Source organism: Asterias rubens, chromosome 8 (assembly GCF_902459465.1).
Source record: "Asterias rubens chromosome 8, eAstRub1.3, whole genome shotgun sequence".
Classification (NCBI taxonomy): domain Eukaryota; kingdom Metazoa; phylum Echinodermata; class Asteroidea; order Forcipulatida; family Asteriidae; genus Asterias; species Asterias rubens.
Window position 1 is genome coordinate 15888405 of NC_047069.1, and position 119282 is coordinate 16007686.

General features: G+C 37.7%; 1 protein-coding gene across 1 annotated transcript; it reads left to right on the forward strand.

Annotated features, from left to right (window-relative positions):
- Positions 1 to 22118: 22118 nt before the first annotated feature.
- Positions 22119 to 96584, forward strand: LOC117294011 (guanylate cyclase soluble subunit alpha-2-like). Its single transcript, XM_033776527.1, has 9 exons — positions 22119 to 22343; positions 60234 to 60304; positions 61699 to 61808; positions 68741 to 68919; positions 70532 to 71095; positions 84156 to 84641; positions 87236 to 87379; positions 89774 to 89928; positions 91768 to 96584. Exons 1-9 carry the CDS (start codon positions 22119 to 22121, stop codon positions 91916 to 91918), a joined length of 2085 nt encoding a protein of 694 aa, XP_033632418.1. The 3' UTR covers positions 91919 to 96584.
- Positions 96585 to 119282: the final 22698 nt, after the last annotated feature.

Sequence of the window (119282 nt, forward strand, 5' to 3'; positions counted from 1 at the left end):
AAATTGGATAAAATTACAAAAATGGGCTAAAATTTGATAAAAATTACAAGGGCTTAGCTTTGCTGATTTGTCAAGAATGGGTAAAAATTTGATAAAATGACAAGTGGTAAGCCTTGCTGATTTGTCAAGAAATGGCTTAAATTGAATAAAATGACAAGGGCTAAGCCTTGCTGATTTGTCAAGACTGAGCTGAAATTGGATAAAATGCCAAGAGCTAAGCCTTGCTGATTTGTCAAGAATGAGCTGAAATTGGATAAAATTACAGGAATGGGCTGAAATTTGCTAAAAATGACAAGGGCTAAGCCTTGCTGATTTGTCAAGAATGGGCTAAAATTTGATAAAAAAACAAGGGCTAAGCCTTGCTCTTTTGTCAAGAATGAGCTGACATTAGATAAAATGACAAGGGCTAAGCCTTGCTGATTTGTCAAGAATGAGCTGAAATTGGATAAAATAACAAGAGCTAAGCAAGGCTGTTTTGTCAAGAAAGGGCTGAAATTTGACAAAATAACAAGTGGTAACCCTTGCTGTTTTGTCAAAAATGGGCTGAAATTTAATAAAATGACAAGGCTAAGCCTTGCTGATTTGTCAAGAATGAGCTGAAATTGGATAAAATAACAAGTGGTAACCCTTGCTGTTTTGTCAAAAATGGGCTGAAATTGAATAAAATGACAAGGCTAAGCCTTGCTGATTTGTCAAGAATGAGCTGAAATTGGATAAAATAACAAGAGCTAAGCATTGCTGTTTTGTCAAGAAAGGGCTGAAATTTGACAAAATAACAAGTGGTAACCCTTGCTGTTTTGTCAAAAATGGGCTGAAATTTAATAAAATGACAAGGCTAAGCCTTGCTGATTTGTCAAGAATGAGCTGAAATTGGATAAAATAACAAGAGCTAAGCATTGCTGCTTTGCCAAGAAAGGGCTGAAATTGGATAAAATTACAAGTGGTAAGCCTTGCTGTTTTGTCAAAAATGGGCTGAAATTGGATAAAATGACAAGAGCTAAGCCTTGCTGATTTGTCAAGAGTGAGCTGAAATTGGATAAAATTACAGGAATGGGCTGAAATTTAAAATGACAAGTGCTAAGCCTTGCTGATTTGTCAAGAATGGGTTAAAATTTGATAAAATGACAAGTGGTAAGCCTTGCTGTTTTGACAAGAATGGGTTAAAATTTGATAAAATTACAAGGGCTAAGCCTCGCTGATTTGTCAGGAATGAGCTTAAATTCAATAAAATGACAAGGGCTAAGCCTCGCTGATTTGTCAAGAAAGGGCTTAAATTGAATAAAATGACAAGGGCTAAGCCTTGCTTATTTGTCAAGAATGGGCTGAAATTGGATAAAATTACAAAAATGGGCTAAAATTTGATAAAAATTACAAGGGCTTAGCTTTGCTGATTTGTCAAGAATGGGTAAAAATTTGATAAAATGACAAGTGGTAAGCCTTGCTGATTTGTCAAGAAATGGCTTAAATTGAATAAAATGACAAGGGCTAAGCCTTGCTGATTTGTCAAGACTGAGCTGAAATTGGATAAAATGCCAAGAGCTAAGCCTTGCTGATTTGTCAAGAATGAGCTGAAATTGGATAAAATTACAGGAATGGGCTGAAATTTGCTAAAAATGACAAGGGCTAAGCCTTGCTGATTTGTCAAGAATGGGCTAAAATTTGATAAAAAAACAAGGGCTAAGCCTTGCTCTTTTGTCAAGAATGAGCTGACATTAGATAAAATGACAAGGGCTAAGCCTTGCTGATTTGTCAAGAATGAGCTGAAATTGGATAAAATAACAAGGGCTAAGCCTTGCTGTTTTGTCAAGAAAGGGCTGAAATTGGACAAAATTACAAGGGCTAAGCATTGCTGATTTGTCAAGAATGGGTTAAAATTTGAGAAAATGACAAGTGGTAAGCCTTGCTGTTTTGTCAAAAATGGGCAGAAATTTGATACAAATGACAAGGGCTAAGCCTTGCTGATTTGTCAAGAATGAGCTGAAATGGATAAAACGACAAGGGCTAAGCCTTGCTGTTTTGTCAAAAAAGGGCTGAAATTGGACAAAATTACAAGGGCTAAGCATTGCTGATTTGTCAAGAATGGGTTAAAATTTGAGAAAATGACAAGTGGTAAGCCTTGCTGTTTTGTCAAAAATGGGCAGAAATTTGATACAAATGACAAGGGCTAAGCCTTGCTGATTTGTCAAGAATGAGCTGAAATGGATAAAACGACAAGGGCTAAGCCTTGCTGTTTTGTCAAAAAAGGGCTGAAATTGGACAAAATTACAAGGGCTAAGCATTGCTGATTTGTCAAGAATGGGTTAAAATTTGAGAAAATGACAAGTGGTAAGCCTTGCTGTTTTGTCAAAAATGGGCAGAAATTTGATACAAATGACAAGGGCTAAGCCTTGCTGATTTGTCAAGAATGAGCTGAAATGGATAAAACGACAAGGGCTAAGCCTTGCTGATTTGTCAAGAATGGGTTTAAATTTGATAAAATAACAAGTGGTAAGCCTTGCTGTTTTGTCAAAAATGGGCTGAATTTTTGTTAAAATCCCAAGGGGTAAGCCATTGCTGTTAGGTGAAAAAAAGCTGAATGAAATCTATTTTAATGACAAGGGGTTAGCCTGGCTGTTTTTGTTTTAAAATGGGCTAAAACTTACAAGGGGATAAAACAACAAGAGTTTTAACTCTTTTTAACAAAAATGGGCTGTAAAAGAACATAATGACAAGGGCCCTTGCTGTTTCGTAAAAAAAGGGCTGACATTTTATAAAATCACAAGCCCTGCTGATTTGTTAAGAATGAGCTGAAATCGGATAAAATAACAAGTTGTAAGCCTTGTTGTTTTGTAAAAAAAAATGGAACTGGAAATTGATCAAATCACAAGGGGTAAGCCCTGCTGTTTTGTCAAAAACCTGTTTTTAAATTGAATAAAATGACGAGGGGTATATGAGCATGGCTGTTTTGAAGAAAAAAAACCTTTCAAGGAACAAACAATGCAATCTAATGAAATCGAGGAAAAATTAAGGGAAACCATTCATTGAAATTCAAACAAACTTCCCAGCATAAAGAAAAGGTCATCATACCTCAGTTTGACTCTGACGACATTTAATCCACATTGAAGTTACACCAGGTATGCCTTGACTTTCATCGGTAGTTGACGACGAGTTCGTTTCTGCATTGACATGAAAAGAAAACAAACAAAAAACATATTTACATCAGTACCAAGAAATAGGTTCACAGAGATAACATTGTAATACTCATTTTATGTCCCAGTCTTAAAGACACTGGACGCTGGACACTATTGGTAATTGTCAAAGACTAGTCTTCACAGTTGGTGTATCTCAACATATGCATAAAATAACAAAGCTGTGAAAATTTGAGCTCAATCGGTCATCGAAGTTGAGAGATATTAATGAAAGAAAAAACACCCTTGTCGTACCATTTAGTTTAGGAGAACTGAACATGAACCGTGACATTGAGTACAACTAAAATAATTTTGCTGAAATGAGTCCTCCAGGGGTCCCTTTTAAGAATCTGATGCATGCCCAGCTGGCAGGGTTGAGCATTTTTTTGTTGTTGCAAAAAATCACTTTTCCCATATGTTTGTGTACAAGCGCTCATCAATGTGTTTTATATGATAACGACAGAACTCTTCACATGTTTTCTCGACAAGGAATACTTTTAGGTGTGTACTAACCAGATATTACACGTAGATATTAATTCCGACACGTGGTTAATAATATTATTTATTTACTTTGACCTCAATGCACACGACTTCGTGTGACAAGGGTGTTTTTTCTTTCATTGTTATCTCGCAACTTCGACGACCAATTGAGCTCAAATTTTCATTTTTTTTTTTATGCACATGATGAGATACACCAAGTGAGAAGACTGGTCTTCCGATTACCAATAGTGTCCACTGCCTTTAAAAGCATAACACTTTAGCAGAAAGCACTAATAATATACATTGGGGCTTCATTTTCCCCCAAAGTATTAATTATTAACAGGGTGATCACAGTTTAAGAATACCAAAGGAATTGGTACAGCCCCTTTTGGCTAATATAAAAACATTGTCATTCATGGAGCACCTGCCGCGTCAACCATTGGTCGATATCTTAATTTTTGACTCCATAAATGGCCGACCGTGTTAATTCGCAAAGTAAAAGGAAAACCACACAATTTCGAGGCAATGTTGCGTGGATCATGTATTCTACTTTTACAACATCTTTCTAACCATATGCATTTTATAACAAACGGTTACAAATGCTTTTCATAGACCAACTCGTCCGATCAAAGGCAACGTGTTCCTTTAAGTCAGAGAATACACTCTATAAAGTTGTAGATTCGTGAGTACAATGTACATGTACTCGCCTTCGGCTCGTACACTCTATTCACGAATCTACACTTTCTCGTTCACCTAACGCCACAAGAGACTAAATACAATCCAAATACAATCCGAACACAATCCTCATGCATGAATCATTCCTCAGACTCAAACAAGCTAGATGAAAATAAACCCAAAACCATACTACTTCGGAGGGAATCATTTCTTAAAATAGTTTAAACCACCAACAGCTGCGCTTCTCACCAACAAGTTTGTTTCGGTCATTAAATTTTGGAGTAATTACCGCTCATTATCTAAAAAACATAAAATATAACATAAGATTAAAAATGTATTGCAACTTGACGTGTGACCACACTGTTTCTCTTCCAGAATCTTAGACCGATAATGAAAGAAGTAAAACAAGAAGTAAGGTGATCAGGGTGTACTCGATTGCACTTTGATGGTTCCAAGGAACGGAAATGAGCTAATAACAGTACGGACCAGGTTGCAATAACCCTCAATAACACCATAGAGTAAATTAACACACTCCTAATAACCCCCCTCATCAAAAACCGGTTTATATAAACTCAATCATTACGGCCGAGAGTGTTAAAGGCACTGGACACCTTTATGAAATTGTCAAAGACCAGTCTTCTCACTTGGTGTATCCCAACATATGCAAAATATAACAAACCTGTGAACATCTGGACTCAATTGGTCACCGAAAATGTACGAGAATAATGAAATAAAAATACCCTTGTTTCACAAGTATGTGTGCTTTCAGAACTCTTTGTTTATTTGAGTGAGAAATTATTTCTTTTTCAAAAACTATGTTACTTCAGAGGGAGCCGTTTCTCTCAACATTGTATACTATCAACAGTTATCCATTTTATGCTAACAATTATTACCAACAGTTTGCAGTGCCTTAAACATCTATATGAATGATTTACCACTGCTATGAGAACATGAGATTTAAAGGGTATGTACACGTTTGGTAATTACTCAAAACAAATCTTAACTTAAAAACTTACTTGGTAACTAGCATTGGAGAGCTGTTGATAGTACCAAACATTGTGCGAAACGACTCCCTCTGAAGTAACGTAGATTTTGAGAAAGATGTAATTTTTCACTAAAATAATAAAATACTTTCCTGTATAAATGCACACAAATTCGTCCAACAAGGGTGTTTTTTTCTCTCATCATTTTCTCGCAACTTCGATGACCAATTTAGCTCAAATTTTCACAGGCTTGTTATTTTATGCTTATGATGGGATACACCAAGTGAGAAGTCTGGTCTTTGACAATTACCAGAGACATGCGTCTCTCTCTCAATCTCTCTAACAAGATATCAATTATTTATGGGAACAAACTAACCATGACGGCCTCACAGTGAGAAACTTCCTTCAGAAAATGCAATAAATGTGTTCGTCAACCTCAGGGGGTCCCACCGACCTGTTTTCCCCACTTCCGTAGGTCAGAAAGTCCATGCAGCTACAAACCACAGCTCGTCCTCGGCTCAGTGTTATTGCTATTCCATACTCATGATGGTCAAAAGGTGCTTCTTCAAATTGATACACATTTTTCATTCGAAGGCATTGGACCCATTGGTTGTCAAAAATCAGTATTCTCACTTGGTGTATCCTAACATGCATAAAATACCAACATTGTGAACATTTGGACTCAACTGCAACAACTACGTAGAGTAATAATTAGAAGAACAAAATCCAATCAACACATAAATGTTTTACTTAAAGCTCATGCAGTTCTTCCTTTTTTTTAAGTTAGTCTTTATAGTGGACACTATTGGTAATTATTCAAAACAATTATTAGCATAAAACCTCACTTGGTAACGAGTAATGGAGAGCTGTTGATAGTATAAAAAAAAACATTGTCAGAAACGGCTCCCTCTGAAGTTACGTAGTTTTCGAGAAAGAGGTAGTTTTCCACGAATTTGATTTCGAGACCTCAGAATTAGATTTTGAGGTCTCGAAGTCAAACATCTGAAAGCACACAACTTCGTGAGGGAATCGGTGTTATTTCTCCCATTATTACCTTGCAACTTCGACGACCAATTGAGCTCAAATATTCACAGGTTTGTTATTGTATGCATGTGTTGAGATACTCCAAGTGAGAAGACGGGTCTTTGACAATTACCAATAGTGTCAAGCGTCTTTAAGTGCTATCATTAAGTTCTTTTCTGTGCATCTATTACTATTAGACTTACACGGCTATCCTTATTATACATTTTTTTTTAAAGAAATGTATTTCGTTTTTGCCAAACAAAATGCTGCGATCAATGAACTCCACTTTCCAGGAACTCCCAAAATATGTAAAAGTAATTTAATGAAATCCTTACAATTTGCACTAATGATAGTCCCAAACAGACCAATTATGACGCGTCCGTTTTCTTATTAAGCCTTGAGAACATTCAAAAGGATACCTTATAAAACCTTCAATATAATTAGTTTATTTTTACTTTTACACCGATGTGTAATAAGCACTGTACAGTCGGGGGATTTTAACCCACAACCTTTGCAATCAATTAAAGCTACTAGACACTTTGGGTAATTACTCAAAATAATTTTTAGCATAAAAGCTAACTTTTTTTAAACTCAAATGTGCACTTCCAAATAATCTTGCTACATATAAATAGGTTTTTCTTAACATACATATTTATTTTGTTCTTAATATTTATTATATTTTCCAAAGTTTATCTTTACTGTTTTTAAATGTTTGTTAAAGATTCTATTCCTATTTTAAGATTGGATTGATAGGCTTTCGAGTCACAGTGGTTAGGTTCACTTTTATTAATCCTGGCCATCTTAGAATGGGCTTGTCCTGTCTGTTTTTATAATTGTCTTGCTTGATTGCCAGTGCTCTGTCTCACTCAATCATTGGTTTACAATTGTTCTAGATGTCTTAAGTTTACATTCATTGTTTCTTATACTGTTATATTTCTTTATTTATATTTCAATATTGTATCTTGTACTGTTTGTTGAAATCTTGGCCGAATAAATAATAATAATAATAATAATAATAATAATAATAATAATAATAATAATAATAATAATAATAATACTTGACAACGAGCAATGGAGAGCTGTTGATAGTATATCACATATTATGAGAAACGGCTCCCTCTGAAAGTAACGTGGTTTTTAAGAAAGATGTTCTTTCTCACTCAACAAAAAATAAAATACTTCAGGCCTGAAGCCTTTTATTAGGCATCTGAAAGCACACAAACTTGTGCCAACAGGGTGTTTTTCTTTTACCATTCTCTTGCAACTTTGATGACCAATTGAGCAAAGTTTTTCACATGTTTTTTTTTTTTACGAATAACTTGGGATACACCAAGTATAGGTCTTTTAAAACACAGACATTAGAAACCATCTGACAGTTTTATGAAGTTAACTTAATCACACTTTAGATTTCTGCTAAGGTCTTACTTAAAGCATCAAGACAAATATATAATTTGAACAACTTGATATCAGATTGTCAATATTTTTAATTTTAGCCACAGACCAATAACGAAAAGTATGTCAATAGTAATGGCTGCAGTGGTAACTTTCCTATTTTACACTTAGTTACACAAAAAACAAACCAACCTAACACAAAATAATCATTTGGTAATTTTGAAATTTCATACTGTTTTTACAATTTGTGTTTTTATTTTGTATTATTTGGTATTAAATTAATGCAGATAGCGGCAGCCTATTGGTTAATTTTTGTTCTTCATATTTTGTCACAAAAAACCCAACCTAACACGAAATATTTGGAAGTTTAAAAATGAAGTTACAGTACCCCTGTTTCATCAATACATCATAGAACTGCATTTAAAAACATGTCTAGTATTTCTTCTTGGCACGCATTCCGAAGACATTAGAGGAATAAAATAATGAAACAGATGTGGCACACCATGCTGTGAAGTTGAAAACCCACGCGGGATGTTACATCAAACACCACGGTCAACTGTTTCTCTCATTCAATGAACTCAAAACCAAGGTCCATGGGTTCAGGGATTTCTTGGCCATGTTTTAAATTGTGTCTCTTCGATTAGGAAGCAGATGAGAGAGACCGCTTGCTGGGGAGTTTCAAAAACAATCAACGCGGAGAAGGAGGAGGAGGGAATATAAATTGACCAAATGAAGATGACTATTTTTAATATTCGTATAGCGTTTGTAGTGAGAGCATCATTGCATATGTCAGTAAGATTTGAAACTTCGCACGGTGGAATGACGATATAGAAAGGTTTGCAGAACACCATGTAATGATAATCTCTAAATGAATTGGGGTTGATTCTTCAGATGTCAATATTCTCCTTTGAATCAAATTATGGTTAAGAATTAAAATCAATACAGATTGTTGTTTTTTGACTGGGGAGGGACACTTTTTGAAGTCGTTTATTTAGCATTCTGTCAAACTTAAACTGTCGTCACATTCCCTGATCCTGTTAATGTAGTTTTAATGATAGTGTTAAGAGGAGCCAGGCTAATTGTAAACAAACTTCGTTCTCAAAGAAGTAACTTCATAATCATAAATACATTAACCTAAATACCAGAACTGTTTGTGTGTGAATAGTTAAATACTAAACATTTCGAAATGGTATGCACAGCTTAAAGGCAGTGGACACTATTGGTAATTACTCAAAATAATTATTAGCATTAAACTTCACTTGGTAAAGAGTAATGGGGAGAGGTTGGCAGTACAAAACATTGTGAGAAACGGCTCCCTCTGAAGTGGTGTAGTTTTCGAGATAGAAGTAATTTTCCACGTGTTTGATTTCGAGACCTCAAGTTTAGAACTTGAGGTCTCGAAATCAACCATCTAAATGCACACAACTTCGTGTGACAAGGGTGTTTTTTCTTTCATTCATATCTCGCAAGTTCGATGACCGATTGAGCTCAAATTTTCCCAGGTTTGTTGTTTTATGCATATGTTGAGATACAACAACTATGAAGGCTAGTCTTTGACAATTACCAATAGTGTCCACTGCCTTTAAGCTGTCTATGTTGTTTAAATCATGTGCAGACTTGCTTAGTGTAAGGTAGACGGATTTAACAGGTGCTATTGTGATTGTCGATGTACTTTAGGGCGTGGTTTGACCGAAGAGCAAGTTGAACGATCTGCTATATAACGATGTGCCTTTAGTGCGTGGTCGGACGAAAAGCAAGTACAACGTTCTTTACACTGCAGAGCTGCTAACATTTGCATCATATGCAATCAGGGAGAGTTTGTACAACAACCAGGACGATTATTAAAATTACAACCAACGTGAATATAATACAAACAAGTTTTGATTGTTAAATTTGTTCCCCAGAACATTGACAGATTGGTTTATTTCCAGGGAACTTTTCGCAGAATCAGGGAGAGTAATGTTCTATACGCTGTACTTTAGCGCGTTGTTTAACCGAAGAAAAATATCAATGTTCTTTACGCTGTTCTTAAGGGCGTGGCCTAACCAAAGAGTTTCAAGTATTCTATGCCCTGTATCTAAGGGCGTGGTATGACAAAAGAGAAAGTTCAATATTCCCATACGCTGTACTTTAGGGGAGGTCTAACCAAAGAGAAAAATACGCATTAATTAAGGGCGTGGTCTAACCAAAGAGCAAGTTCAACTCTCTATGGTCTGTCACCAAAAGGTGGCGTGATTGCCTGACACCACCGCGCTCAGATTTCACGACGATATACGTTAGTAACGTGAAACTCTTGCGCACAGTATAGGTTGAGGGCTAGACATCTATTATTTCAATGATTTGATTGGCACATTAAAACACTGAGTTATTCAGTGCGGTGCTCATGCTTAGGGTTAAAGGCCAGCCGTCGATTTCACAAAACTATTCCTAACTTAAGACTAATCTAAGGACTTAGGACGAGTCCCAACCCTGCACTGTAGCATGCAGACCTTAAGATTCATCCCAAGTTAGGACGAGTTACTCGTCCTAACTCGAGATAAGACGAGTCCTAACTCTTTATGAAATCGACGGCCGGTCATACAGGCCTCGATAACGAGAACGAAAACGAGAACCATAATGAAAACCATTAACAATTCATGCCATCGACTGATTGAACAAGCGGCGCGTGCGCGTATTCTGCGTGGAACAATTCAACCAATAGATTGCATTCTCTTTCGTTTTCGTTGCCACTACAGTGTGACTCGGCCTTACAACACTCGACTGTAAACTTCCACCACTAAACACATTGAAGGTTCAATCATTCAATCATTACCACTTCAATTCTGAAATGCATAAAAGGTTGAACATCCTTAAACAAAAACAACTCTGTCTCCATCAGTAACTGTACAAAGTGATCAAGATAATTCCACTCGAAGAAGCACGCGACGAAAATCGATAGTTTTATTATAAGACAAGAATCCGACAAAAAGGGAGGGGGCACTTATAGCCAATTAAAACAACGTTTGCCCTTGCATTCCTCTCAAACGAACCCCTTGTCAGCGTTCTTGTTAATGTCTGCCTACAAAGATTATCAGACGAGTGGAGGCAAAAACAAACACATCTGCGTGTAGGTAAAAAGAAAATAGTTTTCAAAACAATTTAAATAACAATATTAAAAGCTTGTACAATGTAACATTTTATTCAAGTAATTTGCAACTAAATTATCAAACTTTGATAAGTCCAGAGTGCAAATAGGAGCACAACGGGTATGCACGTGCCCCCGTAGGCCCCCTTCCAAGTTACGCCACATAGACAAAGCTTTATTGCTGCGAAAAATCGGGATACATTTAAGAAATGCCTTTTGCATTCTCCCAGTTTTTTTCTCAAAATAAACTATTAACGAGTTGCATACTCGATCCTATTAAAAGCGAATCAACCTATGTGCAAACACATAACTTAAAAAAAAAACAATAGAAAATAGTCCACATTGCAATTTAGCAGATCATGCAAAATTGCAGCTCATCTTTAACAATCTGGCTGGACACAAAAAAAAAGAGCGTTGATCCCCCCTTCAGTATATGACAGAACAAAACAGGTGATGTCCGAGACTAAAAATGCTCACGAAGGTGTCATCATTTTTGAAGCCATACCCCACCCGTCCACAGACTCTCATCGCCCCGTTGAATTCCTTGCAGCTGGCCTAGTCGTGTCGCATCGACACCGTACAAAATTACGAATTCAAACTGCGCGTGGGACGGGCGTGTGGGTAGGTGGACAGCTTTTAATTGAAGGAGTCTGGCTTGAGCGCAACTGTTATTTATTGTTTCAAATTCCTCGTATCCAGAATATTGTAACTTTATCTACTGAATGGTGATAGGGCTGGCTGTATACGTGTCCTTCTTCTCTGACAACTTAATTAGCTGCACGGAAGGAGATGTTCTTGTTTTATTTTATGGCATTAATGAATGTGACGTCACAACAAATATTTATGCAGCAAGAAGAGCCCAGCAGTCGATTTCACGAAACGTTAGGATTATTCCTATATCGAGTTAGGACGAGTAACTCACCCTAACTTATAGTGGGTTCAAGGCGTTCTACGCCTTTGGGTACAGGATTTAACTCGACCTAAGTTAGGAAATTAATTCTAAGTTGGAAAGAGTTTGGTGAAATCGACGGCAGAATGGGATGGAAATATTTGTTCCATTGGTCTCATGGATTTAAGACATATGAGGCTCTTCATGCAGGAAAAAGATTACAAGTCACTAACCTTACATGGAAATGGTATAACATTATTATTATTATTATTATTATTATTATTATTATTATTATTATTATTAAAAACATTAAAATGGGAAGTATCTGGTTTGCTGTAACATGTCATTGTGTTACAGCAAACCAAGTTGATACCTAACCATGCAATGCCTCAAATCCCATGCAAACTATAGACTGAACTATGAGAGCGAGTTTTACCAAACACATTCTCCTCGCATTCGCTATCCACACCTCGACCTTCCACGTTTGAGATATCCAATTTTGAATTTTCCCGGTACACCCCAATTCACAATCTCTTATAAATTGTGATCCATATTTTGTTCACAGTTTTATGTTCCCTACTTAACCTGTTAAGGTTGTCAGGTCTGCTATTAATGCACTTGACCATGTTTTACTGAACATATCAATTCTTTCCTTTGTGAGATCAAATGATTTCAATTGTAGACTTGTTCCTTAAGTTGACTTGTAATCTGATCACTTTAAGCCTTCTCCAAAGGAATCAAACTTCCTCTTACTCGATAATTTAAAACCAACTGATTACTGGTGGTTTCGAGTACGATACCCCTTAAAGGTATGGTAATAGATTATTTGTTTGTCAGCGTAATGCTGATTTTATAGGCAAGAAAGACACACTAAAATTCACCTGTAAAAGTTTTAGCTGAAAACAGAAAAACAGCAAAACATCTGTCACAGTATTTTCACAAAGAGCGTATATTCCATCCACTTCTTACAGCGACGATGTGAGATACAACCGCAACTCTTGCCGCACCACAAACGTACACCAAGGACATTTGTTGACATGCATTTAATGATTTCTAAGCAACAGGGGAATTTCAATAATTTTGCAGGATATTTGGCAGGGAACAATTATTTCGCATTTCAGACGAAACAATTTCGCAGGATGCTTATACTAACATCGCCATCTTTATAACAAGGGTTGCTTTCGAAGAGAAGTTACATTTCCCACTACAAAGTATCACCCTACCAAAGTACAGACTGCAATTGCATTGATACATTAAATCATAGTTCATATTTATTTTCATACCAAAAGTAGAATATTATAGACAAACAAAAGCAACGATATGAAGAGAAAACACGGAGAAAACATGAAGCGTTAGGAACACAATACTTTTCACACCATGAAAAAGAACTGATGCACTTATAAACATTTATCACGACTTATAACCTATTTAATCGAATTGAATTGTATAAACGAGAGAGAGAGAACAAATATGATGCCCACCATCTAGAGATGAAAGCTTCTCTAATGTGTAATTCTATAAACTCGACTCACAAAGGTTATAGTTTCCATCGTCGCCTCTAGTCTGCCTCAGGTTCGATTCTGTCCTCACGGTAAAAGTCAACAAACCAAGCCCTCGAACAAATATTCCCGCCTTTTAGTCATTGCAAAATATCCATTCTGGCCATCTTAAAACAATGTTTTGCCAAATACTTCTTCACCTGCAAGGTATTTAAATACTGTTGATACACCAAACACGTGTTCATTTTTGTGTTTGTTTTGAGAAGTGCTTGGGTAGGAAGACAATTCAAGTAGACAAGTTCAAAATATCTTGAACGTCGTCAGACATTGTAGGTTGTTCAACTTGACTTAATGAAATTTACTTAAATGCACTGGATACCTTAATAACAACTCTTTGAAACTTGTTGCTAAATCGGGAATCGAAGTTGCAAGAACATAATGAAGGAAAAATACACTTGTTGCATATTGTTTGCTTTGAGATGACTCAGAAAGGCTTCAGACGACCTGAACCACTTTAGTGAGAAATTACACCTTTCTCAAAACTGCGTTACTTTCAACAGCTCTACATTGCTCGATGCATGGAGCTTTACAAAATTTGCCCCACGCCTTTAATGATACCAAGCAGTCTTCAAGACAAACGCGTTCCTCGATAAGTTATGCTGGTTCAACAATTCTAGATTTTATTCACAACTGGTGAAACCTGTGAAAATGTCATCGGACATCTTTTGAATAACATTAAATGATCACAATTGTTTTAGGAGATGAGACTAATAAGAAATCGGCACTGCCGGCACTGTTGATGCGTTCTTGCTTAAGGGATACCGCATAAAACACCTTCACACGAAACCAGTTAATCTGAACCTAAATCTGAATTATATAGTCGGCAAAACATCCTAATGGAAACATCGCACCAGTTTTTGTGTGTAGAGAAGACAATGAAGATAAATCAGTGTTAGGCGTGGGAGGAGAACCGCTGTATAGGGAAAACCCTAGACTTGATTCAAGTCCCATTCTCGTGTGAGAGGTCCAGCCGACGTAGCATACAGTACACTGCGCGCTCGCCGTCATAATGTGGTATCGAGAATGCGGAACAGGTTGTGGAACAGGTTGGGGAGTGCAGAGCATCACAAAACAGTAGTTTCCTAGGGATGGCACGGGATTGGGACTTGAGTCAAGTCTAGGAAAACCCACGCAGTCAGGTAGGGACTGAACAACCCAATCTACATGCAAGGCTCCAGTCCGGGCTCGAACCAGGGTCCACAAAGATGAAAGACAGGGACAGAATCAACTGAGCAAACCTGATTGCCCCTGTTCATTTTTAGAATTTGTTAGACGCAAAAAAAGAAGAAGAGGATTTTAAAAGTGAAGTTCGGGATCGCCCGGTGTCCAAGCTCTTCCTGCGAATGCGGAGCAAGACGTCACATGGATGTTTCCGCAGAATGTTTTGCATGAGTTGAACACAGTTCAGCTGTTTGGAATCATTCGTTGCAAATTTGTCGTCGCAAAAAGTATGAACCGGGCTTTTAGAGCTCATGATGTACAGCCATTTCCCGAGAATCGATATATACGTGCAACCTGGGGATTGGCTTCGAGCTGCGTCATTGACCTTTCCATAAACACCCATTGCGCTAGCGCTAACTGTTGATTGAGGTGCATGCTGGTTTGGATAGGGTTCAAACTTGAGTGCTTTACCTAGACCAGCGCGCGAGGTCTGTGTGTTTTTTTGCGCAATATTGAAAGTGGTTCATTGACCAACCATGTAAGGAATTTGATGAAAACTCCCGCGTGCAGCACGCGATATTTAAGCGTCATGCACAGTTTTGTGCGTTTGGAAAGAGGAAGATTTATTAGCCCGTCAATATGGTCGACTTAACATTGTGTGACGTCAAAGAACTCTGTCACGTGACTTTGCAGACACCAGGTACGTCAGGGATGCACCCCACTAAATAGGGTAAAAACAGAGCGAGTGCCTCATTGAGATTTTGAAGGACCTAAAAATAATCTATTCCAACCAGATTTGAGAGCCCAAGAAAAGGGATACCGTGTAACAATAATATTTGTGCCCGATTGTGACATGGGGGTTGTTGACTTCCAACTTGATGTTTTTTAGATGAAAGAGGCCCCTCTAATAAATGGTCCTATTTGCCAAGAGACCGATGCTCTGACGTTTAGAAAGGAGACTAGACGGGCCCTGGTGAACTCCCCATTTTAAATTGAACAGAGGGTCAAAGTTCAAGAGTCAATGACCCACTTCCCCCTTTACTTGAAAAGCTGTCAGAGTTCCAAGTATTTGTTGTGTATTAAATATTTACCATTTCGCACTGTATACTGTGCGAGTTTTACTTAGTGGATGGGGTGTACCCTTAACTATATTGACGATTCCCCCCCCCCACCTACTTTTCTTGCGCGGCAATTTTGTTTCTGCACTACTACATTGCCACTGTGGTAGCGCGCTTTTTAATGGGAATTTGTTTCTTCTCAACCGATTCAAACAGGGGAATCCTTAAAAACAAAATAAATATTTTTTGGTAGAATGGCAGTTCGAAGAAAAAAAATGCATGCGAGCCCAATCAGCATTCAACATTTTCACTGTATGCTATGTGAGTTTATTTAGTGTGGATGGAAGACCCTTGGCGATATTGAGGACTTATTCCTAAATTTTTCTAGCAGTTCAGGCATGCAGACGAGCCCCTCTCAGCGTCTGAGGAGACACAGGTTGAGTATCCTTCTCTTCCAACTGATACAAAGCGGGTCCTTTCAACTTATACTATCTAGAATCTGTCCTTGCCTAAGGAGACCCAAGATGCTAACTCCCCGGATGCCGAGATGCTACTCCCCGGATGCGGGCCGAGTACATCAGTCGACCCTCCCTGGATGCATCAAATCTCTCCCCGCCAATTTGCCGCTTTGTATCACTCAGTAAATCTTCAAGGGATAGAGTAATGTCTGCGTGATCATCCCAGTTACTCCCTCCAGGGGTATACGTCTTGTCTTTGTGGAGTTATTCACCCCCTCCAGGCCATCTTGTCTTTGGATGGACTTAAAGGAATCTGTAATTGAGGGTAACTGACCTTCTTCTGAGAATATATATATTTTTTATCTCCACCCAGAGGGACTGGTGTATAGTTTGGTCAGCTTCCCATTATCTGTTTAAAAACTTGTCACGCATGAAATAAGAGTTTTCTTTGTTTAACTTCATGTAATGTCTTGTTGAATCAGCAAGAGATGTCGCAGACAAGCTCTCTCTGTCAACACATCACTTATTTAAACTGTTTACATTGCATCAACCGCCTGTCTAAACTGTAAATAATCAAATTCTCCGAATTGTACCAATCTTTCTTGAAGACGTTGACATGCATTTTAAGACATCTCTTCTCTTGTGGATGTTTTAATGCTTGATCAAGAGGCACTTTTTATAGTTATGTCAGCTTTCTCGTCGTGGTGGTCCGTATTGTGGGTCTTGCCTTTTTTTTTTTTTTTTTTTTTTTTTGGGGGGGGGGGATTGTTTTAAGGCATCTGATCTCACACAAATTTGTGCAACAAGGGTGAATTTGCTGTCATTTTTCTCTTGCGAGTTCGATGACCAATAGAGTACACATTTCCGCAGATTTTTTATTGCATGCATATCTGTTGGGAACCATCAAGTGAGAATACTAGTCTTTAGCAATTACCAATAGTGTCCAACGCTTCACAAGAATAACTGACGAGTACATAGCAGAGCTGACGAGACAGTGACCTGTGACTATAGTCCAATCGATACGGTATGACCATGATCGGGTACAGGTGTGCTAAAGCACGATCCATAGTTGTAAACCAAAACCAATGATTTGTACAAAACTCAGGTAATACATCCACACTTACACATCATCATATTAAGTGCAAAGTTGACTATGACTAGAGCAAACTAGTCGAAACGACGAGATCAATTTAAGAACTCACTCCAAGAAAGTGCAGAGAAGTCTCCCGAACAAACCGATAAATCTACTCCGCGGTAGTAGAATATAGACACAATCTCTAAAAAACAAACTCTACCTGGCAAGTAGATACACACATGATAGCAAACCAATTCATTATTGATACCTCACCATGAAATGCCTCAAATCGAAGTGCAAAGTTCTTGTGATTTTTCTACCTCCATAGTCAGGCAAGAAAAAATCTTAAAAGGGAAGGTATCCACTTGGAAATCACCTTAAATTATCACTCAATCAAATGAATGGCACTACAAGTTGTTGATTGGCAGCCTACAACAGCTTTCGAGAGTTATACAACATTAGAGGAGAAACATTTCACTTCAAAGTAACGTGATTATGTAAAATATATAGGTTTTAAGTCACACAAGCTGAATGTGAGAAGCGTTCCTTCTCTTGATATCAACCCCCCCCCCCCCCCCCCCCCCCCATTTGTTGTTGTCCTGTACTGGTCCACAATAATTATTTATAATACTTTTATGAATTGATCATCAATCATTATTTATCGTTACATATGAAAGTATCATCGATAGTTACCTTTAAGTGTTTTTTTTTCATTTGTTATTAACTTATTATATAATTGTTTAAGCCAATCATCGCTTTGTACAGAGGATCACTCCTTATTGTATTGTCCTGTCTTTGTCCATTTGATGTTGTTTTGAAGTAATCCAGTTTTCTAGAGAAATGTACCGAAGCTGTGCTTCACCATGTTTCCTACATGTTGACATAAAAATGTTTTTGTTTACAGTCAAGTTTGGCCTTCAACAAAACTAATTATAATCGTACGAACTGTAAACATGTTGTATTGATTCTGTGGCAACTGTTTAAAATTGTCCTTATACAACATGTAATTACTGTCATTGACGATGTCAATATGAAATAAATGTCTTATTGAATTGAATTGAAGTATAAATGAAAATAAACTAAACAAATAAATAAATTAACAAACTCTTGATGTCAAAGCAATAACTTCAATTTGACGAGCACGTTTATTTCATTCAACCGCTCCTCCTACAATACATAAGCACATTAGCTACAGCCGTTGCAGAAATATAAATCACGGGGTAAATATTAAAATAACGTTGCAAGCACGTTGACAGCTTTTGCAAAGTGTTTTCTGCAAATTACAGAATAATTTTAAGCTGCTTTCCCAGGGCTGAGGCCGAGCTATTGTAATTTTCACTCAGGTTGTTTTAATGACTGCTTATACGTCATAGCTTAGTGTCCTTTAATTTGATGTTTTTTTAACTTTTATATAAGACTTGAGGCAATGCATGGAGAGGTATCAGTATATATATTTGACATTTATCATTTGAGATAAATTAATTTTGCGTTTAGGCATTTAGAGGTACTAATACGCCCAGTCTATCGACACAAATACAGAAGTTAGAGTACAGAATGACTTCGAACTCGTAAGAAAGCCAAACGCGAGTTAACCAGATAATATCTTGATGGTTTTGTTCTTTTTCTGCAGACGAACAGAGACTGTTACTGAAACATCGAGACTAAACCGGCTCTTTTCAGAGCCAACACTCCCACACATGGTTGCACCCTCAAGTTTACTATTATTTATAGTTTTTTCTTAGAAGTTATATTGTTTTAAGATGTTAGTTTGATTTATAATAAAGAGTGATGTGTAATACTTTTATTTTATCTGTGTCAATGTCCACCGTTTTATTGTTTTGAATGTTTCTTTTATGTCATCATCGAAAAAGGTTCCCGCATCCTTCGTTATAATTATGCCTAAAACAAATTCGCTCTGAAAACTGAACTACTGTATTTTCGTACCATTGCACTTGAAACAACGTTGCGGGGTAAAATGTACATACGATCAATTTAATAACCTACACGGACTGCACGGTCCTCGACTGATAAAATGCTTTTTAAATGTCCAGTGTTTACTTGCGGCGAGAACGTAAAAAAAAAAACATACTGGAAAAAGGTTGCTTGACTCCGAGCTTGATTGAAAAGACTTCTACTTCAATATGCTGTAATTGGTATAACAATGTGACATGGTCCGTGATCAAGGGATTTAAAGGGCCTGGACACTATTGGTAGTTACTCAAAATAATTGTTGGCATAAATCTTGCACAAGCAATGGAGAGCTGTTGATAGTATACAACTTCGTGAGAAACGGCTCCCTCTGAAGTAACGTAGTTTTTGAGTAAGTGGTAATTTCTCACATAAAAATTAAAAGACTTCAACCCTGAAGCCTTTTGGACATCTGAGAGCACACAAATTTGTGCAATAATGTTTTTTCCTATTATTCTCTTGCAACTTCGATCACCAATTGGGTCAAAATTTTCACAGATTTTTGTATAACAAGTGAGAATACTGGTCCTTCACAAAGAGTTAGGACTAGTCTTATCTCGAGTTAGGACCAGTTACTCGTCATAACGTAGGACTATCCATGCAATTTGTATAGGACTAGTCCTAAGTTAGGACTAGTCCTAACTCTTTGTGAAATCGACCCCAGTGCCTTTAACGTTGTCTGTCAAACATCAAAATAGCAGTTAACTGTATATAAAGAGCCTTCATGACTGACTTGTGATTTAAATTTGCCAAATTTGACGTGATTAATGAGCCAAAAATCTGAACCTCGCAGGTGAAGTTCTTTGAAAACAGAGCTGAAAGGGGTTTCTCCCCCATTCAATTAATATAAAGTACAAAAGGGCTTTATACTTCATTTTAGCTAAAGTCACGAAGTCTTATTGATGACAGTAGTTTACCAAACACAAGTAAGTCACTTGGAATCTTTGATAAAAAATGTTTCAATTTTCCGTCCAAAGAGTTTTGAAGTGTCCATCGTTCAAAATGGCTTCTTGAATCGGGACAATATACAACTTGCCTTTTTGAGATAATGATGGAACCTATTGCCGTGCACTCATTGGTTTGGGTTTTGACAGAGCGGTTCCCAAATGAGTGTGTGGTTTTGTGTATAGTTCTAATTAAGGTTTCAAATAGTTAAAGACAGTGGACACTATTGGTAATTGTCAACAGTTGGCGTGTCTCAACATATGCGTAAAATAACAGACCTGTGGAAATTTTAGCTCAATCTGTCGTTGAGTTTGCGAGTTTGCGAGTTTGCGAGATAATAATGAAAGAAAAAACACCATTGTCATACGAAGTTGTGTGTTTTTTGATGCTTGATTTCGAAACCTCAAATTCTAAACTTGAGGTCTCGAAATCAAATTTGTGGAAAATTACTTCTTTCTCGAAAACTACGTCACTTCAGAGGGAGCTGTTTCTCACAATGTTTTATACCATCAAACTGTCCCCATTACTCGTTATCAAGAAAGGTTTTATGATGATGATTATTTTGAGTAATTATAAATAGTGTCCACTGCCTGGTGTTAAAGCCCCCACTTCCTTCCAGTAGGCATTGATATAGTTGACGCTTTAGTAGTGCACTGTTTGGTTTAAATGTATACAGACAACTTTACCCAAATCTAACAGTGCCATTGTAATGGATCTATATTTTGAAATTGACTTTTGGAAATTAATGCAAATAGATTGCTCGTATTAAAAATACATAAAAGTTAATAAAGTATGATCGCAAATGCTCCTTTCTCGAAGAACGGAGCAATAGCAATACGTACATAGTATCTCATTTAGAAGGATTTGTCTCATCAGGCCAACGTAATACGCAGTACATTAATTTGAGTCGGTTGGTGAATGACACTAATACAGTACATCTATCAGCCGCTCATCAATATATCTCACAGCTACGCAGCGATCATTGGTCGGTCCTTGCCTCTAGTTTAGAGACGGAAAAGGCCCTCTCTTGGTGGGAAAGAGCCAGTCGTGTTTATCCCGTACGTTTTTTCCCTATTGCTTAACGCGGCCTTGGGATGAGCGGGGATGTTGCCGGCTTGCGATAGATGGAAATTTGCCGTGTGGAATGCATCCTTCGACTGTGCTTGCAGCGGGACACCGAGCTACTAAATGACATGGCGGATAAGCCAAGAGATTAGCACCACTCTAGGGGGATGGAATAAGAGTTACTACTGGCGTATCAAGACTCCTTAGCTCGTGCATAATTCCGACCCATTTACCGGAGACATATCTCATCGTATTCTTCCTACTCAGTGTATATGACTTCAGGAGGATTGTTCACCCGTGTGTGTTTTCTTGGGGGCTGTATGCTGATTGCAGTACTACGGACAGGTATACATTAGATACCAACAAAACAGTAAGACTATATATCGCTGTATATAAAACAGTGGAGTCAAATTGCACTTGTATATTGAACCTGTGTTTGATAGCATTCGACATTGATGGTATGCATGTATTGACAGCAGTTTTAATATTACCGGTCTACATGTCGGAACGATGGGAGCGCAATGATGCTGTGGTGTACGTGTAAAACCATTGCCCGCTAGCATTGCACTGTCTAACTGTATAGCCAGTCAATGCCACTATAACCGTCGTAGTATAACTAACATCAAACAAGGCGTTGATCCGTCACTCCACAAATAAGCCGGCGCAATCGACTAATCAGCCGAACCAAGTTGGACCTTGCTATATAATATCTAAAAAGTTAGCTTGACTACACGCCAGTTCAACCCACATGGGAACAGTGTCCTCCTGTCATGGCGTTATATCAAGCTCAGTCCTGACTTCCATCAAGCCAACAACCATGAGCTCCGAATGGATGTGACACGGCAACTCGTGACTCTTACAATTCAATTAAAGATTTCGTTTAATCTCATCATCGCGTGGTTGAACTAAATGTAGTGTATCCACACAACGCTAACAAACTCCATATTATATACCGGTAGTGCACTCCACGGAACCAGACTATAAGTTGATACCTTTTCAACACCTTGGTCTCATCGCTCCTGATTTTGTTTCAGCGGAGAGCAGGAAAAACACAAACTTCTTGATTTGAAAACAAAAACCCAAACAACATTCGAAAATGTGTAGCTATATGAGAGGTAAGTCCACCCCTAAGGAGATTTCACCTGAGGATGATGACAGCCAGGGGTATCACCTCTCACCATCGATGCTCACATCACCAAATGAGGTATCAACAGCCTCAATGGTGTCTGTTCCTGGTGAGGCTGAGTCGGACGAGCCTTTAAGAAGGAGGTTAGATCTGAGGAGTCTCAGTGAAGGAGTTGCAGCACTCGTCTTCCCATCGGTAGGTAACACGTCTTCGTTTTCATTCAAATTGACTTTTTGTGAAACGAACTTAACAGTAAACCTTTTCAAGTGTAAAGCATCATACCATTATAATCCTACATTGTGGAGGGGTCATGACCTAGTGTCTTTGCATTATTGATTATTGGTATTATCGACTATTACAAAACATCCATTATTGACTACTGTGGTTGCCTCTTTCGTACAATATTGTATCCGCGTGTGTTTAAATTATCTCAAGTCTTTCCAAGGGTAAAATAAAAGGGGTATATCATACTCCCTACAGTGTGGCGGGGCCACAACCGAGTGTTATTTGACGTTATTGAATAGATGTTATCGATAATTACTATATCTCTCATTGATTATTGACTAATACTAAATCCCTCACTGACTACTGTACAATATTGTGTCATCATTGTTATGTTTAAATTATCTCAATTAGGGTTACACATTTCACAGCGTGGTACCTCTTGAATCCGCTTCGTATTGAGCTGTTCTAGGGATAAGAAACACTGACCTCTTTGAGGTCATACCCCTCTGTGACTTCTTCATATCATTACAGCAGGTCGTATGTGGCGTACACCACTATGACATCACCGTGCAACCCACTGTGACCTCATATTATGTGTACCCGACTATGATATCTTAATTTCATACCAGGAGGTCATTTGTACCATACTATGACCCCACCGTGACCTATTCATATCAATAGATTTAGTGAACCCTACTATGACCTCCTCATATCATACCAGTAGTTCATAATGTGCACCCAAGTATGACCTCTTTATATCAAGTGTACCCCACCATGACCTCTTCATATCATACTATTAGGCCAAAGTGTACCCCACCATGACCTCTTGAAATAATACTGGTATGTACCTAAAGTATGACCACTTCATGACCTATTGAAATAATACTGGTATGTACCTAAAGTATGACCACTTCATGACCTCTTGAAACAATACTGGTATGTACCTAAAGTATGACCACTTCATGACCTCTTGAAACAATACTGGTATGTACCTAAAGTATGACCACTTCATACTGGTAGGTCATATCTGTACCTTAGTATGACCTCTCTATATCATGTGTATCCACACTACGACCTCGTCATATTTCATAGAAGTAGGTCATATAATCATGTTGTATTTAATACCACTTTGTTAAATTAATAACACAATGCTATAATTTCTATAATGTATGCATACATGAAATGATAGCATGTACATGTACCAGTTCTTTCTCATATAGACAAAAGGTCGGTGACTGTTTACCTGCAATCATCCTAAGGTTTTCTGTCTCTGTGCGAATTGCCTGCCCGTATCTTCTTGTTACTGTTTTGATATGTTTGTCTGTCCTGGGGCATCTCAACACAAGCCTCGGCTTCTAGATGATGCCTCCATACTTAATTTATATATTCTCTGTCTTGTTAAAGACAGTGGACACGACTGGTAATTACTCAAAATAATTATTAGCATATAACCTTACTTGGTGGTAACGAGTAATGGGGAGCTGTTGATAGTATACAACATTGTGAGAAACGGCTCCCTCTGAAGTAACGTAGTTTTCGAGAGAGAAGCAATTTCCACAAATTTTCAGATTTAGAATTTGAGGTTTCGAAATTGAGCTCAAATTTTCACAGGTTTGTTATATTATGCATATGTTGAGATACACAAAGTGAGAAGACTGATCTTTGACAATTACCAATAGTGTCCAGTGTCTTTTAAACAGCCTTGTTTATTGATTACTCCTCTATAAATAAAATGTAAGCTTGAATTGAAAAAAAAATTGAAGGTACCTTGGGTAGTTAGTCGGTAGGATTACGCTCGGACTCTTCAATTCAATACAGTGACCGCATAGAGCGTATAGTATAATTTATAGATGGTGCTGGAAAATACACCCGTGCCCCAAGGGTAGGCACAGCATGTTTGGTCCGCTGTTAATTATGTCATATTTTCGGCATGACAATTGCCGGTGAAGCACGTAGCTCTGGGTGAACGGGTAGTACATTGACAGACAGACGAAAAAAGTGATTTCTCTGTTTGGGTAAAATAATGCGGTGTTAAGATGTTCAGGCATTGGACACGTTTGGTAATTTGTCAAAGACCAGTATTTCTCACTTGGTGTATTCCCAACATATGCATAAAACAACAAATCTGTTAAACGTTTGGCTCAATATTAGTCATTGGAGTTGCAAAGGAATAATGCAAGTAACACCCTTGTTGCATTACTTTGTGTGCTTTTAGATGCACAATAAAAGGCTTCGGCTGCAGTCTTTAATTAGTTGAGTGAGAAATTACCTCTTTTCCAAAAACTACGTTTCTTCCGAGGGAGCCTTTTCTCACAATGTGTTATAATATCAATATCTCTAAATGCTCGCTACCAAGCACATTATGCTAACAATTATTTTGAGTAATTACAAATGGTGTCCAGTGCCTTAAGATGTCAAATAACAGGTCGTAGAATGTCAGATGGGTATATTAAGATAGGGTTCACTACACACGCGACGTAAAAGCCTAAGACCTCGTTCACCTTCATAGCCCATCGCGTGGCCGGCTACTATAATAAAGATTATTATTAAAATATCATTGGATGGCTGCAGCGGTGTACTCTCTTTGTCAGCATTACTGTAAATGGCCGCACGTCAAAATCACCGTCTACGTGTCACAATGCACTTTGCACCGTAATAACGCTTTTTAAGGGTCCACTCTGACTTGCCTAATTTGTTATGGAATTGCATTTACGAGACATGTGGCATCATTTTACAACACACCAGCTTAAAATACAAATAATGTGGGAAAGATAGTAGTAACGCGCTGAGAGTGAATTCGTAATGAAGTTTGGCCCGGGCCAGACGGTGTGGCTATTTACCATATAAAGCCATGAAGCCCAGTTTTGTGGTATGGCGGACCCTTAACTCGTCTAATTCTTAGCGTATTCAGAGTATTCGGCCCCTCACCATCACGCAACAAAAAAAGGCGGGAATTCACCCGCACGGCGCGGGAAATAAAAAGAAGCGAAAAGTAGACAGGACGCCTTGAGGAAATAGCTACATAGAGTGTGACTATACTATCGGGTTACACCAATCATCCAGGTTACAGCGTGTGTAACCTGTAATCACCACCCTTTCATTAATCTCGGGCAAATCACACCGGCCCAAGTCGGCTTGTTTACCCACAATTTCCACACCTTTCTTCACCTCTGCATCCTCAAAAGAAAGAACAAATACAGAAGAAGTCCTTCCTGTATTTACTCTGAGACGCTCATTCCTGTGTATACCTTCTTTGCTATCCAGCACGCATATCGATGCCTCTTGCATATTTACTCGCCGTCGTGAGATGCCAGACGGTTCAGGTACTCAGACCTCTCCCTCAACATTGGCCCGACTGGAGAGTCTCCAATACGGGGCTTGAATTCTGAAACTTGGCTGTTAAATTCTTGAATTTGTTATAGTTTCTTCTCCCATTTGGAACAAAATATCATCAATTATACCGTGATGTATAGGTACTTTGTGCTCGTATTTCCAGGCTAATATTCTTGTTTAAATAATTCTTGAGTTAAAAAGCTGATCAGTTCTCTATTTTGGTGGTTGTGCATGCTTATTTTAAAGAGTGGTTCTTAAACCGCCATAATTCAATGAACCCTTCTGCAGATGCAAATCTCCTCCAAACACTGTGTAGAAGTATAGGCCCACACCGTTGATATGACACACCGGCTGGTCTGAAAACCGCAACGCAACTTTCTGCAGATGCGAATCTCTTCAATACAGTGTATTATATTACACCAATGATATGACAATATTTACTGATGAAATAAGTATTGTTTAACTCATTATTGGATTCTATAGCCGACCAGTTCTCTATTTTGGCGATGGTGCACACTTTTAGGTCTGAAAACCATCATCACGCAACTTTCTGCCGATACAAATCTCTTCAAAACACTGCATTATACACTATTGATATGACAACTGATGAAAATGTAGTCTGAAATTAATGAATGTGGGTCAAGTGCAAAGCAGGCATACATAATGTGAGTTAAAACTGTTGGACTGTCCTCTCTCCTGCAGTTAAGTAGGTCAAAAGAGGGGCTTTAATGCAGTAATTCTTAACACGAGCTTAACAACACATCAATAACTAGGCAATAATGAATGCAATACACAAACGCAGCTTTAAAGGGTATATGTATTATGGTAGTGCTGACAAAACAGCGCCGACAGTGTTCATGCTCTATAAATAAATAACAACTCTGTGAAAATTTGTCCTCAGTCCATTGTGTGAGTCAGGACTCGACAACAAGTGAAAACCATGCACATTTCCATTGTGAAAATACATTGTCCTTTAATATTGGCTGTAACAACCTATAATCAACGGTTAGGGTTTTCAGATACATTTTTCTTGACTATGACTTCATTCCAGAGAGAGAGTTTACACACTCTGGTTCTAGTATGATCTTAATGATCAGTCAACTTTCGAACTTAAATTTTAAATGGAGATGTTTGTTACACCATCCTTTTCTTCGTTTAAAGATCAACACATGTCACTGTTGGAAGTCTCGCGCGTATTCGAACACATTTTTGGATCACTTTGGTGCCATGTGCATTGGTTCAATGCGTGAATAGACACTTTAAAGGAACACGTTGCCTTGGATCGGCCGAGTTGGTATTTGAAAAGCGTTTGTAACCGTTTTTTATAAAATGCAGATGGGTAGAAAGATGTTGTAAAAGTATAGAATACAATGATCCACACAAACATGGCTCGAAATTGCACGGTTTTCCTTTTATACCTCGTCGACTAACACGGTCGGCCATTTATGGGAATCAAATTTTTGACTCCCATAAATGGCCGACCGTGTTAGTTCGCACAGTAAAAGAAAAACCACGCAATTTCGAGGCAAACTTGTGTGGATCACTGTATTCTACTTTTAAAACACCTTGCCAACCATATGCATTTTATTAAAAAAAAATGGTTACAAACGCTTTTTATAGACCAACTCGTCCGATCCAAGGCAACGTGTTCCTTTAATGGGGTCGCTCAATGTTCGAATAGGCGCGAGACTTGCACATTCTATTGCCATCAAGTCACCAAGTCCAAATGTCCTGACTCTCTTCAGCTATTTCCTCCCAGAGAAGAAAAATACTCATATGTTACAACAAGGAGTGACAATCAAACCAATAATCATAGCGAAACATATCGCTTGTAACTAATCGAATTATCCATCAATCACACGAGTCAAGGCAATAACGCAACTGCCACAAGAAAATAACACACACACACGTGCTTTTAAATTTAACGGAAATTATATTGGCAATTGGAGCAAATACACAACGCCTAATCCTTAACGAGCAAACCATACGGTCTTTTAAGTAACTCTAATCTTTACCAAAAAATATTCGAGGACTTCGTGAAAGGCTTGTTATGCACTGAGTGTGTATTGGGTACTTAACTAATAATACAAAACCCGGTGGAAATAAGACAGACATGGCTTGGAGAACAGTCACGATATCATTATTTTTTCTATCTATGTATCAAGTGTAGAAAACAAAATAAAGTAAGTAAGTAAAAAAAACCTTAAACTTTTTTTGGTTTCAGGGTTATTGTTTGAATAGGATGTAATGTTTTTTAAAATTAATTATTTTTGACAAAAAGTGACATAAAAGGTTGTTTTCAAGCACGGTCTAGATCAACAAAATAAATATAATTTTTGCTGTTTTCTCACGTTTTTGAGGGAAACAATCCAAACATTGCCTTGTTTACTAAGAATAAGTAAAATTTTTAATGTTGATATAATTTACAGACAGAATACACATTGTCTAAGTTCTGCATATTTGGTCTAAAATGGAATTTCATTGATGGATCATTATCTGTTATATCCAACGCAAAACCACTCTTGTACATTTTGACGTAGTCTTCAGTTTCAAACGGTATACAGTATCTTTGATGAGAGTGTTTGTAAGCTACACAATGAAGTGTACTGATAACAAAAGAGGTCCACATAGTGTAGGGACTTGTGACACTCTAGGGACTGACACACGTCCACACAGTGTTTTTTGAGGAATGCTTTTTCCTTAAGTGTACATATCAAAGGGAATGTCCACAGAGTGACGGCAACACAGAGATTTGTTTGTGTGTGCGAGGGAGGGGGGGGGGGGGGGGGCGAGGGTAAGGATACGAGGTTCTTATCTTTACCCAAGCGACCCTAGCACGATCGTTGACTAGATACCAGCGAAATTCAAACTCCTTCCCAGGACACCAAAGCTACCCACTAAGGAGCCCCCGGGCCGTCCTCAAACTTTTTGTTGTGGAAGATAGAAGACTTAGATACAACGCTGAAGATGATCGTGATTACCGCGGTGTGTTACTTGGGACCCCATCTGTGGCTGCCAAAGAATAATGGATGGGGCATTTTTTTTTCTTCTTGTGTAGGTTCAAGTCATCGGGCGTGGGATGGAATTTAGTTGAGGATTTTGTTGGTTGGAGGGAACGCTGGAGGCCGTAGTCCTCTTACAATGTGAAGGGGTCGGGGGGATAATACTCTAGAGAGAAAACGATTGGGGGAGAGGGCAACTCGCTTTAATGAGCTCAGATGTTGTTATTTCTGAATCGATGAAGAACTGCAAAATGTGTACAGCTTCACACCTTTAAAGATCATGCAGTAAATTGTCAAGCAAGATTATTGAAATCAGTTTTCGATATTCAGTACATCTTCAAATATGGCTTATGGGTCAAAATTCATAAAGTCCTTTAAACAGAAATGGTGCTTCAAAATATTGTGTTTGGCAAGTAGGCAGAATGCAGGGAAAAGATTATATACATGAGACATTATATTTTGGCTGGTAACCCTTTTTCCTGGTAGGCATAGTGTTGTTCTGCTTAGCTATTTTTTGTGCTTAACCATCAGCTCTGTGAAATAAGGCGCTGGTCGATTAATTGATTGATTGGTTGATTAAAATTATTCAGATACAAATATACAGAAAGCTCGTGGCAAAAAAACTCGAGTCAGTGTTAGCCTTCTTTATGTGTTTCCCTCTTGGTAAATATTTTTTTTGAAAATTATTTAATTATCAATTATAAAGTATTCAACACTACTCAGATGCTTCTTGTATAAAAGAATAACCACCAAAACCATCGACAACAAAAAATATCAATTCTGGTAAATTGAAATTCGTGTCAATAGTTGTTGATCCAGAATCTCTTTGAGGTTTTCTTTTAATCGCATAAGGCACGCCGATAAAAAAAGAAAATCTTATTTGGTACCAAATCGGTTTCGGTATCTTCAGAGACCCAGGATTAAGGTCTGTGATGGAAATCTTCACAGCCCCAGTTAACCGTTCCACATAAAACGAAAAGTGATTGGACACCCAACGTAAACATATGACGTCAGGGCGAAAGTAAGCCAATTATAGCAAGGCTTTGATTTCTCCCGAGAAAAGGCCAATCGATGGGATAGAAATAGAAGAATAATTCCTGCAGGTTTTGAGTAAACTTTTTTTCTCTCTTCATTTGACAAAGGTCTTTGACCGCCACAACAGAAAGGGTTTGTACTCGTAGAACATCAGCCTCCGAGTCAGAAAGAAGAAGCTTGCCAAGTTTTTCAGGTTCATAACCTCGCGCAATACGAAGATCTAATAATATTAAAAGATAAACACTCAAATTGGGTCACCGAAATGCCATGCCTGCAGAACTGAACAATGATTTGAACTTGTGCCCCGGGCCAGTGGTTTGGTACATAACGCTGACCCTGTATAAGCAATTTGCAAGCCCCTCCAATCAGAAAGATGTTGTCTTTAGAGGACTTTCTTATTCCGAGGTGGAAAATATTCACGACATTGATATCTTTGGAATCAGTATACGAGAGCCTTAAAGTGGTAGTCGATAGCACGTAGGGAGATAGAGTCAAGTCAAGTTTCGCTCTTCTCTGTTCAGCAGATAAAAATGTATCAAATATTCAATTGTATGGATAGAGGATACCACACCAAGCTGTTGAAGTGCGTATGAATGAAATACTACGTTAATAATGTGCATCAAACCCGCGCTTTAAAAGCTTCAAGTTCCTATCAAAATAGTTGGTACGGTGTTTTTTTAGAATGCGAAATAACAAGTTACTGATAACAACGTGGGTTCATTATTCAGAAAAAGCAGCAGTTTTTCTCACCAGCCCTGGGTTTTGGTCATAACTTGATAATAAATAACTGCAAGATGGGTGTACTATTTTGAAGATGGACTGAATTACCTAAGTGATTACAGAACAGATGTAAACAATATAATGATAATCGTGTGGGATGGTGTTGTCAAGTTGTGCTGATTTAGCTAATCTAACACATACATTCTAAAACAAGGGCGAGTGAAACGGGGACGAGGTGGTATGGTAGGGGATTGACCACTCTAGACATTGACCCGATTTACCCGAAAGACAAACTCCACTAAAAAGGTTGACAATATGACGTCACCACTCCGCTCTCACACCCAAGTAACACCAACACAAACTGTCTATCTTGACGCGCAGTGGCGCGGCGATACCATGAAACTCCCTTTGGTATACAAATGCACTTTGCTGAAACTGGGAGAACAAACTTGTAAAGTGCGCACCTGGGCCATACGGATGCTCCAATTGCATCTACACGAATTCAAACCCCAGTGTGTTTATTTGCAAGTTTGGAATTCTCAAAGGCCGACATACATAAAAAAAAAACTTGCACCTGCTAGCCGTCATGTGGGACCGTCGGCAGGTGACGGGGTAGCTCATACCGGGGGTTTAAAGTCGTTTCACCGGCCTGGGACAGAGGCAGATGGTCCGGGGACCGAAACCTCGTCGATGGGGGTGGGGGGGGGGGTGTCAGTAATGGGATGGTTTAGAAACTGAAGTTTAATTAATACGTGCTTTGAGATCTAACTGACATCCTCAGCTGATGATGGAGCTGTCTCCAATCCCATTTAGACGAGAAGGGGGATCGTTTGTCACGTTTTGATGTCGGCAGTTTTTGACAATCACGCCACGCTAAGGGGCGTGTGGTTGACTTAAAGACAAAGCATAGATGAGAACTACCATAATCAACAGTTATTGTAATCAAGACAAATGAAATTGATTTACAGATTTGATGCTCCAGTCAGAACAAGCATCTTTCGCTATGTCCAAAGACATTCTGTGTTTGTTGAAAAAGTACGACGAATTTACATATATAGTTGTTCTTAAACTGCTGTTATAAATTCGAACCCTAACACAACAGCACGTGCTTCATAACAACTACAGTTCAAGTCTGAATCTTAAACGCAACGGGGAAAAACACGCAGCAAGGCTTTATTGCAACGATATTTATTTCTAAGTGGTGTGTGACGTCACGTCCACTCTTTTCGGCACCAGCACAAACCCTTCAGGGGTTAGAAAATTTGGTCCCCCATCAGAAAAAAAGTAAGATTTCACAGTCTCGATAAGAATAAAGAAACCCCCTGCCTCCGGTCATTCCAATACAGCGTGTACTCAGAATATTGCTTCGTGTATTAATTTTCGAGATGACTTGTTACAATAAACACTTATACCACAGGGGCTGAGCGCGGGACATTCCTCCCTTGTGTGTTATGGCGATTGGGCTATTTACTTTTTCCCGCGTAAAAAAAATGTGAATAAAATGAGCGTTGTCGTCTGCGAGGTTTGGTTCGCTGTAACATCTACGCGATATCTTTCCAATCAAACATTAGTGCGAATGTGTACAGCCAGCTCATTTTGAGGTGAACATTTCTACATCTGTTTTTCTTGGGGTGTCCCATTAAATCAAACTAATGAAACGCCACGCGACAACGAGGCGCCATCTACCAATATGAAGTCAGTTTGGGTTATTGGGTCCCTCCCATACAAATTAGTTTCCTCATCATGAAAAAATGTATACAATTTGTAGAAAAGTTAATAGCGCCGTAACAATTTGGTGTGGGGTGATTGCGTCATTGATCGCGGTAAACATTTTGGCGTTTGGATTAAAATTCATGTGACGTAACACTTTGAATGAAATGTTTGTATGGATTGACGTCATGAATGCTGTAATATTTCACTCAACGACGTGCCATTATTCAATTAGATTAAACAACAAATGTATTATAGTTCTATAAGTGGATTAAACAGTAGGACCTAAAGGTGATCTTTCTAAAAGTTGGTTAAACTGTTTAAGAATATTGGGAAGTCACAACTCTGTACGGTCAATATTTAATTAATATATAACTAATTTACTTTGAGGCTGAAGTGTCCTTTCAAAGCCATTGGATACTTTCTGAACAGAACAAAAATTAAAAGTTCACAGATTTACAAATAACTTACAGGGTTTACAGGAGGTAATGTTGAAAGACTTCCCTTGAAATATTATTCCATGAAATGCTTTAATTTTTGAGAAAGCATTAACATAATTATAAGTTCTCGACATCGAGAAACGTCGAAACGTGCGGAAACAAGGGTGGGTTTTCCCGTTATTTTGTCCCGACTCCGATGACTGATTGAGCCTAAATTTTCCCAGGTTTGTTATTTTATATATAAGGTGTGATACACGAAGTGTGGGCCTTTGGAAAATACTGTTTACCGATGTTGTGTGATTGCTTTAAAGGTGTGGTAAACATTTGGTTTTTAGAACCGTGCAATTGGTTTAATCCTATACATATGGGTGTAGATACATACAAAAATTGTAATGTTTTCATTGCAAAAAGTGGCAGTTTTTTTGAGATATCGCCGAAACTCTTGAATACACATCTGAGAAATTTGTCTGCATGAAACTGTTCTCAGACTGTCTCTCAAAATGCTACACATTCTTACCATGTAAGCTTGTACGGTCATTTATTTTTGAAGTAATTACCAATGTGTAGTGTATGCAGACTCAGTGATCTATTTATAGAAAATTATGTCATTGCTTCACGCGAGATCTCGTTGTACGAGAGCTCTGTTGTTTTGCTTGTTTTTAACCACGTGAATAGAACCCGAGTATTGGCGCAACGTTACACCCGTTTCCTTGTCTGTTATAACCTATATTGACGACGTAAGAACACAACAAAAGGTACCCCCCTTTAAGAACAAGACAAATGAAAGGATACACTCTTTTCCCAGGTCATGTTGTTTTTCACACAATCGTCTGGAAAGATGTTTTTCCTTCTCAAACCTACACGATTCTCCGGTTTATTTACCGGACAACTTACGCAGTCTTTTCCAGCGTCATTGACAAAAGGAGTCAAGGTACTAGACCTCGGGCCAAAGTAATGAATTTCTGTGCAGCAGAGATGGGTGTCTATAGCGTAATAATAATAATAATAATAATGAAAACAGCTAACGGGGGATTGGAGTAAACAGCATGAAATACAACCAAAGCATTGCTGCCCTGCAACCGGTACATTTAATTAACAGCTTGACTCTCCATCAAGATGGGCTTCGTATAAGTACTATTTATAGCGACATATTAAGTTTAACGAGGCGTGGAGGATGGAAATGAACCATATTAAAGGGAAGGTACACGTTTGGTAATTGTCAAAGACCAGTCTTCTCACGTGGTGTATCCCAACATAAGCATAAAATAACAAGCCTGTGAAAATTTGAGCTAAATTGGTCATCGAAGTTGCGAGAAAATGATGAAAGAAAAAACACCCTTGTTGGACGAGTTTGTGTGCTTTCAGAATAAAAGACTTCAGGCTAGAAGTCTTTTATTATTTTAGTGAGAAATTACCTCTTTCTCAAAATCCATGCTACTTCAGAGGGAGCCGTTTCTCACAATGTTTTATCCTATCAACAGCTCTCCAATGCTCGTTACCAAGTCAGTTTTTAAGTTAATATTTGTTTTGAGTAATTACCAAACGTGTACCTTCCCTTTAAAGACTGTTTTTTGTTGTTGACAATTATAAAGTAAATTGTCTAATTAATGTTCGTTACTGTTTCCTGTGTTGATTATTGGAATGAGGACCGTCTTGATCATAAATTTAAGACAGTGGGAGTGCTGTCTTTATATATAGTTTCACCACAAGAAAAAAAAAAATGCATTTTTAGTATTCATTTTGAAGTAAACATTTACACAGTGGGAAGCACAAACATTTTGAACCTGCACAGCTATACTTAGACCAGTTAGAAATAAATTAAGAATTAAATAAAATGTCTAACTTCAATAAACAAACATTAAACCTACTCTGAATGGATGTAGAGAATAATATAAACTAAATGTTTTATTGATGACGTCAGAGAATAACCTCATTACGACGAAATATAAATATACTCTAAGCAATATTTCTACTTCTTGATTTTCTTTTCTTTTGCCCTCTTTCCTCCTTTGTAACCCTAACCTTGAGTGACTTTTTCTAGAGCCATGTTATTAGCACTCACCATTAAAACCAAAAACGAAAATTCCTGAAGAAAAACGCTCACATTTCAACGAAGACTCTAGACTACCTTCAATAACGGCACAAACACACGCGCATTATTGGTTATGTTGTTAAATGCAAACGACTGTAAATCACATTGGAGAGGTTAGGAATGCCCACATAGATCCAACTGAATGTCACGGTATGTCTCAAAGAGACAGCATTGATACAATTTTGTTTAAAAAATACTTTCTTTGAGGTACACGTAGTCTCTATTGGGATAGGTCCAATTTAAATTTCATACCCCACCCCTAAAGTCTCTTTTTGAAACTTCTTCAACATGCATAAAGATGCTTCAATTTTGTTTCTTTTATTTTGTTTTACTCGGAAGCTAATTAATCAAGTTGGTGCACAGTTTTCTTCAAAGAACTTGAGAATTCCATTTAGTTTTGCCAACAATAGCAATGTTGTTCCTGGTGCTACCTTGATGACCAAAGAGAGACCGTTAATACTCTCAAGACAAGGGGTGACCTCACCCTAACTGACCATCTCCACTGAGACTGGTCATCTATCCATCCCTCTGGACTTTTAGGAGCCTCGTGTCACCGACAGTCATCCCTCGATGATCAAAAAGGGACGGTTAATATTCCCCAGACAAGGGGATGACTTCAACCTAACTGACCATCTCCACTGAGATCTTTCATCCATCCATCCCGGGCCCTCCGGACTTTAGGAACCAGGTGTTACTGGCAGTCAACCCTTGATGACCAAAGAGAGACCGTTAATACTCTCAAGACAAGAGGATGACTTCAACCCAATAGACCATCTCCACTGAGACTGGTCATCCATCCATCCTCTGGACTTCAGGAACCAAGTGTTACTGGCAGTCATCCCTCGATGATCAAAGAGAGACCGTTAATACTCCCCAGACAGAAGATGACCTCAACCTAACTGACCATCTCCTTTCAATCCCTCTGGTCTCCAGGAACCTGGTGTTGAGGGCAGTCACCTCTGGGTGACTGGACCGTGATATATTCACCAGTCTCTCGTTCATGGTCGGGACACTCCAATCAAGAACACCAATCAGGCAATGACATGGATCACTCCACAATGTAAAAAAACACTTGACTTGATTCAATCCTAATTAATTTGACTATAAATTGATTTGGTTTGTGTGGACATTGCGTGTTTGTGTGTATGTTTTCTCCCCACGGTCAGTACTTTTTGTATGGTATTACAAATGCAAATAAGTGGTAATTAATAGTGGTCAGCTTCTTTTAATAAGTTGCGTGCGATGATATGATAGTTAGACATTTTAATATGGGATTCCGTTTTAATTGTTAATTTGCAAGATTTATTAGTTCCACTTCATATCACGCGATTATTGCGTTTCTTAATGATTAATCACAGTCTACGTGTAGCCAGGGAATCTTAAAGAAAGACATTAAGGCGTGAAAACTTTGTTTAAAATTTCACTACAGTTTTAGAGTGTGTAATGTATAGTATAAACATGTTTACCTTTTTATGAGCTAGGTCTGGAAGGGCACATCCTTTTTTGATGACATTTGTATTGCCTTTGCCCTTCCCTGGACGACCCGTGTTTGTTGTTATTGTATTGTCCGTAGAATAAAAATAAATAAATAAATAAATAAAAATAAGTAAACTTAAAATGTGATTATTAAAATGATATTAACACAACAATAAAACATAAAAATATAGGCCTATACGAAAAGATGAAAATGAATAAAGAACCAAAGCCCTTCTTGTCTGCCCTAATCAATGGCTCATGAGTAATATTATGAAGAAAATAAGAAAGAGGGGAAAAAACAAGAAGGCGAATTTTTCTTTGTAAAGTGATCAGATCACAGTAGCACCAGCCATCCCGGAACAAAACTCACAATTGTCAAAAGAATTACGACCTAGAATTTAATTAAATTATGCAACTTGATATGCAGGCAGTGCATCTATATAAACCTCGGATCGATAGTTACAAAAATAGCAATTTTTCCCGCCGGTTTTTCCCGCTAAAGAAATTTGACCTGTCATCGTGAATCATGTAACAAAGTCATAATGTAATTTACGTTTTTATGGGGAACGTTTGTTTATCAAATTCATAAATTGGATTTCCAATGTTGTTATTGGTGTGTTTGTTTGTCACCCACTTCGTCGCATGATTTAGCGTTTTTTTTGTGTTTTTTTTCGCAGTGACTCCCACACCAATAAAAACATTGGAAATCCCATTTAGGAATTTGAAAAAATTAATGCATACCTTATAAGAAAAGCTCAATTACATTATGATACTTGCGAGAGATGCAAAAATTGTTTTGATGATTAAATAAATAAATAATTGGATTGTGAATGGTTAATTGAATTGATTGAATTAGGGAAACCTGAACGCCTTCCCAGGACGTTAACCCTATTTTGACTACAGTAAATTAATACATTTTCAGTCTGATTAAATCTATCTGACTCGGTTGGCAAGATTCAAAATTTATAACTATAAATAACTTACCTATACAGGTATTAAAGAGAAAACTAATACACAATTGTTTGCGGTAGGAAAATATATGTCAGTTTTGGCTTTTTCGTCATCTTTTAAATGAGATTAGAGGTTTTGTAATGTGTTAAAAATCAGGTTGATTTTCTTACGATGCAACAACTATTGCAACGAAATTTTACATTTACTGAACATATTTTCCATTTGACATCTAGGTTACTCTAATTCATGTTCAGGTCGGACTACTTCATTACGTCATCAACGCATTAGTTTTCAAGTAATTGTTTTAAAAAAAAACGTTGTAGGGGAGATGGCCTCAGCTTTTGATCCAAATTAGACCTTCTTCAAAGGAATTCAAACATGTTAAATATATTATATGGATAATTCATTATTCACGAAGTTATTTTCTTTTATGAAAAAGTATATAGTTATTTATATGATAAGCAAAGTTAATTATTTACGAAGTGAACCATTTTTAGAATGAACAGGAAGCAATAACTTACTCTTTGTGTGGATGGACAGAGTAGAGTCTATAGACTGGATCAATTACAACCCAATAATACGCCAACACAATAAAGCTTATTGCTAAACATAAAAATTTTGATAGCCAAACTAATAAACAATCATAAACATTCCTCGCAAAGTCTTCCCTTAATCCCTTGAAAGTCAAACCAATAAAATAAACCTACAAACAAATAAATGCTCTCACTGAATTATAAATAAACAAATATTTTCCACCGAGCTTTAACCGCAAGTTTTTTCTCCCCCTATAATCTTTTGAAAGTCCACCGAGCCACGAGGAAAACATAACTATTTTCACCGAGCTATATTCCTATTTGTAATGGCAAATAAATCATAATAATATCATGATTTATAACAACAGGTGCAAGTGAATGAAATGAGCACCAGACGTTTTGAGATATATCTGACTATGTAAATGGTATTAGTTATCATATATGTATGAGACTGGTAACCTTTACGTCTAAAAGCTACTGTTATAATTGGTTTCATGGGTTTCTATGCTCAACACCTATATAGCTGCTAAAATAATATATAAAGGGAGCCACTCACATGGCGTGTTCACCCGTGGGCCACTTTTCACATATTTTGTGCTTGAAAACACAAAACATTGTTTACTGTTAGTGTCCTTTCTTTTATTCATTAGAGTGTTTGTGGATAAGGCTGTATGTATATGTGTATGCTCTGAAATGGTTCCCCTGGAGCAATTTAAGTACATAACCATGCCTTTGTAAGTGTGATGTATTCCTAATTTATTGTTGTAATAAGAATTTCCCGTTTTGTATAACGTGAATTTGAAATTCAATTTGACTTTAACAACTATCTGCTAAGCAAAACTGAGTAGGATACCGTACACAGATGTTACGTGTGACATAAAGGTTTTGCTTGTAACCTTATTCGGGTAAGCAGGCTTTGTACTGCTTTGCTGCCTGTGTTATGCTCTATGAACTTGGCCCCAGGTGGCGTCGTTTTAGCCGGGAACCGTTTCTTCTAGGAAAACTAGAAACTAAGTCAAGCAACAGTATCCTGAGTGTCATTGGCTCAATATCAATTTCTACAAGAGACTACGGTGTAACTGTTTCTGCATTTCAAGATGCAAGAAACTATCCCAGAACAAAACCTCCCCATATAACATCTGGCACTGGCGCGGCACAGCTGACTTGTCACAGTCAGCCAACAACAGAGTGTGATGGTGTGTGTGTATGTTTAACAGTTTTATAAAGTTGACCCCAGACGTGATGAAACTTTAAAAATGTCAACTACTTCCATGTGCGTGATAACTACGCTCCAATATAGGGGCCACTGGTCTGGATGGATGGTATGTTGATATCATCGACACCGTTACTAACATGGCCACCAGACTAAGACTGCTGGTGTCTGGTAACACTTGTCCATATTTGATGGCCAACATTATAAATTTGTAAATGGTATATCGGGTGATGTATTACTTCATCAGCAGGTGCATGTGACACCAGACTAAAGAGTGATACAGGGTACTAGAGTTGTTTTTTTTCTGCGTATGGTGCGAGTCGCTATTTCTATCCGAACTTGAGTGTTGTACAAGTTATAAACAAAACTGTGGTTTGATATTTTACACTCTCTATGATTTACTCTCTGTGATTCAATAAGTATTTTTAATTCACAACTTATGAATCGAAGAATCAGCTTTGTAACCTACACATACCGTTACAAAGATAATGCAATCGTTGTACATTTAAATACATTTAAGTGCTGTTTGAAGCTTTGCATGGTTAGGATAAAATGAATTATATAATTAGCAAATTTACAACCGTGTGTAGGTGTCTTTGGGGAGGAGTGTTGGCTCCGAAAAGAGCTTTTGTGGTCTTAACGATTAAAATGGCCAATCTGCGCATCTCCAGGAGAACCCATTTTAGTTTATAAAATCTCTTCAAATTTTACACAGTAAGCTGTTCGTTAAAAAAAAAGGAAAACTAAAAGAAAAAAGTTAAACGCCACCCAAAAACAAGTTATAACTTTTAAAAGTGAGTAACACTGATCCTTGAATCGACCGCCATCTCCGAGGTCAAACGAGCACACGTGAACAACGGTATAGCCAATAATATGCCTTCATTGACCTCGGTTAATGGCACTGTTTTGGGGCTTGTGATGACACAAGATGGTTTATTGGGAGGGAAGCTGGAAAATCGACAGAAGATTTTGGTCAAACTTATCTTGCAAATAACAATATCTGCTCCTATAACGCTTCGATCAAGACTAGGTCGACACACCAGGGCCCCAGTTTCATTGAGCTGCTAAGCACACAAATTTGCTGAGCATTAAATTTCTTCCTTGCTAAAAACAGGATAACCAACCAAATTTCCACGCGATTTTCAGGATAAGCAAACAATAGCTGAGCTGAATACCAGTATCAAGCAATTTGCAACAAATGGAAATCTGGTTGGTAATCCTGTTTTTATCAAGAAAGAAAGTTCATGCTAAGCACATTTTTGTGCTTACAGGCTTTATGAAATTTTATTTTATTTGCATTGGTAACATTATGTCCTTTTGGTTGGTACAGATTGCAACAGCTAATTCTAGTTTCTCTTTTGTAAACTTGTACACGAGTTACGCCTTACATACGAAAAAAGGAATCTCCTAACCACCAAGGGAACTTAATTTGTGCTTAAAAGAACAAGACAAAGGAAGATGTGTACGTCAGGATTGTGGTTTGCTCGTATGTACGATACCCTAATATTCCACAAGCAGTCAATACTCACTGCGCAACAAGAATCTGCAGGGAAAAGTACTATTGATTTTCCCTTGAATAGTGGGAAGTATGTCATTGCACAAAGCGGGTTAGATTTCACCCACCCGCCTATATTTAGTTACTGGAGGTGTTTCTGTGAAGGGACAAGAAGCTTTAAAAGGGTTCAGATGAGGCCAATCTGAGCAAGGGGGTTTCATTGTGAGGCGTTTATTCCCCCAAATCGTTATTTTGGTTGGGGCTGATGTGCACTCTTGGTGCTATCTAAATGTCGTTAGGTTAAAGGTCTGAACGCTATAGCTTCTCTACGCGGCAGCTGTATCTCAAACATGGTATGTTAGACTAAATGTGAATAATCGGAAGTGACACTGTATATAATTTGATTTTGTTTTTATTCTGTGAATATTTTTTTTATGTGATCAATCAGGAACAAATGTACACGGGGCAGACAAGAAATGGAGTTGCCGCTGAGGTAACTTCATCGCGAGTGTTTGTTTTGTTTTGTTTTTAAAATGGGACACTTATTTTATATCCTTCTTGGAACAAGTCCAGCCGTGAATGATTGTCAACAACTTATTTGGGTAGGGATCTACATCTGTCGGCATCCTTTTCATCTGAAGGAAGCTGTCCAGAGTATACTTCTCCGTTTCTGATGTGCTCATCACAAGCTTGGATTAGGAACCCCATCACTCATTCCATTCATCCTAAATCCCCCAAGCGAATTCATGGAACTGCGTGAGCGTCGAAATTCAAAATGGCCGCCGTGTTATACAGTAATGCCCTTTGGGTGTTCCATGTAATAGGTTGGGTCCGTGTTCGGGTGGACTATAAATATACTGAAGAATTGGCTAGTTCAAGTTTCGCTGTCAGTTCAGTTTAACAACTCTATCTTATTCTGCAATGATCTTACTGTATAATGATGACGACAATAACACATCTAGAGAGTGAACACTGATTTAAACCTTTATAATTTACAATTTTTCCTAGACGACAGGCTTCCAATAACCAAATGAATAACTCAAAGTAATGCAAATCCACGACATTTTTTTTTGAATGGTCTCTTATACTTTAAACCAGCAAACTCTGAAAGTATAGTCGAAGTCCAACTCACAAGACAATAGAAGACGTGTCTCGCTAGCATGGTAGACAACTGTACTGCGGAGCTATACTAATTCGAAAGACTATATTAAAGTACTAAAAGTTCCTATGACAAAAAATAGACAAGAATAAGTGATGTAAGACGGATGTGACATGGAGCATCTTGGCTATTTAAAATGTGCCTCTCCATCTCATTTGAATAGCTAGACCTCCTTTTTGTTTGACCCCATCAGTGCAACCTTCCAAAGGCTAATTTATGACGTCAATTATAAAAGGTGCGTTTATAGGCAGTGAGGTTCCCCAAAATTGCAACAGTATGTACAGTCAGAGCAGAAAGTTGAATCAATCTCCCCTATCCCTATCCATTACTTGGTCAAGTTGTATCCGTGATACGTGCTTGATCATCGTAAGTAAGGATTATCGTTAGGGGAGGATGGTCAGATTGATGAACGGATTAGGGTTGGATTCTGTAGGATAATGGAGCGGTCTCTCCGAACATGCATTTGTTGTTTACATTCTCCCTTTTATGAGGGGTTGAGTAGTACAGTAGCCCTAAAATGTGTCACTATTTGGCATTGCCACTCTTTGAACTCGTAAAATTCAAAATATAGACGGTGTAATCGTCTCAAGGAAGAGTAAGTTTTACTTGGGATAAGTTACTGTCATTATGGTACCTTCATCTAGGAACATGCATTTGTTGTTTACATTCTCCCTTTTATTAGGGGTTGTGCATAGTACAGTAGCCTTGAAATCGACCACTCTATCATCATGTATCGTTCAAGACGGTACGAAGAAAGAACAAGTTTTTATATGATATCAGTTACTGTCATGATGGAGTGGTCTCAACGAACATTAATTTGTTGTTTACAATCTCCCCTTTATTAGGGGTTGTGTATAGTACAGTAGCCCTTAATTCTGTCACTTTTTGGCATTTATGCCACTATTTGACCTAATAGTTCTAATTACATATCGTTACATTAATCTACCAAGGAAGAATAAGTTTTATATCAGATAAGGTACTGCGTAACTTTCTCTACGAACATGCAGTTGTTGTTTCCCTTCTCCATTTTATTAGGGGTTGTGTATAGTCAGTAGTCCTGAAAATCAGCCACTCTTTGGCCATGTATCGTTCGAGACGGTTCGAATAAATAACAGGTTTATCTGAAGTTACTGTCAAGATGGTACCTTCCTCTACGAACATGCATTTGTTGTTCATCTTTCCCTTTTTATTCGGGTTTGCTTATAGTACGGTATCACTGAAATTTGTCACTCTATGACTTGGAATCGTTCAAAATATAGACGGTATACATTCACACAAGAATGAAGAATAAGTTTTATCTGAGATAAGGTTCTGATGGTTACTTAGTATGGATCAAATTATTAGAGGGTACCGTAATCCACGAATGAAGACAGAAAGTTTTGTCTGGGATAAGTTAGTTAGTGCGTTGATGCCATTCTCTGAGATAAGTTACTGCCATGATGGGAACTTGAGAGGAGTTAGTACAACAAGAGTGTTAGCTATACCTATTGAAAAGGTGTAATTAGAAACTCTATATAGAAGTTCTCTTAAAATAGCCCGGGGCTTTGTTATCTTTTGACAAGATAACTGAATGTTTTTTTGTATTTAGGGACAAGGGGTAACTTCAGTGGAGTTACGCTTTAACGTATACAACGTCACGTTCACTTCTTTTTCTTGCGAATCAACCGCCAAAAAGGCAACTTAGGAATAAGTGATTGTTTCTGTTTGGTCAATGAGTGACACTTATTTGATTAAAGGTCGATGACTTCCAATGAAGGCAAGTTTTCATTCCTGCTGTTCAAGATAGCTGATTGGTCGATAGCGTTGGTTGGTCGAATGGCAGCTTTTGATTGGATTATTAACTTTTTTGTATACAAGGGCGACCTTTTCATTGGTAGATGGATAACTTTGATTTGTCCAATGAGTGACACTAGTTTGATCGAAGGTCGGTGATTTCGGGTGAAGGCAAGATTTCATTCCTGCTGAGCAAGTAATCTAATTGGTTGATAGCTTTGGTCGGTCGAACGGCAACTTTTGATTGGATTATTAACTAAGTACATTCGAAAGGCGACCTCTTCATTGGTAGATGGATGACTTTGGTTTGTCCAATGGTCAATTTATGAACGATCGAATGATGATTTGAGGTTTAGCTTTCCAAAAAAGAAAAATAAAGTTACCTCGGAATGGCCGAGGGGCGACTTTGAATTGATGGGGGAAGACGACCTTTAATTGACCGCTGAGTTGAGGGCTTTCCTTACGGTGTGGTTCAACTCGACTGTCATGAGTCCTGCTATAATTGTACGGTCAGTACACTCGGTTATAAGGGTCAAGGGAAAAGCTTTTAGGAAACCATTAAAAGGACGCAGCAAGGAACTTGGATATTCTTACCCATGAAACTCAACCAGAAGAAGGTAAACACTCCAGCCATGACAGATGTTTTTAGAGAACCATCATCGGTTTGGACCTTGCTCTGACTCCAAAGTCGCCTCGAAAAAGGAATTTGAAAACTTCTCAACACCAAATACCAAAAAGGCGAAAATAGAACCAGTGAGAAAAGTCGATAAATTTAATTGGTTGGACCAATGAACCCAATGTATTGTCATCTCAACAAAAAGGAGATATACAAATGTTGTTTGATCTTTCATGTCCTGTTCATTTCAAATTCCTGTTCAGGTCAGAGGGTCGTATTTCATGGCTGTACTCAAAACAAAAATGTGTACTTATGGGGCCCTGCAAAGCGCGTGAATCTGTATGCCCCTTAAATCGCAGAATTCTGTGGTAAGCCGCCCACGACATTGACACAGCTGCTTCCTTTCTGTTCTTATACTTTCCTTCAACACAATAGGTCACTTTTCAAGGATACCACTAAAACCAGCCAATGAAATACTTTGAAGGATTGTTACACTTATTAAGTGCAGCCATCTTTCTTTTTTTCTGTCTTGCTCACATCCATCCAAATCAAGCCAATCAAATTAAGGTCGAATGGTGCATAGTCAGGTCCCATTTTGGGATGACCAGTTTTTATATTTTCATTTTGGTCGTTGGATATCCACATAAGCTTGTACAGCGAATTTCAATGTTTATTTTTAGAAATTAGATATTCACTGTACAAACCTATGTGAATGACAAATGTCCAATACAAAACTAACTTAATACTGTCATCATTTTGGGTATGATTTCTAGCTTGCACAAACAGGAAAAAAATATGAAAATGTCACATTCCGAAATGTCCACAAAGTCACGATACTTTATAACACAAACGACAACAAAGATCACAAACTAAAGTTTGGTCGTCCTTCTTGACGATAAATCCATCTAGACTGGATGTATTTTGTCATAATACGTTAGAAAACATTGGCATTGTTAGACAGTAAAGCAATGTTCAACCTCTTCTGACTCTTCTTACCAGAAAATAATGACCACTATCTTGCTCTAGCTCCCACACGTGCACCCAGCATGGGTCTAGGATACCCAGCTGCGCATCCCGCGTTTATTTTCAAGTCTCGCAAATTAAAGCAGCAAAATGCGTGACCCCGCGATGACCTCTCGGTGTCATCACGCGAGGTGCATGTTGTCAATATAGAAGTTATTTTATGGATATAGCACAGCCTTCAACTCGGGTACTAAAACCATCTTTACGAATTAGAAGCGATTGTTTCGAAGTGAGAACGTGAGGATGTTTCATCTGAATCAATAACTGAACCATGAAACAAAGATATTAATAACTGTAAATGATAAGAGTTGTTGGACAAAAGTTAATACAAATTGCACGGAGGACCTTATGATTCTAAGCATACGATTCAATTTACCCTTTCTCTTTATTACTATTCAACCTACGATTTCTACCTCCACGAATATATTCTCACTTTCCCTTCGTATACAAAACTTAAATAACACTTTAAAATCCCCAAATGATCGTAAACATCAAAGAAATCTGTGTCAAAATCATGAAGTACTATTTTGCCACGAGACAATTGACGTGAAGTAGCCTGCTATCGGTCATTACACCTCGTTCGAGGGTAACCCAATCCACGTGGCAGCTGACCAATTTCAAAAGCAACCGCTTTTATCCAACCCGCGCATTTAACCCGGGGTGGGTCCCTGTTTTTGCGGAAAACCAACAACCCACTCCAGCGCGTAACCGAAAACTTTCCGATTTAGCAAGATCGTGATCAAACTCGTAGTTTCTCGTCAGGTGGACCGACGCGTTTCACGGTCTCCCTGTTAAAAAGAGCTTACCACTGGGATGGGATGAGCCTACAGGGAGCTTTTAACCATCATCCCGTGCTCAGGGGGTAAGCGATACTGTGTGCTACACTACTCTCAGAGACTCACAAGGAAAGACGAAAAAGAAGAAAAAAAATAGACTCTGAAAAAATTCACGAGCGAACCCGAGAGAATGTCAACACTACACATGAGTCCAAGGGCGTCTCACTTTTCAAAGTTAAGGGCCTCTCTATGTGGGTGGAGAGTACAGTCGGGTACGGAATCGTCTTCTTAAGAGTTTGTATTAAGACAGCTGTAAGAGCTGAGGTAGAGGAGTTCCTTGATTCTTCTCATCCTTGATCGCTTAGGATGTAAGAAGCCCATAACAGCAATGGGTGGGGGGGGGGGGGGCAGTGAGTGAACCATTTGATTGAATTGTGGTTTAAAGGAAAACGTTGCCTTGGATCGGACGATTTGGTCTATAAAGAGCGTTTGTTAGCGTTTGTTATGAAATGCATATGGTTGGAAAGATGTTTTAAAAGTAGAACACAATGATTCACGCATATTTGCCTCGAAATTCCGTGTTTTTTCTGTTACTTTGCGAACTAACACAGTCGGCCATTTATGGGAGTCAAAATATTGACTCCCATAAACGGCGACCGTGTTAGTCGACAAGGTAAAAGGAAAACCGTGTAATTTCGAGGCATGTTTGTGTGGATCATTTTACTCTACTTTGAAAACATATTTCTACCCATATGCATTTAATAACAAACGGTTACAACTCTTCTCAAAGACCAACTCGACCGATCCAAGGCAACGTGTTCCTTTAATGTAAAGCAGGATGAAACAACAGCATGAGGTAGACCCCCCCAAATGAAGATGTGTGGTTATGACACTGATTAAGGTCATGAATGTCAAAATGTGTTCATGCTTATTTATTTGGCTGGTGAGTTACCCGTCATCAGAGCTGTTTAGATACCCATTATACATTGTAGCTATCATACATTGTAGCTCTTCTGGGCCCAATTTCACAGAGCTGCTAAGCAAACAAATTTGCTTAGCATGACATTTCTTCCTTAATAAAAACAGGATTACCAACCAAATTTCCATTTGTGGCATATTGCTTGTTACTGGTATTCAGGTGTTGTTATCCTGAAAATCAAGTGGAAATTTGGTCCTGAAGCTAGACAAGTTCTCAAACCGGACACAATCTACCTGGCAAGTAGACACCTTTAAACGCAAACCAAATATAAAGCTCTTATACGGTTACCGTTTCATGTAAAGAAGTTGATCTGTTATATTCAGTGGTTTCTCAAAGGTGAATGATTCATGTGAGACCTTTCCATTTCCTAAAACCACCGAAAAAAAGAAAGGAATCAATGCCCTTAAGCGAGATCATTAGCCACTTCGGAGTATCACAGCGACAGGAAATCATGTGCACAGATTTGCCAACAACTCGACACGAAAAAACAAGGGGGAGAATGTGACAGAAATCGTGGCGATCACACATTTCACATACAAGTTAAAACACAAAATCCTGAAAGACATTCTGACGCTGTATCAGAAAAAAATAAGCTCTGATTGCTTGGTGGGGTAACGATGTATGCATTAGTGTTAGACAGATGGCCAGATAATTACAGCGTTTGTATGTATCGTCTTATGAAACGCAATTAGTGTGGTGGACAGTAGCGCCACTGAACCAGCACCCCAGGTGAAGCGATAAAGGCACAATCCGCCGACATCCTTAAAAAGGAAAGTGCCAAAGTGAATCCTCTCATCTCAACACGTGACTATGTTTACGTCTTAGTGGCGATTCTTAAAGTGGTACATCTTAAAGACACCGGACACCACTTGTAAATTGTCAAAGACCATTTTTTTCACTTAGTGTATCCCAACATAAGCGTAAAATAGCAAAACCTGTGAAATCTTGAACTCAATTGGTCACCGAAGTGGCAAAAGAGTAATGGAAGAAAAAAAACACCCTGCCGCAAAAAGTTGTGTGCTTTCAGCTGAATTCGATTCAATTCAATTCAAATATTTTGGTGAGAAATTACTTCTTTCTCAAAAAATACGTTACTACAGAGTAGCCGTTTCTCGCAATGTCTTTTTTATACTACCAACAGCTCTCCATTGCTTGTTAGCAAGTAAGCTTTTATGCTAACATTTATTTTGAGTAACACCAATAGTGTCCAATGCCTTTAAACGAACCGATTTTAGGTTTAAATAGAAACAATGTCCTACCTTATTTAATTGGGTGAGACACCTCTCTTTAACATGGCGGAGGAAAGTGACTTGCTCTTTACGTTCCCAAGAATTTGACGCCATTGCTGACGTTCATTGTATGTAACGCCCTGTGAAAAATAAAAATAAATGAGTTTCGTCAACAAATGTTTACGTGTCTCTAATGGGTAAATATTAAAATTATTTGGTACATTTGAACCTAGTGGTTTGTGGTTTACTATACCTTATCGCGAAATACTCAAGACGCGCGCTTGAAGCGGTGAATGAGGTGCATGCTGGTATATCTAGCGGTCAAGTTTGATCGCTAGCTAGACCGGCATGCACCCCATTAAAAGTTTGCGCTTGCGCCGTTTGCGAAAAGGTGAATGAGACATGGGATAAAGATGATATCTACGGGTTAATAGGTTTGACTTATTCTTTACCAATAGTATAAACAGAAGCATGTATAGCTGAGGTCAGCTCCGGTGGTTCTAGTTATGTTCACCAAAGAGTTGGTAACTTGGCGTTGTTGTTACTGTTTTTGTCGTTGTTGTTTTTGTTGTTGTTGTTATCGTTGCTGTTGTTGTTAACCTTGGCGCTGTTTTTGTCTTTGATGTTGTTGTTGTTGTTAACTTTGGTGTTGTTTTTATCGCTGTTGTTTTGACGTTGCTATGTTGTTGTTTATGTTGTTGTTGTTGTTGTTGTTGTTGCTGCTGCTGTAACTGTTGTTGTTGTTGTTGTTGTTTATGAAAGATTAGTAATAATGTGAGAAACCTGTATTGAAGCAAGTCGAGGATTTCATATTGTTGTTTAATATTTTCTTAGGACGACATTGGTTTTGTTAATACTTTCAGGTAGCAAAACGGTTTCAATAAATCCCCATTCTTAAATATAAGGTGTTATGCGGGCACTGCAATTAATAAAAAGCAACAGCAGTATATAGCAGCAGTAGCAAAAACAATAAAAACAACATCAGCAACAACAACGACAACAACAACAACGACAACATCAACATCAACAAAAGCATAATTAAAAACATCAACAACAACAACAACAACAACATAACCAGAAGGCAATCTAGACCCTTCTTATAGGAGCTCTTGATGATAGTCTTCAAGAGTCTTCACTATACCCAAGAAGATAAGGTCGATGTCGTCTGTAGTCAAGTTCGAAGCACTTTGGGCTGTTCCATCGATCTTACACATTGTGTGTTGCCCATCAGGGGAAGGAAAGCTACAGCTGGCAGCCAGAGTAGGAATTCAGCCGACTAGCAATTCAATCTGGAGGAGGTATCACACCGATCGTCACTTACCCGCCAAACTAGACGAACCAAATCGTATTATAACGTGTGGCGTAGCAATATCAGCGAATATTGTGATAACCGATTTAAAGATTGGGGAGTTTTTTTGCGACCAGTAAAGTTAACGGGGTATGATTAAAGCTACGTCGCCGTGGTAATGGTCAGGAACTGTAAAAATAAAATGTCTGTGATTGGCGGGTGAGGTCTGGGGTTTGCATATATAGCTGTGGTCACAGGGACTGAAGTGTCTGAAATTGACAGGAAGCAAACAAAGTGGATGGTCAGAGTCCACCAAAATTTGCTAGTGACAGTAGGGTGTGAAAAGTAACAGAACTGTAAAAAGACCTGTATGTGTCAAGTTGTGCTGTTTGTGGGGGTACAGATTCTTTCGTGTTAGTTTAAGTTACTATGTGCATTTTAAGCTTATGGAAGGAATAAGCAAGATTGATAACACAACCAACCAGATCGGTTATTGGTCAATGATGTACTGGACCCAATTCCATAAAGCCTGCTAAGTACAAGAATTGCTTAACAGAAATAGGTTATCAACCAAAATTATACTAAGTTTACATTGTCGTGATTGGATACAGATTTTTGGATACATTGACAAGAAAGTGCGCCATAACAAGTTAAGACTGCATTAAACTAAATGTGACCAGCAGAGAACTGATGTCTTTAACGAGAGGGGATTACACTTGTTTTGTTTTTTTGCATCGACACCCCCCCATCTTCTTTACCCCCACGCCCCTTCCCTCTCGCGAGATTGAGAGGGCCATACCTGCACACAGTTACACTTATATATTTTTTAGCGTACTGTTATTGGTTGGGCATAACTTGATTAGGTATTTGCTTTTTAACCGGTTGTATTTTTTCCCCAACAAATCTCACGGGACTGTCTTGTGTCAATCCATTTTTTTCCTTTTTGGTTTTGTGATCACTTTTGTCACGATCGCTTTAAGGGTATTATAAAGAAATCACTAAATGGTTGTTGATAGTAGGCAAGCTGTTTTAGCTATTCAAGGAGAAGTTACTGCCAGTCAAATGCCGAGAGGAGAAACTTATATTTTCCCAGCTGAACATTAATCAAATTCTCCCTTCAGGATTTTATCTTACTCCTTTAGAGTCTTGAATCATTTCTCTCGTTCTAATGCAATATTTCAGATGTAGGTTCACTGGAATTGGGGCTCCTTAATTACCACCCAACGATATTAAGGGCATTATAACTTGACACCGACTGACTAAAAATATCGCTCAGCACTTTATTATTACTGGAAATCATCAGGCAATAACTTCGCGCCAAAAATATAACTTCCCGCCAAATATATCTGTAAGAGCTTCTAGGTCGATAGATAAGTTAAGGTCGTCCTGTGATTGGTTGATGCGTTGCATTCCTGCTGGTGAACGCACGTTGGTTCATCATTCAGGGTTCGACGTAAGTTCTGATTATCCCCCACTACGGTGACGGCGGGAAATGGACAAATTATCTCAAAGAAATTGCGCCAAATTGGAGATAGGAATCGCCGAGTGTAATCATCAAGAGTGGACTTCCAAACAAACAGAGAAACAGAAAACTGTCGAACAAAAGGACATCTCAAGGATTACTGATTTCATAATTGAATCGATTTCTAAAATTGAATTACACGAGGGGAGCTTGGGATCACCATAAGACCGTTAAACCAATCAGCGTTTATATTTGTAACAGAAGATTACCACGTGACGGTCAGTCAATATACAGTCTCCTGTTGAAGGCCTGTTGACGTAATCACGATGACGTCATTCAATTTTCTTACAGTCTTCCCTGAATAAGCAAACACTTAAATACCGTATACCTTTTAATTGTATTCCCAAGATTGGTTTATTGGCGGGTATTGACTGGGGACCGAGTTGACTGTACATTTAACGGTATACACTCCCCCGCAAAATGTGAATGACTGGAACTGGATCTCAAAGATCATGGAGAAGAAAGAAGGAAACAAAACACACAAAACAAACACAGAATCTTGTGTAAAAAACCTTGCATTAAGTGTTTCAGCTTCATTCATCACTCTTGTATTTCACAAATTTCGATGGGCAAAGAAAGTTTATCCAACGGAGAATGATCGCAACCGGCCTACATTCAAACGGAGCCAACAGCATTGCGCACGCCAGATACCTTTAAACACTATAAATTAAACTTTTCCCAAAAGCTTTTTCCTTATCTTCACCAAGTAAGAGCAACTATAAATACAAATATAAATAGTAAACTTGCGGGTACAACAATGGGTAAAAACTCTTTTGAAGGAGTGGTGGCTCTGAAAAGAGTCGGTTTGGTCTCGACGTTTCGAACAGTATACTCTGCTCGTCTTCAGGAGAAGAGTAGAGCATACTGTTCGAAACGTCGAGACCAAACCGACTCTTTTCAGAGCCACCACTCCTTCAAAAGAGATTTTACCCATGGTTGTACCCGCAAGTTTACTATTCTCATTTATATTTATAGTTGCTTTTATTCTCCACACAATGCAAAGCTTCAAACACTATCTCCACCAAGTGTTATTTTATCCGTTTACTCCCTAAACAAAAAATAGTCCATCTGATCTAAAGGAACATCGCCGGCATGTTGCTAAAGCACATGTAACACCTGCGACGTAATGTGATTGTGCGGGGAATATCTAAGAAACATAAATGGTGTGAACTGGGGGTACCAAGATTCAAATAGAGTTGGTTTTACTAAAGATATCAACGGTGGACCCCCTTAATGCATGCACACTTAATTCCCCATGGGATGACCTTGTTGAAACAGCTTCTTCTTCTCTCCTTTCAGTTAAATTAAACCATTGATCGAGGGCTGCATTTTGGCTACAAGTTAAGACAAAATTAAAGATCACGTGACTACAGAAAGAAGTGGCAGTGTGGAATTGGTGGGTTGAGAAGAAAAAAAAAACGAGTTAAGATGAAACAGAAATGTTATTATTATATTTATGTATAATGAGTAGGGTAGATGGCCTTAGCTGTGATCCAAATCGGACCTTCTTCAGAGGCATAAACAAGTACAAACAAATACATATCCATTTATAGAAAAAAGAGGGGAAATGGATTAAGGAAGGGTCCAGAAAGAAGCGGGAAAATTACAGCCAATCAAAGTTTCTATTTCAGAAACAATTGGTGAATATGAGCCAATAGGAGTAAACGAAAGGATGGATTACTCTGGACCATAAAAGTGGTAAATGCATTGTTCGATAACAATGCGGGGAAATATGAAAGGGTAGGATTAGAGAGCAAGTTGCATCATGATGCAACTATTAATGGTCAATTAATGAATAGCATATTTTGTTCTGCAGTGTTTAAAACTAGTAGGGATGGCCAATAGCTTTAGATCCAAAACGGACATTCGTCAGAGGCAAAATCAATTACGAACATAAACATATTAAATTTGTATTTATTAGAGGAGCAAAGCATTAAACGGATATATAATTATAATAAAATTAATAGGGGAGAGTGCCTTTCGGGCCTCAGCTTTTGATCCAAACCGGACCTTCGTCAGAGGCAATTATATAGATATATATTATTTGAGCTGGATTTATACATATTGTTGGATACAATCCTCATTTGCAGTATTTGATTCAATGTCAAAGTAAAAGCATATTTAGGATTTGAGACATTGCATGGTGAGGTATCATAATATTTGGTTTGCAGTAACACCATGTGTGTATCTACTTGCCAGGTAGAGTTTGTTCTTAAGAGAACTGCCTTGCTATATATTCTACTACCGCGGAGTAGATTTATCGGATTGTTCGGGAGTCCCCTCAGTTCTGAAAAAAAAAACATATTGAAACTACTATTAAACTATGTTGGGTTTTATAAGAGATGGGTTATATAGGTTGGGTTTATCAAAAACCAAGCAACTTATAAAGGAGCACTGACAGGAGTTTATGAATGTTGATGCCTCATCTCAAGGGAGAGGCATGGAATCGGGGAGGTTTTTTTCTTAGGGCCGCTGGAAATTGCTTGCCGAGTTTTGAATGCTTTATAATGATGTATTCTGTCAGATATATTTGTGACACAGGAATCTTGGGTGAAAGGGAACTCTGATACCGGGCTGAAAGGTACAGCTATCCTTAAGAAACTGGGGAATTCAGAACTGCGTTTTAATTCACTGCCCACGTTCTTGAAATGTTGGCATAGATGTTTTTGCTTGTTGGTCAGCATCTTTCCCATGCTCTATTTATTGACTCAAACAGTTTTTTAAACCCTGGAAACCTTGATCAGTCTTCTGAGGTATTCGTTCCTTTGTGTGTGTTGGCGGTGGATATTAATTTCAATGTTACAAAAAACCAAGACAATTTTTTTCTTGCGATTTATATTGATTTTGTTCCCCGGCTGTCACTCAACAGAGTTTAACGGTCAGTTAAATTTAAACACAAACAGCGAAAACACGCATTGTTATTGAGGCTTAGTGAAAAGAAAAGATGGTTCAGTTGACTGGAAACAACCAAAACAGATACCGTTCAAGAATACGTTGGAAATGTCATGTTTTAACAGCCAGCAAAACTGCAAACCTACGTTCTACAAACATTTCTTGAAAACGCATTGTTGACATAAATCTTGACTTTCTCGAGTTCTGTGGGTGTGTGGCGCGATGATCCACAGTTCCCAAATGCTATAATATATTTCCGAAAAAGAAAAGAAAAAGAAAAAAAACAGCTAGCAGGGACAAAAAGAAACACCGTAAAGCACAGCTCGTCTATCGTTTTCCCGGGTATCACATTTCGGAGGGAATTGTTGGGGTATCTTTCTGAATCTTGAATCAGCGTTCGATTTAAGGCGGGGTAGAGTTTCAGATAACTTGGGCAGGGCTGCGTACTTCTTGTTCAAATCACATGTTAAGCCCTACTGTTATATAGCATACGTCATACGAGCCCGTCTTGTCCCGTATTATAATGGCGCATCTTTCTTGATGACTGCATATCTGGGCTATGCAAAGTTCTTAGTGCGGGAAGTCAACAATTGTGCATTGAATTTCGTCTAGGGCGAATCTTTTCGACAAAAGAGCAAGATGGAAAAGATACCGTTTGAACATGATCCCTGCCTGTGCGTTTCATTGATACGATTATAGCTGCAGTATAAGAGTGCATAACTCGCATGGCAGAAACGGTAGATGCTGACTGTTTATAAAACGCACGAGCAGCCATACACTATCAGAATGGTTGTTTTATTCACCAAGTTTCTTCCTTTAAGATTTGTCCATCTCAAAAATCTAGGGTTCATTAATTGATTATACTTATGTCTGCTCAAATGCACACCATTAAACGGTCAAACATAATAAGAATGTTTTTAGAACAAGTCTCTTACTCTAAGATTTGTCCATCTCGAAAAATGAAAGGTTGGTGAATTTACATCATTTTAAAATAAAGACTGGGCTTTTTCATCAACTCCAATGCACACCGTTAAACAGTCATACATTATCAGAATGTTTGCTTTTACTAAGTCTCTTGCTTTAAGATTTGTCTATCTCAAAATTCAAAGATTAATAAATTGATTACATTTACAGTTAAAAGGCAGAGCTTTTATGTCTACTCAAATGCACACAAATAAACAGTCAAACATTATCAGAATGTTTTGTGTTACCGAGTCTCCCCCTTTAAGATTTGTGCATCTCAAAAAAATCAAAGGTTGATTAATTTACAATATTTATAAATAAATAAGCTTTTATGTCTATTTCAATGCACACCAATAAACATTCAAACATTATCAGAATGTTTTCCTTGAAGATTTGTCCATTAAAAAAAAAATCAAAGGTTTATTGATTTACAATATTTATAAATAAAGACTGAGCATTTATGTCTACTCCAATACGCACCATTAAACAGTCAAACATTATCATGTTTTATTTTAAACCAAGTCTCCTCCTTTATGATTTGTCCAACTAAAAAAAGTAAAAGGTTGATTAAGTGATTAAATTTATAAATAATAATAACTTTCATGTCTACTCCAACGCACACAATTAAATTGATAATTATAGATTTTACGGTAAACATTGACCTCCATGATATATTGTGACTGACTGTTCCGGTTAATTGATTTCCCCACTCTTCTGATATCATTTTCTGATAATAAAAACACCACATGACCAAACACTTCCTATACAAACGTCAAGCTAAGAATTACTTTCTTTGGTTAAAAGCTATCGTGGCCGGCAACAAGACCCCGGTTGCAAATTCAGTTACAGATAAGTACACTATCTGTCAATTTACAAAGCCTTGTACCCCCTCCAGTAAAACTTGCCACTTGTTCTTATCACTGCTAAAGGCCCCTAGCCTGTCAAAACCCTTAGCGTTTCTCCCTCCTTAAGGAATATCTCTGGATCCGAACCGTAAGTAACGCTCGTCAAATTAGATTACACACCGGCAAATTCACCGTCAAGTTTCAAAAGATCTCTCCCCTCCTCAGATTTGTTCACGGTTTGCCTGAGCTGCAAACGTCACATGGGTCAGGTGGTTTTTCTTTTCCTTATCCGACTCAAATGCAGGGTGTTAATTCATTAGAATCAAGTGGCCGGTCAGGCGAATGGGGAATCTGGTCCCAAAGGAAAACTGACCGTTAAAATGGGAAAAAATAGAAGAAGCTACAACTCCCTCACTGACTCATCACAATCAGCGAGGGGTAGGAAAGGATTCAGTCAGTAATACCAATACCCAATAGCTTGATGAAGGGACGAAACCTCCATTACTTCTAAACCTTAATTGGTTTTTTCCCTAAGGCTGGCGATATTATTAACACACAATTACGTATAAAGAAAATGATACGGGCCACCAAAGACCAAGGCTCTACAGACACCATTATTGAGCATGGAGATAGTTACAGTTAAAATGTAGTTCACCGAGAAAATCACCAACTTAAAAGAATTTGTCGCTGAAGAAGGATTTGCCAAGTTTGGTTTTTCAAACCAAGAATTGGGCAGGAAACTTCAATATTGTGTGTCTGTACTATAATTAATCACACTCGGTGTTGCACTCGGTACAATGTCATCATCCAATACGAATATAACATCTTCAGACATTATTTCTTTAAGAAACTGGAAAATTTGTTAAATGCTACGTGGTTTACCCCTTAGCCCCACTCTTTATGTTTTAGATACAAGACCCATTTTAAGTTTACTATTAAAGACACTATCGTGTATCTCAACACAATGCATAAAAATACACATTTGTGGAAATGTTGGCTCAAAATTGATTGTCAAAGTCTTTTTAAATGTTTCAGGGAGAAATTACCTTTTCATCAAAGTAGCTCTCCTTTGCTCGTTACCAAATAAGTGTTTTTGAACAATATATGTTGTGTGTAAATACCAAAAATGTCTTTAAAATTCATAAATTGTGTTCGATATAATCACCACATCCGAAATGTTCTTCATTATAGTCTTTTTAACAGCTCAATCTTAAAGACCTTATACATTGACGTCATACAGCCGCCATCTTAGATTTAAACCAATGATGAAACAAAGGGAAAATGCACAGGTGTGTAACTCGCGGCGCACAGTATCGGCAAACGAGCAACTGACCTTTTGACCTCTAAGCGAGGGCGCCAAACTCAAATGACGTCATGCGCACCATGTCTATATATTACAGAAGCTTTCTTACCAAAATCTAGATGGACCTCCCTCATCTGATGATGTGAAAGATGAAAGCACTTTTCACATCATTTCGTGTGAATGGTTCGCTTCATGTAACGATGCCATGTCTGATTTAAATTCAAATAAACATCTGCCCTGGGAGAACTTAAATTATTGAAAAGAACCGTTGAAATGAGCACCTTTATATTATTCAAGGCTAATATTAATTTTAATTTTAATGCAGTTAGGTCAGTTACTCATGCAATGACGAAGAAGAAGAACAGAGAATTTTGTTATGCACTTAGGCCTATAGTCACTTTAATTGCAAAGTGGGGCGGCTTAAGTTAGACAGGTACAATGCAATAAATGAAATTGTATTTATTAATCTTTAAATTGAATTTCAGAAAAGTTTTTTTTCAAGAGCATTTCTTTTTAGTTTCAGTATTTGCAGAGTGAAGAAATGTTTAGAAGTTTTTTTTGTGTGACATCCCATCATTAAAGCCATTGGACACTTTCGGTAAACAGTTTTGTCCAAGGCCCACACTTCGTGTATCACAACTTACATATAAAATAAAAAACCTGTGAAAATTTAGGCTAAATCGGTCATCGGAGTCGGGAGAAAATAACGGGAAACCCCACCCTTGTTTCCGCACGTTTCGCCGTGTAATGACATTGTGTTTAAAATAAATCCGTAATTATCGATATCAAGAATTGATATTGTTTTAATGTTTCCTCAAAAAGTAAAGCATTTCATGGAATAATATTTCAAGAGAAGTCTTTTTCACCATTACCTTCTGTAAACCCTGTAAGTAAATCTGGTATTTTTTGTGTTTCTGTACCGAAAGTGTCCAATGGCTGAAAGGCTGCGTTCTGTGCCGCAAAATTAAAAACTATACTTTTAAAACAACAGTCTTCTTTAGGACCACTTTCAATTTGTACGCTCAAAAGGGGCCTTCTGATCAATATGACCTTTTGTTTTAGGAGACATTCTTCAAAAGAAATGTTCTGATCGTTTAGCTTATTTTTCATCGCTCATGGATCTTCCGTCTAATGATTTTCAAGTAAGATCAACATTGGATACTTTGTAGTTAATGGTTGGATTTTAACTCATGTTCTAGTTACATGTACTGCAGAAATAATTGAATGATGGGTTTGACAAAGGGTAGGAATTTTAGACAATATCATTAGTCGTTTTCTTGATTTTCACAATCAAAATGGTCTTTGTAACACAGAGTCTAACACTAAGTGCTAAAGTTGATCTTGATTATTCTTTAGACTGTGGTTTCAGTCCACAAATATACAGAAGTTTTTAAGAAGCACAACTATCGACTCTCGATATTAACAATCGAAAAATAAATTAGGCTGGCCCATTGTTTGCATTATCTCAGTTATAATATAAAGCGCTTAGGGAACCTGGCAATATTGTCATGGTGGAATGCAACCCTCTCTGTAGTCTTTCTTCGTGTCGTATTCGCAGCCTACCAATTGTTTTTTATCGATCCTAACGCACTTTTTATCTTATGGCGCATTCTGGTTTTGATTAAAATCCTACTATTTGTTAAAATAAGTCGGTGCCCAGACGAGCTATACTGCTTTACTATTAGTTGAAATGAGTCAGTGCTTAGACGACAACTGGGGTAAAGAAACCGGACATGTTTGGTAATTGTCAAAGACCAGTATTCTCATTTGGCGTTTCCCGAAATATGCATAAAAAAGGGAACTTTGGGCTAAATTGGTCATCAAAGCTGTAAGAGAATAGTGAATGAAAAACACCAGTATTGCACAACTTCGTTTGCTTTCAGATGCATAACAAAAGGCTTCAGTTGAAGCTTTTTAATATTTGAGTGAGAAATTACGTTCTTCTAAAAAATATTTTTATACTTCAGAGGTAGCTGCTTCTCAAAATACTTTATATCACCAGCTCTCCATCGCTTGTTACCAAGTCAGTTTTATGCTAACCATTATTTTGAGTAATGACAGATAGTGTCCAGCGCCTTTAAACAAACACAAACTAATTCAACAACCAATGAAGAACATAATATAAAAAACAAACACATTGTCTTGTTAACAACACACTGCAACAAATATTGACCACAGTCTTCTGTAATATAACTGTACACGGGTTGTTTCAAATGCAAGTACCAGCATTTGAGTCAAATCTTGTCTTTTTATAAGGGGAAATGACGTAATTGGTGATTTTTGTTTGTTTGTTTGTTTGTTTGTTTGTTTGTCGAGGCGTTTGGGATTGATTTCTTATTTAGAAAATGATGACGATTGCAACCTGTCAATCAGACAGACCTTGTTGTATTAGAAGTCACACATTTCCAACAATGGTGGGCCGACCAAAATGGTTGCGATTTCACTGTGGATACTTAAGAATAATGTGTACTTCCAGTCAAGTAAGGTTTTTAAATTTGGAAGAGTACTTTTTGTTAATGATGTACTCAACCTGTAGTTAAAACATATTACAGTACAATCGTGGCATTATGGGTACATAGTGACCAGCTCGAGACTTGACCTTTGACTTTCATTTTAAAGACAGTGGACACTATTGGTAATTGTCAAATACCAGTCTTCTCACTTGGTGTTTCTCAACATACACATACAATAACAAACCTGTGGAAATTTGAGCTCAATCGGTCGTCGAAGTTGCGCGGTAGTAATGAAAGAAAAAACACCCTTTCCACACAAAGTTAAGAGCTTTCAGATGCTTGATTTCGAGATCTCAAATCATTTATCACAATGTTTTATACTTCCAACAACTCCCCATTACTCGTTACCAAGTAAGGGTTTATGCTAATGATTGTTTTGAGTAATTACCAATATTGTCCAGTGCCTTTAAAGGGAAGGTACACGTAAAACCTTACTTGGTAACGAGCATTGGGGAGCTGTTGATAGTATAAAACATTGTGAGAAACGACTCCCTCTGAAGTAACGTAGTTTTTGAGAAAGAGGTAATTTCTCACTAATTCTTATCTGAAAGCACACAAATTCGTCCAACAAGGGTGTTTTTTTTCCCATCATTTTCTCGCAACTTCGATGACCAACGACCCTAAATTTTCACAGGCTTGTTATTTTATGGTTATGATGGGACACACCAAGTGAGAAGACTGGTCTTTGACAATTACCAAACGTGTACCCTCCCTTTAAACATCGATTGATTTACAAATTCATTTTGATCCAAAGGTGTTTCCTTCTAGGGCCAGAATGTCACATCATTCCCATAACAAGATCAAGGGATGCTAAGAAACATCAACATCGAGGCCAGACCACAATTATTTCTCTGAGGCTGAATTTAAGTGTTTCCCCATACTGCTTCAAGGTTGTCTTCAATTTACTGTAAAAATCAATCTAAATAATGGTGGGAGGAGAAAATGTAATCGGTTGGTTATTTTTTTGTTTGTTTTGCAGATGTCCCTTGTCCGCCAAACATTACGGCGAGTGGTATGTACACAAGGTAGACCGGACACCGATGCATTAGTGTAAGTTCAAATCATTTGTCAATAATGGTGTTTTTTTTCTCCTTCTTATGAAGAATGTTTTAACACCATGCACTGCAACAACTGGTGTGTTAACATTGACACCGTGTGGGTTGTAACAATATATACTGAACAGAGAGTCGAAATTAACATCATAGGGTGTTAACAAATAACACACATGTAATTGTTTTCAAAGAAGTTTGTGCTATTTGAATAACCAATAGTGTAACTTTGTATTCTTTTGTTGGTATCTATAGTTTAACAACAACCATGGTGTCAATTTAACACCCCATTTTTTTTGCAGTGTGTCGTCTTAATAACTTTAGACCAAAACCTGAAGTTATGACAGACCTTTGCAAAAATCAGAAAAAGAGGAGGAAGACGAAGGAGAAGAAGAAGAAAGAAAAAAAGGACCTTGCACTAAAAACTTAACTGTTTAACTGGTGAATAAATTGTTGCCTTGGATCTTGCGTCAATAACTGTTAAGAGACAAAGTTTCGGGATCATTTTGACACATAATCAAAGTCATAATGACCAAGAAATAAGTCATGGCCCTGTGACCTGGATCCGGGTCAAATCAAAGTGATATAATTTCCCCAAACCACAGTACTTCGAAGTGGAACGTTTTCCTCATTTCGCATTCTATGCTAACCAAATCTGCTGAACACAGCACCTTGTAAACCATTACACGGTTCTTTATAAAAGGAATATGTCTCATAATTCAAACGTAGTCCAGCATAAGTCTTGCAAAAAATACTAATCTTGCCCCCCGCCTCTGGAACTCTCTGCCTCAAAGTCTAAGAGATACACATGACATTTCTCACTTCCAAAACTCCCTTAAAACACATCTTTTCAGACTGGCCTTTGAACACATCAGAGATTTTCTTTTATTGACCTGGACCGGCGCCTTTGAATGTTTTTTTTCAGAGAAAGTGCGCCTTACAAATGCTGTGTTTTATTATTATTATTATTTATTAAATGTTGGAGCGCCTTGAGCGTCACCGAGTGACGAATAAGAGGCCACTATTATCACCATAACTTATTTTTAGAGTCATTACCAGAAATGATAAAGACCCTTTTCATTCTATAACTGATTTGATATAGAAAGGTTTGCGGTAACATCATGTAATGACTATCTCTTATGAGTTGGGGTGGTTCTGAAAAGAAACCGTTGGTTTCAACTCGACGTTTCGATCAGTATGCTCTGATCGTCTTCAGGAGAAAGAGCATACTGATCGAAACGTCGAGTTGAATCCAACGGTTTCTTTTCAGAACCACCCCAACTCATGAGAGAATGTCATTAAGTGGTGTTACCTTAAACCTTTCTATATCGTATTTCCACCATGCACAGTTTCAAATCCTACTTATAACTGATTTGAATTGGTTTCTCTTTACAGAAGATCCTTAGGATTACACGACTTCTTAGTAGGTGATGATGAGGAAGAGTATGAACCATTTGATGAAGGTTATGTTTGCAAGATGGCTCATAGAGCAGCTTCAATGTTAGGTGAGAGACCAACATCTTAAAGATTTACCTCTCAACTTTCTTGAGATATTTGTGGTAGTGTGCATGTTATTTTTTTAATTTATTTATTTTGTTGGTTTACCCCGGGGATAAAATTGTCTATTAAAAAACAGTGTTTCTTATGGCAAAATGTTAAGTATGTTAAACTGAGTTAAAGGCAGTGGACACTTTTGGTAATTACTCAAAATATTTATTAGCATAAAACTTTACTTGGTTACAAGTAATGGGGAGAGGTTTGATAGTATAACACATTGTGAGAAACTTTTCAAACTACAATAAACTACTTCCAATATTTTGGTTTCTCTTTTTAACACAACGTGACACAATGTTGTGTAACACGGGCATCTACTTTCAACGCGTTTTTAAAGAAAGGTTTTGACATTGCAGATGCTATTGTTATTGCGCGAGTTCAACTTGACATGAAAGATGCCATTTGAATTCATCAACAGTTGAACATTTGTGGCGTGGTATACATTACATTACACCATTAACGGCACTTGACACTATTGAAAATTACTCAAAATAAGTGTTAGCAAAAAACAAAATTACTTGAACGGAGAAACGGAGAGCTGTTGATTGTATACATCATTGTTAGAAACGGCTCCCTTCGAAGTGACGTAGTTTCTGAGAAAGAGGTAAATTCTCACTCAAATATTAAAAGCCTTCAGGCCTGAAGCCTTTTATTTGTGCAACAATGGTCTGCAACAATGGGTTTTTTTCTTCTTTCAGTATTCTCTTGCAACTTCAAATTGTGTCCAAATTTACATAGATTTGTTTTTCTATGTATTTGTTGCGATACACCAAGTGAAAATACCGGTCTTTGACAATCACCAAAGGTGTCCAGTGCCTTTTAAAGAAACACACTGTATAGCTTTGAATACTTCGATGACCAATTGAGTCAAAATTGTCACAGACTTGTTATTTTATGCAAATGTTGCAACACACCAAGTGAGAATACCGGTCTTTGACAACGACCGAAGGTGTCCACTGCCTTTAAAGAAACACACACACACTGTAGTCGGACAGAGTTTTGAATTCGTATGCCAACCAGCGTTGGTCTTTGCCACTCAGTCGTTGGTCTCTACCAAAAAAAATACGCATGAATCCGTGTTGTCAGTTTTACAACGCGTAAGACCAGCCGTGGGCAGCATGGTGTCGCATAGCCCCGTATAATTTGGCGCCTACGCGGTGTGGGGAAGACTTCTCGTAGAGTTCCCAAAGAACGTACGGAATGTATCACCACTGAGATGGCACGAGCGAAGGAGATTTTATAACATCTAAGATTTGTTGGTATTTTTTTAGTACAAAGATGCTCAGGGCAGACATCGTGAAGATATCAAGGTCAATTACTCGTGACTATAGCGACCAGTAAATATTGTGACTCTTTCAAAGAATGACCTCATATATCAAACTCATTTGATAACTTTGTTTTTATAAAAATTTTGAGGACTAGTTCGCTCTGGACATCTTTGAAAATCATTATTTTGCTCAAACTTCCTTTCTGGTATAACGAAAAACAAGAGTCATAAATTTTCTCGTGATTTAAATAAAACAAACTATCTTACTGCGCTCAACGAAACTCTGTACCTCACACATTCGTCTTTAGGTCAATATATTAAGCTGTTCAAAATGAACTATGGTATAAACTAAATAAGTAATAAATGGCTTGACGTTTCGATCCCAGCAGAGTCTTCCTCTGAGGCATTCATCTTTACTAAACGAGATGGAAACATAGAAACCATCCCCTACCGTTGCGTTACACCTAAACATTTGGAACTTCCAAATACTTCAACTCTTTTCAGAATGAGATCAGAAATATTTCTTTGAAATCCGGATGAGAAACATGTATGAAAAAAAGTAATACTTCTAAGTGACCCTTATGAATATCTCTTGGAAAGCGTGCAGTTTAGCTCCGAACCCCATCCCAGGAGAATCGGAAAATATAGATCACTCTGAAATCTGACCTCAAATCGTTAAAAAAAATCCCGCGAAAAAGGGGCGGACATATCAATTTGATCGAATTAGACAACGCCAGTGGAGACCTGCAAATCTCATCTTCCCTTTTCATTGTATAAATCATAACTCGAGCATTTCTAGCATCTAGTGACGTCAAAGCGAGGAGAAATTGTAGCCTACGGATTCTTTGCATTTAAAATAAACTCGTGTCCGTATCTCTATGTGTGCTATGTACGGTTGTTGTAAACCCAAGCCTTACCACGTTCTTAGTATCGATCGAGGAATGTATGTTAATATGATTTAAAACCAGGACCGATGGAATCGTAACCCGAACAGTTATCGGAATCTCTCCTTTTATACGATGGGGTTTTCCTGCATTCGATCGAGTTAGCACACTTCATTTAGTCTGCCCCAAACCCGGAACATACCGGCATGCCCTATGGTAAAATCCACTTTGTTTGCCATTAGCCCATTGAATAGTTTTCATTCAAGTGATAAAATGCCAGAGGGTGATGATTTCAATATTGCCTGACAGACTTTGTTGCATGAGCTTCAACGCCCTATCTATGGTTTATCATCTTTCGGTTGCACGCGTGACAGGACGGTTAAACTGCACCGGTGAAAGGCGAAATCATCTCACGAGCAAAGCTCTAAAAAAAAAACTAAAAAAAAAACGCGGGAAAGTTTAAAGTGTCTTTTCTTTCCGTGCGGGGAGGCACGCGTTCAACATGAATGCGTTTGCATTTGATTCTCGAGTTAGTTTGAAACACTCAAGCTGTATATGGACTCAATGTAGATTGGTTTGTCCACACCATTAGGCTATTGCTTTTTAGACTGCTGAAGTAATAACATGCCTTTGCATAATTTGTTGATTTGTGGTCAGAGTGTCACCGTGGAAACTGGTTTTCGGTGGAGATAATGGCATGCATTTCATACTAAAAGTAAACCCAATAAATCTCCTGCTGGCCATTCTTACGTATCTGTAATGTATCAGCTAGACATATACAGCAACATTTTACTCTTCAAGTTTTTTTTGTAACCTCCTTTCAAGACATTTAGAATCCAAGTTATATCGTGGCATAGTGACGATAATAGTTATTATGTAAAACAATGTGTGATGGGGAAAGGCTCAACTACCTTAACACAACACCTACACCTGGAATTGTAAGGTGTCACAATTTACACTACGGGGTGTCAAGTCATCTACCACGGTGTTTGATATAGATGACCGAGAAAAGAAGACCTTTTTTAAAGGCAATGAACACTAATGATAATTGTTAGCATAAAAACGTATTTAGTTACGAGCAAGAGAGCTGTTGATAATTTAAACCATTGTGAGAAACGGCTCCCTCTGAAGTAGTGTAGTTTTAGAGAAAGAGTTAATTTCTTACTCAAATACTAAAAAGACTTCAGGCTGAAGCCTTTTTAGTAATCTGAAAGCACACACTTGTGCATTAAGGGTGTTTTTTCTTTCATTATTCTCATGCAACACTTCGATGACCAATCGAGTTAAAATTTTCACAGATTTGTTATTTTATGCATACGTCTGGATCGTGAGTAGACTGGTCTTTGACAATTACCAAATGTGTCCGGTTCCTTTAAGACACTGACTCTTATTATCCCACTTCTCAATCAATACTACCCCGACATAAGGACACGATAATGAACATAAGACTAAGAGCATTATCTCTCTCTTTTTATAACGCCATGGGGATAAAGAAAAGCAGCGACTTTCAGAATTCAATTAAACGCCCAGGCTTGACTGAAAATGATTTTCTCTTTCCTCAGTCATTTTCTCTTTTCGATCGAAACAATTCCTCAGATGGAGCATCAAGGACGTGGGAAACGTGACCGGATGAGGGAGCAATGTGTATTGAGTTTGGGACCCTAATCTTAAGACGTCTCTAAACTAAGACGTCTTAAATCAGACATTTCTATTGAAACTTGAAGGCGCACGGAGCGCGAAGACTACTTGAGCAAAGAAGTTCAACTCATTGGGGTGTTTTGAAAAACGGCAGTGGAAGTCAGTGAAGTAGTATATGAACATTTTCCTCTGCATTGAGCAACAAGCAACGCGATGTGTCATAGCAAATAAAGAATAATGTTTGATGATTTGTTTGTATACATTTGACGTCACAGGTTACATCGTCTATACATACGCATTGACATTTCCACTGTTTGATTTCAAAGACTTGTTGGTTCTTCCTTAAATACATTTGTGTAGCTTATAACGCTTCGACGTATCACGTACATCTAAAATAACAGTGGATTGGTCTCTATTGGGGAAAAGTAGATTTTTCTCATTTCTTTCTAAGTAATTTCAGCATCTCCAAACTCGTATCTACACAATTCCTAAAAAAGTTAATCACAAAATGCGAAATAGTCCGAATTGAATTAGAGCTCCACCTCACATCTAGCCTTGGGTTTTAATCAAGAGAGAATCTGCAACCACTCAAAGACAGAACCTAATATTATCTGCCTTTACGATCTAGACCTCCATGAGATGTCCCCAACAGACATCGCAATAAATGTGTCTAGTCATCTAAATTATTAATTACAATTTTTTGTAATATTGATGATTGTGTTCTACAGCAGAAGCAACTCAGACCCGAAACGATTAACTTGAGCTCGGTATTAGTGCAGATATACGCAAGCATAAAGTACAATGCAATTAGTGGGGTTCTTGGGCAAGGCTATTTTAATCAGGCTTGTTGTTAATGATTAAAAGCAGTAAGTGTTTTTTTTTTTTGACTTCGTGTATATGCAACATTCAGGATTTAAGCCCGGTTCATATACTTCCTGCGATTGCAAATGCGATACGAGTTTTGACGTCACCAATTTGCAACGAAGAACGCACATAAGTTGAAATGTGCTCAACTCCTGCGAAACATTCGCAGGGAAAGCAGGGCTGTGACGTCAAAAATTCGTCGCATTCACAGGAAGTATGAACCGGACTTTGTCGTGATAGAATTACAAATCATTGAAGGTCAGTATTGTTTGCAGCTCTGAAGACAAGCAGAGTATACTGTCTAAAACGTCGAGACCACATCTGCTCTGCAACACTCCCACAACAGAGATTTACACAGGGTTATACCTGCAAGCTTACTATTTATTTATAGTTTCTTTCTATTATTGAAGGTGACATTAAGGTTGTATTTTGTGCTAACTTATGCCCCATTCACACTGAGAAATAATTCAAACAAACGTGATCGACCTTTTCACACTAGAACTGCTAACCCTGGCAAACCCCTGGGAAATTGATATTTCCTTTTGGCTACCCCTGCTTGGGAGGAGGATTCAGTGAAGTAAAACCCCGGGGTAAGCATCAATCTGAAACGAACTTTGGCGATCTTACACACATGCCAACTTACGGGGTACTTTTAACACAAGAACAATGCCACACCACAAGATGTTGTTGTTCTAGTGGTAGGCTACCCCACAGAGAATTTCTTCAGAAAAGGGGGGAAATAGAACAATGGAAGTACGCCACTTACCAGATCCGTGAATTGGGTGTGCACAGGGCTTACAAGTCTACATGAGCTTCCTGTGAAGTGGCTCTGTAAAGCGAGAAAGGTCTGCAATAAATGAATGAAGAGCAAAAATTGCTTAACAATATAAAGTTGTAATGAATAACCCAAGAAGTTTCGGGTGAAATTTAAAGATGTAAATGACTGCATGTTTCTAACCCAGCTGTAAGCCTTTAATGTACGCATACTAAATATTTCAAGGATTTGTCTATTTACGTCTCTTGTCTAGAAAACATGTTTTTACAATAAAGTAACCCAGAGGGTCTAAAATATTAAAAAAATGAATCTTAATTATTGTTTAATTTGTCTGAACGACCATACCCTTATTCAGAAAAGAAAGCCCGAAGGGTACTACAAATCAGAACGATTAGATTTAATTCTTCAGAACTTCTTTGTACAACTTCAAAGGAAAGGGGTCATGAAAATGCATGGCTTATTAAAGCTCCTCCCGTTTGTGATCGATGGTATAAAATGCTCAAGGACACAATATCCATCGTCATTTTAATTAAAACAGCAATATTTCCAGGACGAAATGTAAAATATCGAAAAACTGTAACATGATTGGATGAAGCATGGGCTAAAGGAGGTTGGTGGGTCAATACGAAACACCTGTGTTGAAGGTGGGGGTATCTTGTGTTTCATCCACAAGGACAAAGTGTGTCAGAAGTTTGCTTTTGATTTCTCGGCACAGTGCCAACGGGCAAGGGTAATCGACTAAATGGCTATATTGCCTTTCAAATGATCAAAGTCAACGTATCCAGACCGAGGCCAGGAGGGCAAAAGTCTGGTATCTTTTTTGGTGACACATTGACAGTTATCACTCTTGCCTACAGGAACCTGACAAACATTTATCACTTAGAATTGTTTTTAAGAGCTAAGGGTAATGTCAACCTCTCGTGTCTGAGTCGTCAGCAGCTGCTTTAGCAAAATGTGCTTCAGGAATCATAAATGTGTCAATCATAAAACTAGTCTTCTTGAAGTTCACTGACTGTTCATCTTTCTCTTTGTGAAATCAATACAAATTAACAGGTGCTTGGAAACTGAAATACAAAAATGAACAAAGTAATTACAGGCAATAGAGACTTGGTAATTTTCAAAGACCAGTTTTCTCACTTGGTGTATCCCACCTTATGCATTACATACCAAATCTGTGAAAAGTTGGACTCAAATGGTCATCGAAATTTCAAGAGAATACCCTTGTTGCACAAATTTGTTTGCTTTGAGATGCCTATAAAAAAGGCCCGCATCTTTTCTATCATTGTGTGAAACATTTAACTTTCTCAAAAATTACGTTTCTCGCAATGTCTTATGCATTTAACAGCTCTCCACTGCTCGCTACCAAGTAAGTTTTTATGCTGAAATTTAGTTTTAGAAATAACCAATAGTTTCCAGTACATTTAAACCATGATATGTTTCTTTGATTTGCTATAGGTTTAGAATACCGGAAATTGATGGACAGTTATGGTGAGGAGTTTTTCTGTCTTTGTTTCGAGCGGTACGGGGCTGTCGTTGGAGCTTTAGGTGGAACTTTGGCGGAATTCTACGGCAACATTGACGGGTTTTATGAACATATTTTAGGTCAAGGAGTTATCAATGAAGAACAGTTACAGGTATGTAATCAATCTACACAATGCATTTTTACTTTATTTCGTTGTTATATTTATAAAAAAAAAGACATTTCAAATTGAGTCATAATAGTGGCTTTTTATAAAGCGCTCATTTCCGCCACTCAATAGTGAAATTCAACATTCAGTGTTCTCCTGTAAGGTCTATGGATCTTGAACCATTTTCTTCACATAGAACCATGAAGTGTTTTACAAGGTGCTTAGGCGCAATTTACAGCTATTAATCAGACCAGGAAAACTGGGAGGAACTCATTCTCTTTTTAAGACTGATCTTTTACGTGCGTTAAAACATGGAACCAATGGCCTAACGTCCCATCCGAAGGACACATTCATAATGGTTGAGTGTCTGGCTTTTTAGGACACCAATGTCACGACCGGGACTCAAACCCACACTTTGCTGAACAGAAACATCAGGGGCCAATTTCATAGATCTGCTCAACACCAACATTTGCTTAGCATGAAATTTTTGCCTTGATAAAAACAGGATTACCAACCAATTTTCCACGTGGTTTTCAGGATAAGCAAAAAAACAGCCGAAATCAGTAACAAGCAATATGCAACAAATGAAAATTTGGTTAGTAATCCTGATTTCATCAAGGAAGATTGTTCATGCTCAGCAAATTTGTTGTGCTTAGCAGCTCTATGAAATTGGGCTCAGATCGTGAGTCCGGTCCTCTTATCCGCTCGGCTGCGACACACCACAAGTAATTTTAACAAGTTCTTTAACGCAATGTAGAAGAACCGTCTCAATGCGCTTTATAAACAAAATAAAAAGATTACAACAAGAAAGTTCCCTGTAAATAAAAGACACAGGCAACTTGAGTGGCAGTATGCCATGGATGGAATTGATGATGCGGGTTCATTGAGTTTGCCAATAGAAGTGCATGACCCATGTGGCATTCAGAGCAGTTGTCATCCATTCAGAACGATGGAGGCACAGAGAACCAAATCCGTCAACTTCAGGTTGAGTGGAGAGACGAGATGGTTTAAATCATCTTAAGACGTGACTAGAAAAGTCTGACAAGATCACGCGAGACTGGCGTCCCCTTAAACTGTTTTTTATTAAATTTGTATTTAACAAGAGATTTTGAAAGACACACAGAAGACAATTATAACCAGAGTCTTTCAATGAATTAATGTTAAAGCTTTGATTCACAATTATCTGCTTTAGTAACAGAACGGTCTTAGAAGTTGTACTTTTTTTCAAGTGTAGTTGGTTTGTTGCTTTTAAGATAGACGTTGTTTGGTGATGTTAGGTAGGAACTGTACTTGTGGGGTGTTTTGACACTGTGGGGTACAATGTTTTGAACAGGAAATATTAAAGAAAATGGATCATAGACAACATCTGTGGAAAGCCCCCATGTCACTCTACTAAACATGTCTATGGGTGGGGTTCACAAACAACAGAGTTATTTCTAGTCTCGAGATAGGACGAGTTTGACTCGGACAAGTTACTCGCCCTAACGTTAGGACTATAGCTTTAAAGTCTTTTAGGACGAGTCCTATGTAATGACTATCTTTGTGAAATTGATCCCAGGTCTTATATGATGTGTCTATTTTGATTGTGCTGATATTTTCCCGTCATTTTGTCTTAAAGGGGCAAACTCCTTCCTATCGATGTTCAATCGAAGCGGATGGTAAATTGTTATTACACTACTACACCAGCAGCCATAGCCTGGAGCTAAGCATGTTGGGACAGATTCGTATGGCCTCAATCCTGCTCTTTAATACATTCGTTGAAGTTGAACTCGTAAAACAACGAGGCCACGGTTGCGACCATTGCGTCTACGGGATTCAACCCCTGTTGGAAGACCAGAAGAACGGTACCAAACACCTCCAAAATGGAACAATGGACAGGATGCTCTCGTCGAAACATATAGACTCTAAGATCACCGTATCCGTCTTCTGTGCTGCGTTTCCGTTTCATATAATGTTTAATCGACAGTTAGTGATTCTTCAACTTGGAGATACAGTCATGAGAATGATGTCATCACGTGCCTCGAACAATGGGCTCAACTTTAACTCGTATTTTACGGTACTAGCCCCTCTTATTGAGCCAGTTAACTTTGATGGGATGCTGGGCCAAATAAACAAATCCTTCATATTGCAACCAACGGGGATTGGCATGACCGCAAAAGCATCTAAAGATGGAAAAACATTGGTAAGTTTTTGTGTTATTAATTTGTGTTCCCTGTCTACTCTGGTCTTTTCAAATATCAATGACACGTATAATCAAGGCTACCTCCTAATGAAAAGAAACGGCGATGTAAGAAGAAAATAAGAAAGGAAAACAAAAAATGCCCGACATGATGTCTGTCTCACGACAATGAGAAATGTACGAAGAATCTAAAGATGATTGACGTATGTCAACCGCGTTTAATTCAAGAGTGCTGGGGAAAGTTCTTGCAAAAAAATACTTCACAGGAACTTCCAACTAATTTCTTGCTCTCTGCTGTAATTCCTTAACATGACCTGCCGTTTCAGATTAAGCAAAAATTTACAATAAAGTAAAGAATCATAATTAACCGAAACAGGGTTCTATTTTGCCAACGCGTTTATGTAAATCTGTTTTATTCAATGTGATCTTATTTCTTTCTAAGCTACATCATTTGTAATACATTTGTTGTTACTCTCTTTGTTTCTTTGTTGTTTTCTAAGCCTTGGAATAAGTTCAGTCTTAAAGGTAGATGGTGCTTTACAAGTTTATGTTATTATTTATTATTAATGCAAACAATAGTTAATGGCCTGACGTTTCGATCCTTAACTATTTTTGTTGCATTTATGTCATCGGTCCATTTGTTTGGAGTAGATTTGTTTGCAACAGCTTACTCTATTTTCTTATGTATTATTAAGTTAACTTGAACGTATTGTTCATGATATGATATACCAACAAATGCTCAGCAAATTTGCTAAGCAACATTCCCCCTCACTGCTCAAAGGTACTTTATCTTCTTAATGATGACATCATTGGTGAGGATGCAACCGCTAGAAACTAGGGTAACGTTCGTCCGTATTGCGGAAGAAGCTAATCCACAATCACTCAATGCCACATAATTGTAAAGTTTTCTTGGGACTAATCTTTAAGAAGCTTGTGATGACAGACCGGTGAGGGGGATAAGTCTTGAGGGTACACTGCATACTTAACATTGTAGGGTGACCCTGTTATCAGTCACACAAAATTTAATAACAACTTGATCTTAGGGGGGGGGGGGGGAAGTATCAGTGATTATCTACAACTATACGGTTTATTTTCAACGTAGGGTCATTGGCAAGTACTCAAAAATTAATGACCATAAATAGTAATGTCGATTATGTGTGTTGGCACTGTATACTCAGTACTTTCCCGAGTTCTGTGGAAACAAACCACAGGCATAATTACTTGGATCCGAACCCACAACCTTTACAATTCTAGAGCAGTGTCTTACCAGCTAGACCACCGAGATTGCCCGGTTGCTCTGACAAGTATAAGTTGGCGAGAAGCACTGCAGCTGTTGATAGTATACATTTCAAAGGACTACTTTCAAAGTAATATGGTTTGGACAATTTTTTTGACTATTTTGTTTAAACCCCAAACGCTTGAATCTGAGAAACGATTCAAGCATTATTTGTTTTAGTTTTTACAATGTCTTTTCTTGAAGAATAATGAGTTATGAGGAGGTTTTTTGATGATTGTCAAAAGTGGGTTTCCTGGAAGACCGGCCTTGGAAAGTGGACTCAAGCTCTGTTATTTACAGAATGTGTGTTCGAATCCCGACCTGGTCTGTCGCAACACTTTTGTTCTTGAGCAAGGCACTTTATCATGATTGCTTCTCTCTACCAAGGAAAAAACTAGGAACCGTCCAGAAATGGGGAGTAACCTGCGATGGACTGCCTCTCCAGGGGGGGGGGGGGAAGTAAAAATATTCTCTGTCGTTTGATGCCAAGGAAACCGGATATAAACACCGGACCGATGAGCCATACTGGCTCGGGACAGACTTTTCTTTTGGCCATTTTCTTTTTAAATTGCGGTTACTCTATCGAAGAGTTTAGAGTAGTTCACAGAGGAGGTTTAAGCTGATAATCAAAAAGTCAATAAAGACAGGTGTGTGTTATTGACTTGCAAAACAGTAAGATTGCAAAAAGATCGAGGCCATTCTAAATGCATATTAGTACACGGTTTACCTGTCTAGTTTGTAAGTCAAGGCTAAAGCTTTAGTGGAAAAGCAAAAGCGTAAATGAAGTGTTTCCGAGGTTGTAATACGATCGCAAGGTTTGAGCCAAATGCATTCATTGTGAGTGCAAGACAGTGGATGATTCGGCCGCCACTGATGCGTTTTTCTCTCTCCATAAAATGCAAAGTAACGACGTTGCTGAACGATGATTGGTCGATAATTTGAGAAAACGCTTGCAAGTCAAACCTTTCTAGACTTGATCTAACTCAAGCTTGTACAGGTCCGTAGTTTAATAGCCTATAGGTTGTTGAAGGTCCCTTTCGTCAATAGAGTTTGTAGGCCTATGGCATTTATACTCAATGTACTTATATAGGCATTTTACATTTTAGGCCATGCAAGAACATCATTTGATTTACCAGCGTACAGCCACAACTTCGTCGAAAAGTTGCTGTTAATTTCAACGCTGCTAGACCCTGGATTGTTTAATTTGAATAGCTATATTTTTTTAATCGCATGACGCAAATGAACACCTTCTTACATAAAGTGAAACTAAGGAGCTTTCAATTTCGCGCAAAACAGAACAACGCAACGTTTAAATCGGGGCCGCTTAGGCCAATTGCCGAAAAATGACAAAAAAAACCCAATAAAAAGCCAAGTTTGTCATGATCACAAATTGCAAGTTTTACAGATATAAGTTGTACAGACATAAGCCTGGGCTAGATTACACAAAGCATACAATACGATTCATCTTAGGTTGCCTTCCAATATCACCAGCGATTTTTAATAGTATGAAGTCACACTTTGCTAAGCAATTAAGATTGATCGCTCATCAACTCTTTGTGACATTGGCCCATGGTTAATTAAGAATTCCTTTAAAATATTCTAAAACCCTTTTCACACGACAAAACATTTAGCAAGGGCCCCATGCTTCATTTTAGCATGGTTGAGAAATTACACTTCGTGAAAAAGGACAGCAATGATGAAGTATAGCAAATTTGAGAAGATTTAACAAGGGACCCTGGCCAGTCCAAGAAGTGCGATTTGTACATCTTCACAACTATGCTGAAATTAAAGACACTGGACACTATTGGTTATTGTCAAAGACCAGTCTTCTCACTTGGTGTATCTCAACATATGCATAACATAACAAGCCTGTAAAAATTTGAGCTCAATTAGTCGTCGAAGTTGCAAGATAATAACGAAAGAAAAAACACCCTTGTCACACGAAGTTGTGTGCTTTCAGATGCTTGATTTCGAGACCTCAAATTCTAAACGTGAGGTCTCAAAATCAAATTAGAAAATTACTCCTTTCTCGAAAACTACCTCACTTCAGAGGGAGCTGTTTCTCACAATGTTTTATACTATCAACCTCTCCCCATTACTCGTTACCAAGTAAGGTTTAATGCTAATAATTATTTTGAGTAATTACCAGTAGTGTCCACTGCCTTTAAGCAATGGACCCCTGCTAAATAATTGTCGTGTGTGAGGGGGTGAGGTCTACATAAGTCTACAAAAGTTTGCACAATTTATTAAGGAGGATTGTCAACATGAAAGTTAATCTGAACCGTTGCAATGTTTACACTCCAAGAGGATACAGTTGGACCTTATTAATTTTTCAAAACTTATTTGTTTGAATTTCCTTAAACGCCCGAAGCGACAAAATGAAATGACTCAAAGCAGTGTCTTATTATGGCAAGTATTAAAGTCAATAGGTAGTGTGTGTGATATCTCCACCTAGTGTTGACTTTAATCCACCTTATTAAATCAAGTATCACTTTATATGAGGACCTAGTCGTTCACTGAACTTTGCGCTGTTGATGGGGGGATAAAAATTCACTAAGATCACATAAAAATGTCTGTATGGAATTCTAGCCTATTATATCCTTGACTTGCAAAGCATTTGTGTTTAACTTCTACAATTTGTCCATGTATCAATATTTTGTTTAAGAATCCATAAACTTGTCACCAGTTATGAGGGAATGAACAGTAATTAGTCATAATGGATGCTATGTTATTTAAGGATTAAAACCTAACATGTTGAGATACAGCCAATGTAAGATTTGCGGTACAACCAAAACAAAGATCTCGTTGTGCTCTCTTAAAACCCGGGTCAGAAGTGACCCGGATTTCTGGTCTCAGGGGCCTGACCCGTTCGCGGGTCAAGTTGACCCGGGAACTGGTTGAAACACTGGTATTTGTAGCTTGAAATTCGACGTCGGTTCAACTCCATGTCTTGGTCACTTTGACACAGGATTCCGGGTCACACTGAACTGAGCTATAAGCTCTCCAGGACCCGGAGCGCGGAACGTGGGTTAAATTCTTACCCGAGAGTGTTGTTCTTTAGAGTGTATGGCTTATATTGATTGTATGGATTGTAGTGGCTCTGAAATGTAGTACCATTGGTTGAACTACACGACGTTTCGATTAGAATGCTCTGGTCATCTTCAGGAGAGCTCCTTAAATTGATGATAGCATAAAAACGTTAAGTACCAGGTCCTACACCACTAGTTCTTTCTAGCACCGAAAGCTAATAATGATGTATTTTTCCTGCATATGGTGTTACCACAAGCCGCACTCACGGGTGTTTTTTAAAGGCGATGCTTTTGACAATCGAGGTGACAAACTACCATAACTTTCTTGTATCTACACACCTCACCGTTCCTTTCTCAACACCAAAGAAACACATCGAATCTACGAGATAGAAATCCACCAACACATCCAAACAATTCCGTCCATTTCAAAATTCCTCATCTGTGTTTGGAAGTTCAAGGTCTAGACTGGAATGGTCTAGGGTCCACTATCATATTTCATGTATCTACATACCAGGTATACACACGCACACACGGAGGGAAATCTACGTCAGGGAATTTTTCATTTAATGTGGTGGTGTTCGGAGTCTCAGTGTGAAATCAGACGGCTATCGCCAGGTGCAATGCTCGTGAGAACGATACCGGTTCAAATTGAGCGGGAAAAAGTAAATTGCGTTTTCACTGCACGTGGTTTGATTACCGTGCTTCAAAACTGACGGTTTATACTTAGACTGTGTGAGTCTGTGTGAGTCTTGCTAATGTTGAAGTTTAGGTTAGACTCGTGCCTTTCCAAAAAAGCAATATCTGAAAGTTTGACCTTGACAAAGTCCAGGGAGAGCTCAGGGTGGTTTCGATAAAAAGCTTCGCTAGCTTATTGTATAGGAATTAATTTTGCAAACCAAACCAATGCCTTGGATGTTTATTCCTATCTATCCTGTTTGTAGAGTTGTGTTCCTTTGGTTTAAATGCAAGTACATCTTCGGTTCTTGGAACCGCCCGATTGTTTAAATCTCATACATAAACAGCAAAACTATTACCTTTGACAATTTCATTTGAAAAGATTGTAGCGTTATTTGAGATATACCCAAAAGTCCGGAGCGGTTATGTCCACGCATGAATACTAACCCTACACAATTTGAGAATGATTTTATGCAGAAACATTTCTCAGAGTTGTCAACCATCGATTCTTTTCAGAACCAACACTACTCAAAAGAGGTCTACACATGGTGTTATCAACAACCTCACCTAACTAAAACCACACACTGGACACTATTGGTAATTGTCAAAGACCAGTCTTCTCAATTAGTGTATCTCAGCATATGCATAAAATAACAAACCTGTGAAAATTTGAGCTCAATTGGTCGTCGAAGTTGCGAGATAGAAATGACAAAAAAACACCCTTGTAAAACGAAGTTGTGTGCTTTCAGATGCTTGATTTCGCGACCTCAAATTCTAATTCTGCGGTCTCAAAATCAAATTCGTGGAAAACTACTACTTTCTCGAAAACTACGTTACTTCAGAGGGAGCCGTTTCTCTCAATGTTTTATACTATCAACAGCTCCCCATTACTCGTTACCAAGTAAGGTTTTATGCTAATAAATATTCTGAGTAATTAGCATTAGTGTCCACTGCTCAAGCTCAAGGGAAATATTGTCACCGTCGATAAAGGTAGCTGGTGAAATCAAACGAGTTTGATTAACTGGATAACCCTTCCACAATGTAAGGATTCTCACTATCCACAAACAATTTCTTCTCTACAATCTCCTGAATGTCCTATCAATGTTTAAGATGTATCTTGAATTCTAAGCTCAACCTCCCAACCCAATCTAACAAAAAGAATAAGGATGAGCTATCCAGCTCATTGCCAATTTTATGGCATAGATGGATGGTCACAGCACAAGATACCTCTATATCTTCAGCTACCTCAAGTGTTCAAACGCTTATGTGGTGTGTAGCCTTGCACGGATCGCCTGAAGGCACGGTATCGTCATTCGTGACCAAGGCCATCTAATAACTCATATCACTCCGGGCATGACTGACTTAAATAGCGGGCATTCTTCTAACGCCATGTTGGTTAAATGTGTTTTGTGTTACTCTTCCATGATGGATGGGAAATGGTTTATTAGGTTGGTGGATGGAAGTAGGTGGATAGTATTTGAATAATTGTTTTAGGTATGGATTTTTTTTGGAAACAGTTTTTTTTATTAATTTTAAAGTTACTAGGATTCTTTTTCGGCAAAATATGTGGATGGTGCTATGTTGGTTAAATGTAATTTGTGTTACTGTTCAATGATGGATTGGAAAGGGTTTATTAGGTTGGTGTACAACAGTTTGTGGCTTATAGTGTTTGAAATACTTGTTTTCAGTGTGTCCTTGTTGGAAACAGTTTTGATATTAATTAAACATTTTTTAGGATTCTTTCGGGTGGATATTGAAATTATAGGTTGGTGAATGGAAACATTATGTGGCTATAGGTCTTCGTTTGTTGTATATTCTGTCAGCATGTGCTGGTTTAAAAACAGTGTTGTTAATAAGTTGACAGTTTAGAGGATTCAACAGTTTGACGGTAGAAATTACTGGGGTAATTTTTATAGAGCTACTTGAGCAAAACATGTTGCTTAACACTATTAAGCTAAGCAGAAATGAGCAGTAAACCAGCCACAAAATGTACATGTGACATGGTAGTTTGGCTGGTAACCTTATTCTGGGAACCGTAAAGTTGTTGTGCTTAGCTACTTTGTGTGCATATAAGCGGCTCAATGAAACGTGGGCAAAGGCAATAAAGGAACAACACCTTTCGCTTTTGGGGCACTAACCAGTAACACAAACCGTCTAAGCTGATTATAGTATGAGCCTCAATGTTTGTTAATAAATAGTTATTTTCATAAGCTTGGGTGGGTTTGGGAGACGAGAGTGACAATGACCTTGGATTTAATAATCACTTTACGTCAGTCACTTATATCCTCTCATCATAAAGTTTATATAAGATTGCCGTTCATAAGACGTATAATACCTCTACCTGGTAGGGCGTATGTGTATATGTCTAAAGAAGACGCATCCAATGATATATTAAAATCTCGTAATCACAGAGTGAGCGATATTCGAGACGATCGATTTAAGGGGGAAATTATAACGTGTATCTATGTTTTTACTTCCGTCTCAGTTTACATCTTGAAATTCACCCCTCTCCGATTTCCTTCTTTAAGATCCAAACACAGTATACTGGGCTCTTATAATACTTTCTTCAAGATGTTATTGTTGACCATGCATTGGAATGAACTGTGTATGTTCTTTCTTCCTCCATGGTTCAGCCAACAATGCACTAGACGGACGGGTCTAATCTTGGGAGGTCAAATTTCACTCAAATAGGCTATCTCGTTTTGGCGGGAAAAACTTTTGGAATATTGAATTGTTCACGAATATTTATATAAAACATTTTCTCAGGTCTGCAGGTTGATACTTACGTTGGCTCAGTAGTTTCTTCCCTGCCATCGACCTCTGTGGACCCCGGTTCGATTCCTTGGCTCGATTTCACAAAGAGTTAACATTGCTCTTAACTGTGAATTACTCTTAATTGCTAAGCAAGGTGTGATGTCACAAGACAAGTCACTATTGGTGATACTGACAACTCATCTTAAAGATGCTATGTCAGATTTTTGGCCGATTTGACCCACAAATTTTGATTTAAAACTCAATAGGTATTTTGATGGGGGTCGAGAAAGTTACAAGATTTCATTTGAGCCATTGCTCGAAAAAGTCCGCCAGTTGTTAGTAGCAGTGGAATAAAGTGCTCAAAATTAGTTTTTGTCGGGATCCCGACAATATATCACGTGACTAATTCTAATGTGTTTTAAAAGAAACGTTTTAAATTTTGGTCATGGTTCCTGACCATTAAAAGTAAAGTTAAACTTGTTTTCGTTAGAGCGGGTGATACTCTTTGAAATACCATTCACTCAAAATTGGTTTAAAGTTTGGGGCCAAAAATCTGACATAGCATCTTTAAGATGAATCTTATTGTTTTTGAAATAGAGCCCTGCTGGACTAAGCCTCGCATCTGAATTGGGTTTTCAATCCATGTCCGACTGCGTGGGTTTTCCCTCTTTGAGGTTTTCGTCCCACGTCTAAAACTAAAACGTCTGCGTTGTATTCTTTAAACAAGCTGTTGTGATGTTTCAATAGGATGGTTTACCGACTGTTCCAGTTCAGATTCACATTCAACGGGAATCTATTCCTTGGGTGGGCGGGATCTGAGTGGAATCAGTTCTTCAGTGGCGTAACTAGACATTTTCATTTAGTGGGGCAAAGATTAAATTTGGGGGGGCCAAATAAGTGCAAGATTATTATTAAATATGTTAACTGATATATAGTTGATACACACCAATGCAGTTCTAAAACAGTTTACAGTCAGCATGTAACAAAAGATTGCGAAAACAACAAAATCTTAGAGAACATGTCATTTTGTATAAGATAAAACTTTTTGACTGTATAAAAGGATTAAATTACCAACTGTGGTCACCAAGTACCAATTTAGAGTTGTACACGGCATTCTCAAATAGGCTTTGTGGTTGTGTAAATACTACCCAAAACATAATAATATTAGGCCAAGTAAAAATAGAAAAATAGAAATGTTTAGCGTCCCCGCCGCTTCCTTTTTACAGGACACCTCTTTTTTTTTCTTAAGTTTTTTTATGCACATTTTTTTATTTTTTATTTTTTTTGAAAAAGGGTAATTTTAAATGATCTCAGCAACAAAAAAAATCTGAATGTCTTGTCTGAATGCCTTGACCAAACTGTTTCATTAATGTTTTGTATATTTCAGCAGCAGAAAAAAAACAGTTGATATTTGACATTCATGGCGGCCCTCTTGAAATAAAAAATAAAAAGCCCCTCCTCCTTCCTTTTTTTGAGAAACCCAGACACTAAACCTGTTTCTTTTTTTTACTCGGCCTTATTGTAACAAGTGAAAACCATCAAAAAAAAATACAGGATCGAAATTGTGGGTGTTTAATAATCACATTTTAGTTACGAAACGGATATTTAAAAAATAATAGGCCTACCTCTCAATTGCACCGCTTGCTTCAAAGGAGAAGAAATGGTCTAAGCAACCTTTTTCGCTGGCCATTTTTTTGCTGTAGTAAATTTCTCTGTAGTGCATCTGACCATGGAGGTAGAAATTTCTACCTCCATGAGCTGACTAAGTTGTGTTTACGGAGCTATTGGTCGGCGTTCAGACCACCACGTATTTAACAGAACTTTGTCACATCCCGCACTCTCTGTAACCGCAAAACCATAACAAACATTTACCGCCAATACGATCGCGCGCGCGTTTCCACGCATTTTTCATGTTATAGTCCACATAGGGCCTACTGATATGAATACAAGTTTTCCTTTTTACGGCAGCATTTTATGCAGCCTTAAACGATTTATATATAAGGCCAATAAGAATATACTTATCTCTGATTTCATATGGGGGGGGGGGGGCAAGAGGGGGGGGGGCAAGGGTTCTGCGGGGGGGGGGGGGCGCCGGCCCCCTGCCCCCCCTCTGGTTACGCCACTGCAGTTCTTATTTATGACACTGCACAAAGACCAGTCTTCTCACTTGGTGTATCTTATCAATTATGCACAAAATAACGAACCAGTGGAAATTTGAGCTCAATTGGTCGTCGAAGTTGCGAGATAAAAATGGTAGAAAAACACCCTTGTCACTCGAAGTTGTGTGCTTTCAGACGCGTGAGGTCTCGAAATCAATTCAAATCAATTCAAACATTTTACTGGGAAATTACTTCTTTCTAAAAAACAATGTTACTTCAGAGGGAGCCGTTTCTCATAATGTTTTATACTATCAACAGCTCTCCATTGTTCGTTACCAAGTAAGGTTTTATGCTAACAATTATTTTGAGTAATTACCAATAGTGTCCAATGCCTTTAATGGCATAGGATCCCTTTAAATTCTTGCATAAGCCCACGAGATATTGTAAAATCACCCTAACAATCATAACTGACAACCTTTGATATTGAGAGTAATTACTTAATGCATTTACAGGGAAATATAATTAGAAACATCATTCTCCTTCTTGACTCTGACTAACGAAACGCAATCACTTTAAACATCCACTGGTGGGTTTTACGATAATTAAATGAGAGAGATTAATCAAAGTCGACACGGGATGAGGGCAAGAGCTTAATAATAAATCATGTTTTGTGTTGATGTCATTGAACACTGTTTGTATTTGTCAAAGACCAGCCTTCCCACTTGGTGTATCACAACACGTTGCATAAAATAACAAACCTGCGAAAACTTTAAAAGTACAAGAGAAAAAAGGAAAGAAAAACACCATTGTTGCACAAACAAAAGGCTTCGGGCCAGAAGTCTTTAATTAACTTAAGTGATAGACTACCTCTTCCACAAAAACTGTGATACTTCAAAAGGACGTTTCTCACGATGTTTTATACTATCAACAGCTCTCCATTGCTCGTTACCAAGTAAGTTTTTATACTAACTTAAATCGCTTTTTAAATCGCAACTAATATGTTGACTAGAGATATTTACATTTATTGACGATTATAGATGTCCGAGCCAAGATTTTCTCGATTGATACAATAATGATTGAAGCACAAGGTTGAAGAGGGTCAAGGGTGTGAATAATTGCATCGGAATTTAATAACAAAAAACTCATCTTGACATTTACAGAAACCTAGATTTTGACATTTCAAGGATCGAACATAATTTCAATTTCGGTCTAGATTGTTATACTATTAGAAGACGCCAGGTTCCTCTGCAAGATCTTTCTGCAGCAATAAGGAGCACTTCAGATGCAGACAGTTTGCACTGAAGTATCATTTTCTTGAAAAAGCTCATCTTAATACTATTGGGTGAGACTTGACCTAGATTACGGGTCGTGAAGGGCCTATTCAATTTCTGTAGGTCAATGTTTACCCTGATTCTGTGTTAAACTGATCCAAACTGTGTCAAACTTACCCTTAATGTGTCAAGCTAACCCAAATTATGTCAAATTGTGCCAATGACCCTTATTGTGTCGAACTTACCCAAACCGTGTCAAGACGAAACTGATCTCATGAGATAAAGCTGTTAGGCAGAAAATACTGGCTTACAAATGTATTTGCTAAGCAAAAAATTGAGTCGGGCACCAGCAACAACAACGAACCCTGATTCTACTATAAAGCAAACTAGTCTGTATATATTATTTTTTTGGGTTATGTTCACAATGTTCGCAATTGCCTCTGTATTTATCATTTGAAGTAAAAATAAAGTTTATTTGTAGATGACATGCCGTTCCAATAAAAAAGAAGAGAAACTAGGCCAAGTGCACTGTGTTGAGATCACAGGAATGAAAAGTAGTCAGGCAGGAAGGGAGAGGTACATAAATAAGATGGTGTTGCATCAGAAGAATCCAATGCTACGTGAAGAGAGAATTCTGCAGAGTTAGTTTGGCTGTCCCGTTGGATGAATTCCTGAAAGAATGGAAATAATTTTTCAGTTTTGATCGAAGTACGTTATCACCACGTGCCGCATACTGTCAAGGATTTCAAAGCCTAGGAGACCAGAACGGGTCAAAGCATCCGGTTTAAGACGCTGCTATACAGAAGCTCGTCTTCAACTTTGACTTTTAAAATACATCCTTGTTCTCATGTTGCAACGTTTCCACTCAGTATAAATGCTTGATTGTAACAAGTTGCATTGTGGATGTACAGTATCTTTGTGTTGATGCTCAATATTTGTCAGTTAGGCTTCGATTTCTATTTTGCATATTTTGTTGTAACAGGCGTGTCATCACAAACCTCGACTCTCTCTGGCAAGTTTGGACAGACCAAACATCAGTTATTTCTCTTTAAAGAATGGGATATGATTATCTTGAAGAGAAATCTCTTGAAGAGATAAGAGCTTGTTAAATAGGTTCAGTTGTCTTGACTGTGTATCGCTAAGAAGTCGGCAGATAATCTGAACATTAAGTTTAACATTGAGTTGCGTGTGGGTGTGCCGCTATGACACACAGTGTCTTTGAGACAACTCGCTTGTATTAACTTCGTGCATCCTGTTGTCTTAAGACGATTGGGGACGATCTTTAAGAATCTTGCAGATTTAATTAACTAGAACTTATTTAAAGTGTGTCTCTATAAATAATCTTTAAGATGGATAAAACAATATTCCACAGTGTTTAAAAATAACACCTTATTATTTCTGAGTACTCAATTGTTTCTGGAGATACTTCTGATCCGATTTGTTGCTTGGTTTACTATGCGTGGTGTTCATAGTGATTTAGATTGCTTGTGTTGTTCATGTTGCTCATGGGGTTTGTTCTATGTTTTCTCTCTCAATTTTCTGTTGTATTTTTTTTTATACAGGGCCCCCAGACAGAACAGTGTTTTTCTTGTATTAATAATACTAAATAATAATTATATAATACTAGTTGGTATGACACTGCTCTGGAACTACAAGGGTAATATGCTAGTGATTTTCCCCCACAGAACCCGTTTGAAAGTACTGAGTATACAGTGCTAACACACATCGGTGTACATGGGTGAGACCAAAATGAATATTTTTTATCCCCGATGCAATTTTAACATCTAACAATAATACCAAAAGGTAGTTCACTTGAACAGGAGTATTATATTTCAGTTGTACATTCAAATTATTCACAGGATGGTCTGAGGGGCAAAAAAATCTGGATCAGTTGACAAAAGCTGAATGTCAGAAATAGTAACCTTGTTCTTTGTTTGATTTATTAATACCTCTCCACAGGCAAACACAGTCAGGGGCCAGATGATCCACATACCCGAAAGTGACACGATCTTATTCCTCGGATCACCCAAAGTAGGCAACCTAGAAGAGCTGACAGGAAGGGGATTATATCTCTCAGACATCCCCATTCACGATGCTACCCGAGACCTCATCCTCGTCGGAGAACAAAACAAAGCCCAAGACGGCCTCAAGAAACGCATGGACAAACTCAATGCTAAGATCTTGCAGGCTAGCAACCAGGTTGCCGTGGAGAAGAAGAAGAATGTGGACCTGTTAAACCTCATCTTCCCCGCGGAGGTGGCTGCCAAACTATGGGCAGGAGAGGTACTGGCACCCAGCACGATGGACCATGTGACCATGCTGTTTTCTGACATTGTTGGCTTTACGGCTATCTGCTCGAACTGCACGCCATTTATTGTTATCAATATGCTCAACAGTCTCTATACGCAATTTGATGATTTCTGTGGGATCTTGGACATTTACAAGGTATATATTTAATACTCGACTAACTTCTGACGGATAACTCTGTCTTTTTAAAGTAGCCATTTATCACTAAATCAAAATTAATTTCTTCCTTGTGTATATACAGAGCCAAAGGGTTGTTACAATTTACCCTTTTGTCCATGATTATAGACCATGCAACCTATGACATCACACGTACAAAATGGTTACAGAGCCCGGACTTCCTGAAGGCACATATTGTACACTGCCAAATAGGAGAAAACATCAAACCTTGCATTTCATTGGTTTTGCACTGTAAAGAAAGGGAGCGGATCTCAAATCTTGTACAACTGTAAACATGTATAACTCTTCAACTTAACGTGAAACCGAATTTTGGCCAAACGACAAGAGAAGTATCTTGCCTGCCAAGAAATGTCCTGGAATATACAAGGTCATTCTTTCCGTAAACAAAAAAGACTTTAAAAGGGTCGGTAATGGTTGGATTTTATAAATTAGTTGTGTTTCCATTTAGGTTTTATATTCCTTGATAACCTTATCACGGCATCTTCCTTAATACAAAGTGACAGAAACGAAGTCGCTAGAGTGGCATCTTACAGGGTCTAAATAATTAACTTTCATCGTGCATCTGGTATATGATGAAGATTACATGCTGCGCATCACAAACTAGTTGTGCGTTTAAAAAACAACTGAAACTGTTTGTCTGTCAACACAAGTCTTTCACATGTCCATTTCAATTCGGTGCCTTGCTGTTCCGATGCACAGAATAAACACGTCTTTGTCATTTTGTGATTTACTGGTAAAGCTAGATCAGTATTTACACAACATTTGTATCAACAATTCCCGGGGAGACGAGTTCATATACATCTAGGTATCTTGAGAGATACAGAGCGTAACTATTATACCGTCTTCAATCACGCATCGTCGGTACCAAAGGCCTCCCTTGAACCGTTGCCCTCTTTTGTTTTGAACTTTGGGAAAATCAGGATTGCAAAGGATGAAGATCAATATCGACTTACTTCTCTTTGTATTTGATCTATTTAACCGAATTAGCAACCTGATAAAGTTTTTAGTTCCTTGCGGCGTCGCTTTGATTAAAAATTTCATCCGAAGTATCTCAAACCCGAGCAGCCGTAGAATTAAAGGCAAATTAAAAAACGCGGGAAAACAACGTGGACGAAGACGATTCCCTGCCAAGGGAAAACAAATCATTTAACTGTTAATATTATCCCAGCCGAAGGGGGGTTGTCGTAGGTCGATAGGACTGACTTAGGATGCCACAGAAGAAGAAAAGGGGAAAAAATAAAGCTAAAGGCAAAGCGGGGTTGGTATTATATATCAAGGGACACCTGTATCTATTAAGATCCAATGCGTTGCGATGTACAGTGGGGACTTTGCGCGGGAAACAACATTTTGCGCGGGGAAAAAAACCTTTGCGAGGCTAAAGGCTGTAGCATTGATTTTCGTTGCACGATGGAAGGTAACTCGGCACCGCGCCGTGTTACAACAGCTGTCACGCCTGCAGCCGTTTGGAGGGGAGAAAAAGACAGTGAAAATCCCATATACCCTATCTCAGATTGACTATGTCTCAATATCACAAGCGTTGACAGAGAACGAGATTTTGGTTGTGGGGCTGGAAGTCGAACGCCTCACGCGCTTGCTTCTTTAATAATGACATGACTCTGACTCTGTCTTATTGCATTGCGAGATGTAAGTCTGGACCTCCTGCCATAAGTGTTTACTGTGACTGATGTTTTACTGCGCAACAATCTTAAAGATTGTTTTCATTGAGCGTGTAGAGAGATATCAAATGGAAATTAAGGACAGGTTGACAGGTCAGAAGAGTGTACAGGATAACAATATCAATACGAAGACTGATGAGTCAATATTTAGAATTTCACAAGATTTATCTAATACCCGAGGCTAATGGGACGTTAAGTTGACAGTGACCCGTCAGATGGAGATACCAAATATTTAGAAGTAATTTCTTTAAGTGCGTGATATTAAATAGACGCACGATCGATCACAGGGACACCAAACGACAGATGTTTGTGCGTACACAATGGGTAGAGATAACTTTCTATGATTAATATGTTACTATTCTTTCACCAAACACTTGACGAGTTACCCTTATCCTAAACTCTCCATGCGAGATCAGGAGTTAAACCGTGTCTTTTATAAATTGCACGACAGCCAAACATACGGGAAGGAGGTTGCAAATCGTCGCGTGCTCGGAAGAAGAGCGTAAAGGCTCTACCCCTTTCCAAACACACATTAAATACTTGTTTCATCAATAACTGATTCAAAGCAATTTACACAGTTGCTCCTTACACGAAAAATACTGTTACATTTTGGTTGCAAGATTGACCCCAAAGACAGAATTTCCATTTCCCATGCTGATTAAATCCCATTTAATGACTTATGATTGGCAAAAAACAAATCAAACTTTCACTCTCACAACTTCATAATTTTGCACACAACTTTTTTTTCTCTTGTAACTTTTTCTTACTTCATTCTCTATGGCCACACGACGAATTTATATCTGCTGTAAAAGTTTGATGAACAAAGCTTCAGCCAGTTTTTGTTAACTACTTAAAGTTTTTGATCCAACTTTCTAATAGGTGGAAACCATAGGCGACGCCTATTGCGTTGCTGGTGGTCTGAACCAAGTCTCGGATACACACGCACAACGGGTTTCCAAAATGGCGCTGAAAATGATGGAAGCGGCTAGAACTGTGATGTCACATGACGGAACTCCACTTAAGGTATTTATAACATTTTTCATCTTGACCTATTTATTTTATATCCCCCACGATGAAGTAGTTTTCTTCACTCAAGAGTTATATTTATTACAAACCTTTAACTGGATTCGGATTAAGTAACTCAAGTAGTTGAACCTTTTTATTTTTATTTTTATTTTTAAATGATACCTCATTTTCCGTGAGTGAGTTTGGTTAGTTCTTAGAACATGTAGTTTTATCCACTCAAGTATTCTTTTTTTTCAATAAAGTGTTGACACAAACCTTAGCTATGGATTTGAATTTAGTGTGTCAAGAAGTTTGAAGTTTTCAAACAGATACCTCATTTTCCTTTCTTGAGTTCGGTTACTTCTTTCAATACGTAGTTTTTTTTACTCAAGTGAATTCTTTATTTCATAAATTATTGACAAACCTTTAACTATGGATTCGGATGTAGTGTTCGTATTTCAAGAGGTTTGAAGTTTTCAAAATTATACCCCATTTCCTTTGGTTTAAGTTTGCTTAAGTTCCTTCAACTAGTGTTTTCACTCAAGTGGATTCTTTATTACATAAAGTATTGACACACCTTTAACTATGGATTATAATGTAACACACGTATCTCAAGAGGTTTTGAGGTTTGTCTTTCCTTCGAAATGATACCCCATTTCCCGTTGGTGAGTTTGGTCAGTTCTTCCAACACGCCGCTACAAATGTTAACAACCAAATGACAACATACCTCGGGGGCTATTTGCTAACGAGAGATACCATTACGTCCTTATTGACAGACAATAAGATATTCAACTCGTCTCGTTTTCCGTTGTTTGTGTCCGTTCACAGTAAAAGTCAAGTCCAAAAGGAGATCCTGTATTTCAACAAGAGCACTCGTGGTAAAAGCACGCGCGCTGATCGGTTGTGCGTCTCAATCCATTATGAAAATGGAAAATTGAATACAACCGCCGCCGAGATACGACACTCGTGCATTTAAAGGCAGTGGACACTATTGGTAATTGTCACAGACTAGCCTTCACAGTTGGTGTATCTCAACATATTTTTATGCATAAAATAACAAACCTGTGAAAATTTGAGCTCAATCGGTCACCGAAGTTGCGAGATAATAATGAAAGAAAAATAACCCTTGTCACATGAAGTTGTGTGCGTTTAGATGGTTGATTTTGAGACCTCAAAATCTAAATCTGAGGTCTCGAAATCAAATTCGTGGAAAATTACGTCTTTCTCGAAAACTATGGCACTTCAGAGGGAGCCGTTTCTCACAATGTTTTATATCACCAACCTCTCCCCATAACTTGTCACCAAGAAAGGTTTTATGCTAATAATTATTTTGAGTCATTACCAATAGTGTCCACTGCCTTTAAGACCCTTTCTATATACCCGCCAAGTAGCGTGTAAGTGGCGGACGGAAACACACAATCCCCTATCGGCGACTCTGCTATTTAATTAGCGTATCATCGCCGAGATACTGCCTTGAGAGAGCTTTCCACTTCAACGTCGTACTTGATATCCCAAATTAATCTGTTGGAAATCCTTATCCCGTGTCGAGTTGTTGTGGAACAACTTGAGAAAAATATAACCCAAAACAGTCCGTCAAGTACCCAGTCAGACAATTAGTGCGGATGCGTTTACAAGTGTTTGCAACGTTGATTACATTTACGGTCCTACTTGATTTCGTTAATGTCTGTTAGAGTCTGTCCCAATGATATCTAAATTACATTAGGTTTTCTGTTCCTGGCGTGGAATACAGGAGGTAATTAGGATCTGATTTGTGATCTTTGGGAATAAGTGATTATGGGAGCTTGTTCATTTAACTGATTATTCACTGTGATCGATAAAACGCCACCGGCCTATGATGTTGAAGTCAGTATCACACCACGTCTGAGTCTACCATATCCATTAAAGACGTTATGGTCATGTACGTTTGCGGTATAACATGTGTGGAGAGTTTGAGGTGGTGCCGGTTCTAAAAGGAACCATTGACTGTTAAAACTCAGAACCAACACTACTCAAAAGCGATTTACACATGGTGCTACCGCAAACCTCTTCTGAGTTCACTCCTACCATGCAAAAACTTAAATGCTCTATAAGGTTATTAGTTGCATCCTTATTCTCATAATAGTCAAAAGGTCGCAAAGTGAAAAATGTGCATTAGTTTGAAGAAAGTTTCTTTTTTTTTCTCTTAATAACTGGAGTTTTGTTTTGCTAACATTTACTTTTGAGATCACTATCTTAATTCCATTAACAGGAGACCAAAATATGCCCAAACAATTTTGTACGAAATACATACAAACTGCATCAACGACCCATAGGCTTGCGCTGATGATTTCAGGATATCCTCTGCCCCATGTCGTGCATCATGGATAATTTGTTGATCGTGTTTTTTTTCATCTTCTTTCTTTCTATTTGCAGATGAGAATAGGATTACATACGGGGGCAATCGTAGCCGGTATTGTAGGCAAGCAGATGCCTCGATATTGTCTCTTCGGTAACAATGTGACGTTAGCGAACAAATTCGAATCACACAGTGAGCCTCTCAAAATCAACATCAGTCCTACAACACACGAGTATGTATCCAATCAATTACTACCTAAATATGTCATTAAGATAATAATAACGAGCATTGGTAATTCACTGCTGTTTGTGAGAGATTAAGTTGCAGGTATAATATACAGGATTAAAAAGGTTGAATGATTTTTTTTGTAATTTTTTTATCTTTAAGCTTATTGATTATAAAGTTCGTTCTAGAACCAGTTATACTGTGCAATATTACCCTCTGAAATGAAGTCAAATCCTTAAAAAGCTGTATCTGAATACAAATATGTTTTGCAATACTTCTGCTATAAATAACAAAGAAAGAACAATGCGAGCAGACTGTACTGCGAACGCGAAGGCGGTGTATGCTTTTGGTAATTTCTAAAGACCAGTATCGTCAATTGGTGTATTTCAAGTATGCATGAAATAACTATTATAAGTAACAATTTGGGCTCAATTGGTCATCAAAGTTGCAAGAAAATCTGAACAGAAAACACCCTTGTTGCACAGAATTATATGCTCTCAGATGCCTGAGAAAGGCTTCATCATCCCTGAAGCCTTCCTCAGAAAAATTGTTTTTAAAAAATTACTTCTTACACTACATTCCTTCAAAGGATATCGTTTTTAACATTGTTAAACTATCAACAGCTCCCCTTCAAAGTAACATGTTATGGTAGTTTATGTTCAGGGAGTATATACCAAAGGTTTAATCTCCCTTAAAAATACGTCAAGTGCCGTCATACAATATACAGAGGAAACATTGGAGATCAGATTGCTTTCCACATTATTGTAAAAATGCAAATCGGATAGTTTGATAGTTTGACATTTAAGATCTCATGATATCGTCAAACTGACAAAATACATATCTTGTTATAAAACAACATCTCAATGCACAAGAGATTAATTCTAAAACTATGAGAAACTCGATATTCACTCACATAATTTATAAGCACAATAATAAGGGTCACATATCACACTCCAAATGTGAAAACAACTTGCAGTACCATCAAATTAAATTGCCCCTCAAGCTTGACAGAATCTCATGCATTTTTATCGTTAAACGTATTAACATATGGGACCAGTGTACCTATACAGCATATATAGCAAAGGGTTCTTTGTGTATTATTCCTAGGGCATATTTCACACACTCCACTCAGTGTGTCAGTAATCACTGATAGCTATAGGGTGATATATGAAAAGTACAAAACAAAACTACTCCTGTGGATTGGTTCCCCGTTTCCGAATTGGTTGTGGTTCCTCCAAATGCAATAGTTCCAGCTGATCGGGAAGAGTGTTTCTTAAAGTGTACTGAACAAATTGGCCCGGGGGTTATTGTTGTAAAAGGATTACCAAACACTAACTAAGGGCACTGTATATTGATGGTTCTAAATCAAGAAAATCCTTAAGGTATAGCTGGTGGTCAGAAGGGGTGACAATAGGAACTTGGTCAAAATATAGCATTCTCGTGAATGGATGTATTTGATTAGTTTATACATTGGTACACCATTGGCTGTCAATGTATATTTCTATGTCTGCCTTTTCATAATCTGCATCTGCATCTACATCTATTAAGTACTGTACACACGCCTGGTATACCGTACAGATAAATGTCATAATTTCCATAATGTAATATCCAAAGTACTTGCAACAACTAATTTCTCCAGAAGACGATCAGAGCATACTGATCGAAATGTCGAGTTGAAACCTAATTTTTGTTTTAGAACCATTCAAACTCATATAGAGATTATCATTACATGGTGGTACCGCAAAGCTTACTATATAAACACCAACTGATCAATAAGTCAACACTTTAGTTTTAATGTTTTCAAATGAATTATAATTAATATATATTGTTTTTTCTTTTTGTCCAGACTCCTTGAGAAATCGGGAAGATTTTCTTTCATTCCGAGGGCCCGAGAGACGCTTCCAGCGGGCTTCCCGGCGACTACTCCCGGGACGTGTTACTTCCTAGACGGCTACTCACCCGACCCCGAGAGCGAGATTGACCAGAAACTTTGGTAGTCGCGCAATTGCTTAAAAAAACAAAATGTAAAAACTAAAAAAGAAATTAAGGAAAAAAAAAAAAAAAAAAAAATACAAGTAATATTTAATCAAATGGAATCTTTGAGGTAAGGCACAACATTATGTTCCAAGCTCATTGAAGTTATACTCTGTGTAGACCTTTATCATGGTGTGGCCATATTGATTTTACTCCATTTCAACTCATTGTAACCAAACTGAGGCTGGACGAAATAATAGTCTGGTACCATGTTTGCGCAATCAATGTAAGTATTCATTACTATTTTTGGAAACAGGAAACATGACTTAGATGATGACAGCGTTTTAAATGTCCATTGGCTTCCGTAATTAGTTCTAGCTTCTCATGAGACAGTTCGTTCTGAAAGCGCCGTAAGAAAAGTTAAAATAAATATAAAAAAAAAAACACTCTCAATTTGAGTCAAAGAATACCCTCATTGTACTTAATTGTGCAAACCCATTGTTACAAACCTTATTTCAAATACAGAAGCAGAAGTCCAGAGTTGTGCAAAGGAAACTAATGCTGTGCTTTATCCTAAAGCTATTTCACGGTACTTCACGCTCCTTTAGGTAGAAATTATAGTTTCAGAACATTTCCAGTGAATAAAGAGGTTTAAAACATGTTTGATGGCCTGATCAAAGTATCGACAAAAGGGAAAAATACGTTCTTTACTTTAACATTTTCAAGATAAACATTTACACAGTTCAAACTAATTATAATTGTGACGGTGAAAAAGGGTTCCTAGGTTATGGCCGCGTCCGCAATGAAAGATTGAATTATATGATGTTTCTGTATATAATTTTCATCAAGTATAAAATTAAAAACACGGATATGCGAAATTGAACGACAGACATAACTGACATTACCTGACTTGATGACGTCAACTCGACCTGACAATTGGACATACTTGTGATATCTCCTCACTGACCTTCAAAGGCTGTTATATAAATAGAACATGAATGTCATTCATGTCACCTGACAAAGGCATCAATATATGATTCATGATCACGTGCTAGCTTTATGACCAGCCGTCAATTTTACGAAAAAAACTCTTCCTAACTAAGGATTAATTTTAAGATTTAGGACGAGTTAAGTAGACGTTAGGACGCATTGAACCCATAGGACGAGTTACTCGTCCTAACTCGAGATAGGATTCATCCATAAGGTTCGTCAAATCTGCCGCAGTGTACACAAAAGAACGTGCCTCATCAGTTTAGCTCAAAGCGAATCTGGAAGATTAATATTATCTCTGAAAATACTGTGTTGATTTAAAATAGATTAATTTTCATTTGGGTAAAAGGAAGAGTTATACCCCATTAGGTTTCCCACAACAGACGCAAACTTAATAATAGATGAGTCTATATCAGGCTTGACGTGAAGATACATTTTGAAGTTTATTATATCAATACAAATCCATCAATTTCATTTTATTCAAATTGCTTTGAAGGTTAGTATCATCATTTTTAAGAGATTGAGCAGTTTAGTAGCGTTTAAACACAAATCTGTCATGTTGAAAACGGAACTCCAAATTATGGTTTAAAAACCGAGCATTTTCAGTTTTGTACAGCCGTATGTCTAGACAAAACCATGAATATATTCCTCTTTAATGCAATGACACCTGGAAACAGGTGCTATGTACATAAATAGGCTCGTAAATGTTCACAAAATATGTAATGGACATTCAAGAACGCTGCATGCCTTTACCATGCAGTCTCACCACACGAAGCTATTATGGCTCTTATTGGACGCCAAAGGAGACGAAACTAAATCAAATTTGATGTTTATCAGCTACACACACATCCAACTTAAAGGCCTTGGATGAATTTAACTTGGAAACCTTCATAATAATTTGATCAGAAGAAGATTATCTTCCACGAATTCTCAGACACACAATTCGATTTTCAATTTTGGGAACACTCAACTGACATAATTACATAAGGACAAGTTAACGGTGTGTACGTAAAAGCACCGTAAAGAGAGAGTAGCATTGCTGCACAGGCTAATCGTAAAACTATCAAAAAGTGGATTAAGTTCATTTATTTACCATTTCCTTTTATTGGCTAGCCAATACAAGTTGGTCAAGACAGATTTCCACTCAAGCCCTGTGTCTTTAAATAAAATATCAAAAACTATACAAAAATGTTTTAACAATAATTACACTCTTATCATCTGATACACATTTCCAACTCCAAGTTGTCTTGTGAGAAATTGATGTAATTTATGTGCATTTTTCTTAAGTGTCTGCACGTTTTTTATTAGGAACAATCCCATGATGGCACATATTTATTTGAACAATTCTCTTTAAATACGATGCTAGACACTCCCTTTAAACTTCTTCCTTCGATATGAAGCTGACGGCTTTTCCTTTAAGCCTTTTGGACAACAATTATTCAATAAAGAGTCTCAAATTTCCACAATGCCCCGAAGTTCTTGCGAGTTGACTGAGGTTAATTACCGCCATTTTGAATTTTCTACGTTTTTTGCAAGAGCGAACAACTTGGTTAAGACAGGCCACAAACGAGGTCAACAACTAATAGCAGACGATAATTGCACATGGCTCTTAAAAACGCTTTTCCCATTGTCATATTTGATTCCAATTGACCCCTTTATGTGGTCTGATTTACAAGGTTTTCTTTTATTTCTTAAACTAAATTGATGACGTCATCACCTCACAGCGAGAAGTGTTGTCAATCACAACTAATAATCATCAATAATTGATTTAGTTTCATAGAGATAAACCTCAAACACTCATTAAAACTCACAATGTAACCGTAAAATGGTGTTAATGCTCGCGTTTCTCAGAATAAAATTAAGTGACGGTTTTTACTCCAGAGGCAATATCGCATTATTACAAACCGTGAAATAATATGCCCTTTTACCGAAAACATATACTTTTATCATTTATTTATGTGACTTTTTTAATTTTTGGGTTTGCTTGATTTTGCTTGACATATCTTAAAGAAGTGACCATCATTTGGTTTTGAGGCCGTGTGTATCAAATAAGAAAAGATAGCGACAAACAATAGTGACATACACATACAAAAATACAGACAAGAAACCAACCATGAGACAGCAACTACTTCATACTGACAAGACGCACGCCACACAGATAGACAAAAACAAACAAACAAACGGACCGACAAATAGTGTAGTGGTGTTTGGGGTGGCGTTTTACCATGAGGCGATTTTAAATATTTTAGTCAATAATGAGGGAGTAAATGTTTACAGTGTTTAAAACAGGCATGATATTCAGCCATTGGGGGAAAAAAGGAGAAATATTTTATCGAGTACAAGTTCTGATCTACACACCAAGGTTATAGGCTTGACTGTTCATGCCATTCAATCGCATTTTTTTCTGACTTTCCAAGTCGGAAAAAAAAAAAAAAATACCAAATAGCAAATCGGAAATCAGACTGAGTTAGGGAAGAATATCACCCTGTTTTAAAGAAAACACGTATAATGGAATTAAATAAATATTGCCATGGTCATGAAACACATTTAATGTGCAACCATAAGATCGAACCAATTCTTCATCGGGTATTGTGATGACTTTGACAACATGACAACGAAGACAACTCCCCGACGAACATGGAGCATCTTACACCTTTAGCAGATAAACAAATTTAAACCCAATTCTAGAACATCAACAGCAACGAAACAAAAGGTTCACATTGAAGTTATGACGTCAAAACAAAGCACGCAACAAACCTCATAATTCCTTTCAACCTGAAGGACTTTGATTGAAGGTCTGCGAGGCGAGTGTTGAGGGACAATATTTTGAATTTGATGGAAAAGAAGAACGTGCTTAATTGGCTTTTTATAAACGAAAAAAGAAGAGATTAGTCTAATCCTTTACGCCTGGAGTTCCTTCAAACCTGTGAATTTATAAAATGATAAATGGCTGGGAGACCATCTTTGCCAGTAGGATGAAAGACAAAATGCTGATTGAATTAACCGAATGTACTGTTATTAACAATGGATTCCAGAGTGCGTTTTTTTTTCTTGTTGCAAAAAGGCGGTTTCTTTGAGAAGGTTATTGTCGCTACCTTACGGAGACCAAGGACAAAACAAAAAGGGAAATTAAAATCACCCCATATGGGAAGTATAAAGACTGGTTGCCCAATAAGGAAGCTTGTGTACAAAGTCTATGGGAACTGTTAAATGCAGGGACAAAGAAAAGAACAAAAGAAATGCTCCACAAGGATGCATTTTTTTATGTGTGAATAATGAAGTATAAACAATTTTGAGACTAGCTGGTTATGCCGTGGAGTGGACTTTTTACAATGGTGTTGGTTATCATATTATAGTATTAAACAAAAATAACATCTGTATCATTTTAGATGATTGTAGACAGAGTTAAAGATGTGCAAAATTTGTTCTGATCGAAGAGTGTTTATTTCCTTGAGAATTTCCTTGAGAAGCTTTGAAGGAATAGCAGGAAGGACCAAAATGTAAAAGACTGACGATTTTAGGACTTCATTGACAAAAAAAACTCCCCAACATAAATTGAAACAGAGCACACAAGTAGAAACATTTCTACCTCCTTGTTTGTTTCTATATTAGCAAATAGTGGTAAGTTGACTGACTCATTCTCAGATGCGGCTTTGCATGCCGTATGGTAAAAGAGCAACAGAATAAACGAAGCGAAAAGAGACATTAATATACATCATTGATGATTGATTGTCAGCAAATGTGAATGCATAAAATGGTCTGGGCAATACTAAATTAGGATTATGGAATCAAAAAAGTAAAATCTGAAGTTGATCAAATTGGTAATTGTCACATGCATAATGATCCTCAATCTACAAAACACCGATAGCAAATGGTAAATTTTTATGGAAATTATTCGAATGTTATCGCCTCAAACATCCCCAAACAATTATTTTAGAAACCATTTCAGCAGAATTAACCCAGAGAGGGTCACGTGGACCTGTACGCCAAAAGGTCAAAGTTGACTTCCGGTTTTTTGTTTTTGTGATCGTCTGGCATTATCAAACGGTACCACTGACTCAGTCTGGGTCAGTTCTGATGCGGTTTTGTTTAGTTCTTTCTCCAATAATGTATAAGAAGTCAGCCTATAAATGTAAATATATAGCTTCTATATTTGTAAATGAAAACCAGGATATAATGGTGATTATGTATGGAAATATAAACATTACTCCTCCTCAAGTTATGACGTAGTTAGACACTCAGATTATAAGCTCGTGTATTTAAATTGTACAGGTTGAGAATGCCCAATTAGTGTTTAAAGGGACACGTTGCCTTGGATCGGGCGAGTTGGTCTTTAAAAAGTGTTTGTACAAACCGTTTGTTATAAAATGCATATAGGTAGAAAGATGTTTTAAAAGTATACTGATCCTAACACACAAACATGCCTCGGAATCGCACTGTTTTCCTTATACGTTGGGCACTCGTGGCCGACCGTGTTAGTTTGCAAAGTAAAAGAAAAACTAATCAATGTCGAGCCATATTTGTGTGGACCGTTATATTCTGAAATTTTAAACATCTTTCTAACCATATGCGTGCTGTTACAAACGGTTATCTGTCCATATACCAACTTTTCCCGATCTAAGGCAACCGGTCCCTTCAAATAACGGGCATTTTATGGACGACTTATGTTCTTTGTAAATTTGATCTTCGCCTATGCAAGACTGTAACAATGTTTGATGTGGTATATTTATTATAGAGTGGAATCAATTTATCCGAAGTGTTATCCAGACACCAAAGCTCACCGATATTTCGCTGTTGAAGACAATTTTATTAAAGCGTTTGTTATTTTTTCTCTCAGTATAGTCTGAATTGACATTTTGGCGTTCCAAATTATAACACTCCGAAGAAGAAAAAAACCGGGTCGGAATAGACCCCGGATTTCAGGTCTCAGGAGGCCTGACGCTTTCTGGGTCAGTATCACGCAGAACTGCGTCAAATAGATCCGGAAATGGGCCAAACGGAGGCAGAATTCGAGTCTGCCTGACCCAGAACTTATAATTCAAACCAGGTTGTGCAAGAGTGTGCCTGGACACTGTTTGAGAACAATCCAAATTAATTTGTCAGTCATAGACTTTAAATTTGCGATCAAAGTACAAACACTTTGCATACAAATATTTGAAATCTTGAAGTTGGTTCTTTATGGTTTATTCACATAAAACATTCTGGGGTACTTTAAAAACACAAATTGTTCTTAAAATTGCTATACTGTTAATATTTTCAAAAAAGTGTTGATACTCCCTCGCCAATATTAACCAGGACCCCGGGTCAGAAATGAACCGGTCATAGGTCAGAAATTACCCGGATGCTGGGTACCACTGGCCTAACAAGGGCTTGTCATTTCCGAGTGAGGTTGAACTGGACAGTGGTTTTCAAACACATGGAATTTTAATTCTGACACATACTCTTGTTCAAACTGACCAAGAAAAGTACCAAGCTCAGTTTGGATAACGATCCGGTTCAATTCTGACCCGGAAGTTTTTAGAGTGTTCTTGTGACTTGCAAAGTTCAGAGGTCAGAAGTTATTTCACAAATTGTGTTAAGGAATGTGAAACAAAGGTTGTCCCTTTAACACATCGAGAATCATACTTTGGATTTCGGTGACATGAAAGAAACACTTCAAGAGATATCTCCAACTTAATTTCCAAGGATTGTTTTATTCAATGGAGAAATCATTTATTGGACCGACCCACAGTAAACCGAACGGACAAAAGGACAATGGGATATCTTTCTAACTTTATACCAAAATTGTATAACTTTGTCTTCCCCTTTTAACTCTTATGGTAGCTTTTAGTTTATAAAATAATTTTAAAGTGTATTAGACAACGAAAAAAATAGTAGCAGTTTTTATCAATATTGTATTGTCAAAGGGGTTGTAGTGGCTTTTTATCTAAAGAGATTTTTTTTTTTTTATTCACACTCGATATCATGTTCATTTTAATGAGTTTATTTATGGTATTTTCTTTGCGTTCGAAGGGTTTTGAAATTCCTTACATTTTGACATAGAACCACATTTTCGGAAGTGACTAACAAGGCTTTTTTACATTCTTGATTTGCATGCTGTTAAATTACATTCCTGAACCACTAGATCTTTTGTCGGCCATTTTGGGTGAATTTCGGGCTACATGATAATGGTTTGAGAAAAGAAAATTACATTAACAATTAAATTCAGTTTTGATCAAAAGCTTTGCTAAGTGCTGTTCTGTTCCTAAATGAATTATCTTGTTCATAACAGGTCTGATATACACGTCAAACCGGAGAAGGATTTTTGTGATGTAATTGCTATTATCAAATAGTTATCAATCACTTAAATAATATAACAAAAGGTTATGGGCGTGGGAATGATGAATGGGCGGGATAACCTAATGCATTATTACTGATGAAAACCAAGGCTGTATTCGAATTTGCGGCTACGGCTCTACGTCTATGGCTAAGGCTACGAAGCGCACGCTGCCGCAGCGATCAAGCCGTAGACGATAGCCAAAGCCACTAATTCTAACACGGCACTACCATACAACGGTTTCAACTAACAACGTTATGGTGTTCGAAAGAAAAGAAGAAAAAAGATCAGTGTTAAGCCTGGTTCATTTGACGTCACAGGGCTTAGCGAATGTTAAGAAGGAGTTCAAGTAAACTGAAGCTACTTATTAATAGGTGAAAAAGAAACGAGAACAACCAGTTTTCTCTGAAGGAATTAATGGGTAAGAAGTGTATCTGAATGAGATATTTTAAGATAAAACTCTTAGAAACAAAACATCCAAGACTTCAAATCAATCAGTGATGGGTCTCAGTTTCCACTCTCACATGCAACACTTAACTGAAAAGTGCAAGCACTTAATGATTTCTTTCGGACGTAATAACTTCTGTTCTACATATCCAGATGTGTTACTGAATGCAATTGAGTTTTTTTTTTTTCAATAGATATCCTAAGCCTTTCTTATAACGCCGTATTACCCCCCGCCCCCCAACCATTCTGAGCTATTTGGATTGATCGTAAATATTATAGGATTTTCTGCGTTCTTAAGCGTGTACTTACAAGCTTTAGATTACAACTGCTACAGAAATCCACATCAAGACTTGATGCTGTGTATTAAATCCTAAGTCACAGACTGTAAATAAGTATGCGTTGAAGCCATTAGGATGCTGACAACACCTAAAGGGTATAACAAATATGTACTATTTCCACACAAAAAACACAATGTCCACAGATTTACATTTAACTTACACAGTTTGAAGATTATGGTATAGAAAGCTTCCCTTGAAATTATACTTACTGAGGTGCTGTAGTTTTTGAGAAATGAGTAAAAGTAATAATTTTCGTCTCAGTTTTAGCATGTAAAAACGTATTATCATAACTGGTTAAGGGGATTTTACATGCTAAAATCATTTTGGTCTCATGAGACGAAAATGATGTTGTGACTTTTTTTTACTCATTTCTCGAAAACTACACAACCTTAGTAAGTAATACTTGAAGGGAAGCTTTCCACTATCATTCTCTTCAAACCCTGTAAGTTTAATGTAAATCTGTGGACATTTTGAAAAAGTACCCGAATCCTTTAAAGACAGTGGATTCGATATAGAAAGGTGTAACCGGGTGAAACCAGGAATTATTTCATAATTATTATTAATACTTAGATTATACCTACCCCTTTTAAGATGACTTCATTTATTATAATGTAAAGTCAAATTGTAATAAACATTGAACGAATGCAAAAAAAAAAGGAAAGAGCGTCTTCGTTTTGTGTTAATGAATTACGCTTGCCTTACGGCGCATTTAGCGTGTACAGTCAAAATGTTTATACGTTAAGCTTATGGCATGGTAAAAGGAAGCATTAATATTTGCGTGGTTGGCAGTTGTTATGAGACGCGCGGAAGCCTCTAATTTAATAACAGGTCGACTGTCAGAGAAAACTACTAGAAATCATCTATAGACGCAACGGAATTGAACAAAATGCAGGGCCACACTAGCAAGGTGATTCAAGGTCATGAAGAACCAAAATTGACATTTCAGTAAAGAGTCGCTTTTAGGTGTGCATTGCAGCAGAGATAACTCTAATACAAAGTTATTTTCTGTACTAAAATACTGTAACATCACTGCTCGGGATCCCAGGTACGAATACCATTTTTGAATGGATGTTACGTTTTCTGTGTTCTAGTTATTGGGTTTATAAATACAGCTCAATAAAGACGCTAGTTTATTTGAGTTGCTTTACCATTACGTTAATATTAACACTGTGTGGAAAATGATGGTAGCGCAATAAATGACCACGAGTGAGCATTGTAGAACCAGGACTCAGGGTATCATAACACCTGATCCATTTCCGGTCAGCCTAATCCATTACCGGGTCAGCTTGGCCCATTTCTGTGTCAGGCTGGGTCAGAAGCTGATTAAGACTGATTCAAAAATAGTATTTGCAAACCTTACATTAACATTTGAGACCTAACCACAGTTGCATGTATGTAACAACTGAACGGAGCTGCCAACATTTCCTATTTGCACTATGGGATGTTTTGTACACCAATCAGGGAGACATTTTGTTCACCAGAGTATGGAAATATTTGTTTATTTTCAGGGAACTTTCTGCAGAATCGGGAAGAGTTGGTAGCACTGACTGGAGCTATATGAACTTAGCTGTAAATAAAAAATAAAAAAAACACCAAATGCATTCACTGCGTAAATGCCAACAGCTTAAAAGCTCATACTTTTAACCATGACATTTTACAAATACGGGGGAAAAACAATAAAACTAAAAATAGAAGAAGAAAAATCAAAGTCAAGTACAAGGCCATCTTTTATGAAACAACGTAAACACGTTAAAAATCCCAGACCATTATCCCACTCCGATTGAGTAAGCTTTATTCCCTCCTTTTATTATTTTGTTTACATCAAGTTAAACAAATAAGAAAATTGTTTCCCAGCGGTCATTACAATTAAATAATAAAATACAGAAAATGGTAATCACGGAAGAAACTTAGCAAAGGGATTAAAAGAATTACCGCCGTTTTTATATTCAAACATTAGAACAGGCAACAAAAGAACAGTCAGGGCATAGTAAAATCTAACAAAACAGGACTGTATCTATTGGCTTATCCGTCTGTATTTATTTTTCATTTTTATAAAAAAAGGTCTGAAAGTTTCTTTACATTTTGATGGGATCATAAAATATCAATCTTGGCTTGAAGGGAAATGATTAATATCTAAGACAAAACGATATGAAGCTTTTTTGAATCTTAAATGCCTCAGAAGATTTCAAATTTTGTAAGTGTCATAACGATATTGCTCGGAGCGATCCGGTACAAAAATAGGTTTTGATTCACAGGTAACAAAATATTTTATTCATTTATTTATAATTGCTTGGTTTACTTGAGTAATGAGATTTTCACAGCCTTAAGGAGGTTGAGAATTGAGTTACATTCTTTTTTTAACAATACTAAGAAGGGTTAAAGATGTATATTTAAAAATAGACAAAATGAAGAAGTTTAAAAAATATGCTGTTATAGTAGTTTCGATGGATCTTTGTCGCTAGCAGAATATCATGGAAAGATTACACGACAAAATATTAAATGAATAATTTGAAATATTATATTATTGTGCCGCAAGGGAATCAGCTGATTTACAAGTCATTTGAAATAAAGACACTGGACACCTTCGGTAATCACTCAAAATATATATGAGCATAAAACTTATAATAGATGTTAAATTTGCATCGGGGATAAAGAATATTAATTTTGGTTTTACCCATACACCGAGGTGTGTTAGCACTGTATACTCAGTACTTTCCCGAGTCCTGTGAAAAAATATCACAGGCATGTTACTCGGGTGGGATTCGAACCCACGACCCTTGCAATTCTAGAGCAGTGTCTTACCAACTAGACTACCGAGGTTGCCCGGCAGCTAGAGGCAGTTCGAATCCTATGTTTTGGCAGCGGGTACCGCAACGATATAATAGATGTTAAATTTGCATCGGGGATAAAGAATATTAATTTTGGCATAAAACTTACTTGGTAACGAGCAATTGAGAGCTATTGATAGTATAACACATTGTGAGAAACGGCTCCCTCTGAAGTAACGTAGCGAAAGAGGTAGTGTCACACTAAAATATTTGAATCTGAGAAAGAGTTCAGGCCTGAAGTCTTTCTAAGGCGTCTGAAAGCACACCAAATTTTGCAAAAAGGGTGATTTTTTTTTCAACACAAACATCATATTCTTGCAACTTCGATGACCAATTTAGTCAAAATCTTCACGGATATGTTAATAATGCATGGGATAAACCAAGTGAGAACACAGGCCTTTATAATTATTATTATTACTATTTATTTATTTATTTATTCGGCCAATATTTCAACAAACAGTACAAGATACAATATTACCGTACTAAAGAAATATAACAGTATAAGAAACAATGAATGTAAACTTAAGACACCTAGAACAATTGTAAACCAATGATTGAATGAGACAGAGCACTGGCAACCAAGCAAGACAATTATAAAAACAGACAGGACAAGCCCATTCTAAGATGGCCAGGATTAATAAAAGTGAACCTAACCACTGTGACCTAAAAGCCTTTGACATTAACTTAGGTGTCCATTGCCTTTAAGGAAGGTAAAGATGCGAATCGTATGTCATTCTTCTGATTTGTTGGAATAGTGTAAGAGATAGCATTACATCAGATATTCACAGCATGCAGATGCAACACTTCTGCAATTCATTTTCTAGCAATCCGTCAAAAAACAAATCTAATATCGTTACTCCACATGTATGTTTTTTTTTTTTTTTTTATCTAGGCATCGTGATTTAGTTTGATTTGAATGACGTTAGAAGACGTTCTGTCGTCACTGACCAATCCAGTTATGACAACCAGAAGACCGGTTTCACTCAACACGGTATTTCTAAAACACTTAAAGTTTCTGGACTCTAAATCATCACTCTGTACAATTTACAACTCTCGTGACAGCGGGCAAATTGAAAAACTACAAATTGTATATCTGTATTTTATTGAACCAGTTGCTAAAGATGACAAGAAGTCAAGTCGGGGTAAACTTTGTGGAAACTATGTTACTAGGCCGCGGGAAAAAACCATCTAGTAAGTCTGTCCAATGACTTCAGTTTGTCATGACAGACGAGGTAAAGAAAAACAAGTGTCACTTTGTATTTCTTTGGATTAGTGACAATCTGTAAAAAGTACAGCTAAAATTCTCCACGTGGAATTAACAAAGTTCTTACAGACATACAAACCTTACAATGTATTGTATCATATACATATTTCAAAGTAAAACACCAAAATAGATATTTGTCTCCTTTCATTATATCTAGTATAATTTCTGGTCAGTCGAAAATTAGAGATATAAAAAATATTCGATCGGTTGAAAATGAAGCATGGAGGTTAAATACCATGAAAAGTATTGCTATCTAGGCTGCTGCCTTCATTGCTATGCAGGGGACGATAACAGAGTAGCCAAGACACAATTTAAGACAGTACACTCGACGACAATCAACCGTCTTGAGAGGCCTCTAAGGACCCCAAGGAGTGGTTCATAATTGTAGCCTCAATAGGGGCGCCAAACTGCTCCATATACCCCTGGTCTTTTAAGACTTATAAGTCGCAGTCAAAGACAATCTTCTTGTGGTTGAACATTGTTTTCATTAATGTTACGTTTTTGAATCGTTCGGGATTATGTTGGGATCATTAGCTAAGGTATGTGTCCGCCATGTTGGCTCTTGATGACGTCATGTATAAAGACCCATTGATGGAGTGGTATAGATATGAAATTATTTCATAGTACGCACCAGTAGTTTTGTAATATTCTCCCAGGAACATGTGGTAAAGAATTAGGTTTTCAAGGTTTATAGGAATGACTCATTTCAATATAGGAAAAAACTCCGCACTGCAGTTTTTGGTGATAAGAAAAACAGAAACGTAGTACTAACATACACTGCAAAAACCGGGGTGTTAAATTCGGCACCAGGGGTGTTGTCAGTGTCACATATAGATAAAAAAAGAAATATCCAAATGAATATCTAATGGTATTAAAATAACACTAAGGTAATTGTGTTTGGGAAATAAGTGAAATGTTTGAATTGAATTAGAAATGTTGATTCTATTCGGTATACTCATATTGCGGGATTGTTTAAAATCTAAAAGCTGACAGCGCTATAATGAAGGAGTGGTAATACACAAACATGAAGGACAAGAGTTTTAAAAACTGCTGGTTGAAATTTGAAAGAAAATCGTTTACAGGGTTTTAAAATGTCCAAAAAACTTCAGCTTAATCGGTCTCTTGTGACCCGTACATTACGCCATTATGGTACACCACACCAGCACACAAGGCAAATATTTCATTTTATATAACACCCAAGCAGATCCTTGCCATTTGATTGGAGGATTGTCCGTCACGTGATAGCAAATAAAAGTACCATTGCACGCTGAGTCACTCGCCGTGCTTTTTCGTTCCATCCGAAAAGTACCATTGCACGCTGGCACGCTGCCAGCGTGCAATGGTACTTTTCGGATGGAACGAAAAAGCTGAGTAAAAACATCACTGCGTGCGCGTGTCTTTGGTAACGCAGCAGGTGTTACTGCAAGGAAGGCATAGTAAAATTACTAGCATTCGGCTTCTACAGTTGAAATTGTTTGTTTTGAAAGTTGTTTCTTTCAATCAAAATGACAAAGTTCTACTTGGATGTTATATAAAACAAATAATGAATGTTTTTCATTCGTGCAATGGTGCGAATATGTTCATTCGTTGAAAGCTGGAATGTTCCATTCAACTCGGCTCCGCCTCGTTGAATAGAACATTCCATCTTTCAACTCATGAACATATTCGCACCATTGCACTCATAAACATTCATTATGTGTATAATAACCACGGTAGATTGGGATCAGTAATTTTCTTATCAATGTTCAAGAAATTAATATCAATTTACTCTTCACGCATGGTCGATCACACTAATGAACCGAGTTCAAGAAAATATCGCATTTACAAGTTTGCAACGGAATTTAAAATAGCACAACATGAATTCCTTATCGGAAGATGCATATTTGCTTCCGTTTTAAATCTGAGAATTGTTTACCACAAATATAAAACGTCCGTTATCTACGGTTGAGTGAGCACACATTAAATAAACAGCCATTACGTGTCAATGAACCGTGAACTCATGAGCTGCAACATTTAATCTGCATCAATCTATGAATGTTATTGCGCAAAATACTAATAGCCTACGACTTCATGTATTAATCATCGTGAATAAAAAACACATTTTGGTTTCACGTTGGGTGTTCTGACAGGCAGTGTACTGCACTGGGCCTATGGGAAAGTTGACATTTTGTGTCGTAATTTCCACATAAAACCAAGAGTAATGGAAGTAAAAGCTGAGATGTGCCCCCTTTCAACTTATCAAAAGTTGATAGGAATTAGACAGTGCTATCTCCATAAAGTATAAGATTTTATGTTTTCTTCCATTAGGCAGTGTAACAAATCGTGCCTGCAAACAAGTCCAGGCTCTGTGGCTCTTTTGTAAACATGTGATGTTACAGGTTCACATCGTCTATAAAAATCACTGATCTGAAAAGCATCCCGTCAAACTTATAGCATCAGAGAGCATGTGTAACCATCTTCTTGTTGATCAAGTCAGAGTTTGTTACAAGCGGAAGTTACAAAGTGCAATCACAACATCCATTCCACATTTATTCCTCATACATGCTTGAACACGCTGATAACACAAGACGTGCACCGGAAATATATTCAGATTTTGTGAATTCAACCTCGTCCCCACAAGTCAGAGACTAAAAAACTTGATCGTTGATTCGAGCGGAATTCACTTCACACCGACTTCACCTTTCATTTTTGGCGCCAAACAAACATATTCCATTTGATTCATGGTCAGCGATGCAGTCAAGATGCAACAAAAAACCCAAGCCTCGTTCAAACAAATTTATGTCTTGTGTCAAATGCTTTGATAGGTATTTATCTTCACCCTTAAAGACACTGTCAAAATCATTCAAATACCTGCAGGCATGACACGACACCGTCAACTAAACTAAAGGAATGTAACACGTAAATATGTGCACACATTTTGTTCACGTGTATGAAGTATGAATGTCAAAACAGAACCGTTTGAATTTCAATTCTGCGGCGGCGTGGCTGGGCTAGACGTCTTTGAGACAGATGAAGGGTTTTGATCTGTGTTCACTGTGTACTATTTAAGTGTTAGCGAGCATTTTACTCTACGTGTAACTTCCTGTTGACAACGTCCCTAGAGAAAGAACAAAAATTGACCTATATTTTGGGGTCACTTGTGAAGCATCTGGATGGTCAAAACTAGTTAAAGGCACTGGTCATCTTTGGTAATTGTCGAAGACCTTTATTCTCATTTGGTGTATCCCAACATATGCATAAAATAACAAATCTTTGAAAATTTGGAATCAATTAGTAATCAAAGTTGAAGAGAATTATTAATGAAAAACAACCTTTTTGCACAACGGGTGTGCTCTCAGATTTCTAAAAGGGGCCTCAGACCTTAAGTTTTAATATTTTAGTGAAAAATACCTGTTTCTAAATAACTATAATATTGCTTCCGAGGGAGCCGTTTTTCACAATGTTGTAAACTATCAACAGCTCTCCGCTGCTCGTTACCAAGTAAGTTTTTTTTGTTACAATTATGTTTTAGTAATTTAACCAGAAGTGTCCAGTGCCTTTAATGAAAATAATGTTATTTCCCCCTTCACAGTTGACTTGTAGTTATATAATCATGTAAATATAATTATCACGCAAATGATGAAGCAATTTTGTAGCTCCTGCTAAAAATACAGGCTCATTTGTTACCAAACAATGACATGTTCTGCCATTGTGACGATACCGTCAAAAACTAATGACATAGCAATTGATTAGTATGAGCATTGAATGGTAGGTAAAAAGGCTTCCCAACACTTTTTTATTCATTTTAACCTTATGAAGAAAAAAAATCGCTATAAAGGTTCCCGGTAGCCGTTAATAACGATCGGAACTTTTCGTTCCATTTCACCTACGAAAAAAATATAATTAGCCTTGGGTGTCTTTTGAAATTTCAGCAACGATTCCGTTAAGTTATTGTAACAGTCTTGATAATTAGTCATCGTTTCTGCAGCCTATGGCAGGGAAGGGGCTAAAGGGTTAACGGATTTTTTGGGGTAACTTTTGGGAGTAACTGTCTGTTTCATACGAGCAATTTTTAAGGGCTTTTGGTACCTGAATAAATATAGTTTATACATTATGTAGAATTTCAGCTTCATTAGTCGTCAAGTATTTGAGAAAAAAAGGTGACATCACAGAGCAATCGCGTATAATACGTTACAAAAGTGTATGTGGAATCTAACAAGATTTTTAAAAGGCTTGAAATATTTTCAATGTTTTCAAACATTGGGTTTGGGACTCGCGAGACCAACACATTGTGGTTTCACTCGTTTCTCAAGAACTATCAGTTTAAGGGAGTTTTCTGCCGTGGACCAAGCAAAACCATGTGCGCATTTGTGACACATTGTATACACCAGACGTAACGTTATCTCCGATTATTTTACAATCTAGTCCAATCGTTTCACCTCATTTTGGGCGCCAAAGTGCGTCACAAATACAAAAGGAGAATCGGATTGAAGCCAATTTAGCCCTATCGATTTCACTTTTTGTCTTAAACCATCCATTATCCCAGGCGGAGAGAGGCACTTAATGAATAGTAATGATTCCACTGATCGTTTCTACGTCTGATCTGCACGACATTTGATACACCATTCTGTACACTGTTTTAGACATTAATGACAATTGGGTGTTGATTACCAATATAAAGTTATTGGACACACCGAATATTTAAACAACCAATTGGACGTGATTCCTCTCGAATGACATTGATGAATACTCACAGGGAGCGCCTAGAACCAAGAACTGCGTCATTCTGACAAACACAAATGGTGATTTTCGTCAGTCAATTAATCTCAAAGACCTTGCATTTTAAGTGACCACTTCGGATAACCACACACGGACAAATTGACACCAAATGATCACATAGTTCAAACTAGTTTACAATGAAACCCCTTCTGGAACATCTTTCAACGAGACCTTCAATCATCAAAAAAGTACTGAACAGAATAAAGGGAGTATTGAAGACATCTTACTTTTCCTAAAAATCATGATAGGATATTTTGTGTTTTTGTTTTACTCTTCTAGGGTTTTTGATTTGTTTCACGTCTTTTATGACATCTTTCAACGAGACATTCAAACAGACGAGGAGGGGAGGGGAGGGCAAGGGGCAAATTACTGAACAGAAACAGGAACTCTTGCAGACATTTCTACCTTTCCTGGAAATCATGATGGTATGGTTGGATGTTTGTCCCTTTTGAATATCAATTGTATACAGCCAACTTCTAAAAATTTGTTTTATCTTTCTGCTTTCCCAAGTAAGAGTTACTTAACAGAAAGAAAGATAGGATTTCAAAGCTTCTTGAAGGCATCCACTTTTCCTAGAAATCATGATGGGATGGTTGAACATCAATGGTAGCCACTTTATATAACTTTGTTTTATTTATCTTTTTTTCCTGAATAAATAAAAAAAAAACTTTTCTTAAAACCACAAGTTTGTTGGCATGCTTCAATTTTTGTCAGCAAGCAAATCGTCAAGCGCATCTATATTTATACCTTAGCATATATACAGCCAGATGGTCTAACACCGCATTGCCATCAAACACCCTCTGGTATTATAGGCTGACTTTAGAGATGTTTTTTATCCTTCTCCTCCTTCTCCTCCTAGAGGAATGTTTGCGATGGAAGATAAAAAAATGATTTTGACTTTATGTTCATTTTCCATCAGGCGCAAGAATCTTGGGATGACGAGAGAGTGACTGTACTGTGGGGGCTATTTAAATTGACCGCGGGAGACTGATGGGGGAAATAACCGCTGTTCGTTTTTTTTTTTTTTTTTGATCACAACTTCTATCACATTGCATGTGATTGAGCGTCTTGTGCAAACACGGGATGGGAGTCAAGACAAAAATCGCATCGCAGCTGACTTGTCATTAAAGGCACAGCAGCCGATTTCACGAAACGCTAGGATTAATCCTATCTCGAATTAAGACGAGTAACTCGTCCTAACTGAGGATTGGTTCATTGCGTCCTAACGTCTTCGGATACGGAACTTAAATCGTCCTTAGTCCTAAATTAATCCCAAGTTTAGGAAGAGTTTGGTGAAATCGAAGGCTGGACACGTTTGGTAAATGTTTAAGACCAGTATTCTCACTTGGTGTATCTTTATGCACACAATAACAACTTGGTCATCGAAGCTGAAAGAAAATAATCAAAGAAAACAACACCCTTCTCGCACAACTGTGTGTGCTTGCGGGCTTTCTGATGCCCAATAAAAGGCTTCAGGACAGAAGTATTTTATTACTTGAGTGAGAAATTACCTCTTTCGCAAGGGAGCCGTTTCTCAAAACAGCGTGTAAAATCCACATCCCTCCATTGCGCGTTACCAGTTTTTATGCTAACATACTCTTTGAGTATTCACCAAACGTGTCCCTAAGGTTGTCTTTTCAATCGTTGAAATCACCACAAACTCATCATATCGACAAACACGCAATCAGCCAGACACAAAAAACATAACGAGATTCGATTTCATTTCGCGAAACAAACACAACAACACAAACCATCATGTTTTGACATTACTGCTCCGTTGCCAATACTCCCACTTCCAACGTTGTTTTAAGGATCTACCATCCCAACCTTTTCTAATAAGGTGACCGATAATCAGAAGAAACAAAATTAAAGAGTCCAAAATCGTTGACGACATTTTCATGGTCGACGGAGCAGTTATAACTTCTCTCTTGTTGCGAGGCATCGGCCAAGGTTGGTATGATACAAAACTCAGTAGGGCATTAGGTATTGGCCATCGATGCACGCAGTAACAGCGTGAAGTCATTACGTAGTGTGCAACCAAACAGATCAAAGTTATATTAATATTGGTATCACATAGTGACACGTAATCCAATCCATATTCTCTTTCCATTTCTAAAAATAAAAATCTCAAGAGGTGGAGCACTTTTATCAATTTTGTTTTCGAATTTGTCAAAATGTTAGATTAGTTCACTCAACTGGATCTAGAGAATGAACTTTTTTGTTGTGTATCTCTAAATATGCCAAAATTATATTTTTAAATAATATGTGTGTAATGTATAGTGGTACTTAGCCAAAATCTTACTAAAATAACACAAATCTTTATTTTGCACGTAAGCTTGGTACGTGCGTTCATTATAGGAATTAGGCTCCCTATTTCAGTTTCAGGAAATGGTAACAGTTAAGTTCCCGCTCAAATCTGTCAACATATTTATGACAAACTTCAACCTCGTGTACTTGTCTTATGTGATCGATCCCCAAAATGACAGTTTTGAAAAGTGTGTGATCTGTGACTCGCTTAGATGCCTCAAAATCTATATAAAACTTATTCCTTCACCTTTCCTTTGAAGTCAACAAAGTGCCGCCCTTACAGTTCAGTGTGAAATTTACAGGAAGAATTCTAGAAGACCCGTGAACTGGTGACGGTATTAACAGAAACAAGAGTGTGAAGTCGGACTAGTTAAGAGGAAGCGCATTTTAGTCTTGATGCTTGACAGTCTGACCTAACGTGAGCGTATTGCTTGATGAGCCACACGGTCTGGTTTCAGCCGCGTCATTGGCCTTTCACGCTCCACATACCGTTGGTATTAAGATAGGAGGGAAGCTGATATACACATTATGAACGCGTCATGCACTGATGGTCATGTATGGATCGGATGAGTGGGTTGATGTACGGACAAGGTGTACCACGCTATTTATGTGATTACCAGCCGTGGTTTACGGGAATCTTAGAATGTGCGAAATTGATGAGTGTTCTGTGATGCTTTTCAAATTAAAGTTAACACGACTTGTGTGGGGGCGAACGGTAACTAAAACTGTTTAGCGCTTAATTCGTGCTTAACAGAAACAAAAAGTGAGCATCATGTGATACATGACACTACGTAAGTATTTTGGTAGCTTATTTGTTTCCTTTCAACATTTTGTAAGGTATAAGCAACATTTAAGAATGAATCCTTTGCGTCATGGTTCCACGGAAGCGTGACGTCATGTAAATCTGGCGGCACGATTGCTTCTCCTATATAGGGTGCGTTCGTTTAGCTTCCCTGGGTCGACCCCGGTGTGTGGCGTTTTTTTTTCCGGGACGAACGTGGGTAATTATCTGCACACGTTCGTACTGGAAAAAAGGAAACGCCACACACCGGGGTCGACCCGGGGAAGCTAATCGAACGCACCCATACTTGTCTTTGTGGTTTTTATGTTTTTTTTTTATTACGATGAAACGTCGTCTATGCAAATACTTGGGTGTTAAAATTGACACCACGGGTGTGTCACATAAAGATACCAAACAAAGAATCAAAACTAACATCGAATGGTGCATGCTAAAAATAACACACATTTCTGTCAACACATTTACATTGGTGTTAACACCATTATGATGTTAAATTTGATTATATCTTCGGTATATCCAGTTTTTAATTTTTTTTTTTTACAAAATAGGGCCTACCAGTATTCAAACAATCAAACAATCAATCAATCAATCACATGTCATTTGTAGAGCGCCAAAATCAAAGGTTTTAAGTACTATAATTGTATAGTAACATACAAATAAAAATACACCTGAAAAAACATTATTTTAAAATCTTTTCACAAATCCGCACTCTGCATAACTCCTCAACAATCCCATCTCCCATCCCCACCATATACAGTTGCTTCAAGGTCTAACACAAGATCCTCTATAAACACTGTTTTCTGCACATTTCTCGTTGTTTTGTCTTTCAACCTTTGTGTACAACCGGTCAGTGTCAACAGTCAACTAGGGCGATTTAACAATGACCTGCCTCGAAAATCCAAGGATTTCTATCGAACAGCCAGTGGCCACCAGAATGACAACAAAGTGGAAGTGCAAGCTTTATAAAACATGGTACCCCCAAAAAGACAAAGAAAAAATACGACTTGTGACTGGCGTTTGAATCAATCAAACTGACGTGATGTTTAAGGGACACGTTGCCTTGGATCGGGTGAGTTGGTCTATTAAAAGGGTTTGAAATCGTTTGTTAAGAAAGGCATACGGTTAGAAAAATATTATAAAAGTTTATATAACGATCCACAAAAATATGCCTCGAAATTGCGTGGTTTTTCAATTATTTTGCGAACTAGCACGGTCGGCCATTTTTGTGGGAGTCAATGACTCCACAAAATGGCGTGCTGTGTTAGTTCACGACGTATAACGAAAATCGTGCAATTTCGAGGCATTGTCTGGATCATTATATTCTACCTTTAAACCATCTTTCCAACCATATGCATTTCATAGCAAACAGTTTCAAACACCTTTCATAGACCAACTCACCCGATCCAAGGCAACGTGTCCCTTTAACATGCTTTAACATGTCTATAGATGAAATGAATTTGAATGGAGCAAACTATAGAACACTAGCACGAGCGAACACTGTACATTATCCAGTATTAAGTGATAAACATGTACCACAGCTGCAGTTCGAACAAAAAAGGTCTCTGACACAAAACATCAAAACTTGAATACAATAAACACACTGACTGACAAGCTGAGTGTCTATTGTTGCTATGGTTATCAACAACTTTTTGCCCGGACACCAAATAAACATGTCTTACAATCGATAGAGTGACACAGCTAATCACTGGGGACCGGTGCCTCAGAGTACCAGTCTACGAAACACCCCTCAACTCTTCATTGTAAGTTGCACATGCACCTGATAGCCGCAAACGCTGAGAGACTATTGACTGATGCTGGGAATCCTTTCTTGCCAAAAAGTTCATTTTGGTTTATTTTAGCAAACTTTGCCGGAGGGATTTAATAATGAAAATAGTTAGTTTGTATCAAAATGCACTGAAGGCTAGTCACCTCTGGAACTTGGTAAAAACGTTCACTGGAACACTTGGGGGAAAAATACAAATATTGCTATAAAGATTCGGAGAGAATCGTCTGATAAAAAAACCCGACATGAATAGCCATTCCTATTTTTTCTACAACCTCGAGGGTCTATTTAAAATATAATCAAGAAATATTGAGGGCACGGCTAAAATTGTTACCTTGAGTAATGTTGAGATTAATAGAAACAATTAGAGCAACAGCAATATCAAAATATGGTTTGATTATATTATTACTGATTTATTTTCTGAAAACAGTTGGCGATTTACGAAATTCATATGCAAATGAGTTGCACTGACCTTCTAAAAAAATTTTTTTTTAAAGGAATATATGTTGAAAAATCTAGCCAAAATGCTTGCCTATACATACAATTATTAGATTATGCACAACTAGATTTAAGATGGTGAAACGTGTCAATTAAGATACATTGATGAGATAGGTCATAATTATGACTGGTACTACGTCATAATTATGAGATGTCAGTCATCTTTGGGACGTTAACACTCTTTCTCTATCAGTATCCCTTTAACGCATCGACAGATAGACATCTTCTTTTGAGGGATTATAAAGTAGCCTTCAGAAATAGAGCAGTTAGATCACCTAACACTGAATGATTCACTGAAATCAGGAACCCTACCGCATTATGCCCAATGTGTTGGATTTACAGATTTAAGGGGATTTAAGGCGCGAAATCCCGGTGGAGGAAACCACTAATTTGAACGACACTCATATCAGTTTCCGTTATTGAGGCTCGTAGCCTCCTACTCGTGGCGGTCGCGCAGGTTAGACTTTGAAGTCGGAAGAAAAAATTGGTGGAATAATTTCGGGGGGGGGGGGGTTCAGAATGTAGTTTTGCCTTGTCGGAACATTGTATCGTGCCCCAAAGATACCACAAGTGGCGTAGCAACGTTTCTTCAAATGCACAGCTACACGCGACTATACAGCACAACAGATTATTAAAACAGTCAACATTTGGCTTAGGAACAACATTGAGATAATTGGCACTCCTTGACTTGAATCTGTGCCTGTCAAAATAAATTTCAATTTTGTCACAAATAAGATCACGTGTTGTTAAAACTCATCAAATAAAATCATCTGCCAGACAAGTTCGAATATGAAAACATGATCAAGGTAAATTAAAAAAACACGGTTAACAAAAGCAGTATGTTAAAGTTATCCTCAAAACTACATGTCAAAAATATTCAATTAAGGTTGACATAGAGTAGGCGTTTTGAATGACACCCACTAATTAAATTCAACAAATTGGAAACCTCCAATCGCCTGTGACCTACTGATCTATTTGTGCAATCCTCCAACGATCCAGCCATCCATCGCACTACAACATTCGCCTTTCCACTAATAAGCTTCATACATTATTTGAACTTGAGAAGTGACATATTTTCCCTGTCCAATTTTCCCAACCGAGCCGAGCTCGACGTGAGTAAGAGCACCATGCCCTTGACGTAGTAACCCTGACGTCGTATTGAGTGAGTTTAGTCATAGTATAGGAATACAAAGGTAGACCTAGAACCTCAATGCTACTTCAATGCTAACCTTTGTGCAGCAGAACATAATAGATAACAATCATATCTGTGGAATTAAATTCAAAGCTGTTTGGAGGAATTCGACCGTGAGACAATTCAGTCGCTTGTTCTATATATAGACAAAGTATGAGTCCATGTTGAAAATATCCACAAACTAGCTGTTTTTTCAATATTTAGCACCAAATGAATAACCAGTTGAAATTCCACCAAAGTCATGATTGGGATTCATGGGAATATAACCCAACTTAATAGGTTAAGAATAACCTGTGAACACCTTAAATCCACACGTAAATTAACACGTTATAAACTTCAAACAAAGAAATCGCTTTCGTAATAATAACTCAATATTGTATATTTTTCTACACAGCGAGGTTTTTTGATTTGTCAATATTATGTTAATTTTGGTTGAACCCATAAACACCGATGTGTGTTAGTACTGTATACTCAGTACTTTCCTGAGCTCTATAAAAACACAAAAAAACACACAGGCATATTACTTGGATAGCATTCAAACCCACGATCGTTGCAAATCTAGAGCAGTGTCTTACCAGTAGTATAGTAACTAATCCCATATCGCTATGAATTACACACCCCTTGAAACATGTTCTAGGGTTTTATGGAGAACTTCAATCTTCACCTTGCTAGAGATGACACTAACATTACCCAGTGTGTTGCTTGCTTAAAGGTACATGGTCGTTGTTGCAATGTAATGCTGATTTATAGGTAACATTATCAAGGAAGATACAATAAACGTCACCTATAAAAGTTTCAGTTGAATGCAGTGTTTACTTATTGAGAAAACGGCACCAAAAAATCAAGGTAATTTCCATTAAGATTACTGATTGAATCCATCTAGCGAGGTGACAGCGGGTACCAACTCCATCTCTGGCCGTACTGAGGACAGGAAGTTTCAAAAAACCTATCTGCAGGTGATTTTCAGACCTTGAAATTTGTAGATATACTTTTTTGAATTTTAGTCAACGTGGGCAGTTCAGACAGAAAATGTCAAAGGATGCTTACTACCATTGCCATGTTTATAACAAGTAGGCTTTCGGTGGTCAGTTGTAGTGGTCTCGTTCCAGTCCTTCCATCTCTAGGACCCCGGTTCAAATTACACCGGGGGCACTATATGGATTGACGTTTTAGTCCCTACCGCTGGCTCGTGGAGTTTCCCTGGAGGGAGTAATGCTATAGGGGTTCACTCCCACATCTAAAACTAGAACTTCCTTCTTTGTCTTCTCTCATATGGCTATTGGAAAGTACAGCGATTGAGTTCGCGTGTTGGGAGTTCTTGGCTTCACAACCAGAATAAATGTCAGGAAATTAAGTCAAAGTTACACAATTCGGGGTTACCAAAAAATGTCAGATTCTATCCCTTTAACCACATGACTCGAAGGTGGACATTCCCCACGCATAGTGACACATTAATAACCATGGTTGTATATTTATACTTGCATTTTATTCACTGCGAGTTAACCACGTCATTTCCCATTGATGTTCACGGTGACATTTTCCACTCCCCGAGATGCAACACACTTATCGCCGTTTCCAAACACGAGTAGATGGGTTAGAGTTGTAATATAACCAGCGATAATAACAACTTACTCCAATCCACTTCAATCCAGGAATATCTCTTCGTGACACAGCAATTCCAAATTAGACTCTGTCCTGAGGGGTTTCAACTATTCCCTAAATCAATGTTTCACGTGGCCTTATTTAACACTGAAATCATCTTGTATAAACAGTTGATGGAAAACCAAATGAGCTCGTGACATTTGAAAAGCTCTTGTGAACATGCAACCCTTAAGTGCTCCGCAAAGTATCAATAGGTGTAGAAATCTAGTAAAAATAGAGTTCTCGATTAACCTAACAATTAAGCTATTAGTTAAGATCTACCATACAAACATTATTCACTTAACGTCTTTATCAGCGTCTTCAGATTCTTTCCAAATTGATATCCCGGAAAACATGAGCTGAGCCATCTATCAATTACATTAAATTTCCAATAGGTATAGAATCCTTATAAAGAACTAGTTCTCAATTAAACCTTACAATTGAACTGTTGTGATCTACACTACACAATATCTCGAAAAATATTGTGGGCTTTGGTTACTTGTCAAATTTATTTTTTCTGAAAGAAAGCTGTACAAGAAAAAAAGGATTTGGGATGGAAATAACCAAAGTGTATAGAATCCTAATAAAACCATAGTTCTCGATTAAACTTTACGATTGAACTCCTATTTTAAAAACAACTACACAGTTTATTCTCCTAACGTCTTCATCAACGTCTTTATATTCTTTTCAAATTGACATTCCGGAAAAAATGGATTTGAAATGGAAATGTCACACAGAGCGATGGATAGTTTGACTGATAAACGTGTGGGATGCAAGACGGCGTACGACGGTTAGACATCGACTACTAAACCATGGAGATATGCAGTTATGGTACCATGGCATTGGAGTAGGTATTTGGGGGTAGGATTATCGCAGTCCTCCCTTGGCATGTTAAACTCCCCCCTAGTCTCAGCCGGGACTCAGCCGGGGATGGAAATACCTCTTGGCTCCATCGAGGAGATGAAGAAACCATGGCGCCCAGGAATATCCATCTCATCGCAGCATCAAATCGATTCCCTGGTTCTATTCCTAGAATTATACTGCAGTCCTGAGACCTCCTTATTCTACCCTTTTCATATAAACCTACTTTCCCGTCGATGAACTCCTCAAGAATCTGGGGACTGTTGTCTCTAGATTTTTTTTCCAAACTTTGTTAAAGGAAAAATCTTACCTTATATTCAACATGTCCGCTACGATCGTTTTTTTTCATATCTATCCAGAAATTACACACCTATTGAACAAAAGGTGAGAAAATAATAAAAAAGTGTAAAGAAAATACTACAAAATGTTGTTACAGAGATGGAGAAGGCTATAGACTGAAGAAGAAAATGATAAACAATATTCTGCTAGTTGATGCATGCAAGCTGCTATTCTCCAGGATAACGTGAATAGGACACTCTAAATACTGCCGGGTCAAGAATTGACCCGGATTCTTGACTCATTTTTCTAAGTCAGTAATCTGTGTCAAAAATTTCCAAGACGTGTGAAAAACTAATGCAGAATACAATTTGTTCAACTAGTTTCGGGTCAGCCTGACATACAAACGGGTCAGGGTTCTTGCAGCCGAGTGTCTTTAGAGAGCTTATATAGGATATTTAAAATTACTGGAAGGTTTCACAACAGGCTCCAATATATTCAAAGAGTGTCTTGACCATGGGATTACACTGTATACAGACAGAGGGACTTTATCTTTTTGTGATTATTTGGGTCAATTTAACCTCTGAAATAAAGTTTCCCGCACCGGTAAACAATTCAGTGTAACATGAAATATAAACTATACAGAACACCATTCACTGTGTTATCAGATACATTATCAACACCTGCACAATTTCAATAAATATTTAAAGATGCTATGTCAGATTTTTGGCCGATTTGACCCACAATTTTTGATTTAAAATTCAATAGGTATTTTGATGGGGGTCGAGAAAGTTACAAGCTTTCATTTGAGCCATTGCTCGAAAAAGTCCGCAAATTATTAGTAGCAGTGAAATAAAGTTATCAAAAATAGTTTTTGTCGGGATGCCGACAATATATCACGTGACCAATTCTTATGTGTTTTATAAGAAACGTTTTAATTTTTTTGTCATGGTTCCTGACCATTAAAAGTAAAAGTTAAACTTTTTTTTCGTTAGAGCGGGTGATACTCTTTAAAATAACATTCACTCAAAAAACAATAATGTTTTTATTTTTGGGGCCAAAAATCTGACATAGCATCTTTAAATGTTT

Bases quoted from the DNA above. Each gene is read 5' to 3' on its own strand.
- LOC117294011 (XM_033776527.1), top strand. From the start codon at position 22,119: ATGTGTAGCTATATGAGAGGTAAGTCCACCCCTAAGGAGATTTCACCT. The intron at 60,305-61,698 runs GTAAGTTCAAAT...TTCTCTTTACAG, and splicing joins CCGGACACCGATGCATTAGT to AAGATCCTTAGGATTACACG. The intron at 68,920-70,531 runs GTATGTAATCAA...TTTGTCTTAAAG, and splicing joins TCAATGAAGAACAGTTACAG to GGGCAAACTCCTTCCTATCG.